Source organism: Epinephelus fuscoguttatus, linkage group LG2 (genome assembly GCF_011397635.1).
Source record: "Epinephelus fuscoguttatus linkage group LG2, E.fuscoguttatus.final_Chr_v1".
Lineage (NCBI taxonomy): Eukaryota > Metazoa > Chordata > Actinopteri > Perciformes > Serranidae > Epinephelus > Epinephelus fuscoguttatus.
The window spans coordinates 18323399-18441803 of NC_064753.1; the positions used below are offsets into that span (position 1 = coordinate 18323399).

The 118405-nt window shown below is 40.7% G+C and overlaps 3 protein-coding genes and 1 pseudogene across 10 annotated transcripts; 3 read left to right on the top strand and 1 right to left on the bottom strand.

The window, feature by feature from the left end:
• Window positions 1–11912: 11912 nt before the first annotated feature.
• arpp19a (cAMP-regulated phosphoprotein 19a) lies at window positions 11913–17753 on the top strand. Its single transcript, XM_049602222.1, has 3 exons — window positions 11913–12118; window positions 13078–13200; window positions 16007–17753. Exons 1-3 carry the CDS (start codon window positions 12062–12064, stop codon window positions 16175–16177), a joined length of 351 nt encoding a protein of 116 aa, XP_049458179.1. The 5' UTR covers window positions 11913–12061; the 3' UTR covers window positions 16178–17753.
• A 747-nt stretch (window positions 17754–18500) lies between these two features.
• LOC125880087 (uncharacterized) lies at window positions 18501–21454 on the bottom strand (annotated as a pseudogene).
• A 1066-nt stretch (window positions 21455–22520) lies between these two features.
• Window positions 22521–102004, top strand: myo5aa (myosin VAa). 7 transcript variants are annotated; one of them, XM_049593716.1, is made up of 42 exons: window positions 22521–22819; window positions 45020–45130; window positions 48814–48985; window positions 51092–51236; window positions 53475–53631; window positions 57125–57268; window positions 62201–62282; window positions 63464–63571; window positions 63811–63917; window positions 65373–65638; window positions 65871–65952; window positions 66075–66215; window positions 68036–68161; window positions 69803–69886; window positions 74165–74320; window positions 74836–74933; window positions 75127–75213; window positions 75825–75933; window positions 76169–76380; window positions 76622–76778; window positions 77062–77301; window positions 77400–77648; window positions 81876–81969; window positions 82095–82240; window positions 82458–82571; window positions 82720–82854; window positions 83553–83609; window positions 83811–84038; window positions 87204–87304; window positions 87842–87898; window positions 89404–89484; window positions 91380–91578; window positions 92923–92988; window positions 93420–93513; window positions 93624–93773; window positions 94046–94200; window positions 94367–94456; window positions 95074–95224; window positions 95323–95605; window positions 95737–95911; window positions 96076–96156; window positions 97476–102004. In XM_049593716.1, exons 1-42 carry the CDS (start codon window positions 22793–22795, stop codon window positions 97626–97628), a joined length of 5670 nt encoding a protein of 1889 aa, XP_049449673.1. In that variant the 5' UTR covers window positions 22521–22792; the 3' UTR covers window positions 97629–102004. The 7 variants fall into 7 exon arrangements, with proteins under 7 accessions (XP_049449673.1, XP_049449655.1, XP_049449664.1 ...); XM_049593698.1 differs by lacking the exon at window positions 22521–22819 and adding an exon at window positions 29728–29887; XM_049593707.1 differs by lacking the exon at window positions 22521–22819 and adding an exon at window positions 29728–29887 and having other exon boundaries at window positions 93627–93773.
• Window positions 102005–103690: 1686 nt separating this feature from the next.
• Window positions 103691–117946, top strand: gnb5b (guanine nucleotide binding protein (G protein), beta 5b). Of its 2 annotated transcripts, XM_049599543.1 has the most exons (13): window positions 103691–103732; window positions 104497–104647; window positions 108130–108241; window positions 109262–109398; window positions 109566–109607; window positions 111637–111713; window positions 112070–112202; window positions 115178–115321; window positions 115493–115584; window positions 116097–116145; window positions 116521–116617; window positions 116867–117033; window positions 117472–117946. In XM_049599543.1, exons 2-13 carry the CDS (start codon window positions 104522–104524, stop codon window positions 117481–117483), a joined length of 1188 nt encoding a protein of 395 aa, XP_049455500.1. In that variant the 5' UTR covers window positions 103691–103732; window positions 104497–104521; the 3' UTR covers window positions 117484–117946. The 2 variants fall into 2 exon arrangements, with proteins under 2 accessions (XP_049455500.1, XP_049455501.1); XM_049599544.1 differs by lacking the exons at window positions 103691–103732; window positions 104497–104647; window positions 108130–108241 and adding an exon at window positions 108332–108452.
• The last annotated feature ends 459 nt before the right edge of the window (window positions 117947–118405 follow it).

A 118405-nucleotide genomic window follows, 5' to 3' on the forward strand; every position in this document is an offset into this window, starting at 1 on the left:
TAAATATAATCACAAGGCAGACAATTTAAATGAAGTGGCTACAAAAATGTAAACAAAGGACATCCACAAGTTTGCTGCTTTGTGCAATACACTACAGTGGTTGTGGTGTACACATTGACTGTATCAGAAGAGAAACAATATACGTAGGTGAACCCTGCAGCAAAGTGAACCCTCTTCCTCAGAGAGGATCTTTGCCTCCCAGTTTGTTCCTAGCGGCAGAGTAGAGTGAACCGTCTTTCTTCTCAGAGGATCTTTTAGAGATGGGATTTATGGCTCTTTGAGGGGAGCCGGATCTTGGTGAGCCGTTCCTTTCAAAGAAGCCGTTCAAAAAACTGGTTTTGACTGATTTTTATATTTATTAAGTTTTAAGAAGCCAGCCTGGTGGTAACTCATTTTATCTTGGAAATAATCACTGGGAGGTATGATGGGGTGAGATTTGGAACAAAATAATACAAAATTAGATATCCCACCAATATCTGAGTTTGAATTATTCTGAAATATTGATTATAACCTCATTCGATATGTGTGGACTAGATTTTAAAGTCTGATCTGGATTCATTGTAAATATTCCACAAGGTTGCGCCATATCACTCTGCTTTGACAGTGACATCACTATTTTGGATTTACCCTTTATACAAATTGTTTGTATGTGTGTAAAGCTACCATGACTTGTTATTCATGCAATACCGTGACCTGAACACTTACAAATAAACATTAAAAAACAAAGCAGGCTACAATGAATTTTGCTCAGGGGAGGAGCAAAGGAGGAGCACACAGTGATATTAAAAAAAAAAAAAAAAAAAATGGTTCCCAGCTGCGACTCGGTTCCCATCGTTCACGTTAACGAGCCGCAGTGTAAACAACGTTCGCTGGCGATTTGACAGTCACTAGAAGCACATTATGACCCTTTGTAAAAGTTTCTGTGTGGTACCTGTGTTGTACATGAGCTAACGTTAGCGGGCAAGGAAGGACTGAGAGGCTGTCCGGTATGTGTGTGTGTGTCTGAGTGTCTGAGGAGCACCAGTACGTTAGCTTGTTAGCCATAACGTTAGCCTTGCTGTTTGTCATGTTAACGTTATCGTCGGCAGCCCTGAATAGCTTGTAAAGCTTTAGCGTAGTTAGTTAACACATTTGTTATCGGCCCATGTGTTTACTGCTACAGAAAATTAATAAATCTTTGGTTTATTTGCACAACGTCGCCTCTCTGCTGTCTTTTATCGCGCTTGCTAACGCTAAGTTAACTTTACCAGCAGATCTGTATGAGGTACAAACTGAGGCTTCAGTTAGCAGTGTGCTGGTGCTTAGTGGTATTTCTTAATCTTTTCTGTGAAACTGATGTGCATTTAATAAACATTCGTACATTATTAGCGTTATATTTTTAGAGGAAAATGCAAGTGAAAATACTCGCACCGTAGACCCATGCCTTCAGTGGACGCGCTCCCACCATTGTTTGCTGCTCTGTCTTCATTCAGTGTCCAGCCGCCTCGCGAGATCTCTCGCCATGATCTCAGGTGCTAAATGCTGATCTCGCGAGACTACTTGGGTTGATAGTACTGCAGGCTGCTGCAGTCAGCTACCGGCTGTACAACACGTCCACGGAGGAAAATAGTTAGCCTATAGTAAAAGATCGATTTTTTTAATTAATGAATCGATTTTGTGCCATTTAAAGGAAAATCGATTCAAATTGATTAATTCGATTTTTTCAACCCAGCTCTAGAAAATACATAGGAAACACATGTAAATCATGTGATGTTGTCTGTTTATGATGAGAACATATATCTGTTGTTACAATAGAATAGTATAAATAATATAAATTTGAAGTTAACTTTGTTGGTAAAATGACACATTCTGAACCACTTCAGGGCTAAAATGAGCTTTTCTTTGTTTAGAAAAAAATATGATGCTAAATATTTTTTTTTTTAAAAAAAGCAGGCTTTTCACCACTTGGGGCATTTTGTTTTTTAAAGCAAATTGTTGTATGTACCATTCACTGAATGGCACATACAACATAACATAATTTGAACATAAGAAAGTAGAGATAAATAGCCAACGAATGTAAAATAACATGACGTAGTATTGTAATGGAACCAGAAAGGAGACCAGGTGTGGACTGATGTCAAGTTGCTGCCTGTTCAATGCCAGTTTCCTCTGAATCCCCCTTTAAATTTATTTTCAAGCAGCTTTTCAGTTCTGTGATGTCAGTAGAAGAAGGGACCTGTCTCTCTGACTTCTGAGTATATGTGAAAATACAGAAACACACACCAGACAGTTACTTCTGATAGATTCATTGATGCCTCCTGCACTCAGCTGCACTATAACAGAAAGAGAGAGTAACATGTGACAGTAGATATTTTACAAGCTTTCACAAAAAAAGGGGAAAAATGGGATTGCTTGCTTGTAGTAAGTGCAGTCTTGTCGCATTGTGTGACATTGTGACTTTTTTCCTTTTAGGGTGTTCAGAGCAGGGACAGACAGCTGAGAGACACTGATGTCAGAGGACAGAGCCATATCAGCCACACCCAAAATTCATAGACACTCAAGTTCTGTCTAACAGAACTCTCTCTTTCCAAGAGAGGTGGTACAAGGATTTTCCCTGGCTACATTATGAAGCAGTGCAGAAGGGGTCTTGTGTTTTTATTGCAAGAGAATTTACCAGGACAAACTCACACCATTTGCTGTAAAATCAGAGCCCACCTTTATCACTTCTGGATTTAAAAATTGGAAAAAAGCTATTGAAAAATTTAAAGCACATGAAAATAGTCATACACACCGTCATGCTGTCTCTGTGACTGCACAAGAAAGTCACCCTGTAAATGCACAGTTGTCTAGTGCTTTGGCAAATCAACAAGCAGACAACAGGCACTGTCTGGGGAAAATTGTGAGTTCAATCAAATATTTGGCACGACAGGGACAGGCCTTGAGAGGACACGAGGATGAAAACAGTAATTTGTATCAACTTAGCCAAATGGTTGCAGAGGTCCCAGAAAGAGTACATCAGTCCACAGATCCAGAATGAAATTCTGTCTACAATGAGCAACGATATTGTTAGTGGAATAGCTGATACAATCAGACATCTACCAGTTCTTCAGTATGCAGTTATTATGGATGGAACACAAGACATTTCTGGGCAAGAACAATAAAGTATTTGCCTGCGTTATGTAGACAATGACCTGAAGCCCCATGAAGAGTTCATTGGTTTGTATTCTGTTTCTGAAACAACAGGAAAAAGCCTTGCTGGAGTAGTTAAAGATGTGCTGCTGAGATTAAACTTACCAAGGCATGGTTTACGAGGTCAGACTTATGACGGGGCAGCTCCACCATGTGCTGGTCAGGCACAAGAGTACTTTCAGTGGGAGACTCATACCACCAAGATGTACCACTGAGTGCCACAGGAAATCATTCCTGCTTGTGGCCATCAAACTGTACAACTCCTCCCTCTGAGTGGCCCTGAGACTTTTTCCACACACTGCAATAATTTAATTTAACTTGCGCAATAATCCCATTCACCCTGACTGTATATATTCTGTTTGTGTAAATAATCTTGTTCAGTTTACTATATATATATATATATATATATATATATATTTACATTTATGTTTGTTAATAATTCCTGTTTATTTAACTATATATTTGTTAATACTATTGTTTAAATTTCTTATATTTTCACGTATCTTTCCTCTCTTGCAAGGAGCACCTTTAAATAATTTCCCCTCGGGGATCAATAAAGTATTTCTGATTCTGATTCTAACATGTCTGGGAAGCACGCTGGTGCATAGGCACTGATAAAACAAGAGCATCCACTAGCACTTTATGTTCATTCTGGAGCCCACTGTACTAACTTAATCGCACAGAAAGCTTGCTTAGCCTCTGTTCTGATCAGAGACTCATTGGATTGGGTCAACCAGCTTGGAGTCCTTTTGTCTCATTCAGGGAAGTTTAAGGCAATCCATGCAGCAATAGCACATGCAGAGAATCCATCATGCACTGCAATAAAACCCTTCTGTCCCACAAGATGGACAGTACGGGGCAAAGCCATCACAGCTGTTTTGTCACAGTATGGGTTGGTGCTGGCTAGCTTGCAGGAGATGGCATGTGGTGCCTCTAATACTGCATCTACTGCTAACGGCCTGCTAGGGCAGTTTAGGAAAGGCAAAACAGTTTTGGGTCTCCTCCTTGCCTCATAAGTAATTTGTGAGCTTGAATGCCTTAACATCTCTTTTCAGAAGAGAACTGAAACCATTACTGGCATGAGGGCTGCTGTCGAAGTTGTGAGGACCTCACTCAAGGCCAAGAGAGATGAGGAAAGTTTCAAAACTCTGTTTGAAGAGGCAACGGCTGTGGTTCAGTCTTTAGGCATTCAGCCCATTACCATTCCACAGACCAGACCGCCCCCAAAACGCTTCATTGAAGGAGCTGAGGCACATCAGCCTAGAAGTGCCAAGGACCACTACAGAGGTGAATTCTTTAAAGTCCTGGATGTTGTAGAGGCACAGCTCAGTGAGCTATTTAACCAGGATGACTTGCTGACTTTGCAAAAGTTGGAAGAGACCCTTGTGAGTGGAGAGATTGATGCTGCAGTGATTGAGAAATACCCAGAGTTGAACAGAGAGTCACTTTCAGTGCAGCTTTCTATGTTTCACCTTAACTGCTCATTTAGCAACAGTGCAGAGGCTGCAGGGATCATTCGTGGATTGCCTGTAGAGGTACGCAGACTATTTGGGCAAGTGGAAACCCTGGTCAGGTTGCTTTTGGTAGTACCTGTTTCATCCTCTGAGGCAGAGAGAAGTTTCAGTGTCCTCTGCAGGCTCAAAACTTGGCTCCGGTCTACAATGACTCAAAACAGACTTAACCATGTTACTGTCTGTCATGTCCATCAGGATAAACTTGACTTACTGGACAAGAAGTCAATTTGCAAGCAATTTGTGGCTGCAAATGATAGGAGTAAAAAACATTTTGGCTCCTTTGCCTAGGCCAGTGTTTTTCAACCTTTTGTGTGCCACAGCACATGTTTGACACTGAATAATCACACAGCATGCAAATTATTAAATGTAGGACTGTGCAGTGCTATCTGACTTCTATTTGTGACAGAAAACTACACAGGAATTGATATTTATCAGTTCATTACATCCATTCTAATGTATTTTCCTTTACCTTTATAAATGTATCTTTTTAGTAGAATAAAATATATTTGTGAATGTTTTGCAGTGTAGTTAATTTATGACGTATTTCTGCTCAAACCAATTTACGGATCTGTCAGGTTTCCGACATGTGTCCCCCCCCAATATTAAACCCATTCCTACGCCCTTGATTAAAACGCTGCCATCTATTGATACTTTTACTTTTCTGCCTGTCCAGAGGACAGGGGCATGAGACTCCCGGGAAAAGTATGACAAGCGTCCTAACTCTAAGCTCCCAAGGAGCCTCCATCAAACCCTTCTGACCCAGATTGTGTTCTGCTCCTCAGCTAGAAGAACCAGAGGGAGGGCAGGACATTACTGAGTGTAGTTGGCTTTCCTCCAGTGTACACAAACCCCTGGACTTTTACACTGTTTTCCCCGGAGGTTTTGTGCCCCTTCCCTCCGGACAGGCGGACTTGTCCTTACATTTTAGCATCACCCCTCAACAAAGTATCAACAGACAGCAATGTTTTTATCAACATTTTGAAGTTGAAATAGACAACTTCTCAGCTAGCTTAGCTAGCATGCTTGCTGTGCTAGCTAACGTGTGTGCTAGCGCTAAAGTGCTCGCTGTGCTAGTTAATGCTGGCGGCCAGAAACAAACTACTATGATTAATTGTTAGTTAATTATGCTGTAATTTAAACAAGGAACACATTTTCTCGTGGTGGTCCTTTCTGAAATGAGCAATTGAAGTTACTATATTCCATTATGATCAGGGGTTGATACTTAGACGCTAGCTAGCACTAGCATAGCTAGCTAGTTGAAATGTTGACTACTCCCACTACTGTGAATTGGTTGGCTGAATTTAAAACTGATAAGTGTTCAACTGACAGGTGATTGTGAGCCTCTGTTTGGCTACATTAAAAAATGATTGACAGAGACCCCGTCTCTCGAGCTCACGCACATCTAAAATGGTGGCATTGAAACTGGCACTTGCACACGTCAAAAATGGTGGCTCTGAAACTGGCATTCGCGCAAGTCTAAAATGGTGGCTCTGAAACTGCGCACGTCTAAAACAGTGGCTCTCCGGCTCTACAGGGGGATAATATTGTCTCCTGTGCTTCTTTCAAAATGTCTGTGCTTCTTCAGAGCTAAGCTAGTTTTCCAAATTGAAATTAGTACAATTAAACAAAATCCTCCTACTGAACAAAAACCTTAATCTACTGCAGGGTTAGCGAGTTAGCTTGCTTAGGTTGGCTATGCTAATGAGTAATGCTGCGTTCGATTGTACTTGGAAAGATCCAGGTCGGAAATTCCGACTTCCGAGGTAAATGCATTTCATTGCGCAAGCTTGGAAAACATGGCCGGCCAGGTGGTGTTTGTTTGAGTGCTTTTCAAGCATCAAAAATTACTGCTGGGGAAGTATATGAGCTACTTGAGGGAGACAGAGAAAGAGAAACGTCATATGCTGTAAGTATGACTTAAATAACTTCGCTCTTCTGCAACACACAGTCCTGAACGCACCAGGGAGGGGAATCCTGAATGCCTCATTGACCTTATACGGGCATCAACAAGTAAAAGCGAGCCGTGCAGGTGTCAACTGGCCTGTCCTGCTGTACGCGCAGAACTATGTTCCCTTTTCCGTAACTTTCCCCTTGCCTCAACATCTAGATTGTAAAATAAATAGCCTAAATAAATAAATAAACATCTTACTTTCTGTTGCTTTACAGGTATGCTTTGCTGCTGTCACAACCATCCATCAGAAAGTCTATTTTAAAGATGGGTACAGAATGGGAAATACTTATGCAGATGGATGAGCATACATTTCGCCGGCATCTTCGGGTGCAATTTGATTTTCTGCTGCTGAAGCTCAACCAGTACATCCAGACCCTTCATGTTGGAGGCCAACCAGAGGTTCCCCTTCACCAGCTTGCCATGTTTCTTTGGTATATAGGCAACCAAAACTCTTTTCGAGAGCTATCAGATAAATTCAATGTCTCACAGTCAACAGCTCACCATGCCATTCTGGAGCTGCTCCGCACACTCTGTCCCCTCACTTCCTCCTTCAGACCTTTGGCAGGAGGAAGTGTCGGTGGAGGAGAGTGCCTTCAAAATACACGGCTTGACATTGTTGTAATGATAAGTATATGTCAGCTTGCATCCTACACAATATGTGCGCAGACCCCACAGATGTGTGTGAAGATCATCCACAGGGCTGCCCAAGACAGGGTGATGAAAATGAACAGACTGCACTACAACTATTAGATGATGATGGCAACTAGACATGTTTTGTTTTTGCTTTGAATCTGTCAATGAATAGTTTTACTGGTATGTTCTCTTTTAATCACACAATAAGCCATCAACTTTATGTGAAAAACATCCAACATGTTGTGCATCTTCAATATTCATGCATTCATTGCATTAATGACCAGTAGAAGTTCCACTTTTGTTGAAGTTTGACAATTTTATTTAACAAATGTAAAAGCACATGTGCTGTCATTTGTAAACATTAAGTGTTTAACTGTGCTTAACTTTGAAATTGACTTTGGAAAAATAAAGCGCTTAAGTGCATACAAATAAAATGATATAAAAAAAATGAAATAAAAGTGATATAAAAAATATCAAATATAATGGCATGCAGACAATTTAACATTCTTCTTTTAACATTCTTCTTTGGGTAACTAATTCTTCTCCAGGTAACTTTTCATCATGGCCTCAAAGGACTACTGGGAAGCTTTCATGTGGTTGAGCATCTCCTCGTGTCTGCGCTGGGATGCAGCCTCAGATTCACGAAGAAATCCCAAGAGGCCACTTTCCTCTTGGCAACGGGGACAACATGGAGTTGGGCCCAAGGAAAGACTGGCTGACCCCGAGGAAAGACTGGCAGAAGGCTGCTGTCGGTCAGTGAGAAGTGCATCGGGTCTCCTCATTTCCAAGCCATCAGAAGTTCCCACCACTGGAAACTCAATATCATGGTGCCCTCCCAGAAGTTGCTCCATCTCGTTGTAAAATTGAAAGCGCAGTGCACCCTTGCCTGTGGTGCGTTATCTTTAATTTTCTTGTACACTTTCTCAAGCGTTCCCCATTTCCGGGCCACTCTGTCTGGGTCAAAAACCACTTTAAAGTGGTTTGTCAGTTTGGCAGCCATCTCATTCCACATGAGTTTTTTTGATCCCTTGCCCGCCTTCACCCTGGCATTCAATTCTCTCAATGTTTTGGGCAGCTCACCTCCATCCTCTTCCAGCTTGTTCCTCATCAAATCGATGAGGAACAAAGTCTGGTCTTTGTGAAGCATTCATTGTGAGGTGGTGCGTTTGTGGCAGGCATCTCCTCTTCCTCTTCCATGGGTTCGGCTCCCTCTTTGTCATCAGCTTCCAGCCCTAAACATGTAACATCTGGTCAGATGAAGGTGATGGCACTGATATAGTTCAATTAAACTTCTTAGCTTCCTTTGTTATAAATATGTGTGTTGACACATAATAATGCTATAATAGAGCTGCAACAATTAATCGCTTAATCGATGACTAATCGATTATTAAATTAATCGCCAACTATTTTGATAATTGATTATTCGGTTTGGGTCATTTTTGAGAAAAAAATATAAACAATCTCTGCTCTCATATTCTTAAATGTGAATATTCCCTGGTTTCTTTACTACTTTTTTCAGTAAACTGAATATCTTTGAGTTGTGGACAAAACAAAACATTTGAGGATGCCATCTTTGACTTTGGGAAACACTGATCAGCATTTTTTAAACTTTTTCTGCCACTATATGGACCAAACAATAAACCGATTAATCGGAAAAAGAAAATAATAGACAGATTAATCAATTGTGAAAATAATCCTTAGTTGCAGCTCTAAATGCACGAGTAAAAACATGAATGAAAACATAATAGCAAAGACACCCACTTTGGGAATTTTTTTTCACAACTTTTCATAGTAGCTGGGCACCCTCTCAGAGGAGACCTGGAGGACCCGCACCTACCTCACATCTACAGTGAAACAGTATTATCAGTATTTCACTCACCAAGTGAAATTACTTCAATCTTGATTGTGAGCTGCTGGTCAAGGTAATAGGTGGTAGGGTCAGATGCTGCATGGTACATCACACAGTTGAATGGCTGGGTCTTCTCTTCGTCTAAATACAGGTTGGAGTTGTGGTCTGAAAATACTTAAAAAGAGGGAAAAAAACAAAATCAAATCCAGTCCAATCAAATCACGTTTATTTATATAGCACCTTCTCATACAAGTAAATGTAACTCAAAGTGCTTCACAGATACACAGTTTCAGTCAGATGAAGTGCAGTTCAAAGTGCAAAAGTGCAGATTAAAGTGCTACACCATTTGAAAACAGTGGTACAAGATACAATAAAATGTTTTCCTACTCCTTTCATACCCCTTATCCGTTTTACAGAACACTTGTTTCAACATACACAGCATGCTTTTTATTTTTATGCTATTTATTCAAAGTGTTTACAAAAGCACTAACAAACATGAATTAACAACAACAAAATTAACATAACGTTACTACCAGGATGATGGAGTGAAAAGCAAACTGACTGTGTTAACGTTAGAAACTGTTACGATAGATAAGTGCAGTAATTATTTCCATGTGTCAAACCTGCCGTTTTCTGGATATAAAAACTGCAGTATTAGTGCTAAATATTGTAATTATAGGCTACTGCAGTTTAAATGTGGGAAAAATTATATTCTATGTGACGTTAGGACGTACAATATTTTGAACACAAACGCTTCAGTAATGTTAACGTTACTGTGTTTTTTCGTCCCTACTACATACGCGCACAGAGCTTTTTAAATCACAAATTAACAGAATGGGAATGGAAATGCCACTACAAAGTAATTCTACACTTTTAGTAACAAATGCTAAATTAGAGGTACATAACAGTAAAAGTTGAGGAGAAAGTGACTCTGTTTACCTCTCACGGTGTGCGACGCCATTTTGCTATGATGTCATTCCGACCGACTCGGGCTGCTTGGATCCTGCCCGAATTCCCGAGTCGGAGTCCCGAGCTCAAGGGCCATTCTATTGCACTTTTCCAATTCGGAGGTCGGATTTATCCGAGTGCCGAGTACAATCGAACGCAGCATAAGCATGCCAATAGACTAAAATAATTAGCACAAGCTTATGGCATTTTACATTGTATAAATTAGCCTAGCAACTAGCGATCTTTCCCTCTTCTCATATAAAGCCAGGGACAGCAGCAACATTTAACAAAGGTAACGGTAGCCTACACAATTTGGGTCTATTATAACTCACAACATTCACCGACAAAACAACTGTCACACTGTTATTACCGCCAGCCTATAGCATTTTACATTGTATGAATTAGCCAAGCGACGAGCAGAGATTTCCTCTGTTCATATGAAGCTAGGATAAATCCCACACAAGACTTTAAATGCTATTTTAGTGGAGGCTTTACTGTCTTCACAATTTATTGTTTCTTACATAATTGTAGTGCAATCTCTTTAATTTTAGTAATGCATAATCACAACTAGATAATAATTTATGTTATGTTGAGCACATAACTGGTGCAAGTAGTCGTCTGTCTGCTGCAGCAGCAGCATGTTTTGCTTGTACTGTACAGTAAGAGGTGAATCTACTCTACATCTGTCCAGATGCACTGAGAAAATATTTGAACTAGAAGCCCCGAGAAGCTGCTGCAGAGGGGCCTTCTCTGTCATCGCCTCCATTCGCTGAAGAATGTAAGTTTAGCCAATTATTTGTGGTGTCTGATACACTGCTATGTTCTCAATTTTAGCATTATTTTTGTTGTTGTTATTAATATTATTATTATAATGTCATTATTATTACTAGTAAATATAGGTCAAATGAAATAAAGTTTATTTGTACAGTGCCTACTTTATATGAAGTAGAAAGACACAACAGACAGCAGTGGCGTAACAGTATGGATGTACTGTATGTTTGAATACAGCTACAAGTCAGGCAACAAGTAGCAGCACGGCTGGGTTCAGCACATCACCTCACTACCTCACGACTTCCAGTGAGACACAGCCTGAATCAAGTGAGTTCTGTAATTGTATGTTAATGCTGCAGTCATGTTTCTAATGTAAATATGGCCAAACCCAGAAACATTTTTGGTATAATTCTATCAAATATTCACAAATACTCCTATCACAATATTCACATCACTTACACATGCAACTCATCCTGGCCTGTACATCTGGAATGTTTTTGTCCATTTGTCCACACATAGGGGCTATGAAAGTCTATTTCTACAATGTCAGTAAGTTGGCCAAGCCTTTAAACATTTATAAACGACAGAAAACAATAGGAACTGTAGCTTGCACACAGATCCCAATTTTCATTTGAATGCAATATTGCCACATATTTGACTTTTTTAAAAGGAGTCCATTCAAGAATACCAACAGTATCTATTATTAAAATCTGTCTTACATACTTCTATTATTATGGTAAAAGTAGCACAATAAAATATATTTGATGACAAATACAATTTACAGAAGAAATATGGCCACCCTCAAAATATAATCAAAGTATAGTACAACTATCAATATTTATTCAAGTTGTCTACACGACATATTAAAGCTAGAATAGCTAATCCCCCTTCAAAAAAATATGTTAAACTAGAAGGGGGGGGGCGAACCCTAATCCCGCCTAGGGCATCAAAGTGGCTAGAGCCAGCTCTGCAGCACATGGGTCTAACAGCTGATCGGTATGTTACGCAATGTAAATCCGATCCCAGCACTATGTGCGGGTGCGCGGCAGGAGTGCCCGAACGTGTGCGCGCATGGTGTCTCCGCATGTGACGTAGTATTTCTTGTGTGGGAGTGCGCGCTCGCCTGTGTAGGACTTGTATGGGAACGCAAAGTCAGAGCAGGGGGATTTGTGGATCACTTGTTCAACTAGTGAGCAATCTCTTGTCTGAGATCACGATATTATAGAAATGTCGGGGGAGAGCGAAGAGACGCAGGCAGCCGAGGAGACCCCCATGGAGGAGAAGGTAACTGTGCGGCGGGTTAGCAGCTTAGCAACAGCACCGCTGACTTTGTTGCAGCTAATGCTAGCTACGTTTTATAGCTTAGCTGCTTCGCCCCGCGCTCGTCATTGTTGACATATCAGCCGAAACCACCTACAAAGCCCTGGGTGGAATAGTTAATATCATTTCTCAAATTTCATAACCACATATTGTTATCGGCTAGCTGGCTTGCCGTTTCAGTTTCTAGTAAATGTTTCGGGTGGTTGGTGTGAATGTCAGAGGTGCTACCAGCTAATGCTAGCAGCTCGCTACTCGCCAAGCTAACTGTCATGACATTCACACTGGAAAATGGGAAACCGTTAGCTTAGGTGCTAACGTTAGCTTAGCACAACCCAACAGATTGCTGTACTCCGGTTTGAAGCCTAACGTCAGTTACAGTAACGTTATCCTTTACTCTACTGTGGCTACCGCGATTCCCCGTGCAGCTAGCTTGCTAGCTAGCGAATCGCCCCAGCTGTTAGCAAGCAACAAACTGACGGTTATTTAACAGGACATTTTGCGGTTAATCCTAAACGGTACTCCATCACACTCAACCGAGTAACGTTAGTTCTGTAGTGTGTACTCTGAGAGGGTGTTGCTGTCGACAGAACATTAGTCAATATTTCCAATTAGCTTGATGGACTGCAGAGCCCTATAAAACCAACATGGATTAACACTATCCCAGGCAGGTTAATATTTAAGTACTTCCGTGCTGATATTGTTATAACCGGCTTTATTAGACTTAACTAGTGTTGCATGTGTTGCATTAATGTTGGGTTTGTGTAAACGTCTGACTGTGTTCTGTACTGCATTGCCATCAGCTGACATGTTTTAGCTGAAGCCCTGAGGCACCTAGTTCATATTCTCTGTTGTTGTGCTGCATGTGGTTGTTGAGTAACCTGCTTCCCTTTGTTTTGAAGCCTAATGCTTCTGCTTGTTTTCAGGAGGTCCAGGAGAAGGTGATCAGTCCTGAGAAAGCGGAGGAGGCTAAACTGAAAGCCAGATACCCACAGTTAGGAAATAAACCTGGGGGCTCTGACCTGCTTCGCAAACGCCTCACCAAGGGGGTGAGTAATCTCTTGTGTTTGTCTACAAAACATTCATAGTTCACCAGGGGGGTATTCCAGAAAGCGGGTTATGTGAAAACTCAGAGTAAGTTAACCCTGAGATGAGGGAAACTCTGAGTTATCCGTTCCAGAAAGAGAGGTAACTGAAACTCTGAGTCAGTCACCATGGTAACAGACTCTGTGAACATAACCTGCTCGCTGACAGGTTTTCTTCAATAAACCCTGAGTTTTTCTCTGTCTCCTCCCTCTTACACGCTGTTTCATTTCCTCATTCATTCAGTCCGTGTCAAAGCTTGTATCAAAGAGATTTACCGTCTGTCACAGTCTAAATCCTGCTGGATATTAGTTTGTTACTCAGGACTGTCTTAAGTTACTGAATTTATGCACATCAATCATTTCTTTGGACATCGGTTTTTATCTTAACATTCAAATGTTACACAGCGAGAATTCATCCTCAGCTCAGAATCAAACCTCTGTCCTTTTTATATTTATTATTTTTTATAACACTGTGCACAAGGATCAGACTGTCAGTCTGTTAGAGCAGCTACGAAATGTTTATTGCACATAATGTGTATGTCTAATTATTTAAATTTTAAAAATCGGTATGAAGCTTTAGACACGTAGTATCGATGACTAATGATCTCTATCACTGATGTCATTGGTCGCACTGATGGAACATAATTCCTATAGCCTAATATTCGGGATTATATGTTAATATTTCTGAGTGAGCCATGGTGCATCATTTCAGTGTCTTTACATTTACTACATTTGTAGCTGAAATAAAGTCACTGAATGCTGCTGAGTCAAGATACAAATAGATGTCCAGCATCTACTGTATTTTAACCTCAACGTCTTTTCAAGTGCACATCATCAAACATATTATTACTGGGTCAGACTGTGAGTTTACAGTCATGTCTTTATGTCTTTGATCTATAGCCTAGCCTATATGTTTTAAATCTTCCTATTTTTTCAGTTGCTGCCTCCTGTGTTTTTCCCCATCAGATTAAATCTGAACAAATATATTATTATATATTATTAATATAACGTAATGTATCGACAGCCTGATACACAGTCAGATTCCACCACTTTATCTTCATTAAGAATTATGTAAGTCTGATAAATGATGAATAAACGGACAACACTGAATAAAACTTTTTTTATTAACTTTATGGTTACCTTATTTACACTTTCCTCGCTCTGACTCAGGCTCTTCTTTTAAAGATAAACGTGCACCGTCTGCTACACATGCATTAATATCTCTACATCCACTGGATTAAAATGGAGGCACTGTCTTGTATTTACCTGTTGCCATGGTGAATCGTGGAGTCGGAGCTCCATTGATGATGGCTTTTTATTGTCGGTTTAACTCAGAGTGAACATACTCAGAGTTGACTGAACTAACTCAAATCAGCTGTTCTGGAACCGGTAATTCAGAGTTTCCCATCTCAGGGTAAATCAACTCAGAGTTCAGGGTTAGACTCAGAGTTTGTTGAACCTCCTACCTGGAATACCCCTCAGGTACACTCCCTAAACCCACTGTCATTCTTTTTGTTGATAACGCTACACTAACCCTCAGTTCAAGTTTATATGGTGCCTAAACTAAGCTTGAGAAATTAATTTTTAACCCCAAAGCTCCTTCTTTAGAGTTTCCCATACCATGCCATTTATCATTGAGAACAAACAAAACTTTTTATACCTCTCAGTGTAGCACAGTGCAAATTAGGGACATCCCAAACTGCAGTCAACACCTCAACAGTTTTAAAGGTGCCTGAACATTATAACCTTCATGAAGGCAGAATTTATTGCAGTGATGTTTTACTCAACTGTGTTAGTTTCAGCGAGGTGTTTAAAATGGCAACAACATATATAAGAAGTGTCTCCATATACTGTACTATACATACAGTATATTACTGTAGTGCTGGAATGATTATACATAGACAGACATCATTGGATTATCATGATAAACAGCAGTTAATCTATCAAGCAAATATACCAGTGATGACTTGCTGGTATGCATCCTCTCAAATGTGAGGATTAGCTGTTTCCCTCTGTTTTGATAACGTTGTAATTCATACACTGCTGGCCAAGGAAAACAGGCGATTTGAGGTCATCAGGTAGGTTCTGGTAATCACTTGTGAGGCGAACTTGACTTAATTTTTGAAAATGTATTTCATTATTTGCCATTTTGATAGACTTAATAATCAGTCTTTAATAATCCATAAATTGATTGATCGATAAAGTGCAGCACTATTTTATGTCTTTACACTTTAGACTGCTAAATTGAGTCACTGATTAATTTTTTGATTCACAAAATATTAAGTTGTATATCAAGTTAAACAAACATATCAAATCAAACATTTGATGATTACAGGCTTTTCTAGTTTTTAAAAATCATAAGTTTAATACCTTCAGGTTATAACCCGTGGCAGACATTTGACAAAAGTTGAGACAAGTCACAGTTTCAATTATTTTCTGAATCATAAAAACAATTGATAAAGAAGACCTAATAAAGAAATGATGTTTAGTTACAGTCCTAAATATATTTATCTTGCCTGCCAAACAAGCTTAAATACTGTATCTAAGAGGTGCCCTGTGGAGTTTTCCTGTAAGCAAAAGTCCTGTTTACATTCAGTGTTTTTAACAGAAAACAGTGCAAATCATCCACTGTAACACATGTGCAAAGTAGAAGTGTTCTTTGATGTACATGTTGCATACTGACAATGCCTTATTTTCTCTTTGCAATGTAGTTAATGTGTTCATTTTTTATAGATCACACACAAATTTAAATCTTAATGTCTCTCTACAGCAAAAGTACTTTGACTCTGGCGACTACAACATGGCTAAAGCCAAGATCAAGAACAAGCAGTTGCCGACAGCTGCCCCAGAGAAGACGGAGATCACAGGAGACCACATCCCCACCCCCCAAGACCTGCCCCAGAGGAAACCTTCTCTGGTGGCCAGTAAACTGGCAGGCTGATGCACGCACAGCCTCGACAGCCGCCGCAGCACCTCCCAGCCCTAACCCTTTCCTCCCATGTCTCAGAGCTGTAACATTACCTCTCCCGCCCCTTACAGTATCTATCCCCTTCCTCTGCTCCACTGGTCACAGTACCTGTCCCCTGCCTCTGCCCCCTCCCCACCAGCCTGGACCCCACCCAGCAGGAACCCACACCTGGCACCCAGCAAACTGGCTAGCTGATACTGTCAAATCCTGTCTATTTTTGTTTCATCTAGCCCTGCCTTTACTGCCTCCTATCCTTGTTGTTTTCCCTCACTACTCTTCCAAACTGACTGCCCTGCTGTCATTGTCCTTTTACTTTTCCATGTTCCTTTTTATTTTCTCTTTACTTCCATGTAAGATACACTGAAAGACATCCAAGTGTGAGTGTGAGCGGGTAGTGACGTCTGTGTGCGACTGATAGACGACTGATACCGCTGTGTTTACTGGCTAAAGATGGGGGCGAGCAGCAGAAGCTGCATCTTGTTTGTTTGGGGAGCTTTAGTATGGGCATCAGGATCTCAGTTTGGAAGTGTGTGTGCGCGTGTGCGTGTGTGTGTGTGTGTGTGTGTGTGTGTGTGTGTGTGTGTGTGTATACATATATATATATATATTTCCTTTTGTTCGGCACAGGGGCAGATGTCAGCTTTTTAGAGCGTTTTACATCGGATTTGTATCATTCACTGTATGTCCTTATTCTAAATTATATTGTCAATATGCTTGTGATTTACTGAATATAGTAATCCAGAGGCCAAGCTCAGTTTTGTTAACACTTTGATTGTTGAACCATGGGAGGAAGCTGTACTAAAGAACCACACAGCAAAGGCCAGAGTGTGATGTGGAACTGCATGTGTGACGCAGGGCTCCCAAAGGCAAACCTCGCTGAGCTCCATTTTTATTCATCAAGGTGCACTGAACACAGACATTTACACGTGCTGAAAAGCTCAGGTGCAGCGTACAAGCACTGGATGGCATGTAGATGATGCATTCAAGACATCTTGAAACTTGAGAGTGAAAGGAAGACATGTTGCTTCCGTTTGAAATGTAATGTTGAACGTTGGCACTGTATTTGTGGTGTGCCCTCCATGTCAGCCTCAGATGATGGGTCAAAACACTCGGGTCAAAGTTTACAGTTACAAGTTGTCATGAATGTTACCATACTGAAAGACAATGTAGGGGACTGTATGGGATCTAAAAGCTACATTTCTGTCAGTAGGGACCAGTCTTTGTGTCCTGTATGCCGTTAGTAGACTAAATTTATGGTTAAAAAAAAGTACTGGGAGCAGGTCTTGGCACTGGGAACAAATAGTGTTATGAATCATGTTCAGACTTGGGAAAAACCTTCTATACTCATAAGTCAAAGTACTTTTATTTGAAAAAATGTCCTTGGCCCTGTGTAGTGCTTTCCCAGGGTCATTACTGACTGGATGAAATTTACCTGCGATGTGGTAAATCTAAGCTAGCACAACATCTGTCTGAGCTGTGCATGTATATGGCTGCCCTGCTGTCACTTTGTGCCATTTTGTTTTGTAAATAAAATAGTTTTGCACAAATGTTTGGTTGCTGTATCATGTGTGTGTTATTTTGTCTTTTTGATGTTTATGACATGTTTAAGGTGCTTTTAGTTGTGTAAACAGTGTACACATTTGACCTTAAAAATATTTTTTATTCCATTATGTGGTTAATTAACCAGTATCAGGGCCACCAGTAATGCACTACTGTAGCTATCAACAGAAGGGTGCATAAAAACTGCAATCAGAGGGAATCCAGCACCACAGCCAGTGACACTTAAAGACTTGAGCACTTATAAATTTAGATCAGAGTGAAATGTTAGAAATTACTGTTGAATCTCTTTCAACAGGCTCATCAAAAATGTAACATAACCTTTTTATTCTAAGGACATTTTAGTTGCATTATACTGCAAGATGTTCCTACATATTACATTCAATTTTTACTTTTCCAAAAGAAATAACAGCTTCTGTGATTCATGCCGTAGTTAGGGCTACCCTTGCTTAAATGATTGTAAAAAAACTTTGCCAAGTGAAAGGTGGTGGGTTTTTTTTTTTCCACATTCTTTTTTTTATTTTTAAATCATACACATATGAATAAAGAACACAAATTCCTTGTACACAAAATACTGCTATACCAGCATTTTCACATATTCAATAAAACTGCAAAATGGACAAAAACATTCATATGTGTGGGATATATTCTTAAAATATATTATTAATTATTTACATGACGTACCTAAATTAAATAAAAATTAATTGATGATTCTGAAGGCTTTTCATAATCATTTATTTTATAGAGGGTGGAGCAGGCAGCTGTGAAAGACAGCCACATAAAACACAGTGTAGGTACAATTTACGTTATATTATACGGTATATTGCAGTTTATTCCATGTGTTAGATGCACTACAGGAAAATGACTGTTCCTAGTTCAGTTCTGATGAAGGAAATGTGGAGCAACAACCTATTCTGTGTGCAAGTAATGTGTTATGTGAGGTCAGAGTTTAAGGGTGGAATTATTTATATCAAAGCTTTAAAGATGAATAAAATGCTGATCCCACTTCACAGCTAAATGTGACTAGCAGACCTTTAGGTAAAGATGCCAGTGGTGAGTGCTGTAAGGATCACCTCTTATGAACCTTAGGGCTGAGTGGTAGAAAGCATTGTGTAATTTCAATTGAAAGGTGGCAACTTTTCCTTATATAACATCCCCATAATCCAAAACAGTTTAAAATATTGATTCTACAATTATATTTCTATGTAGAAAATGGAAACAAATCTTATTTCTGCACAGAAAGCCAAGCATTGTTCTCAGTTTGGTAATCAGAGTGTCAATATGATGCTTAAACACACTGATATCTGGCTGGACAATAAGTGTTGTGAGACTATATGTTGTTTTGCCATTTGGAATGAAAATTAAAACACTCAGTGTGTGTAGCCTTGGTGAACAGCATCCGTTTGGTTTTGTCTGAGTTGCGCGCTAACCATGTTGCTATATAGTCCAGTAAATCTAACACAAAAATGGGCCCAACCTAGGGGAATTTGCAGTAGTAATGTTTCATAGTTTTTATTGGTCCTTATACTCTCCTGCATCATATATTAAAAGTATACCGTCATAGATTTATTGGAACATGTTCTTTTTCAAGGTCAAAAGCAAAGTTTCAACATTTTACAGTTACATGGTCTAGGTAAAATTATGTTAATATTAGAGGGTCTATGTATGTACACATCTTCAGTAAATCTGGTGTCTTTTCCAAAGTTTTTGGGGCCAATCTTTTCATTAAATCCTGTTTTAACATTCTGATGTATTGTACCTGTGACGACCCAACAACCTTTTTTTGGCCAAATTTTTCACTTGCAGTTTGTGCCACACTCTCCTATTGGTGTCACTGCATCTCAACTGGCTATAAATTCTTCCATCTATATTTAGTATCTATAACGGCATCATTCATGGTAAGTTTGAGAGTTATGTAGGGGACTGTAGTGCAGGGGAAGTGAAGGGTTAGGTTGACATGGAGGTACTGTGTGTGTGAGCTGACTGGTTCTACCAGCAACTTTTCTACACTATTCTATTAACCTATTCTATTAGCATTTTTACTCTTGTTGTCATCATCTTATTTTTTCATTCACTTAAAACAAATTATTTCAATCTAAATAAATGGCAAAAGCAATATGAAATGCTGTGCCTCATGATGATGTGCCAGAAAAAGACATCCTGTACATCTTCGATGGGATGGGACGGGAAACACATACAGGGCAATAGTGGAAACATCTATTTGGTAGGGTCGAAAACATTATGGGGAATAGGTTGTGATCTTGGTACTACGTAAGGTGGCAAATTCTAGTTTGGTATTGTAAAAAAACTCTTCATCTCTAGATGATATTTCAACATAATAACCCTTCTCAAGCGGCAGCTTCGTCACATACAGTACAGGCCAAAAGTTTGGACACACCTTCTCATTCAATGCGTTTTCTTTATTTTCATGACTATTTACATTGTAGATTCTCACTGAAGGCATCAAAACTATGAATGAACACATGTGGAGTTATGTACTTAACAAAAAGGTGAAATAACTGAAAACATGTTTTATATTCTAGTTTCTTCAAAATAGCCACCCTTTGCTCTGATTACTGCTTTGCACACTCTTGGCATTCTCTCCATGAGCTTCAAGAGGTAGTCACCTGAAATGGTTTTCCAACAGACTTGAAGGAGTTCCCAGAGGTGTTTAGCACTTGTTGGCCCCTTTGCCTTCACTCTGCGGTCCAGCTCACCCCAAACCATCTGGATTGGGTTCAGGTCCGGTGACTGTGGAGGCCAGGTCATCTGCCGCAGCACTCCATCACTCTCCTTCTTGGTCAAATAGCCCTTACACAGCCTGGAGGTGTGTTTGGGGTCATTGTCCTGTTGAAAAATAAATGATCGCCCAACTAAACGCAAACCGGATGGGATGGCATGTCGCTGCAGGATGCTGTGGTAGCCATGCTGGTTCAGTGTGCCTTCAATTTTGAATAAATCCCCAACAGTGTCACCAGCAAAACACCCCCACACCATCACACCTCCTCCTCCATGCTTCACAGTGGGAACCAGGCATGTGGAATCCATCCGCTTCACCTTTTCTGCGCCTCACAAAGACACGGCGGTTGGAACCAAAGATCTCAAATTTGGACTCATCAGACCAAAGCACAGATTTCCACTGGTCTAATGTCCATTCCTTGTGTTTCTTGGCCCAAACAAATCTCTTCTGCTTGTTGCCTCTCCTTAGCAGTGGTTTCCTAGCAGCTATTTGACCATGAAGGCCTGATTCGCAGTCTCCTCTTAACAGTTGTTCTAGAGATGGGTCTGCTGCTAGAACTCTGTGTGGCATTTATCTGGTCTCTGATCTGAGCTGCTGTGAACTTGCGATTTCTGAGGCTGGTTACTAGGATGAACTTATCCTCAGAAGCAGAGGTGACTCTTGGTCTTCCTTTCCTGGGTCGGTCCTCATGTGTGCCAGTTTCGTTGTAGCGCTTGATGGTTTTTGCGACTCCACTTGGGGACACATTTAAAGTTTTTGCAATTTTCCTGACTGACTGACCTTCATTTCTTAAAGTAATGATGGCCACTCGTTTTTCTTTAGTTAGCTGATTGGTTCTTGCCATAATATGAATTTTAACAGTTGTCCAATAGGGCTGTCGGCTGTGTATTAACCTGACTTCTGCACAACACAACTGATGGTCCCAACCCCATTGATAAAGCAAGAAATTCCACTAATTAACTCTGATAAGGCACACCTGTGAAGTGGAAACCATTTCAGGTGACTACCTCTTGAAGCTCATCGAGAGAATGCCAAGAGTGTGCAAAGCAGTAATCAGAGCAAAGGGTGGCTATTTTGAAGAAACTAGAATATAAAACATGTTTTCAGTTATTTCACCTTTTTTTTGTTAAGTACATAACTCCACATGTGTTCATTCATAGTTTTGATGCCTTCAGTGAGAATCTACAATGTAAATAGTCATGAAAATAAAGAAAACGCATTGAATGAGAAGGTGTGTCCAAACTTTTGGCCTGTACTGTATATCAACCTTCAATGGCACCAACGGTTAATCCAAACACAGAAAAAGCCATGGTATGTTTAAAGTTTGGTCTCATTTAAGGTCTCAGTCTCAGTGTTGATATGCATCATGGTTTTCATGGACCAACAAATTTGTATGTGCAGAAAATTAAACGATAATATGCTTTATAGCCTAATTTTGCTGACTTTGTTTGGATTAAAAAAAAGGTCATTTTGGGGTAAAGGTAACCCCTACTTGCAGAACAGGTCATATCTGATGGTTATATGTATAAAAACAAAAAAAGAAACATCCTAAAAAAATAATATTTAGATTTAGATTATATATAAATATCATGTTCAGGAGCAGAGATATGCACTTCTTTGTGTGAATCTGTGACACGATGGCCCCAAATTTGAATCCTGATTTTACCTTGATCCTTTAAGTATACACCAATCAGCCAAAACATTAAAACCACTGACAGGTGAAGTGAATAACTTTGATTATTTTGTTCCAATGCATTGTTCTGTTGGTGAAGTTATTCACTTCACCTGTCAGTGGTTTTAATGTTTTGGCTGGGTATACTTTTAATATGTTATCTGGTTGTCCCAAGAGATCACAAAAAACTTTGAATGGTTAATATTGCAGTTTTCCCCAGGTCACACCACACATTGACTGGACTATTTTTCTAGGAACTACATTATTTAGCGTAGGAACATGTTTTGTTGGTGTATTACCACCTCGCGAGCACTAGGGGGCGCAGTTTCCCACGCGGCAGCAGCCCTCTCCGTTTGGCTGAATCATTTCATCCATCGTACCCAGAATGCAAAGTGAGACACCGAAACCTCAGCAGCAGCCTCAAGCTCTCCAGGTTATCATGGCGATAAGAGGCACATCTTCCCCTTGAGTCCCCTGGAGCAGCAACAAAGGATTTCTCCCTCCGCTACATGAACACTTACACACACACACACACACACACACACCCTCCCATGCAGCAGCGCCGAGACCTGCCGGAGTTTTAGCCCTCACTGGAGAAAGGACATAGCGTGTGACCGTCATGGCAGCGTCGGAGCTGTACACAAAGGTAAAACAAGTGTATATTTATGTGTATAGCTAGGTGCTAGCATGTTAGCTGAATAAATGTCACAGTCGCAGAGGTTAGCTTAATGCTAAATGGCTCCAGATTTTAAAGATGCTCTCCGGATAAACATGCTGACAGTTTGATTTTCGCCACGATAACCCGTGGCTTTTTTTAATATCAGACTGGTTTGTGGGTTTAAATGAATGAAAATTATATTCAAAATCACATAAAACATGCTGTTCTGACACGCAGTGTTTTTAGGTGTTTAAATATAGATGTCACTTCAGGCTGTAATGGGTGCAGCTGACAGAAAGCAACGTTAACGGATGCGGCAGCCTGTGTCCCTGCTGTCCTTTACATCGAAGACAAAATTAGCTTTATCAGTATTATTTTGTCATGTATCACCTTGTCTGTCCACCCTAAACAAGATATGTTGTCCTCCCGGGCCTTTATATTGTACACCATCATCCCCCACTGGAGGCTAGGGGGCTGGGATGATGCAAAGGCGGTGCCAGCCATCATGGAGGCTCTGGTTTTCATTTTAAACCATTTGGCGCTAGCTCAAACCTGTACATGGTCTCACGTTAGTGTTTAATTTATTTTATTTTTTTAATATTGGCTGTGTGTCAAGCCTGTGACCCGGCTCTCCTGTGTGCGAGCCGAGTCCTGCAGGTTGGGTACCAGTACTGCTGCGATGCTCGCCGCATCCGGACAGTGTAGCACCCTGTAGCATCCTTTAGCACCCTGTAGCATCCTTTAGCATCCAGGGTGTTTAGACTAGCAGAGGCCCTGCAGCCTCTCTGTAGCTCTGTAGTCTCAGATGCTCAGTGAGGAGAACATGACACTGCTGCTGATGAGGAGGACTCACAAGGTCACAAGTGCTGCTGCTGCATTTCTGTGATTGCAAATGTTAAATAAGATAGGAAATTGTGTGTGTGTGTGTGTGTGTGTGTGTGTGTGTGTGTGTGTGTGTGTGAGGGAGAAGGAGATGAGTCACCCATCCCCCTACTTTGACAGCTGGTGTGTTCAGCTTGAATAAGGTTGTGGTGGTGATGAGGAAACGTGACTGTGTGTGTGTGTGTGTGTGTGTGTGTGTGTGTGTGTTGTGACGACAATCGCTATTGAAATGCCTTTTTATATCTCCACTTAACAGCAGCACTGTAGTGTATTTGTAATTTGAACCTCTTTACTTTCAGTCGGACCTCTGGTGTTGATAGGAGTATGTTCAGGCCTCTGTTGTCTTAAGTGTGTGAGACAAGCTTAGACAAGTGGTCAAAGACAATGTGTTTGAACCAGATGACACAGATTTGAACCCTGTGTCAGCAAATGGACTCTCTGCTGAAATGTTTGAGTCCCTGCCAGCTCCTTGGGGTGCTGATCCTGACCTCAGATATTAAAGGAGAGAGGCAAATATTTAGTGCTTAAATAATTTGATAAATCTGTTTTTTGATCAACAGAAAATTGAGCAGAAACAAGCCATGTTTAAAAGCAAAGCAAATATTCACTGGTTCCACTCTGCTCTGGTTCCCTAAATGTGAATATTTGCTGATTTTCTCATCCTAATCAGTGATAATTCTTCTAATTTTAATAAGTAATTTAAAGGCATACTATGGAAGGATTTTCTTTAAAAAAAAAAAACAATGAATGGACTCATACAAATCAAGTATAATCCCCCTCCTCACTGCTTATGACCCATAGAGCTGCAACAATTAATGGATTAATTACCTCCGCCAAGGAGGTTATGTTTTCGCCGGCGCTGGTCCGTTTGTCTGTTTGTTTGTCTGCAAAATAACTCAAATAGTTCTGAACGGATTTTGATGAAGTTTTCAGGAAAGGTTGATAATGGGACAAGGAACAGATGATAAATTTTTGATGGTGATCGGTTGAAGCGAAGTGGATAAAATAATAAAATGGCGGGAAATCCGAGCTGCTTGGCGGAGGTCTGTGCTCTGAGTGCTTTTCTAGTTGATTAGTTATCAACTATTACATTAATCCACAACTAATTTGATAGTAAATCAGTTGGTTTTAGTATTTTTTTTTTAAGAAAAAAAGGTAAAAATTCTCAAATCCCAGTTTCTTAAATGTGAATATTTTCTGGTTTCTTCATTCCTTTTTGACAATAAACTGAATACTTTTGGGGTGTGGACAAAACAAGACATTTGAGGACGTCATATTTGGCTTTGGGAAACACTGATTAACATTTTTCACCATTTTCTGACATTTTATATACTAATCAACTAATTGATTCATCGATAAAATATTCAAGAGATTATTTTGCGATAAAAAGAAGCGTTAGTTGCAGCCCTACTGACCCACTAGAAGTACGTGATGGTGTATTTATCTGTATAGACCCTGCCCTCTGCCTGTATTTCGTTCTTTTCGTCTTGCTTTCCTGTTTTCAGGACATTCCTGGTCACAGCATGCAGGTGAGGTCGGCACTTTATAAAAAGGTAGGGACCATGTGCCAGACCATGAGAAGCACGCAGCCAAGAGGAAGCTACAAAAATTGAAAACACAGCACCGATAAAATGCAAACATTGCGAGCCAAAACACTAGTCTGGTGTTGGCTTTAATTTTGACTTTCAATGCCAATAATACTGTGTTCAAACAGTAACCAACAGTATGCCTTTAAATTATCTTTGAATTTGGATTGTTGGTCTGACCAAATTTGATTTAAAAATAAATAAATAAATAAATAAATTATTTTGTTTTTTACAATTTTCTGACATGTCATAGATCAAACATGTGAACTCTGGAAGACTAGCTGTGCTTTAGGGTACTGCTATTGGGGATCCTGACAAAAATGAGCTTTTTTTTACGTTCAGTGTCCTGCCAGATGCCTTCTAATTTTCAGGATCTCCTCCCAGCAAACAAGTTAGATTTTTGCTACAGTTAATAATGTGTCTTCGTAGTAGTGATGATGGTATCAGTGAAAACAGTCTAAAACATGTTGGTCGAGCATGCAGTTTTATGTCAGATTGTATTGTAAATTTAGGACAAATAAGGGTTGCTCCCTGCTTTCACTCTCTTTCAGCAAAAGTGATTAATATGTGATGGGTCTGGTTAAATAGCACCTAGGTGAGAAATTACAACCAGTCTAACAAAATACAAGTAGCTTCTGGCCTAAACAGCTCAATTAGTTTCCTTTCTCAGCAGGATTTGGCTTGTAGCTATCCATCAATTTGGCTGTCTTGGTTCATAAGAATCTTGTTGGTTGTTAAGTGGTTTTAATTGCAAAGGAGTGAGGTGAAACTTGTCAGCGTGGCCGGGAAAACACAAAATTAGTTTCTGCTTTGAATGGTACAGTGTGTTTTAGAAGTCTGCTGCTGATGTCAGACCCCTCTCTGTGATTTACTTTTCCAACACAGGGGTGGAAAACACTCTGTTCTTTGTGCGTATGAGTCAGCCTTATAGAAGCCTATTGAGCAGGTTGGATCTGCTTGGTTAACATGCACACATACACACTAATACACATATACACACATTTACAAATACACACACCGCATCAGATTCTGTTCCAATCCACATTTGGCTCCTGACTGACCTGACTGCCAGTAGAGGTGATTCAAAGGTGAAGGCGGACTTTATTGGTTTTAGAGGGAAGAAGCTGCAGTTGTAAGCATTAATTGCATTTATTTAAATGAGACTTAATTCAGTCTATTTTATTTACGTGAGCCACGTAAAGTAAGTAAAACAAATCAGGATGAAAGCCACCAAGAGGTGGTGGATGTGAATGAAACAGTGCTGTGTGACTACAGGCAGAGGTGAAAGAGAGGGAGGATATTCTCATGGAAATGAAAGTGAGGCGACACTCCATTACATGACTCAGAGATGGAAAGGCTATTCAGCGCACACCCTAGAGTTTCAAAAATACATACTGCATTTGCAGGAGTGTTGTGCTGTAACACACCTAGTGCATGTGCCTTATTTTTAGCATTACTAGACTCAGCATTGATTTATGATACTAAATTGAGAAGAAAGCTATTGTCTCTGCAGATTTTCTTTTTCACAACAAGCTTAACGTGTAGAAGATACAGAGCTGTAGGGCGCATTGCCTGTGATGGCAGTTCAGACAGCCTTGATTTGTCTGTATCAGTGAGTTTACTGTAGCTAGGCCTGTGGCTGGCTGTCAATCAGCAGCAGGAGCTACAGTGAGGCAGTAATAAACAACGCTCACCACATTCAGGATGATTGTTTTTGTTTTGTTGCCCTCTGGTCAGCCACGGTAAGACACAGGACACACAAGAAGAAGTAGTCTGCTTATGGAAAACTGAGCCTTCCTGATCTTTTATGTAAAAGTTGACCCTATCTGTGTCGTTATCTGGGTTTTTCAAAAGACATGCCTACTCAGCTCAAAAAGTGGCGGACGGTTAAAGCGCTGGTAATAATAATAACTGAAAGTGCTAGTTTGGATTTTTTAAAGTGGGGTTGTATGAGGTGCTTATCCATAGTCAGTGCATCAACATGCTCCCATTTTAGAGAAGCAGGCAGGTATACTGACAGGGAAGTTAAGCAGTGTACTGCTGTGAAGGGGGGCAACAGCAAAGCATATTCTAGCCACATTTAAAGGACTACTTAATGAATAAATACCACTAAAAGTGGACACTATATTTAGAATATCCCCACGGCTTTACCTCGATGTCAGACAGCCCTCTCAGATGTGAAATGAAGCTGTCATATCACTCTCTTCAAAGCCACCGGACTCTTCAGACAAATACAGTTATTTTACGTAGCAGAACATGGGAGTTGCTTATCTAACACTGTCTCACTTGTTTAGCTGGTTTGTGTTATTGTGTGACTCTCCGACCCAAACTAACATGTTGTCCACAGCAGCACATTGCTTAGCTCCATGCTAGTTAGGAACACTACTGGGAAACTACAGAATGATATAAAAACCTTAAAAAAGAAACAACAAAATGATAGACCCACCCTTTAAAAGAGAGTGCCAGAAAGCTTTTATATTACTCACCTATTACTTGAGGAGACACTGGAGAAAGTAGAAGTGGGAACTATAGGTTAAGTCAACATACATTAATGCTATAATGATTTATTGCCCATGAGCATGACTCTATTACAACACATGTACTTTTAAATGATGTGATTATATTTGAAGAGAATTACCTTCATTACATCAGGATCTTTGGGCCACTGATCAGGAAACCATGTGATATACAGTCTTATAAACCGTGCAGAGTTTTTACTTCTTTAACTCACAACACACAACCAACGACACACACACACTAATGGTACACATGTGCCATCAATCATTTGTCAGACTGGAAAAAGGCTCAACCAAACTTGAAATGCTGTTGGCATAGGAAAGAAACACCTCTGCATCAGAATCTGAACAAAGTGTGGTGCAGTATGGTGCTATCTTCCTGTCTGACCAACTGGATCCCAAAAGAGGTACAGGCGATACAGGGATGGGAGCCTTCAGGGTAAATTCAGGACTGAATCATATTGGTCAGAAAACAGCGGTGGAGTGAAACTTTGGAAACTTTGGCCACACACCACTCAGTGATGTGAGGGAGTGAGTGTTGTCATGAATAGCTGATGGAAAGGAAAACACCTGCTGGTTACATCACTTGTTGGGATGTTTCTAAAAGCACAGCATGCATGATGTTTCTAGAGCAGTGCAGCAGTGGTTTTCTGTGCTTAGGTGTACATTAAATGTACACCACCTTAGATTTATACCTGTTCCTAATTTTTAGCCCTGACTGCTCTAAGGGTAGCAAGTTAGTCAGTCGGTCAGTCCACTGCTTTGATCAAGACTGAAATATCTAAACAAACCAGATGGAGTGCTGGGAATTTGGTACAGGTATTAATAGTGCCCAGAGGATGAGTCCTACTGACTTTGGTGATGTCTTGACTTTTAAGTAGTTATTTGATGCTATAAAAAGGGGGTCTGATGTCATGATTGACAGCTGGGTGTAACAATCGATGTGCTCGCTATCAATGACACTGCTGGTGATGGGTGGGACGGTGGGAACTCTATGCTGCCAAATGATATCACCAATGCAAGATGGCAGCCACTGTATCCTGGATATTTTGGCTTCATTTTTGTATAGTCAGAGGAAGTGGAGACTTCTTGTCCGTTTTCATAGACAGTCTATGATGCCACCATAAAGTTGTGGTTTTGAGTGACATATTTCAGCAACCTTTGATATCTGTATACGTTTCATATTACACCGTAGTAGTTTATAGAAATATGTCATGGAACAGGACAGTCACGCTTTGTGTGCTGTATAGGTGTTTACCTCACTGCATCAGGCGGCGAAATTTTACATGATCTCATGCCAGTGGTTTATTTTTTTCTCCCCAGCTCTATTTGAGAGCATGTGCATTAGATTACTGAGATAACCTGGTTAAAGTAATTGTGCAGTCATGTTATATATGCCCTGGCATGTAGTCATTGCAGTCCTGTCCAACACAGAAAAACACACGATGAGAAGATGCAGACAGCGGGCTAAATAGTAATTCTGACAATTATGTTCAGTGTGATGAGGCAGCAATTATTTCTTGTGATTTGAGGAACAAACCTTTAGCATCTTGTGTCAACTGTTTTTGTATTCAGTCTATATCCTTAGGTAAATTAAATGTCTTCAGTTCAGAAACTACAATTTAGATTAATATTTGGATGCTAATTAAATGTGCTCTTCTACATTAAGAGGACACTTTTAATCCAGCATATAGGAACAAGACTCAGGTTGACTGTTCGTCTGTCAGACAGTTGTTATTTGTCATGTCAGTGGTTTGTGGTAAAGTCCTGTTTTCTCCCTCTGAGATTCTGTCTGCCTCCCAACTCATGTGATCGAGAAACGAAGCTGGGATGTTTGATAGACAGCAGGGATGGCCTGTTATCTGTCACAGGGCAAGGAACTTTGGGGGATGTCGGTGAACGCTGCTTGTGTTTGCAGACACACTGGGAAGGTTTTATCCACCATCAGCTAGCGTCTGGTCTTGTGGTGCGTGTGGCTGGAGGCATCCAGAAAACCAGCAGACTCACAGCATGAGCTAGAAACTTGATGAAGAGACAAGATGAACCGGGAGTTGGAGTATATGTTCGTCGAAGTAAGTTTTTGCTTCTTTATCTCATCCCTCCATTCAGTGACTACGTAGATTTCTTAACAAAAAAGATCTTGTGAAATTCTTAAAGATGGACTTGAAATTAAATTAAAACATCTGATCTGTTGAAAGAGATGCTGCTCTCTTGGTTTAGCTGAATGTGGGTCTTTGATAAGTGATCTGTAAACTCTTGTCTTGAATTTGGAATATTGCCTCTTTAATGTGCAACATGGAGCCCCACTCCTGACACACCCTTGTTCTGTAGAAAATAGTTGTATCAGTGAAATCAGCAGGGCAGTCATAACAAATCAGATTTTAGCCTGAGCTGTGTTTTGGTGTCTGAATAACAGCTAAAACTTTGTTTCAGATCAAAGTGTAACCACTGGACAGTTTGTCCCAATCGTTCTAGATACAGGGCTGCATATCTGACTCACCAGGCTAGGACACAATCTAGTTGACTTGACAGAGAAGCAACATGTTCTTCATTTCAATGATATTTGGGCAGTGTGTTCGTATCCTTTACACCCACAGGTCATATAGATACTTTTCCACAGATATCTGTTTGCTGTAGCATGTGGTACGTAGCAGCAAACAGAGGACATTTTTAGAAAACCAAGAAAGTAGTGTCTCTGAAGAGCTGCTTCGCTTAGCATGTCTCGTTTTATTGATTGTTTCCTGATGAGTTGAACGAGACTATTCAGGCTCATTGTCTGGTAGAAACATAAGACAAAAGCACAATTGTGCACTGACTCTCCTACCCTGACTTAACACACAGAAGTGAGCTACACTACTCCAAGAGTCAGCGCTGACCAAACTAATGAGATTAGATACTGGGCATCGTCACAGCTTCTTAGTAAGAGACCCTGATCTTTGGCAATCACCGGACTTTGGCATGCTAGTTGTGCCAAGATCCTAGTCAGGGAACATCATCGGGTATAGTGAGACTAGCACAGTTTCTTCCCCAACCAAGCTCTCCACCAGCACTGAGGTCTTTGTATCTTGACGTCATGCTGGGTCTGCCCAGCTGAGCAGAAAAACAGCAGATTCTCACATGAGTGGCATCATGTGACGAGGCCTCTGCAGTCTGGGACTCCATTGACGGCTTTACTGAGAATATGTGCAAAACACTTTTCGCATACCACTGCAGCTGTCTAAGTAGTCTCTGCCTGACTGTGCTGTAACAATGCTTTCACGTTTTAATCTATTTTCTACTTTATTTGCCCTTATTATTGTCCTAGATTATTTTACTAAGAAGAGTTACTTTTTATTACTAAAAGTAACTTAGTTACTAAAATTTATTTATTTTAATGTTAGTGGTCTGATAGGCATTTATTTATGTTCAGACTGCAAGAAAAAGTGGCCCAAATCTGACTCTTTTGCTCATATGTGACTCAGATAAATCACCTAAATCACTGACCTCAGTCTGAACAGTCACAATGGAATTCATACGATATTTTTGCGTCATTCTAGACCAACATTTCTCACAATTCTGGCAGAAGTCACTGTAAATTCAAACATAGAAGCAGTTTCAGGATGTCAACGGAAGTCGCTCATCACATCCGGACATTTTGGATGAAATGTGTTTCAGTGAAGCCATTGACGTCACGATCCTACCACTCAGGCTCTGACTCAGCATCCACACACACCTCCGTACAGACGTAGCAGCCATTGCTCTACAAAGAGCCATTTTCAAGAATTTGGCTGTCTTTCTCCTCATCCTCGGTGTCATGTGCTCAAGAATTTGCTGGCTTTCACTGTATGTCAATTTATAAATGAAACCATGAACACTTACTCCAGTGGCCTCCTGTTTGTTACTGTACAACAGCATGCTGCCTGTAATGTTTTGTTATAGTTCCTTTGCCGGTTAGCTTAGTACCATGAAAAGTTCACACTAGAAAACTCTGAGCGATGACTCCAAATTGAGCACCAAGGCTTGCAGTGTCAGTGTAACCTAAAGGCCCTGGTGGTGTGAGTGTAAGCAGAAGAAAACAGTGGGAGGGTTCAGAGGAGTCACAGCAGGCCAGAGTGAAAGCTCAGAGCTCAGTGTTAGCAAGGTGAAGTCCGTCTAATCTGCTGTTGACTTTGTGCAGATTTGTAAACACTTGTCATGGATGCCCCGCCCTGTAGTTATAGCCCTATATCCCACAGGCACGCACTCACACACACATACAGTACTTGCACGTAAACTGCACACACACTCTCCCAATGCCCCAATTTCTGTGACCTCCAAACCTCAGTCCTTCCCTAATATCCTTGCAGAGGTGTTGCAGTAGAGTCAAGAGCAAAGGGAGGTTACATTTACACCTGATCCACAGAAATTTGCTAGCTTAAATGTTAAAAACAGCATGACTGGTCACCTTTCTTTATATTAAGAGATTAATATTAGATGAAATCGGTTTAATCAAGTGTCTATTAATGTGAACACAATCATACATGTGTTTCTGCCATGGTTCAAGGAGACAAGTAGAAGCTTTGTCATCCTGTTAGCAGCACAGCAGCAACCTGTAGCCATATGTGAATGTAATTAAATCTCGGTGTAGTTGACTTGAATAAGATTAGCCGGTGTTGCATTAGCCTGATCAGGTCCTGATCCTTTGTCTCAGTTAAACCAGGATTAGCATCAGCCCAGCCTTGTACCTTCAAGAGCAGCCTTACCCTACTTTGAAGTGACCTGCTGTCGGTCGCTGTGAGGGAAAGTGTGGACTAGTTAATTATTCGATATAAAAGAAAATGTGTCATTAAATAATTGATGTGTCAGAAAACCAGCACACTGACACGAGAACACTGATGGTGATAAATAATTGTTGTCCTCCAATATGATCTTTACTGTAGTGAATTGGTAAATAGTGCACTGTGTGGAAATGACTTATTACTGGAGAACTGGTATCATATCTGGGAGATACTATGGTATGCATTGCTTTTTATTCAGACTGGTATTAAAAAGTAATTGTGTAATAATCTTGAGAGGCAGGTTTCAGGCAGAGGCAGGTTTCAGGCTAAATGTGTAGTACACAGCTACAGTATTTGTGGAAAGAGAGAGACTTTGATCATGAAGCCCAGTGTTACTGTAAAATTCTCTGGTTTATCAGCAAAGTGTTTAAACTACACTGCAGACAGACCTGTGACAAACACAGTGATGGCAAACTCATGAACAGGTCCAACACAGTTTGAATGTTCATCGTCAGGTCCAAGTTAAATAAAGTTACAGTAGGTCTGGTGTGTGAAATGTCTGTATCAGCCAAGCGGCAGCCTCCAGGGCTGAAAAATGAAACCATCACAGAAGTGCCAAAAGCTGCAGTTCTTTGAATGACCACTTGAGCCTTGTTTCAGAAGCAAGTCAGTCCCTATAGATCTCCATGTTAAAATGCCCAGCTTTACAGCAGACATAAACATGTTTACAGCCTGATGCAAAATGCAGTTTTAGTCTCTGTAGCTAATTTCAATTTTACGACGTTTTCACAACTGTGTGGGGGTTGAATTATTATATCACTCATCCGTTTACATTTTATTAAGGCTTAAAGTTATGCAGATTAATGGATGGGCCACTTGAGTGACAGGCTATATGCAAGGGTATCTTTAACCGCTGTATCTTTAACCGCCTAGAAAAGGCGAGGTAGGGAGCAGTGGTGCTACTCTTGTCTTATGTCTTATGCCAGCTTTCAAGAGCATGGCAGCAGTTTGCGTCTGAGGTTGCTAGGTAACCTTAACAAGCACCGTGTCACAGCCTATTTACCTGAAAACCTGAGTGCAGAGCTGATCTTCTTCCAGGCGCTGTTTGTGAATAGGCCTCTTGTCCACGGCACAGATGTAAATCTCTGGTAGCCCTGCACTTAAATGATCATCTGCTCCATATATTTATCACAGGCTGATATTTACAGAAAAAGGGAAAGATGTCTGACGGCTATGATTGGTTATTCCCCGTCACATAACCTGTGGTGCGCGCTGCTGTGTTGTGTTCTAAAAGTTGAACTCTGTTTATCTCAGGGCGTAGCTGTCGTACCCTGAAAGATAGGCGCTTGGAATACATGCGCGCCAAGATGGTGTTGCTCTGGCATTTGAGCGTTCCTACTATCTACATTAAAAACAATAACTTTAAGGGTGCAAAAAACACAGCATGTGTACAGCCCCTTAGTCAGAACCTCCCCTCACTCCACCACAGCTCTAACCTCTTGTCCAAATTTTGTCAGTTGTGGCTCCAAAAAAACAAACAAGATGGTGACAGCCGAAATTCCTGAACTCCAGGCTTTAAAACAGTAGTCCGCAAATCAATGGGTGATGTCTAGGGCTGTAACGGTACATGTATTTGTGTCGAACCGTTCGGTACGCGACTTTCGGTTTGGCACGACCCTGTACCGAATTATTGGGCGCAGGATATTATTTTATTTTATTTTATTTTGTTTTATTTTAATTCCGTTTTTGAGAGCCGAACCATTTAAAATATCTAGTTCCCCGATGGTCATAATTGAGTGACGGACCGAGTCCGACCATAAATCTCCGCTTTCACTTTGTGCAGCGCATTCTCGCTTTTTTTTTTTTTTTTGGATATATAATCTCTTTATTTCCTTTGAGCAATATACTGTTTAAATAGAATGCACACATTTTCAGGAATGACTAGAATGACTTTGTTCTCTGTTTGAGTTACCACGCTGGTGGGAGTTCACTTCCTGGAGAGGCGTAAGGCTAAGGGCAGACAGCTCCTAAATACTGTGGCCACCTAATCAGACCATACTATCACCTGCCATGTCAGAGGGGGGGGTGTGTGTAGTTAGTTTTTCTTTTTTTCTTTTTTTTTCTTTTTTTTTTTATTGTGCAATATGACGTTACAGTGACAGTGGCATTCTCGCGTTTTGACATGGCAAGTGAGCCTGACGAACCTGAAGACCCACCCGCAAACCTTAAGTCCTCCGTTTGGGAACACTTTGGTTTCAAGGTAAAATAAGAAGATGGAAATAAACAAGCGGACAAGACAAAAGCAGTGTGCCGACACTGCAGAACAGCGGTCGGGTATGTACTTGGAAACATGTCTGACATGCTAACGCATCTAAAGCGACACCACCCGAGTTTGAACGTTAACCGGCACGACTAGAAAAAGCAATCTGGTGCAAACTACGATATTGTCGTCCTTTAAAAAAGAGCGTTTCCCTGACCCTGGCGCTAAAGAAATAATCAACGGCATTGGTTGAGTGAAATTGTTTAAGCTGCACTTTAGATACAAGCATGTTTTGTTTACTGCACTTTAACAAAGTGGGAAAGCTAAGTAAGTTCCTAGTAAAACTGAATCTGAGCAGGCTTTAAAGCTGACCAGCTGCACTATACTTTTTATTTTAATTGAGTAAAACTGTTAAAGCAGAAATGTGTATTTATATTTTTCATTCAGAAAATGTGTTAAAAAAACAGCAGGATTTTATTTTGCACTTTTATATTTCTATTTTCATTCAAACAATGTGAAAAAGCAGGATTTTATATATATTTGTTTCATTCAAAAATTGTGTAAAAAGAGTTAACTGTTGTGGTGGTATGTTTTAATAAGGTTACCAATAAGTAAAAGATATTTAATGGTTGTCTATTTTTTTCATTACTGTACTGAAAAAAACCGAACCGTGACTTGTGTACTGAGGTACGTACCGAACCGAGACTTTTGTGTACCGTTACACCCCTAGTGATATCATGATAGCCACATCCCTGATTTTATACAGGCTGTGGTATTGTCACAGCGCTGCTGCATTTTTGTAAAAGAAATCTGATGCCCAGGCGCCTTCTCATCGTCACACAGTAAATTAACTACTACCAAGTAGAATAGAGATTGTTTCTGTGCAATCACTTCACCTCACACGCAAACACTCATTTTAAACAAGCAAACATCTCTGTCTCTCACACATGCAGTGCAAAGCTGTATAGCACGGGTGCTGCAGCAGTAATGTCTTTCATCGCACAGAGCGATGTTTGCATAGCACATGCAACATATGTGTTGCCCTTTACAGCCCTGGTACATGAGGCATAATCTGTGAAAAAAATCATGTTCTTCCGCCTCTTCATAGTGTTTTTAACGGCATTACCAGAAATTAACGAAAACCAGCAATCAGAGCTGAGGAGTCTCTAACGCACTTGTCAATCATTGCTCGTGAACTAAAAATTTGTGGCCCAGCCGCCATGTTGGAAACTGTTGAGCTGAAATGGAGCACCGCCCAACACTGAGAGCAAACATTCTCATTTTACAGCTAAACAGTGCACTAAAATATTTTTCTGGAAACATTTGAGGTGAGAAATAGGCCATGCGGTACCAGAATCTTGATTCATATTTGATCAGCACCGCCCAGTTTAACAGTTTGACTGACCAATTAACGAGCAGCTCACGAGCGGTGAATGGTATATTTCATCAGACTGACAGCTGTGTAAGAGACTTCTCGGCTCTGATTGTTTTATTCCAACAGGCACAGTAGATTCTAGCAAATGCCATTAGAGACAGTGGGAGGAGGAGGAGAAACATGATTTTTTCACACACTGTCTCACGTAATACTGTGTGAATATGGTGACAGTTTCAGCAAATAAAGGAAAAAGTTATTTTCATAAAAGTTACCAACTGTGTAATCGTATGCTTTCAGAATCTGTGTTGTGCGATTGTTTCTGTATTGTCTTGTCTTGTATGTGGAGCCATATCAAAGAAGATTTTCTGTTAGGACAGACAAAGTTTTCTGAATCTGAATCTGGATGCAGGATCACACTGAATACATTGAACATGTCACCATCCATTTCAGATGAGAGCATCTGCTGCAGACAGGGTGCAGATGGAGGAAGGTGTTGTATTGTTCGTATTCTAATTCTAATGCGTTGAACACAATTCAGCTGACATTTTCTACTTGTCTTGTTTTAAGCTCCGAACCCATCTTGCATTTTGTACATTTAAAAGCATAATTTATTACACAGAGGGCATGTGACCCTCACATCAGTGTGACCACACCCAGTGCCCTGAGGTACAGATTTTACCCCAGAATTACAGAGCTATAAACACAAGTTAGCAGCTTGAGTTCGTAGATAGCGTGTGTACACTCATGCAAGTGGCATTCTGTATGTGGGACGAGCTCAACGCAGAAGCAGTTTAGTCACGTGATTTATGACATCAGAGATGCTCTGACGTCTGTGGTCCTTTTTTGTCATCCTCTCTCCTCTTCATCTTCATCTGCCGCCCATAACTCACCAGCCTGACTATCATCCGTCCCTCTGTAAGGCAGACAGAGAGGCTGCACTCTGACTCATCACATTTCTCTCCGGCTTTTAGATGCTCCTCTTTCCCAGCTTGTGTTTCATTGTGGAGGATTATGTCCTTGAATCATGTAAATGTGTGTGTGTGTGTGTATGTGTGTGTGTGTGTGTGTGTGTGTGTGTGGTTGAGTTTCATCCTTCATCTCTCCTCTGTTTCCTGAACCCAGGGGAATTTGTTGGTCTATAAATATGATTCATAGCCTCAGCTGCTACATTATATTGCTGTCTGTCTTTCCGTCCCACACTCAGGTACACATACTTGTAAGTGTGTGTTTTGGTCTAACAGGAAAGAGAAAGATAAGAAATGTACAGACTGGCAGCGTTATTCAGGATAATCAAGCTTGACACCTACTGAGGAGTGAAACAGGTGTCTGCGTGTATGTGTGCGTGTGAGCGGATGATTGTGAGGATCAGGAAGTGTTCTCAGTAGCGCAGTGATGTCTCTGTGAGGTGTGATGCTGCTCAAAACTCACTGATGCTATTTTTAGCCTCAGTCCTCCTCCTCTCCTCCCTCTTTCCCTCTTTCCCTCCATGTCTCTCTACCTCTCATCCTCTCTCTCCGTTGCTAGGAGGCTGGCTGCTGGGACAGTAGCCTTTGGGGACCAAAAAGGTGACACAACTAAAAAAAATGGTAGAATGGGAAGAGCAATAGAGAGAGGCAGGCAAAGATGTTATATCTGCCTATAATTCTGCATTTAACAGCGCTTCCCCCATTTTGTTTCTCCTATAAATAGCTTTAAGGTCCATTTTCCAAAAGTGTAGCAGACGTATTTCATATCTTAAGAAACTTCGGGAAACCCACTACGTTTTGAAATAAATATTTGCTTGTTTGAACAATGTTGGCTTCACAGCAGGAGATCGTAATGATTAAAAATAGTGGTCTAAAGGTGGTTTAAAAGGCCATGAATAATAAATGAAAACTGGGAGCAACAAAATGGATTTCCTGAGTAGTATAATAATGTGCAATTTTTTTTATTTTGTTTAGTGTCAGTTAGGTTTGCATATTGTAAGCACTTTTCTCGATCGATCACTGGTAACATTAACAATCAGTTAATCATGATTTACTTCTTTAACTTAGAATTCATATAAAACAATATTTTGTTTCCTCAATCAAAGCTCACAGCAACATATTGCTTATTCTCTGACAGAATTGCATGGCCTGTGAAAAATATTAAAGCTCAGAGGCCCAGAGTTTTAAAATATGTGGCGTGGTGGCACAGTGGTTAGCATTGTCACCTCACAGAAAGAAGGTTCCTGATTCAAACCCCGGGGTGGGGGAGCCCTTCTGTGCCGAGTTTGCATGTTCTCCCTGTGGCAGTGTGGGGTTTCTCCGGGTACTCTTTTTTTCTTCCACAGTCCAAAGACATGCAGGTTAATTGGTGACTCTAAATTGTCCGTAGGTATGAATGTGAGCGTGAATGGTTGTCTGCACAGCTGAAAGTGATAGCAGCTCTGATAAATTTGTCAGTTTTGGCAGGCAGATGTTGCACTGCCAACATTTCAGAGCATTGTCACAGAAGGTATATAGACTGTTCAATGAGATAATTGTACCAATAAATATGTCAGTGTTAAAGAGACAGTCGGTATTGCTGTTGCAGGTTCTTTATTGGCACATTAAACAGCTTATTGCAGAAATTGTCCTGAATTTTAATGTTGATTCATTGGTTTTTCCTTTAAACATTATAAGTGGGGAGACAAAGGATGTCTCTAACTAGGAGTAAGAAGGATGTTTGAGCTCACAGGTATCTCAGTTGTGAGTGTTTGTATCAAACAGATGTGAGGCTGTGATGTGTGGTTTGGTCAGACTGGTTGTTTGTGAAGGTGTCTCCCTTTTAGCTGCTGTTTGATTCAGCACACACATATGGACACATACTCTGTGTCTCTCTCTCCGTCTGTCTCAGTGCATGCTTTTCCTCTTCTTGATTTGGCTCAACACAGCACTCAGCTCTCTTTCTGAGAACCACATGCACACAGTAGAGCTTGACAGAAAAATTAGCTAATACCGGACGATTTATCAGCTGGTATTAGCTTATTGCAGATACATTCGTATCAGGGTATGTGCCAGCAGGTGATTTAGAAAGAGTATAGTCATTACACAGTCCAGCAGGGCACTACCAAGTTCATTTTTTAACTGTAAAATGTCAGTATATACTGTATATTGTCACAGTTGACCCTTCCTAAGTCCCGCCCCTTTTTCACTGTCTGCTCCAATAACAGTTGAGCAAGTTTGGAATAAGGCAGAACCTCGGTCAACTTTCCTCGTATCCTGTTATACCTAAATATGCTATGTGCTAGGCTCATCTATGTTGAAAAGAAAACCTAATTTTTAAGATGGTTAAAAGATGCGGCTAGAGGACTGACACAGTCTTGACAGACACATACATAGTCACATCTTAAGTTAGTTCATCTTAGCAAAACAGTAGCTAACTAGCTAGCTGACATATAGCTACATGAAGAGGACTTAGCCTTATGTCAGATCAACAGTGTCAACCAGGTTTGCTTTGTCCTTACTTCTGTCGTAATGTTTAAAATATTTGGAAAAGGGCTGATGGGGTGGTTGCTGACATATTTTTAAGATGACATGAATTATCGTTAGTTCCTTTGTTTACATTAAATCTGCAAGTCTATATACTACCCAAATGTAACTAACATAACTTTCCTCATCAAATCAAGACTAACATTAGGCATTAGCCATAACTGAGCAGTGCAGCAGCAATCTTGATAGATAATCTTGTCATCCTCACTCTCTACCTCTCTCTTTTTCATAAAGAGGGGAGCATCAACTAGTGTCATTTCACCTTGTTCATGAAAGTCAACGTCGTGAATATATCCTTCCATCACATGCTGTAGTCCTTGGCTGTTGTCTTCTTGATGCTTTACTACCAGACATCCAGAAACTATCTAATAAACACTGCTGCACCCAGCTAAACAGAACCAGTGTTGTTTCTTTTAGTAAAGCTTGTCTGACTTTTCTGACCTCAGTTGTTCCTTATTTCTTCATTTATTTTTCAGTTTTTCAGATTTTGGTTGTTTTGTTTTTATTAACCTTGGCCTCAGACTTGAACAGATTGTAGACCCATTGCTTCTTTTTTAACTGTCACTCAACAGCAAACCTTAACCACATGGCACACTACCTAACCACACTGATCTCACAGATTGGTGTTCCTGCAGGGGTGGAGAGAGAACAGGATTAAAGAAAGGACAAAAATGGGACAACCTGGGGACTTTGTGGGGGTGGAGTTTTAAACACTTGTGTAACGCCTTTGAACACATTCAATAAGTCTCTGTGTAAGTCAGACACTGAATGTCTCTGACAAATACATGATACATTCTTTTGATGATGCTAAGTTTAAAAAAGTAATATTGGGGTATCAGTATGGAAAACACTTAATTTCATTAAACTCCATCATTCTTGGAGAGGCTTGGCTGTCATTTCACACTACTACTCTTCCTAATACAAAGAGCAAGAGACAGACAGAGAGAGGGAGGGCGAGGGTTTGTGTGACCATGATGTCATGATTCAGATGATCGGTGGTGAAGCAGCAGACCAAATTAACCAGGTTCTCCCTTACTGTGCCCTTCTACAGTGAGCTCTTTCACTCTCACATCTTTAAAACCGCTGTCAGCAGTTTATGCAGCAAAGCCATGAAATTGATGTTGGATTTCCAGAAAGACTTCCCCAAGTCCTCTGAAAGTATCAAAAGTGTCATTGACTCACTCCTCTATTAGTAGTTCACTGTGTGTTTGTAATTCTCTTGTATTTAAAGAGTCAGAGAGTCTCAGCAAAGTGAAAATCCTCACTCATGTTGAGATTATAACACTTAAAGGTTTTAGTGTCTAAATCCTGTGGTGATTTGTGGTATGTGTGTGAATGTGGGTTTGTTTTTAAGTCTCTCTACTCTGTCCTGAATAATGCTTTAACCAAGGCAAAAAGATGAGGAGGAATATATTTTATCAGATCTGATCTGATTGTTTTGAGAGCAACAATTTATTCTAATTGATTTTTTCACGAGGTGATGGATCCTGTATGAAACTAACACACACATGAATATCAGGGGCATCTTTTCCTTATTTTCTGTCACATACATAACGTCACAATGTCATATGTGGGTACTAAATGTGGCTAAAGTTTCAAATAATGAGATAATCGGATGTAAAAGTAATTTCTGTGAGCAAAAGTCTCTGGCTTCAGACTGTCCTGAATACTCTGTTTCCAATGTTAGCTGGAGACAGATTTCTTCATATGTTCATCTGCACCTACATGCTAGAAAGTTAAAGAAATTCGCCATCTTGGTTGATGATGTTGGTCATTTCTCCCTAATTTCAGATCATATTTCTACTTGAACGTGTCTGGTTGTGAAAAGAAGTAATTATTGGTAATTTATCATGGTACAAAGTGCCGCTATGCTCTGTTACAGTTACTCCTCCGCTGCAGTGTTGCTGCAGAAACACCAAAATGCGGAAGGCCCAGAAACATGACCAATCACAGCAGACTGAGCTTTTTCAGGAGGGGGTTTTAAAGAGACAGGTGCTCAAATGAAGCATCTCCATCAGAGAGTTAATTCATTACGGACAGTATGAGGAAAATAAAGTGTTTTTGAACATTAAAGCATGTCCACATACGGGGCTGCCCCCAACTAAGAATTTCTCTAGTTTGGTTGACTAGTCACCCGCATTTTTGCGATATTAATTTAATAATTAAATTATATATTTTGGGCGGGGCAACACAATGGTTTGAGTTCATGGTCTGACAGAGAATAGTATCAGTGACATTGTTAACACTTTGCTACATTACAGAGAAATACAAAATTGTACAAATATATTTTATCTACAAGAGCACGCCACACACTGAGCTGTTAATGACACTGTCAGCAAAGCAGTAATGATTGTGCTAAGTGGCTAATGGGCATGTAGCTACTTGCATGTTTCAGATGATACGTCATGTTTGGAGTTGACCAATGAAGACGAGTTTACATATCACCTTGGGTTTGTCCTTCACCTTTTCAAAATGATCCCACACTTTGGATTTCCTGCCTGTTATGGTAATAACTAGCCTGTGTAATAACCGCAGGTACCAGCCCTGTAAATTAACGTGACTTCTGTCTGACTGCTGAGTGTGGCCACTTCCTGTGCCTGTCCTTACAAATTAAATTCCCACATGGTTAAGTCATATAGGTTTTGATTTATTTTGACAAGGCACAGCTCCTAATAGAGTTTCACGTTTGTTTATTTTTTTTTCTGTTTTGTTTTTGTGTTGTTGGGGGTTTTTTGTGACCAATGAAATCTTGCTGACCAATGACCTTTCAGTTAGACTCACGTTTGGTCAATGTATGAACCTGACAATGAGCGTGATTGGTCCTCTTAAAGTGGATGAAACGCTACCTGAATACAAACCCCACCATAATCTGTTGTTTGTTTCAGAGAAAATCACATTTTTGACCAAATACCTCCATATCGATATTGTGACGATATTGTAGGATTGACTATTGGTGCCTTTACAAAATATTTACACAATGAGGTTTTTGATAGACAGTCATCAGTAATATGGATATAAAGAACAGCTAAAACAGTCTGGTAAGTTTGTATTGTCCTGCCCTAGGCTGAAGAAATGTTATTTTGTAGATATTAGTGATAGGGACTCATGTTTGCGCCACCTCACTTAAACTAAAACCTTTTAAAAAATGGATGGCTGTCAAGTCTACTTCCTTTCATCATCATCATCGTTCATCTGTTGTTTGAACGTCTTAATTTCCTCTCATCTTTCCACTTTATGTAATATCAAATGCATAGTAAGATAAACAACCTCTGTGTTGTTTGACCACTGATTTCTGTCTTCATTCCTGCAGCCCGCAGACACACATCCACACTCTGCAGGGTCTCGTCTGTCTGGGTTTTTAAGGCTTTGTGGTTTTCTCAATTCTCCAGTCACTGCACAGTCAACCAGTAAACTCCTTCACCATTAGCAGTTCAGCTTCTGTGTGTGTGTGTGTGTGTGTGTGTGTGTGTGTGTGTGCATGCGCCTACATTTGTGAGCTGGATTCCTCAGCCATGTGACTGCCAGTGTTCATCACTGTGTTTCCACATGTCTGTGATCAGCTGATTGCCTCCAGTCACAAGTCTGTAAGGCCTGAAACAGTTTAATATTGAACTTGGCTCTGTGGGTACGTGTATGTGAATTTTAAATTTTGACCGCACGATATCCACAACTGCATTCCTCAGTGGTTATGAGCCTCTTTTTGTTCAGCAGTGGTTTCCCACACTTAACTTGCCATTGCGAGCCATGTGCTCATGACTGTGAAAACATAGAACCCAGTGTTTTCTCTGAGGTCATACTGCTTTAACGATCAGTAGAAAGGAAGTAGACTTGACAGTCACCCATTTTTTAAAAGGTTTTAGTTTAAGTGAGGTGGCGCAAACATGAGTCCCTATCACTAATATCTACAAAATAACATTTCTTCAGCCTAGGGCAGGACAATACGAACTTACCAGACTGTTTTAGCTGTTCTTTATATCCATATTACTGATGATTATCTATCAAAAACCTCATTGTGTAAATATTTTGTAAAGGCACCAATAGTCAATCCTACAATATCGTCACAATATTGATATGGAGGTATTTGGTCAAAAATGTGATTTTCTCTGAATCGCCCAGCGCTACACCAGCCTACATGAAAAACAGGGTAAAGTGGGTTTATTACACAGGGACTCTTCTGATTTTTTTGAAATAAGTTAAAAATGAGGCAATTTTAAAAGATATCATAATGTTGTCAGTATATATACAGAGCCAAAATTAATAGAAGGCATCAAAGTTTTGAAAATATATGTTTTGAATGGTAATATAAAATGTCAGCAACTCTGACTCTTGACATAATTTGTAATCCTCAAGTGCTATGACACGTCTTTATAGGGCTGTACCCGACTAATAATTATGCTAGCTGAATTGGATTTGGCTGTGGAGTACAAATATTTGAATATTCATTCATTCATTCATTCATTCATTCATTCATCTTCTAACCGCTTCATCCTCTTGAGGGTCGCGGGGGGGCTGGAGCCTATCCCAGCTACATCGGGCGAGAGGCAGGGTACACCCTGGACAGGTCGCCAGACTATCGCAGGGCTGACACATAGAGACAAACAACCATTCACACCTACGGACAATTTAGAGTTATCAATTAATCTAGTCCCCAGTCTGCATGTCTTTGGACTGTGGGAGGAAGCCGGAGTGCCCGGAGAGAACCCATGCTGACACGGGGAGAACATGCAAACTCCACACAGAAGGGCTCCCACGCCCGGGATCGAACCGGCAACCCTCTTGCTGTGAGGCGAGAGTGCTAACCACCACACCACCGTGCCGCCCAAATATTCATTCATTTTTTTCCCATATAGAGTTTAACAGGGTTCAGTGAAACGTTCAATGTGACAGTGACACTCACATAATACAGTAAACTAGCAAGCTAACTATGCTAACAACAGTTTGGAAATGTGCAACAACATTTTAGATATCATATAAAGGTAATGTCTATATTGTATTAAGTAGCTGTGAGCTATAAATTCCCCACTTCTAAGCAGAAGATAATGTTATCTCAGAGCGTGACCGGGTGAAGTCTCTCTTCCTGTGGGCAGCTGACTCTGTGTCCGCAGCTGCCTGTACCAAAGGGCAGCATGAAGGAGGGAGAGCTCTCTCTGCAGCTAAATCTGGGGAGCAAGACGTTTCTAAATGTACACTGCACACTGACTGACAAGAGAAAAAAAGTGCTCAACTTAAAGGAATCTCAGTCGACTGAGGGGGCTCTGATTGAAGATTTGAAACTGACTTTCAGGAGGCAGCCCTGTGTCTTTATTTAACTTTTCTTTCTTTTTTCTGTCTCCCTGTCTCAGTGTGCTCGGGTGTGGATCCCCGATGCAGAGGAAGTGTGGAAGTCTGCTGAGCTGACCAAGGACTACAAAAATGGGGACGCCTCCCTGCAGCTTATGCTGGAGGATGGAAAGGTGAGGATGAATAGAGGTTCATATTTTTCTTCTCTCAGCTCTTCTTGTTGCATCCTCTGTTTCTCTCTCTCTGCCTCAAAGACACTTCAAAGTGCTGCTGGGTCTCATTAGTGGTTATTGGTTTTACCATTAGCTCTTTCCACAAATGAGACCTGCTCACAAAGATGCCCCCAAGGAGCATTTTAAATGTATAGCAGTAAATTCAAATCCTCATCTAGGAATACAAACAGCTTCCAGGCAACAGCACTCCTGTTAATGAAAGAATGTGAAGACCATTTGCCATATTGCTCTTAATCATATGTAAATGTAACTAGCAACATCAAGGCGGTTACTGTATGTTTGTGGTTCTGGCTGTTGAAAGGAATACTTCAATCCTCAAATGATTATGTGTGTATCAGTTACTCCTTGCATGTTACATCATATTTGTGTAGGATGCTTTGTTATTCTCGTGTGCCTCCACGGTGAACAAAAAACCCAAATCTGAAAATTCTTGATGAATTGAAGTCATGTGGCCACGTAAAACAACAGCAAAACAATGTCAAAACATCTGTTTTCAAACTCTCACACAGCTCGTGCAGTATAGTCCGAGTTCCATTTATCCAGACACGTCCCTTTCTGTCAGGGAACTGAACTAGAAATTAAACCTATCTATACTCTCTTTAAAGCAGTTACTATCTAGTACTATCTGTACTCTCTTTAAAGCAGTTACAGACAGGAAACCAATGGAATTGGGAGCCGGCGATGTTTTTATTCCCACAGCTGGGGAAATCACAAGTTCGCACCATTTTGGTACTCCTCTGTTTACCTACAGCAGCTGATGAGGGTGTGTCGTGAGCCTGAGCTGGTGTTTGCGCTGTAGTAGTAGGTATATATAGGGCTACTACATCTTCTTCCTCACTTATAATAGCCTATTGGTTCTCTGTTGGAAACAGCCAATGAAGTTTTCGTTAGCCGTTGCTATCCTGCCCACCTGCACGGCGTGGTGATGAACTGTCTAATTGATTTCTGTTGGCGTGCTGTCTTGCGGGCCTGCACGGCAGAGTGATACTGGCCAGAAAATAGTCCCAATTGATAGCAAGGTCTGACATAATGCGGGGATGTTTTAAAATTATTGAAATAGTCTAACAAAACACATGCATACTTTTTTGTAGCTTAAAACCTTTTGGTTACGTGTCCCCCGTACATCTTCAGAACTACTTTTTCTCCGGTAAGCTACGGGCCATTTCTCAGAGCAGGAGGCTCATTGACAGTAGTGACACTGTCACATCAGAGCTACAGATGGTCAGCATTTCACACAACTTCATGTCCAAAAACCCGAACTATTCCTTTAAAGCCAGACTCCTCTGACAAAAAACAGTAATTTTACTTGCAGAGTTGTGGGTCTACCACAACAATGCTTCTTGGCAATAAATCTTAGAACATTGGAAAGCCTGTTTATTTCCCTTTCAAATGGTGCCACATTTGTAAGGAAATTGAATTTGTGGGATGAGCAGCAGAGCTGAGTATGTGGGTTGCACCCATGAAATTTGCCATATCTTCTCTGCCAATGCCAAACGGCTTTTTTTTTTGCTGTTGCTCTTGACTCTTGTTTTGAGTTTCTGGTACCCCCAGGTGCTGACAATCAGGTCAGGTACCTGATTGCTGGCAATCAGGTATCGGAGATTACCTGATCTCCGTCAGGCCCTGTTGAGTGTCGGCAACACGTGCACTGGAACCTGAACATGGGGAGGAACATTATGTTCAGAGATGAGTCCAGATTCTGCCTACGGCAGTTGGATCATAGGGTCAAAGTGTGGAGAAGACGCGCAAAACGCTTTGCTGATTGCTGCACTGATAGAGTAACATCTTTTGGAGGCAGTGTGATGGTGTGGGGCCCCACATGTTGATCCCTCACTGGAAGAACAAGGCTTGTCATCATTGGAGGCAGTCTCAATGCAGAGAGATATAGAGATTAAATTCTGCAACTAGTGGCAGTCCCATATCTCCACAGTCTGGGACTGAACTCTATCCTCCAACACTCGCCCCCACAGAGCAGGGTTTACCAGAGACTACCTCCAGAATTTGGGAGTGGAGAGGATGGAATGGCCTGCCAGCAGTCCTGACCTCAACCCTATTGAACACTTGTAGGATCAGCTTGGGTGTGCTGTTACTGCCATAGTGACCAACACAACCACATTGGATGACTCGCGACAAATGCTGGTTCAAGAATGGGATGCCATCCCACAGCAGTGTGTGACCAGGCTGGTGACCGGCATGAGGAGGAGGTGCCAGGCTGTTGTGGCTGTGAATGGTCCTTCCACACTCTACTGATGCTCCTGTTTCTTAAATGGATATATTGTTAAATTGCCAATATGTCTTTTTTCTTCAGACTTCAATCATTCAATCCACCAAACAACACCAAACGAGAGTCAACAGCAAAAAAAGCTGTTTGGCATGGCAGAGAAGATTTGGCAGATTTTTCATGGGCGCAACCCACATACTCAGCTCTGCTGCTCATCCCACAAATGCATGTTCCTTACAAATGTGGTACCATTTAAAAGGGAAATAAACAGGCTTTCCAACGGTATAAGGTTTATTGCCAAGAGGCATTGTTACAACAAAGAAATAATCTACCAAACACAAATTTCCTTACTTTTTGTGCTTAGCTTAGATGATTGTGCAGCCTTGATGGAGTCATGACCTCTTGGAGTGCCCTCTGTGTTGTTGGCTGCTCTTGAAAAATAACGCTCTCAATTAGTCAGACAAGCAGTACAATAATCTAATTTATTCTTGATGTTGTTTGCAAAAAGACTTTCTGTAACAGAATTAAACCAAACAAGTTTCAGAAAAAGAACATGATCCATTTAAAAGGGAAATAAAAAACAAAAGTCAAATGATTCCATGCAGAGAGAGGCACCAAACTGAAAACAACATTAATACAATACAGCTTTGAATGACTGGTGGTTTTGCTCCAGAGCCGTGCCAAATCAGTAGCCTGTCTCATGACATTTTTGAGAACATGCATGAAATACTGTATGAATACTTTTATTGGAAGTGGTTATTGATTATTAGTCAGCCGCAGGCAGTCAGACCTTTAAAACTGCAACAGCCAAAAGTGTAAAGGAGCTCACAGATGTTCATCTTGACGAAATCTCTCAATGTATTTTATCACAGTACTTGATTTAACCAAATACTTGTCACTTTTGGCTCAAGCAATAAACAAAGGCATGTTTCTCTCTCTTCATTTGGTGAGTACAAACATAGGACGTATTCTGTTAGCGTAGTGAGGACGACTGATACTTGTTTTGAGAAAATCAACACATGACAGTCATGTTGAATTTTGACCATGGCCACAGAAAGTACTTACATCTTATTGGCTGGCAGGTGTTGGTAAAAACAAGTCAGGATACCTCAGACACATTTTAATCTCAGCTCTTGCACTGAGCTGCTTAATGTGAGTTTTTACATTTTGATACCTGGTCTGTGGAAGACATGAGTACGAATAATGACACATTACATCTGGAAAGAGTATCATCTTAATATGTACACTAAGTAAGAGAATATGAACACAGGTTGTGGCCAGATTTGGACTGGTTCACCGTCTTTTCGTTTAAATGTATGAATTTCTTGTGTTGTGTTCTTTGTTCGATTCAGCACACTCTGTTTTAACTTTCTCTTTGCTCTGTTCTCCTGGTCATCTTCAGAACATTGAACACAAACTGGACCCCAAGACGAAGAACCTGCCTTACCTGCGAAACCCCGACATCTTGGTGGGCGAGAATGACCTCACAGCACTCAGCTACCTCCACGAGCCGGCCGTGCTGCACAACCTCAAAGTCCGCTTCATCGACTCCAAGCTCATCTACACTTACTGCGGTAGGTGGCTCATTAACCGTCTAATGAAGCTCTGATGTATGTTGTCAGTGTTTCAGAATAAATTCATACTTTCAAACAACCAAAGGTGTAATGAATGGTAATATAAGGAAAAAATACAGAGATTGAGTCAAGAGGTGAAAGAGGTATTCATATTGTACATGTCTGTTTGATCAAACAACATGAAAACATTTAGTTTTGTTTTGTTTGTTTTTTTTTAGTTTAGTTTATTTGAAAGGGACAATGCACATTAATAAACATTGTGTACAAAAACACACATGTAAATGCACTCGAATTAGCTTAAAAAGCTAGTTTTCATCGATTGTCCCTTTGCCAGTTTGTACAAGGCAACCTTTAAAAAGAACAACACTATCAATCTGTAAAATTTTCCAACACACTTAACACATGAGGTTGGCATTGATTTCTATTGTGTTTATGGCTCAGTCATTGAAAACAACAGAAACCCCATTCATCTTTTTGCACTCATTATGGCATGCTAATCAGCAGAGTAATGTCTGAAACTGGATGGTCTGACAGTTTATTAGTTAAGCACTGATTTGATGTCTGCGACCTTCAATAATCTCTGTTGCATTCATACTATAAATCAAGCATTGTTTATTGTCTCCATTCAACACTTAAAATGATGTATGCTTTAATATCAACTGTGTCTACACCAGGCCCCCAGGAAGTGAACTGTGCTTTGAAGCCAATTTTTGTAGCGGCCAAACTGTTGGAATTACATCCATCACGTAGTGCCCTGCGGCCTAAAAAGACTTTTCCTATTGACTTAGATGTAAAAGTGATGTCTGCAAATTAATGGATACATTTTTGTGAGCATCACAACCCTGGTGAAATGACTCGTTTCACAATTAGGATTTAAACCATTCAGTCTGATAACTTTTGGAAAGTCTAGAAGAGACATACGATTGAATCATTTTATCCCCACTCAAGTTAGCGGAGCGCTAAACCGGAAGTAGCCAACTCGGTCAGGTGACGTCTGTAAGCCACACAATGCGGAAGCAGTTCCGATCATCCATTTGATTTTATATGTGACAGTTCAACTTTATAGGCTTCTTGCACCACTGAGCAGCTTTAGTAAGAATGAACGGGGCCCCACCTTCAATGCTGTATCCATTTCTTTCTATACATCCATGATCTACACTCATTGATAAAACTAAAAAGCAAGGCTTCATTCAAGAGCATAAATATGCAGTATGACATATGTTTCATTTAGTTTTAATCTTTTTTTTTTTTCTTTTTTTTTTTTTGAGTCATAGTCACTTTGCTCTTGAGACCCCCGAATCTCCACTGGTACTATATTTTAAAGTTTCGTATTTGCTACAAATACGAAATAAGGAACATTAGGAAAACATTATGTCCACCTGTAACAATTTTGTTAGACCAGGCTTTATGTACCTCACAACTGAACCAACTGGATAGTGAAACATAATGGATGTAAACACGTGCATCATGTTTATGTTTTAAGATGGGCTACTTACTAAGTTTTGTGGAGAATGGCTGAACGTGAGCAACCATAGGTGGATGCAACCAAACTTGCACCTCCTGGCTTAGAAACTGTAGCATATGGAAGCACTTCGGCTTCTATGAAGTAGAAGGAAAAGGAACCTGGATAAGAGCCACACTGTATGCAAGTCAATCAATCTGTTAATTATGGATCATTATATATACACACTATGATTTTAAAGTAGCAAGTAGTCACACAGTGGGAAAAAATAAATCGTGTAGAAATCAAAAACACTGATGCATCAAGATGCATTGATAATCATTTCTATTATGGCATTGTAGCTTGCTGAATATGAATTGAATGGTGAGGTGCGTAGAGATTCCCACCCCTGATGTATATGTGATAAAATCTGCTTTCTGGATTCATGCAAGTTCCTCCTCTCTGTTTAAGTTATTGAGAACAGTGTGAGCTCCAACACCTTCAAATGTGATAATGAACAATATGCAGTATATAGGTTACTGTACATGAAGTACAATACCTACCTTCCTAGTTTGGAAAGAGGCATCTCAGTGTATTACCTGTTCAATGTGGTCCAATTCAGCTGCGGGTGAGCTCATACTTTCCCTCTATGTTCTGTGTCGTAGGAATCGTTCTGGTGGCCATCAACCCGTATGAGACGCTGCCAATCTACGGAACGGACATCATCAATGCCTACAGTGGTCAGAACATGGGAGACATGGACCCACATATCTTCGCTGTGGCAGAGGAGGCTTATAAACAGATGGCTAGGTTTGTGTGTGTGTTACCTGAGTAGCCTCGACTTCAGTCTCCTTGTTGCACAGCCCCCTCTCTCTTCTGGGTTTGTAGGTCAAAGCTCAGCCAGAAATAGGCTCATGGTGGTCTCACCGTCTCCCTCTGTCTTCCTTGCTCTTTTAATATTGCTTTTCTCTTCAGGAGCCAACTAGTAGATCTCTTAAGCCACTCTCTGGGAGTTTATATCATCAACCTACACGTGTGTACTAACAGTACTGTACACCAAATTTAATTAGCACTCAGATCTCCCACCCTCATTGCTTCACTACTGCAGGGCAGCTTTAGTTGAAGCTGGCAGTAGTCAGCAGTAACCCTCTCAGTATGTCCAATATGACGCTGCACAATTGATTCTATTCATAAACTCAAGATGTTACAGATGTAGCCTGTTGAATCTCAGTGTGCAAAAGATTCTCTCAAAGTCTGGGGGCTTTAACTACAAAGGCAGTCACCTTCTGTCAGGGAGCCAGTATAAATGACTTAAGGAGGAGGTAATATTAAGCACATATTTTTTGCTCATTATATGACTCAATGTTTAAAATCAAAAGTATGCAATCCGTAATACTTTCTATACTGAGATGAATCATTTGAGTTAGTAATCTGTGTTCCAGCCAGTCGGAGTCAGGGACTGTTGATACGTGGCATCATGTGTGACGCCACTGGTAAACACTCAGCCCAAACTGTTGTTGTGAAACATGACTTGAAGTTTCTTTACATAGCCCAGTTTGACATACAGGGTCTCAACAGGCGTCAGATGCTCATAACATCAACAGTTCACACCGCCCACACAGAACAGGGTCTCAAGGAAGACAAGGAAAACCTCCCAAAATTGTAAAATGTAAGACACAAAAAAATCAAAGAAGACCTGGGAGAGGAAATTTAACCAAATATTGTAACTTCGTAAAGGGCCAGGAATGCAATAGGAGCCACAGGTGGAAAGATGCCAAACAAAAAAAAAAAGACAGCAGCAGAGCCAGCCTGCCTTCCAGCAGCTGGGAGCTTATTTCAAAGAAAGGTGGCTCAGTAGGAGAAGGTAGTGCTGCCTCAGGATTTTATCTCAGTCCTTTTGAGAATGTGGAGGACAGCCTGTTGAGGTAATAAAACATGCAAAGGAGCAAAGAGGCTTAAAAAGGTGTGTTAACACCTGCTCTGTCTGCAGGCACTGAATATGTTTGATGATGACAGCATCTGACACTTTCTATCTGCCCAAGAACTAACTTGGGCATTGCTTGTGTCACTCTCTAGATATTAAACTTCACATAATCAGTACACATCACAGTCACCACCCTTAAAGGGCAACTCTGGTATTTTGCCATGTTTGTGTGTAAAGTGACTTATGGGAACAACAATTTTTTATATTGGTCCAGTATTGAGTGAGAGGGCTTCAGCCGACAGCTACCAAATAGACTGCAGTCTAACAACTCGCCGCAGTGTGCACCATCAATATACATCCACTAAAAGTACTAGTTTTGCTTGATAGACATTTTTGTTAAAGAGAAAGATCCTTTTTGTTTAACCAGAAACAGCCTGAAGTCGCTTTCAACAAACCCACCAGACTATTTAAATAAAAATTAATTTTAGTATGTATAGAGATGGCATATTTTCACATCTGGTAAATTAAGGGTTTATTTTAACCAATCCAGAGCTGGTGATAGTTGGAACATTTGAAAGATGAACCCAGGTGGTTTTTGTGAGTTGTTGTGTTTTTATCGACTTCAAACTAGGTGTGTTTTACAATGATAAAATTGCTGTTTATTTAAATTGAGTCTGGTTGCTTTGGTGATAGAAATTTTGTGTCTATTTGTGGTTAAACAAAAAGGATCTTACTCATTAACAACAAGGTTTATCTCTGTGGGGCAAAAACAAGCACTTTAAGTGGATTTAAATTGATGGTGCAAAGTGGTTACATTACAGACTGTTTTGTGGCTGCCAGCAACTGTACTCCTTCTCAGTACTGGACCAGTTAAAAAAACAAACAAAAAAAAAAAAAACGTGGTTCCCATTAACCATTACCATTAACTTTTAGCCTTACTCTCAACATCATTGACTAAAGTAACACTAAAACCCCTCTTATGCCCATTAGAGCCAACACTTAACTTCTCATGACTGGCAACAATTTTCTATGTGGCCTCAATTCTTTACAAGTACACTAACCTGTGCTATACAGTGTTTCCTAAAGTTGTTGGGTTTTTTTTGTTTGTTTGTTTGATCTGTAAGGGATGAGAGGAACCAGTCGATCATTGTGAGCGGGGAGTCAGGAGCAGGAAAGACAGTATCAGCCAAATACGCCATGAGATACTTTGCTACGGTCAGCGGCTCCACCAGCGAGGCCAACGTCGAGCAGAAAGTCTTGGCTTCCAACCCCATCATGGAGGTGAGGACTGGAAAGACCTTAGATCACTTCTAGTTTTATCTTAAAGAGAAGCTGTTTCTTACTGACGCTCAAGGACACTATAAAAGAAGGAAACTACATGACGTCAGTGACAGCGGGCCACATTGTGGTGCCACTTCTATTGTAGTCAATGGGGTGACTACTGCTAATCCTTCCACCAAATTTTTTTTTATCTAAAAGCATGTGTGTGTGTTTTTTGTTATTGGTCTAAACAGATCATGGGTCTGTCTGTCAGCTGCATATAGCTCAGCTCAAGCTCCTGTTTGCTCCAGTCTATATCACCATCCAGACCAAATGGAGCTGGTTCGACCTGTTATCACTGACCACACCACAATCATTTCTAGATCAAGTTATTAATGGCTCTAATTATTATTCTAGCTGGACTCAAGACGAAAATATCCACCAGACTAGGACTTGACCATATGCTACAATTCCTTGCAGTTTGCCTCAGTGATTTACATTCATACTAGTGATAGTCATCCAACGTTAGTTTATACTATTAACTAGAACACACACGTCTTAACAATGATTAAGGTAGAGAGGCTGTAACATTTGCTATCACTCACCAACACCTCAGCTCCCTGTCTGTTTCTTGTACACCTTTGCAAGGATTATTTCTTACTGTCATTAATAGTTTTACCTCCCAATTAATGTAGGTTGCCAGCTGGCTAACGAGCCAGCAAATGCTAACGTAGTTCATTGACAAACAAAGTAACAAGTACCAGTAAGTGACAAAATTCCAGATTTATAACAATTTGGCAATAAGTGCCCCCTCATGATAATATTAGAAAACATTGTGGAGCTGGCTAACGTTAGCCCTCCTCAACATTAGTAAATATCATTAGCTGTTTGAAAGTCAGTCAGTAACTGATAATCAAATAAATGTAGCCTACAATACTACCTGCCAACAGCAGGTAGCCTTAGCTATCTTGGATCCGGCAGGGGCTTAAGATGCAGCTGTTGGGCAGAGCCATGATATTGACTAATAACAAAGAAAATGAATGCACACATTTAGATAACAAAAGTCATCATGTAATGTGTGTCTTAATCTGGTGGAACAATATTTCAGTCAAAGGTGAAACAACAAAGATATGATGGGTTATAGTGTGTATTATGTGGTATTTCCTATAATGTAGCCTAACTATTGTAATAGCATCATAGTCACCGTTTCAGGTGGCCTCCTACCATTTTGTTTGCTTTCAGTGATTTGACCAAAACTAACAAAAGAAAATGTGATTTTCACTAACAGTCCCCCACTGCTCACTGTCTCCTTCTTGTAGGTCTAATTTATCTCCAAAACTGTAGACTCACAGGTGGTGGCATTGGATTTGGGGTGAAAAAATACATATATGAGACTATATGGTCATTAATCTATTTAATCTTCTGATTTCACACACATCACAAATTTTCTCCTCTGTTCCTACTGCAATTCTTCTGTTTCAGCGATAGCTGAATTTTAACAAAACAAAAAAGTTCAGAACAATTTTTATTTCATTTATTTTAATTAATCTTTTCCATAATAATAGATTCATCTTTTATATCTTTTGTCTGTATTGTTTTTTGTTCTTATCTGACATTTGAGTCTGTAAGCTGTAAGCTTATAGACCACGGACAAAGTTAATTTTCCATAACTTTCCACCACATGAACCACTAACAAACCCACCTTGCTTTTTGAAATACTGCGTGACATACTGTCGACCCCTTGCTTCTTTCTCCTCTCTTAGCTTCCTTTCTTTCCGTTTTTGGCTACCTGTTTTTTGAGGCATATTGCCGTCTCCGCCTCCTTACCCGCTGTCTGTGACAAATTACCGGCGCAGTGCAGCTGATCCAGTTGGACTGAACCATTTTACGTAAATAGAGAGGGGGGGGCGTTAATGTTTCCAAAACAAATAAAGTTATTGTTACCAGTACATTGTAAATAAAATATATTTGTGATTATAAGTTAGTTAATAACTTAGTGTCATATTATTTTGTCAGTATTATAATTTTATTAGGCCCCTCTTAATCATAGGCCCCTAGAATCCTTCTCCTTTTCCCCCCTTTTCGGCGCCCCAGTTTAAACAAACTGTGTACTTAAAATTACAAGTCAAAACACTTAACATCAGATGTGTTGTGGGTGGAAAGGACTGAGAAAAGCTCTGTTCCTTAGCTGTGAATTTGTCTTCAAAGTGAAATTCTTGCGTCATATTTCCTGGCAGTTTGTGTGTCCTTTCCTTGGCCCAGTTACTCCACAGTATATTCACAAGCTTAGTTGATTTGCAATTGATTTGGGCTGAATGTCATGCCGTTTGTCCTTCTCCTCTTGTCTCGCTCTTGTGCTTTTTTTCTCCACTGGCATTTACTTACTCCCTTTCCTTCAGTCTCTCCACCACACTCTGTCTTTCTGGCCTCGAGCTGCTCTCCGCTGTTATAACACAGGTCTTATCCTCAACTATGTGTGTGTGTTTTGTATTTCCTCCTGTAGAGTCATGAGGATAGGAGGGGTTGGAGAGCTCCCCTGTGCCCATATGCCACTACCCCCTCCTCTCCTCCATCTCCTGCCATCCCCCACCCTGTCCGTCCTATCCAACCTCTCTACTAACATCACTCTCGTCCTCCTAGCCACTACTTTCACCTTGAGCCAATCAGAGACAAGCTGACAGAATGAATAGAAAGCTTTCTTTCGTCGCAGTGATGTCATCTCAGCCTCTAAGCCTGGATGCAGAGTAGATGGTTGCATCAGCCTTTTCGATATTACAAAACCTGTGTGTGCGTGACAGAGGGAGAGTGTTTGTGCGTGGTGTTTATATGTGTTTGGCTGATGCAGGCAGAGATTGGAATACCTGCTCTGCTGAAAGACTCCTTGTCTGCGGTGAAAGACTGTGTGTTTGGCCTTAATTCAGCAAGAAGCCTCTGTGCTCACACACGATTTAACTCAGTTCAAGTCGGCTGGTTGTATAGTTGGGGTGTGTGTGTGTTTGTATGAAGCCCCATTCCTCTACTGGCAATTCTTAGTGGGGTTATTGATCAACCCTGTATATTGAGCTAAGGCTGCTGACTTAAGTTGATTTATTTGCTGATGTATTGTAGCTCAGCAGGATGTGCCCATCGACACATCCAGCACTTGTCTGTGGGAGGACAGAAGTCCTTTAAAACATCCTTCTGATTGTTAAAGTTTGGACCAACCCCAAATTGTCTATTTCAGCTTGTAAGCCACAGTATGTGAGGTTCTGGTGCACTCATTTTAGGATCAGGTGTGTTGTACATTTGAGAACCAGGCTAGTTGTTTCCCCCTGTTTCCAGTCTTTGTGCTAAGCTAAGCTAAGTCAAAGATACTCCCTGACAAAAGATGACGCATTACCAGCTGTGCCAATGGAATGATTCCTTTCTGGTTTCCTGAGTGAGCAGTGGTCTCTCAATTGGAGCTGATGTTTATACATGATACATTGGAGTCCAAACACATCATCATAAACTGTTTTATCTTTTTGTCTCTCAGGCCATTGGAAATGCAAAGACCACCCGAAACGACAACAGCAGTCGTTTTGGGAAATACATCGAGATCGGCTTCGACAACCGCTACCGAATCATCGGCGCCAACATGAGAACTTATCTGCTGGAGAAATCACGAGTGGTGTTTCAGGTGAGAGCACACTTAAGTTTGCATGGAGGCACACACGAGGTGCTTTGTTGGTGCTTGTGTGGATATTTAATTGACTTGCATTCATTCCTTTAGTCATTACAGTCTACTACCCCTGCCTCAGCCATCACAGGTCCGTGCACAAAGTTAACCTTGGTTCAGTTTTGCACTTTATTTTTAACTCCACTCTTGAATAGACTTGACACACAACATTAAGCTTTAGTTTGGCTGTTTTTTCAAAGCATAGGCTAAAGTCATGGTGGCATTGTTGGGTCTTTCAGTCATCTTAACTCAGTTCCTTCCTGACAGTGAATTACATTCTTGCTGGAGGGTCCTCGAGCATGGTGAATACACTTTGTTATTAAGCTCACCTCACCCTCTGGCATCTCGCAGGCTTACAAGCAAAAGAGAATTTCCTCAAGTATTATCTGTGATTTGTTATTGCATTTGTCATCATAACCAGCCTACTTGAGCTCGTCTTCTTGACATTTGAGGCGTTTTTGCTAATGATTCCTCAAAGCCTATCAGCACTAATGTATTAACACCATGTACTACAGCTGTAATGTAACACATTCAGGGGTTTGTTGGCTGGCATCAAAATCATTGTATTGTAGCCAGGATCTGTGAGTTATAGCTTACTGCCTAGTTTGAACCATTACTGCGAAAGCCCATCTGGGATCTTATTTATCTGGAGTCAGATAACAGCTTGAAACGTTACAATGAAGCTAGCTGTAAATTATAGTGGAATTACATTTGCATTATGGGGTTATGTGTGTTTGATGGTCTGCCCTTCTATTGAATCCTCACATTAAAAAGACAGATTTTTCCCGAAATTTGTAATTATAAATGACACGACCTGCACACATATAAGCACTCTGAGGCCATGACAGGTAAGCGTGAAAGGGGGAGAGAGGGGGGGGGGTGACATGCAACAAACGGCCACAGGCTGGATTCGAACACGGGCCGCTGCGGCAACAGCCTTGTACATGGGGCGCCTGCTCTACCACTAAGCCACCGACGCCCCAACCCTGGAGAATTTTGTTATGCTGCAAATAATGTAATATATTGTTGCACAGTGTGATTGGTAGTGTTATTATTGTTGCCATGGAGATTCACTTCAATCCACACCAGCTTCAAACTGCACCAGCGTCTCTGTCCACAGAAGCAGCTGTCTGTCAGCAGCAGCTCCTGCAGAGCTGAGAGGTCAGCAGCCAGCCCAACTGCCTTCACCAGGCTGACAGCAGACATTTACTGAAACAAAATATTTTCAATTTCAGCACCATTGGGGGAAATCTTTTTTTTTGTTATTCTTTTTTTTTTTTTTATTCCTGACCATAGCGAGTGAAGGTAATCTGCCACTCACAGACTGGGAGCTGATCAGTCAATGAATATATGGTTAATAAGTTGAAAACACATACACAGTGGGATATTTGTTTGGTTTAAACAGCTGTCTGTGCGGTTTACCCTTCACTAAACAGGAGAGAAATAAAATCGGACCATAAAAAAAGCAGGGTCTCTTTGGTTACCATGGAGACAACTTAAACCTTTAAAACCTTTCACTGAGGCATGAACTGAAAACTGTGCGCAACTGTTTGTCTGTCTAGCAACTCTCATTAAAAGTGTCAAGAGCCCATAAAAATGGACCTCAGTTCTGGCTGACTAATGGGAAGGTGTTAAACCTCAGTGTGAACAAACCTACAGTTATTTATCTTACTAACAATCCAACAATGCTGCTAACCCAGGTCAGAACATTTAAAATGTTCCCACTTTCAAGTATTCAGTGTTCTTCCTTCTATGCTTGAAATCCTCACAAGTATGAAGAGGTGCGGTCAACCAGACTCACACACACATGCAGTCTGCTCATCAGACTCAACCTGCACTAAGAGTCAGTCTGCCGCTGATGTCCTTTAGGGCAGAAGAGGTATGCTGCAATAACTTCCTTCTTCACAAAGACAAGTGGGAGGAAACAAAGTAAACAATCCATCTGTCACGCTGGATAACAACACAGCACTCCTTTCCTCTCCTTCACATTCTCTCTCTCCTCAGTGTCAAAGATCTGTGCCCTTTTTCTGTCTTAATCCTTCCTAGATATTATTCTCTCTCTTTACAGCCCCCACAAAGTCTCAGAGAAACCAAATCAGTGCACATGTTTAACAAGCATAAAAACGTCAAACTTTTAATGATCTTATAACTTCATACTCAGTGGGTTGCATCCAAGTTTCATCTAGATAAAGTGTACTTACTTTTTTCATATATAACTTTATTGTATATTCAGTGGGTGTGTTTGCTCACTGGTGGAGCCAGTAGGGCAGTGTCTAGATAAAGAAGCATATTTTAACTCTGCACACACATTTACGCATGAGTGCATGAGCACACACACATGCGTGCACTGCACACACACACACACACACACACACACACACACACACACACACACACACACACACACACTGCTGTCTTAGGAAGCACTGTTGCGGAATGAGGATGTTGGTTGAAGAAGTGATCACTTTCCTCCCCACATTTCTCACATGCTTGGCTGCAGTACCACCCAATTATAGGTGTGTTTGTGTGTGTCTGTGTATGGGTGTGGCTGTAGTAGCACCAGTGTAGGACACAGGTAACAGGTTTTTTTCCAGCACACTGTTGGCATTCTTTTAACATTACAGTTATTTATTTTCACTAGAAATGAATCGGTAGCTCCACACCTCTGTCTGTATACAGTGATTTGCCAGTTGTGCTATTTATGCCCATTTACTGTATGATCTGTCGAGTAGTATCTTTTCCTGGGTATGAGAATATATGCACAGGTGGCCACATCTTGTGTGTGATTTCCTGTACATCTGGGGAAATGTGAGTGTAGAACATAAACATGTAATAATCTCATCTGACTCAGTAATATCTGTTGACATGACCTTGAGCAGTGCACTTAATCACCAACTGCTCCAGTCGAGTGTCCAGATGTTAAACTGTCAGACTGTATAGTGATAAAGCACATCTGATTATACATTAGAAACGTGATTTTCCGTGCATGAATGTAGGTAAAGAAGTGTAGAATGTGTAGATCCATTCATGCAATGTATCATGCATTTCCCTCTGTAGCATTACCGGTAGTAACTCTACATAAATGAGGGATTTTAGTGGGGCTGTCTGGCACTTGAGGAATGGCACAAGAGGCAGAAGTCAGTGGTTTAATTAAGCAAAAATCACAATGAAACAGAGAAGAACAAAACCCCTGGGAGAGTTAACAAGGAGGGAAAAAACTTTATAATTATGCTGATGTTGGCTCACAGAACATCTGATGTTGGGGTGCACATTTAAACACAGGATCCAGGGAGCCATTTGAACACTTTATTGTAGACATGGTAGGTGAACAGTTCTAAAGTGGATTTTTTTCAATGAAAAGAAACATTAACAGAATACATTACAGCATAGTGTTAAATAATAATGATAACAAATAATATTAGTAAATTAGGTTATCATTGAACTTGTGTCATTAATGCATCCACTGTCATTACTCTTTTTTCTTCTAAGCAACAGTTTAAACTCAGGAATCTTAGAACAATAAACACAAAACAATCTTTTAACTTCCAATAATACACACAGGATCAACACATTAAAATATTAAATTTGAAAAGTCCATATACCACTCACATCGGTCCTCTCTGTGTCCTGCCTGGCATGTTTGGAGGGAAAAGGAGCGTCACAGGCCTGAAGGGTGGGGTTTTATAGTCTTGGGGGGAGTGGTCTAGTCAGGAGTGACAGTCTGGTGCAGGTGGGGTGGAGACTTGTAATTTAACAAATAACCTGAAAAAAAAACTAAAATAATGCAGCCTCACAGCAAGTTGCAGCTCTTCCAGTCAATGGCTAAGTGGCTTTCTAAACCCCTCCTGGCCCCACCCTCATTGGACTAATGCCTAGTTTACATGTACATGGGTATATTTGAAAACAGGGTTTTTCACTTCTTCATTCTTGAAATAAATCCTGTCCACACAAGCACTGTTTAAAAAAAATGACAACGCAAAACCACAATTGAAGTGCTATCAGTGTCAGGTGATGATATAATCCTTACCTTAAACCCAAGCATAGAAAAAGAAGATGTCAGCCAATCAGAAACCTGAAAAAATGCTATTATAGGAAGACTGGTTGGAGCAGTGACCTCCACAGCACATTCTTGCACCTCTGTGCCTCAGTACACATTTGTGTTTAAACATGTAAGTCCTGCTACCAAGGTTAGAGCCAGCGGTATTTTAACCACATCCTCCAAACCATGAAATTTCGACTCAGTTGTGACACCTCACAAAGGAGATAATGCTGCACACTGTGACATCAACATTGAAAAAAACAAATCTTAAGCCTGGAAAGAGTTTTACAAAAGGTCAGTTTCCAGTGTCTTTAAACGCAGTGGACAAAAGGCCAAAACACATTAAATAAAAGGCTACATGTGGACGAGGCCTAAACCACTGGAGGGGGGTTACCTAATTGGACTAAACCACTGCATTGGGATTAGGTAAACATTAGAGGGCTATTCCCACTGAAACCTGATCCTAACAGAGATTGCTCAACAAAGATTTGAATGCTAACAATATTTCAAAGTGAGCAACTATTAATAAACGTTCCCCCTATGATGAACTGTGCGCCCACCCACCCATAACTAGCCAACAGTGTCTCGTCTCACATGAAGAGGAAGAGACCTCTGCATAGACAAGTACATGAACCTAGTGAAGGAAAACCCATTTCATTTCACATCTTTTTGATTAAATTAGAAATAAACTGCCTAATGGATGGCTCCACTCTGTGCCTAATTAGGCACAGGACGCCAGACGCAACCTGACGACAGTGATTAATGCACTATGTGTAAGCAGTCTGGGCATGTGGCATGTATGGAGGGAAAGTTGTTCACCACCTCACATTATATGATGTCATGCTTTCTTTCAGGCTGACGAGGAAAGGAATTATCATATCTTCTATCAGCTCTGCGCATCATCCCATCTGCCTGAGTTCAAGACTCTGAAGCTGAGTAAGTCTCACACACCTGTGCGCGCACACACACACACATGGAGCTCCACAGTTGAGTCATGAGCAATTACAAAAACAGTACCTAGAAATCAGCTGATTCCCTGCCCCGGCAGGATCATCTCATCATTTTCATGTTTAAAAACCAGACACATAGAGTATATCATCTGACCTAGAGCACTTACATAAGTGACAGCCGTTCTGAATCATCAGTGAACACAGAGTAACTGCTTGTATTGTGTTGAGCTGAAGTGGCTTCTCACAGCAGGAAAACTGAAAACACTGAAAATCTATCATTGACTCAGCCAAACAAAAAATAAGCGAAGTTTAATCAGCAGTAAATGAGAAATGTTTTTAACAACAACATCTACTGAAACTGATCCGGCCCAGAATAGAATCAATATAAAAATATTTCCCAAAAAACCTTGATAAACCACGGTGAGGTGTCTGAAGAGCGCTGCCAGATTATCAGATTATATATATCAGTTTAGACTTATCACACTCATTGACTGAGTGGTTGAACAGGCTCTCATATAGAGCGCTCCCACTGTGGACCTGCACCTGCTCATCCTAGTCATGGGACACATACACACACACACACTGCTGGCACTGTCACTTGCAGCCACTCAGTTGGTTGTGCTCTCTCTCTCTCTCTCTCTCTCTCTCTCTCTCACGCACAAACACACACACACACACACACACACACACACACACACAGCTGCTGTCTTTTCCTCTCCTGCTGACTTCCTGGCTCAGTAAATGGGGTCGTTGTCACAGTCGCGTCAGTGCCTCTCGTTGCCAGGCAACAGGCCATGCCTTAATTCGGTGTAAAATGTGTATAAAGACACTGATTGTGGGAAAGTTGAGCTAACATCATTCTGACACAGAAGTGTTGTTGATTTTAGTTTTTTTCTAAGAACCCTGAGCCATATGCAAAATGGTGATCTGGTGCACTGATGTCACAGTGTATGATTTTAACACACAGCTCTGCCTGGCTAATGAGAAACATTATGTTTTTTTAAATAAATGCTACAGCTTCATTGTTCCTTATGTTAATTTCCAGTGCAGCTCTGCGTCATGAAGGAGGATGCTGTGATAGCAAAGTTGTACCCAAGTTGCTCAGAGTTAAACTGCACGTACTGCACTTTTTCTTAATGTATTCCCCCTCTCTGTTTCTCCACTCAGGCAGTGCAAATGACTTCTTGTACACCAAGCAGGGCCGCAGCCCCGTTATCGACGGTGTGGACGACACCAAGGAGCTGTCCACCACTCGCAATGCCTTCACATTGCTCGGTAACATGCATACCCTCACATATTTAAATGCACATTCAACTGTGTCTGGAAAATGTATACATTGTAAGCCAGCAGTCTAATTTATGTTGAAGAGAATTAGAATAAACATTTTGTCATATCTCTCCAGCCCTTTGAATTTGGGGATAGACACAAAGGATAAGGACAGGCATGGTATAGTAGGGGTTAACAGTGGGGTCACAACTCGCTAATATGTACGTGTGTGTGTTTTCCCTCCACAGGTATTAATGAGTCCTATCAGATGGGGTTGTTCCAGGTTTTGGCTGCTATTCTTCATCTGGGAAATGTGGAGATAAAGGACAGAGATGCAGACAGCAGTGCCATTCCTGTGAGGATTGTTTTTATACTGCAGTACTGATTGTCAGTGTTGAAACAGATTGCATGATATTAACAACTTTATATCTGTAGTTATGTGATAGTCTGTATTAGACAGGAATCTAAAAATAAATATTATGTAGGGCGAGTTAGAGCCAAGGAATATCAAGTGAAGAGGTGATAAGTCAGGGCTGCTTATTAGCACAACTTGTTCATCATCAACCTGCATTTTATAATATATAATAATAATATTTTTATTTGTAAAGCACTTATCTAAACAAGGTTACAAAGTGCTTCACAAAGTGCATGAAAATAAGATAATAGCAACACAATGTTAAGAGCTGAGAAAAATAGTGTGTACAGAGGCAAAAATAGAACAAAAGGAAATAAACACACAAAACACAAACACAAAAGTACAAGTTAGGCATTAAAATAGAAAGCCTTCTCACAAATTTATGTTTTAAGCAATGATTTAAAAAATGTTTTTGTGCTAGCCAGCCATATCATCTCAGGCAGTGAGTTCAGGCTTTTCTTAGCTGACATCTTGTTGAGTGTATCCTGGGCTTAGATGTTCCGAAGTAATCTGATTGGATTTTGGTTATTAGGTTGGATCCAATTTTTTAAAATTTAGCGTTTTTCAAAAAAGAAAGGATTCTGAAATGGAGTTAAATCACATAATCCAGTCTTGGTTTTGATCTGGATCATAGCAAGTGTATTGTTCCAAACTTTTTACTATGATAGGGATACCTTTGATCCAGAAAAAATAAGGATTATCCTGATCCCAGCAGAAGGGTGGATTTCAGGAGCAGAGTGTAGTAAAACTTTTAAATTGGTCAAATGTATATATATATATACACATTTACATTCTACATTTATATTGTTCACTTGATTTGTTTTACCAGTATGATAATCTAGATAAAGTAGACAGTAGCTACCAAATAAGCCTTTCAGTTCAGTGAAGCAAAAGAAATTTAAAAAAGCTGTCAATATCAAACAAAAATGATGTAATTTGAACTTTAATTTATCACAGTACATTCTGGTAGTTGTGGGTTTTGTACCTCTTAAGCAAAAGCAAATGCCACCATCCTTTTCCTTTATTTTCTCTGGTCATGAAGCACCAATTTCAGAAGTATTTGCATCTTTTTACAGCATAGATAGCAAAGTTTTATCAAGAAAAAACATCTTTCTAGCAGTGAAATACTTCTTTAATTACAATGACACAGCTAAAAGTAGTTTCTACTAATTAGATTCCCATGCTATTTTCTGTCTCTTCAAAAAAAAACAAAAAAAAACACTTTAATACTGGATGTTCCACCTGTTCTTCACATAGCTAATAGCCTACATTTTGATATGTAGTCCCATTAAGAGCACTGGTCATTCAGATTTTGTATTCTTGAAAAGTCTGTATTATTCTGTTTTTGAACACCTGGACCCTAGTGATGATTTACTCTCTACTCTTTCCCTGTAGCCCAACAATCGCCACCTAACAGCATTCTGCGAGTTGGTAGGCGTGACCTACCAGGACATGGCTCAGTGGCTGTGCCACAGGAAGCTGAAGACGGCCACAGAGACGTACATCAAGACCCTCCCCCGCCTGCAGGCCACCAATGCCCGTGACGCTCTGTCCAAACATATCTACGCTAAGCTCTTCAACTGGATTGTGGAGCACGTTAACAAAGCACTAATCACCAATATCAAACAGCACTCCTTCATTGGGGTCCTCGACATATATGGGTACGTGTGTGCGGTAACTAGCCAATCTAACCTATTGTAACAGTTATCATGTACACCATGGCTCAACACAGTAGTGACGCAATTTGCACTGGCTTTCTTAACAATGGAAAATATGTTAAACAAGGGCAACAGATATTGTTTGCTTAAATTTTTATTTGATAATTTGACTTAAGTAGTTTGTCTTGTAATTGATGTTATCCAGCTGCTTGACTTGTCTGTTCTTCCTCTTCAGGTTTGAGACATTTGAGATCAACAGCTTTGAGCAGTTCTGTATCAACTACGCTAATGAGAAACTCCAGCAACAGTTCAACATGGTGGGCAGCATGATTTTTTTTTTTATTGAAAATCAAATTTACAGATACAAAATAGTGTTTTTTTAATTGGTTTTATGCAAGTATGCAGCTTAATCCCTGTGTTTGTGTTTGTGTGTGTGCAGCATGTGTTCAAGCTGGAACAGGAGGAGTACATGAGGGAGCAGATCCCCTGGACTCTGATTGACTTCTACGACAATCAGCCGTGCATCAACCTCATAGAAGCCAAGATGGGCATCCTGGACCTGCTGGATGAGGAGTGCAAGGTACTTTTTAACTAGTCCACGAAAACAAAAAAAATAGTTTGTTACATTTAGTTATTCCAGTAATTCACCATTATTTAAAGGCACCTCAGATGCAGAGAGAATTGTTTTCAACACATGACAAATTGAATGAGATTTTTCTCCTTTGTCACAGTTTTGTTTTATTTGATGCAGCTGAACATTGATGCTGATCTTTTCAAGCGCTCTTCCTAAAAGTGCATTTGTTTGCGAGACAGAAATCAATGGACTTCATCATAAGTCCTCTAATCTTTCATCTGTCTTTTAACGAGAGTCTGCAGCAGCACACGAGCTAGGAATAGAAATTACATAAGACTTGATGACTTATGAACACTGTTGGTGGAATAAAAACTTTCTCATGAATGTAAACAAGCAGCAGAAGTAAAGTCAGTCCGTGCTGCACACTGAGCAGAGACCTGTGGGTTGTGGTTGAACCTCTCAGTGAGAACCATCCATCCATTCACACCCACGTTCTGCTTTACATTTTTTGACAGTGGACCTGTCAGAGCCTCCCACCACACACTAGACCCAAGTCTCCAACACCTACACTCACAGTTCACATCAGAGTTCACCCACAGGAACTCTCAAACCCTGTTTGAAACTATGACCACTTTCTACCATGCACAATAGGAAACAAGGCTTTTTTCAATTGTATTCACAGTTGGATCGCATGTTTTATTATGTTCTTGATGCTTCACACAGCTCATAGTCATGTTGGGCTGATCTTTGGTTGAATGTATATAAAATATCAGAATCATCTGAAGTAAAGGCAAGGCTCATATTTGTACAATCTACACACTTCCACAGCTCAGCCAGTCACTAACAATGCTGACTAATTTCTCTGAGGCTCTGCTGTAACGTCATTTTTACAAGCTATTGACATTTGAGGTGGTCCTCACTGCAAACAATTGCAGAGTAATGCAAACACAAAATGGGCATTTGGTTTGACGTCTTGTCAAAGAAATATCAGAAAAATTTTGTCCTCGTGCACTCGGGTGCTGGAAAAAATCAGTTCGTAGATGCATTGTGATTCTCTCTTTAAACATTATGTCTTGATGCAGAAAGGTCAATAATGGGAAATTCAAAGTTAATTCTTGACATTATGATCACCCTTAATGATTTTGTAAGACCGGGCTGTACGTTCCTTGCAGCTGAACTAAATGGATGGCGAAGCGTTACAGACTTGAACATGCATCGTGTTTATGTTCTGAGCTAAGGAGAAGGTTTAGCACACTTTGACCGCCTTACAAGGAATGGCAGGCCTGTCCAGTGCTCTCAGAGTCAATCTCATACCAGAAAAGACGTCAGAGATTAGGTCCAAAATATATTCGAGCACACAGAGTAGAGGCAACGAACTTTTCAATGCCAGAGGCAACTTCATCAGAGTCAGATGAAGACACATCTGACATCAAAACATTTAATAATGTTTGTTGCCTCTACTCTGTGCGCTCCACCCTGATCTCTATAATCTGTCCTTTTTAGATCCTGTGCGGATGGCTGATTGTTTTATGTTATGTACCCTATGTTTAATAAGGAGCACAGTGAGAAAAAAATAACTCTTAAGTAGAAAAATCAAAAATTTTAATGCATTAACATTCATATTATAAACACATCATATCCCTCTGAATCTGAATCAAATCAAAAAGTACCTAGAGATTCCCACCCCGACATGCGCTGTGCAACCAGGAAAAAAATGACTTGAAATGTTCAGTTGCTTGTCTCTCTCAGTGTATTTATAAGCAGATGGTTACATACATGTTTTCTCAGTGATAGTTTACACTGTGTCTTCTCCCTTTCCCCACCAGATGCCAAAAGGTTCGGATGATTCGTGGGCTCAGAAACTCTACAACACCCATCTAAAGACCTGCTCCTTGTTTGAGAAGCCCCGCATGTCCAACCGCGCCTTCATCATCCAACATTTTGCTGACAAGGTGGGCCTGACCGATGTGTTTGCTTCATATGCACACAGTGTTTGTCATCGAATGAGAGTTAAATTCATTACTTTGTAAGTCTGACATCCAACTTTTATTCCTCATTTAGTAGGGCTTGGTGTCATTTAAGAAATTACAATACCAGTACCTTTTAAAGTGATACTGATACCAATAGATTTCTTTATTTGATACATTTTCTTTTGTACATTATTCACTACCTTTAATGTGAGTGGAAGCATTTGGTTGCGTTAAATGCCACCAGACACCACAGGCATTTGGTTTTGGTGGCATCTTGGCACACTAAATCGCCAGCTCAAATTGTTATGCTTTTTAAAAATTTCCTGCTAAAATCCCAGTCATCATTGTGCCATGAGGTGAGTCTGTTGGTGTTGATTTTAAATGAGGCTCTGTGACTGACGCAACCGTGAATGCTGAGAGGAAGATGGCTGCAGTCCCTTCTTCTTCTTGCAGTCGAACACGGAGCAACTTTCTGCTCGTAAATTTATTCAGTGCACGTTCAAGTGTTTCATCAAATTTGTTGTGTTACCGGTGTCAGCAACAATGTCCTTTTTGCATATATCACATTGCCCGCAGACATCAAACCTGAAAAAATGGAGCCACACCTTTGATTAATACACTTGTGCAACACACACTATAGTCAAGCCTCTCAAAATACAACAACACACACACGTGAGCCCCGTCTCTGGGCGTAACGTAGCGTTTATCCTGCATGTCTCTACGATATGCAACATTAGACAGCCAATCACCAGCATTATTAGATCTTGGTACAAGCATGCTGCATGCTTATTGGCTCACTGGTGCTGCTAAGATTTACTCCTCGGGTATCAAAATATGGCACTGAATGACAAGGCATTTCTCAGTAACTCAAAAGTATAAAAACAATTCATTTGGTGCCATGAAAGAATTGAAGTTAAGTAGCCTTAGCAGAAGCCGAGCTCAGCAGACAACAGTTAGGGACAGATTGGCTGCAGTGGCTGCTGCAGTGCTGGAGTTATTTTTAGGATGGCTCAAGGATGGGTGACTTTTTTTCTTATTGTTAACATTGTTTTCAAAGAAAAAAGCAGTCCTGCAATGAAATGTTGAGGGTGAGTGTGTTTCTGAGGTGTGTAATCCACATTAGTGTAATAGTCCTGTAGTGAGGTGCTGAATGACACAGCGTTATTTTTCATGCCTGTTTTTAGATCCTCACTATAAGGTTACAGATAAACATGGCCAAGGACTAATGCGGGCTTTCCCATGCGGTTCACTGATATTAAAATGGGATCCTGGGAGATATTTCTGACCAGACATTTGCAAAGACTGATGATGATGTATTTAAAGAAACTTGTATCAGGAGTTTGTGTCTGCATATGAGCTACTGAGCCACTTTATTTTGACGTAAAAGTGAGAGATAGAAACATTCACTATAAATGTATCTTAAACATGAGGAAAGTGTGACTGAACATGCTTCTTTGGGTCAGATTATTTGCTGACACCTGCAGAAATGTGATCAGGAATAAAAATTGCCAGGGAGAATAGGTAAACCATAGTTTTTATTAGAAATGAAAGACCTAGATAAAGCCCAGCTAAATGTCCTGACAGTGATTCTAACGCAAACTGTGCTCTGCTGCTGTCGAGCAGGTGGAGTACCAGTGTGACGGTTTCCTGGAGAAGAACAAGGACACAGTGAACGAGGAACAGATCCATGTGCTCAAGGCCAGCAAGGTGAGGAGTGTGGACACACATGTACATTACATGTATAATCAAGATGTGATCAGTCAAAAGCAGATCCTGACAAGATTTATGAGACATTTGAACACATCAGTGAAACAACTCAAAACGCTATGATGCTTCTACTGAGATCAAAGCCAAGAAGCCTGCAGCTCATGGGGAGCTGGTGCACCTGGCCTGTGTGGAAAAATAGACTATTGTTTAATGACCAGAAGTCCCACATGAAGGCTCAGGGAAGCAGTGCCCTCCTCTGGCCTTGTGGAGGTAATGTTGGCGCCAGAAGTGATGACAAACGCTCAACATAGGAGATTTATGGTCAGAGAGGTTTAGATTTTATTTACACATAACAGACAAAGCTCAACACACACAGACAGTGAGGTCATTGGCTAAACATGACCCACAAAGGATGAATATGATTGTAGCTCAGTGTATGCAGCAGCACACTGCGCACACAAATAGAATTTTACAGAAATATTTACAAGTTCTGTCAAACAGGGATGAAACAACTATCCTGTTTTTCTATCACTAACTAGTCAAGGCTTGATTTCACAGTTTTTGAAATGCTCATTTCATTTTGGAAAAAACAGGAAAACCATCCTCTACATAGACAAACATACACGCACACGCACACGTTCTATGACACCTAAATTGTCCAGATCATGTCTGAACTGATCACGTGGTGTGTGTGTGTGTGTGTGTGTGTGTGTGTGTGTGTGTTTTAGTCCTAGTTCAGGGGCCTAAGCCTTTAAATCCTCATGGCTGGTTTGGCTCGCGCACACAACAAACACACACAAACACACACACACACACACACACACACACAGGCTACGATATAGTGTGTTTGTCCAAAATGCTCAAAGTGACCATCGGCTGTTTTCTTATAGACTTCAACCAGAGCAGAATTGGGTAAGGGTTGAAATGCTGTCTGCGCTAACCTCTAACACAATCACTAAACATACACAGGCACACACACTCAGACACACTCATGGATGTATAGTCTGAATGTTGCCATGGAAGTCTGAGATTTAAACAATTGGGATTAAATGGTAATACGGTCTTAATGAGATTTAGTCTAATTAACTTTAGTTTTACGTCTATGCCAAGCTTATCCCATCATTTGTGTGTGTGAGAGTGTGTGTGTGTGTGTGTGTGTGTGTGTGTGTGTGTGTGTGTGTGTGTGTAGTTGATTGTCTGATCATACCATGAGAAGCACATTTCTAATATGTCACCTAAACCACTAGGATACATATTATTAACCTGTAATTTACTCATCTGGTACTCAACCTTCACAACCACACCACGCTGGCTACATTCAAAGTTTCGCACTAACATGTCATGTAGTAAGCTTAAACAGTATGGCAGACATCCAATACCTTAGTATGAGAGCAATAGTATGCAAAATGCTCACTGTTTCTGGTGAAATAATACAGTATGCAAACACTGGACCCTGTGCCTGTAAAAATATCCCACAATGCAATGTGGTAATGACAGCGTTCATAGCACACAGCGGTGTACAGCCACCAAGACAGCTCTGTGATGTCAGTACGCTTCAGCATTAGTGTAAGTATAAGATGTCACTTTGCTAGGTGCAAATATATATTTTTAATTATTTTTAAATTGCTGTTTGAGCTGACTTTAGCCCAGGTTACCATGGTTCCACGTCTCCAACCGGCAAGGAGGCTCTCAGGAAATGACATGGTAATTACAGCTCAGTGCATACACAAACATACATACTACTGTTAATTCAAACAATAGTGTGTCGAACTTTAGCACACATAATGAGTATGTAGTGTATACGTAGTGAGCTATTTTGGACACAGTCTTAAACGCTCCCTCAACAATCAGAGAATGATGGGGAAACCATTTTGTATACATCTAGCAGCTAACAGTTGTCATTGCATCACCATGTAACACATTAACATGCCAAATACAAAACGAGAGGTAGAACATTCACGCAAGAAGGCATGGAGGCAGTTCTGATTGCCCATTGATAAACAGAGAAAGATTTTAAAGTGAAGTGCCCCTCCTCAGAAAGGCACACTAGATACCATCTCAGTGAATGAAATGCAGACCAAGATAGAGATGATGTAGTTTTCTGAAGCCAGGGTCTTGATAGCCTTTCAGCTGTGGAAACAGTTAGAGGAAAATTCTGGTTTATTACAACTTGGGTTTTGTTTTTGTAGCCTTGCTCAAATCTGGAAACAGGGCAACATCATTGCAACGAACTGGGGCAAGAAACATGCAGAGAGACAGTCATACAGAGTGTACACAAGCAGTTATGCCAAATTAGAGTTTCTAAACAGCTTCAACTAAACCCAAAGTGAGCACACCTGAAAATGTTGATAACAGTCTTTCATTGCACAGGAAAACTTACAGTACAGTGAGACAAAGTTGAAACAGGAAGTCAGTAAACTGTGATGAATTTTTACATTTTACCTACCGCCTTATTTTTTCACCCGAATAAGTCACCACTCATGTATCTTGCCACATATTTTTAGCAGTGTGACTTAAATCCCAGATCTTAGCAACTGGCCAAAAACTATAAAAATTGAACCCAGGTTGAATAAAACAGGAACTGCAGGTAAATGTTCCAGCGCTGTGATGCATCCACAGTACCTGCATTGCTCAAAACTGCACTGGGACCTGCCAGACCCAGAGGAGTCTTGCATTCATGCCGACGTCTGCTTTCAAGTCAAATCAATACAGTGCATTCGAGAAATGCCTGATGCTGAGGTTTCCAATGATGCATTACAACCCAGGTTACAGCAGACTTCCATTGTGTGGCCGTCCTCTTACTACAGACATATTCTATACTTCATGCAGACTCAGAGCACAGTGGAAATGCATTCCAAAGTGTTCATCATCATCCCATCTGTTTCAGCCTCAACGTCAGTCTGCCTGTTTTGTTTTGGGTTTTTTTTTTGTTTGTTTGTTTTTTTTTTTCAGCTTTTCAGTTTGAATCATAGATGTGTTTTACAGTGTTTGATGGGGTTGATGATGATTTTGAACTTGAGCTGTGGGTTTTTTTTTCCTTTTAATGTCATTGTGTTTCTTTTGTCACTGTGTCTCCATATGTTGTCCATGTATGTTTGGTTCTGTCCTCATCATGACAACCCTTCCCTGCCAGCAGAAGGTAAACAGAGGCGTTCTCACAACGCTGGTCTGCCTGTAGCTCTTCCTTCAGCTCCTTTTTCTTTCTCTTTCCTCCTTCCCTGTTTCCCTCTGGCAGTCTGGAGTTATTATCACTCTAATGCACTGAGGAGATTGAAGTTGTGTGTGTGTGTGTGTGTGTGTGTGTGTGTGTGTGTGTGTGTGTGTGTGTGTGTGCCTTTGTTTGCTGCATGGGGAGCACTGAAGGCACTCTGGGAAGAGAAAAGGGGATTGGACAGACAAACAAGGGACAAAGGAAGGAGGATTTTTTTTATGTTTCCAGAGTGATGCAGAGAGCAAGCAGCACGTAAAGCCTTTGTGGCCGTGGCTGTCCAGATTATCCTGCTTAATGACGCTGGCGAGAGAAGCAGCATGGCAACGCTGTGAGCACAGCAGGAGGACCTGAAACTGCACATAACACAGCATCCTCCTCATATAACCTCAGTGTTATATGGAACATGACTGATGAGTGTGTGCATCATTTATGCTACTATTTTATGTCATATCACCATGGCAGAATAATGCCATGCAGTCATATATGGCCACTGCATAAAGCCATATATGAAAACATAACCCTTCATTATTCTTATTGGCTTTTTAAAACATTTTAACAGCTCTCCGACTGTGTATGAGTTTAACAGACGCTAATCAACAAATCAAGCGACATCTACTCACTCATCTAAACTATCCAGCAGCTTGTCAGCTGTCTTTGTGTGAAAATATTGAGATGAATTGTTATGTCAAACTCTCTCTACACTTGATAACTAGATTAGATTACTTGTTTACTATATACATTTAAAAATGAAGTCATCAACATTGTGGTTTTCAACACTAAAGTCAGTCTATAAAGGCTTGTGGCAAATGCTCAAATGAAAGTTGCCATGCTTCGTGAGGCTGTGTGCACTAGGTAAGAGAAATCTATATGCATGCCATGTACTGTAAGAAGAGACTGTTAGATCCCATAAATATGCATTGGAGTTGCACTGAAGCTTAATTTAGCAGCACACACAGAGCAAAATGCTTTGTGGTTAGTGTATTACTCAGTAAATCAATATTACCTGCAGTGTCTAATGCTGCCATTAGCTGCTCTGTTGGTGACTGTAAATGGGCTGCTGTTCCCAGTTTGACCTGCTGGTGGAGCTGTTCCAGGATGAGGAGAAAGCCACCAGCCCCACTGGTCAGGTCCCCGGCACTGGAGGCCGGACCCGCCTCAGCATTAAACCTGACAAGGGTCGAGATAAGAGCAGCAAGGAGCACAAGAAGACTGTCGGCTGCCAGGTTGGTTTCTCTCTCTCCATCGTCTTGTTCTGTGGATTGATGCAGTTACATGCCTGCATGATCAGTGTGGGTGTTTACACGGGCTCAGTCCAATCTAGTGATCCGGTGTATTTTGGTAGATATCAGATCACATTCAACATGTATTGTTTATTTTATGTTCAAGTGGCTAATGGGCGAGCAATTTTTGAAATTGTGTATTGAACGAAGGCTGCAATGTAACCTCCAGGGCCGATAGCGAGCCGTCACTGTACGTCCACTAAAAGCGCTTGTTTTTGACACTGATTGGCTTAGATTATTGTTATAAATAAAATATTTCGTGTTTACATTTTGCTTGATTCGGTCTGTTTGTTATTGTGTCTAACAGAGTCACTACTGCTGCCACCTGCAGCATCAATTTAAAAAAAAAAAAAAAAAAAAATTGTTGTTCCCACAGTGTTTTTTGTTGGTTTGTTTTTTGCATTTTACACTACAAAAGAAATGATGATGATGATGATGATGATTGTGCTCCCGTATAGTTTCGTAACTCTCTGCAAATGCTGATGGAGACTTTGAACGCAACCACTCCACACTATGTTCGCTGCATCAAACCTAATGACTTCAAGTTGGCCTTCTCGTGAGTCTTCCTCTTCTCTGTTTATGAAAAACTCTTCAGCACATTTCAACTATATTGTTATTCTGGGGGAGTATTGTACAATTGCTTTTATGTTTTTATGCACTCTAAAGGTATTTATATTCTCTAGACCACCATCTTAGCTCTGGTGTACTTTATGGCAGCCATATTGACTATGGCTCTTTTTTGTTGGCAGATTTGATCCTAAACGTGCAGTGCAGCAGCTCAGAGCCTGCGGTGTCCTGGAAACCATCCGCATCTCTGCTGCTGGATTCCCATCCAGGTACTGATGCATCCCTGCAACACTGCTACTGCTCTCTTGTTGTGTCCTTGAAGTTTTTTTTTTAAGTTTCTAGGCAGAAGGCAAATGAAATTTGACCCTGCAGTTAAGAATCTGCTGTGCATACATTATGTGTGAAAACATCCTTACAACAATGCAGCCAGCTCAGTGCAGAATCGATTTGATCTGTGTCTTTATTATCTATCATTACCCAATTTGCTCAGCTGATTAGTTTTATCCCTGTAGAGGATATTGTTTTGTCTGGTCTCCTCCTCGCATTGGAGACGCATATAACATTGTTTATACAAGATTTTTTGGAGCATCATGTAAAGAAAGGAATAGAAAAAGTGTTAATTTAGGATTTTAGTCAAGATGAGTCACCTCACAGGAGCATATCAGAATGATTTTTACAACCTGACACTACAATCATGCATTGCATTATGTGGTGATGAGTATTTTTTTTTAACAGAAAGCCAAACAGCAAAGCAAACCTGTTTCCCTCTTTGCACTTTTTTTTTTTTTTTTTTGTAAAAATTAGCTTAATTGGAAAAAAGTAAAGTATCTGATGTTTAGGTCATGGCCGTCCTCTAACTGTTTTTCTGTGTGTGTCTCAGATGGACGTACCAGGAGTTCTTCAGCCGTTACAGAGTGCTGATGAAGCAGAAAGACGTGTTACCTGACAAGAAGCTGACTTGCAGAAATGTTCTGGAGATGCTGGTGCAGGTCGGACTACCTGAGCTTTTACCTCTCCTTTTTTTTTTTTGATAAATCAGGGCTTTCCACTGCCTGGTGCATACAGATATTGAATGGACTTAAGTTTTGCATTTTCCGGTCCGTTGTTTTGCCCCTTTCCCCCTCTGTGAAAACCCACTAGTGAAGGTTCCACACAGTGTATCTGTCCCTTTTTGTCCATCTAATCACTGTCTTACTCCTGATCTCTGCTCCTGTCTCCCTTCAGGACCACGATAAATACCAGTTTGGTAAGACCAAGATCTTCTTCAGGGCTGGCCAGGTCGCCTACCTGGAGAAGTTGAGAGCGGAGAAGTTGCGAGCTGCCTGCATTCGCATCCAGAAAACCATCCGCTGCTGGCTAGCACGCAAGAAGTATCTGCGCAAGCGCAGCGCTGCCATCACCATCCAGAGGTTCACCAGAGGATACCAGGCTCGCTGGTGAGTGAGCTCAACCTGATATTCACCACCCTTTGGCCATTCAACCAGAACAATCAGATGCAAAGACATTTGACTCCCTTTGATAAACTGTGTTTGTTCTGTAAGACAGTGTTGGTTAAAACAATTTAGTTTGAGTATTACTGCTGTTAAAAAGTCAAAGGCTGATATACCCAAGGTCAAAAGTTATATTAGAATGTTAAATACATGTAAGTTGAGACATGTGTATCTTGGGTCTCCTCAGCTTGGCCAAGTTCATGCGTCGCACGCAGGCGGCCACCATCATCCAGAAGTACCAGAGGATGTGCGTGGAGAGGAAACGCTACAGGCAGAAGCAGGCTGCTGCCCTGGTCATGCAGACGATCCTCAGAGCTTACATGGCCCGGCAGAAGTACCAGGCGGTAAGACACACATCACAAAATGCTTCAAATATATAATTCATCCTAACCTTTCCCTCTGTTATTAAGTCCTGAGATCCAGCTTAAGATCTAGCAATAAAAAATACTGATGTCTGTTACTTATGGGGAAGAAACACACTGAATGAAAATATTGCAGAAAGAAATTTTCAGCTTGTAGTAAAATCTGAAGATATTTATATCCACATGCTCTCATCTCTGTCTTCCTCTACTTTATTGTGTGTGTTTGTGTGTGTGTGTGTGTGTGTGTGTGTGTGTGTGTCTGTAGTTACTGCGGGAGCACAAGGTGGTGATCATTCAGAAGCGTGTTCGTGGCTGGTTGGCTCGGTGCTGGTACAAGCGCTGCCTCGTCTCCATCGTCTACCTGCAGTGCTGCATTCGCAGGATGAGGGCCAGACGCGAGCTGAAGAAGCTGAAGATCGAGGCTCGCTCAGTGGAGCATTTCAAGAAGCTCAACAAAGGCATGGAGAACAAGATCATGCAGCTGCAGAGGAAAATCGACGAGCAGGTGAGTTGCCCTGTTTTCTCCATATTTGTTTTCAGTCCTCTTGTATTGATTCTTACTTGTAATTTGTGTGTTTGACTTTTCTTGTCTTGTTCCTCCAGACCAAGGACAACAGGTCAATGCACGAGAAGCTAAACGGTCTGGAGACTTCATACACAGCAGAGAGCGAGCGGATGCGTGGCGAGCTGAACCGGCTGCGTGGGGTGGAGGAGGATGCCAAGAACAAAGGCAGCCAGGTGACGTCGCTGCTGGAGGAGCTGGAGAAGCTGAGGAAGGAGCTGAGCTCCACACAGAAGGAGAAGAAGACCATCGAAGACTGGGCGCAAACCTACAGGGACGAAATGGAGAAAGTAAGATGTCCACTTAACCTGCAGTTGTCCTGATCCTCCATCTCCCTCTGCATGGTGCACATATAGTAGTGTTGTCTTCTTTACTACAGTAGATGTTTTTGTCTTCGTCCTTGTTTTTGTTGTGGATTGGAGATGTCTCCTTAGATGTTGGTTCTATATTTGAACAATTTTAGTAAATAATTTGGAGGTTTTGAATTTCAAGGAACGTTTTTGCAGAAGCTGAATTAAAAAAACAAGTGGATATTTTACTCTCTTTACAGGGACAGTTCACCCCAAAATCAAAAATACATACTTTTTATCGTACCTGTAGTGCTGTCTATTAGTCTAGATTGTTCTGGTGTGAGTTGCCGAGTGCCATCTAGTTCCATTATATTGGAGAGAGGGCAGACATCTCAGCAGATATCTCCCGGCAACTCACACCAAAACAATCCAGATTGATAAATAGCACTACAAGTAAGAGGAAAAATATACATGTTTGATTTTCAGGTGAACTGTCCCTTTAAAACCTCCTCTGTCTTCCCTCTACCACTTAGTGAGACTGTGGCTGTCAAAAATCCCATTATTAGTTTAAAACCAAGTTCAACAGAAATTGCTCCTAATTAGTATAACCTCCCATAGTTCCCTGGAAGTATGTATAGTTGCAATCAAAATTATTCAACCCCCATTGCATATTAGGCTTATTAGCAAAATGTAAAATTTTTCAGCTGTTTGCAATAAACAAAGTAGACAAGAACAGTTGAAATAGTTTAATAAAAACTAATATTACCATGTTTTTTATCCAAATTCAACACAAAATGCTACTTTTAATCACTACTGCAGTCTCAAAATTATTCAACTCCCTGTCTCAAGCACACCTGATGCAACTAATCAAGGGCTTCATTAGTTCAGGTGTGCTTGAGACAGAACACATAAATACCTGGACTGGCTAGGGGTTTGTTGAGAGTGACGTTTGATTGCATGTTAGAAATATGGCTAAGTCAAAAGAATTGTCCAAAAAGTTCAGAGAAGAAATCATTGCCTTGCACAAACAAGGAAAAGGACACAAAAAGATAGAAAAAGCTCTGAATGTTCCTAGAGATACAGTTGGAAGCATAGTTTGCAAGTTCAAAGTTAAAGGAACAGTGGCTACACTACCTGGACATGGCAGAAAGTAACGGCTGCCACCAGATTCCTGAGGAGGCAAGTGTTCAAAAATCCTCGAGTGACTGCCAAACACCTGCAGCAAGACTTGGTGGCAGCAGGCACTGAGGTTTCAGTTTGTACAATAAGGCGCATACTAAACACCGAAGGGCTCCATGCCCGGACTCCAAGACGTACACCACTACTGACCCAAAAGCACAAGAAAAGTCGGCTCCATTATGCGAGTGATGAAACAAAACTGGAACTTTTCGGGCCTATGGAACAGCGGTATGTCTGGAGGAAGAAGAATGAAGCATATACTGAAAAGAACACCCTGCCTACAGTGAAGCATGGCGGTGGCTCAGTGATGCTGTGGGGCTGAAACCTGCAGCGTGTGGAGGGCATGATGGATTCAGTCAAGTATCAGGAAATCTCAGGTAAAAACATCGTGCCGTCTGTGAGGAAGCTGAAGCTTGGGCATCATTGGACCTTCCAACAGGACAATGATCCCAAGCATACCTTAAAGTCCACCAAGGCTTGGTTTCAGAAGAAGAAATGGAAGATTCTAGAGTGGCCGTCACAGTCGCCTGACTTGAACCCCATAGAAAATCTCTGGTGGGATTTGAAGAAGGCGGTTGCAAAACGCACACCCAAGAATATTACTGAACTGGAGGCCATTGCCCATGAGGAATGGGCTGAGATTCCTCAGGAACGCTGTGTGAAGCTGGTGTCTGGCTATGCATCACGTTTGCAGCAGGTCATAACAGCAAAAGGGTGCTCTACTAAGTACTGAAGATACTTGTCATGAAGGGATTGAATAATTTTGAGACTGCAGTAGTCATTAAAAGTAGCATTTTGTGTTGAATTTGGATCAAAACCCTTGTAATATTAGTTTCATTGAACTACTTAAACAGTTCTTGTGTAATTTGTTTATTGCAAACAGCTGAGAAATTGTATATTTTGCCAATAGGCCTAATATGCAATGGGGGTTGAATAAATTTGATTGCAACTGTACAGTACAGGCCAAAAGTTTGGACACACCTTCTCATTCAATGCGTTTTCTTTATTTTCATGACTATTTACATTGTAGATTCTCACTGAAGGCATCAAAACTATGAATGAACACATGTGGAGTTATGTACTTAACAAAAAACGTGAAATAACTGAAAACATGTTTTATATTCTAGTTTCTTCAAAATAGCCACCCTTTGCTCTGATTACTGCTTTGCACACTCTTGGCATTCTCTCCATGAGCTTCAAGAGGTAGTCACCTGAAATGGTTTTCCAACAGTCTTGAAGGAGTTCCCAGAGGTGTTTAGCACTTGTTGGCCCCTTTGCCTTCACTCTGCGGTCCAGCTCACCCCAAACCATCTGGATTGGGTTCAGGTCCGGTGACTGTGGAGGCCAGGTCATCTGCCGCAGCACTCCATCACTCTCCTTCTTGGTCAAATAGCCCTTACACAGCCTGGAGGTGTGTTTGGGGTCATTGTCCTGTTGAAAAATAAATGATCGTCCAACTAAACGCAAACCGGATGGGATGGCATGTCGCTGCAGGATGCTGTGGTAGCCATGCTGGTTCAGTGTGCCTTCAATTTTGAATAAATCCCCAACAGTGTCACCAGCAAAACACCCCCACACCATCACACCTCCTCCTCCATGCTTCACAGTGGGAACCAGGCATGTGGAATCCATCCGTTCACCTTTTCTGCGTCTCTCACAAAGACACGGCGGTTGGAACCAAAGATCTCAAATTTGGACTCATCAGACCAAAGCACAGATTTCCACTGGTCTAATGTCCATTCCTTGTGTTTCTTGGCCCAAACAAATCTCTTCTGCTTGTTGCCTCTCCTTAGCAGTGGTTTCCTAGCAGCTATTTGACCATGAAGGCCTGATTCGCGCAGTCTCCTCTTAACAGTTGTTCTAGAGATGGGTCTGCTGCTAGAACTCTGTGTGGCATTCATCTGGTCTCTGATCTGAGCTGCTGTTAACTTGCGATTTCTGAGGCTGGTGACTCGGATGAACTTATCCTCAGAAGCAGAGGTGACTCTTGGTCTTCCTTTCCTGAGTCGGTCCTCATGTGTGCCAGTTTCGTTGTAGCGCTTGATGGTTTTTGCGACTCCACTTGGGGACACATTTAAAGTTTTTGCAATTTTCCGGACTGACTGACCTTCATTTCTTAAAGTAATGATGGCCACTCGTTTTTCTTTAGTTAGCTGATTGGTTCTTGCCATAATATGAATTTTAACAGTTGTCCAATAGGGCTGTCGGCTGTGTATTAACCTGACTTCTGCACAACACAACTGATGGTCCCAACCCCATTGATAAAGCAAGAAATTCCACTAATTAACCCTGATAAGGCACACCTGTGAAGTGGAAACCATTTCAGGTGAGTACCTCTTGAAGCTCATGGAGAGAATGCCAAGAGTGTGCAAAGCAGTAATCAGAGCAAAGGGTGGCTATTTTGAAGAAACTAGAATATAAAACATGTTTTCAGTTATTTCACCTTTTTTTGTTAAGTACATAACTCCACATGTGTTCATTCATAGTTTTGATGCCTTCAGTGAGAATCTACAATGTAAATAGTCATGAAAATAAAGAAAATGCATTGAATGAGAAGGTGTGTCCAAACTTTTGGCCTGTACTGTATATCACAAAATGCACATTGTGTAAATATGGATATTGGCACCAGAGGAAAACAGTTTTTCCCCGATTCAGGAGCCAGAGCGAACCAGTGTGAGAAGGGCACGTGGTGGGCTCAGGGGGCAGTGTTGCTTTGGGTCAGGTGAGCAGAGGAGATAGAGTAGTGTGATAGTGAGGCACTGAACTGTGTTTGTGTGTGTGTGTGTGTGTGTGTGTGTGTGTGTGTGTGTTCTTTGTTTTTACGTGCAGTATTTTGGCTTTTCTCTTCAAATAATCCTGGAGATTTGTCTAAATCAGAAACACTGGTTTTGAGAGTTAGGAGTTCAAGTAACGTGTTAGATGATAGAAGTGCAAATTAAATGGATCAGTCACATTTAGTTGTGGAGCGCTGTAGTAAGAATTTCACATTAAAGATGCTGACAGTCGCCTGCTGTACACAACATGTAATGTTTGTGCGTGTTTGTGTAGATGGTCTCGGAGCTGAAGGATCAGAATGGCTCGCTGAAGAAGGAGAAGGACGACTTGAACAGGTTGATTCAGGAACAGAGTCAGCAGATGACAGGTATGCAAACATCTCCACATAAATCATCCATCTAGTCATGCAGAAGTATATTATTGTCTCCTTAAACATACATTATGTTTCCTTCTTTCTTTTGACTTCTCCTTCTGCATCTTTTGTCCCATCAGAGAAAATGGCCCGTGCTATAGCAGAGGAGACTCAGCAGCTGGAGACAGATCTGAACGAGGAGCGATCTCGCTACCAGAATCTCCTGACAGAACACCTTCGCCTCGAGGAGAAATACGACGACCTCAAAGAAGAGATGGTTTCCTCGGTGAGGAACAAATGGATACACACAGTCAATACTTATGAGAGTTTTACCTTACTTATGAACATAATTAAACATTTTAGTTTCACTCAACTTGTTAAAATTAAGATTTGCTGGTTAGTAATATTCAACACTGAGCTGCACTTATCATGTGAAGGTGCAGCAAGAAGAATTTGAGTCTGTCATTTTTAAAGTTTAAAGGCTTATTTTCTCTCATCTGTAGAACGTCTCCAAGCCTGGCCACAGGAGAACAGATTCCACCCACAGCAGCAACGAATCAGAGTACACCTGCAACTCAGAGTACGCCGAATTGGAAGAAGGTTCCCGTGCCGCAGAAGTAAGAATTCATTTAATAAAAGGAAAAATGCAGAGACGAAGTTTTTACTGTTGCAAAATCTGTTAAAATGGCCTTTTAATCTAAACATTGCTATATAAGTACTTTTCACAGGGCTTAAGCTCTGTCCTAACAGTTCTTTGTCGTGCAGGATGTCACACGAGGAATCGACACCTCGCTGACCCTCAAGCTGCAGAAACGTCTCACAGAACTGGAGCAAGAAAAGCAGTCGCTGCGCAACGAGCTGGAAAACAAAGAGGACCAGTTCCAGCGGGCTAGAGCCAGGGTACTGACCCCACACTCTGACACATAACACTTTATCAACAAATGATGAAACACTTGGTAGCACTTTACAGTACAACTCAGTAATAGTGAGGTAATGAAGAGGTAATAAGTAATATCACGTAATTACCAAAGTAATAACCAAATAATTACTTGGTATTACTAGTAATGAATATCTGGGTAATATTAGACTAAAAGTTATGTATTAAGGTTTATCTCCAGGATTTAGCGGGAAGGTTTTTAGGATTGTAACGGCCTGAAATGCCTGATTTAATGGCAGCTTATCTAAAAATTGTGATGCATGTTGGGATGTTTAAAGACCTTGTGTTTCAATGAAATTGAAAAGTTGAAATTGCAAAAATAGTTGTGATGCAATCTCATATTGGGAGCCTGTCAGAGTTTCCCACTGAATTAGAATCTATACAAGATCGTGGTGCGCTCTCTCCTGCTCTCTCTGACTGGTTAGCATGAGCTAACACAGCAGTGGGAGCCGGCATCCAACAGCAAGCCATTAAACCATCCCAGCAATCTCACATTGACACAGCGCAACTCTTGTTAGACCTGTCACTAAGCGTTTGATAACATTAGCTGTGTGATGCTAACAGTTAGAGCTGTTACTGTGTGTGTTTGACTCACCTTTTCTCTAATCAAACCATGTTGTTATTCAGCCTTATTCATCGCCACGTTTTCTTCTGGTTTCAGGATGACGCAGAGTTTAAAAAGGCTCGTGGGGCAGAGCTGGAGTATGAGTCCCTGAAAGTAAGTTACCAGATAAGAGTAAAATAAAAAATTTAACACTAGCACATGCTCTCTCACTGTTTCCAGAGAATAACTTGACCCAAAGCCGGATAACTTATACTCTTATTACAGTAATTCATGCCATAGCTTCAGAAAGCCTCATTAGCCACTCGTGTCTTTAACTACGACCCCCTGACACTGATTTCTTTTTTCACTTCTCAGCGTCAGGAGCTGGAGTCAGAAAACAAGAAGCTGAAACATAACCTGGCGGAGATAAGGCAAAGCCTGCTGGGTAACGCAGCTACAAACGCTGGGGCCCCGGGCTCCCCTGCTTACAAGGTGCTCTTGGAGCAGCTCAACTCCTCCTGCGAAGAGCTGGAGGTCCGCAAGGAGGAGGTGCTGATCCTGCGCTCCCAGCTGGTCAGTCAGAAGGAAGCCATGCACCACAAGGTAGAGGAACATTTCACTGTCTGTTTTGTCAGTGTTCCTAGAAGGAAAGAACATCGACCACTGTTGTTGTTGTTTCACAAACTGAAGCGAGATTTAGGTGGATGGTACCCTGTTTGTTTGCATCCACCATCTTACATTTGTGTATTATGTTTTCACCCGTGTCTGCTTCTCTGTTTGTCTGTTTGTTAGCACAGTATCCCAAAAAAAGAAAAAGGGATCGGGCCACATCTTTGAAAGCCTAAAGATGACTTTATTTTGCCAGTGATCCTAACCTCAGATTTCCACCCTGAAAAACACCCTGAAATCTAAGACTCCCTTTTTAACTTATAGAGGTCCAGTGTGTAGGATTTAAGAGGATATATTGGCAGAAATGGAATATAATATAATCTAATAAATATACTCATCCTAGTATAATGACCTGAAAACAAGAATCGTGTTTGCAGAATGAGCCTTCGCCATGTTGTGCTGCAGAGTTTTTACAGTAGCCCAAAACAGACAAACCAAACACTGGCTCTAGATGGGGCCATTAGTGTTTTTGTGTCGACCACTATAAATAAATTCCCATCGGCAACAAGCTGGAAAAACACAGATTTTGGTCATTTGTAACTTGAAAACGGTTTTAATTCAGCTTCATTCATTCTTCTTTTCAGCTGGTTGCAGTCTGCAAACCTCACCACTAGATGCCACTAAATCTCCCTAAACCTTACACACTGGACCTTTAAACTATATCAAAAATTTGTTGAAAATTTTCAATGAAAAATTTGCATCTTAATGGCAGAAGATGACTTAAACATTACTTGATTGACATTTGAACTCAAGCTGGTCATTGATTTCGGTCAAAATTATAGTTAACTCCCATTGTTGTTCACACTGTATGTAGCTATTTTTTTTTTCACTGCACCGTCAGTGTGTCTAACTCCTGTCTCCACCTTCTCTCCTCCATCCATGCTTTCCCACAGGATGAGAAGGTACAGTTAAAAAAAAAAAAAACCTGCATCATGCATGAGTGTTTGACACTTTTTTTTCCACAGTTTGTCCTGCATGTAAAACATCCTTAGGTAAGAAATCTGATCCAGCAGTCAGCTGTATATATAATCTCGTTGACAGTAAACATGAGGACCGCTCAGTTTGCTCCATGTTCATTGGGAACAAGTGCAGCTCTCATCACCACTGGTAGAAAAAATGTTAGGATAGTTTAAAATATACCCTTAGATGCTCAAAACAGCTGTATTTCTGTTGGAGGTTTTTCTTAATTTTCCCTAGCAGCTGCTGAAATATAGTTCCTACTGGGTTCCAGAACAATTAGAGGGTTACAAAGAGAGTTTAGAGAAAGAAAAAAATTTCATAACCTCAACAGTTAGCTTAATGTTTTAGTTCCAGTACCCAAAAATAAAAGAATAAATGCATCGCTTTCTTCAATTCAGGTTCTCTGGGGAATGTGGAAAACCACTAACTCAGTTTAAGTAAAGAGAGCAGGCTGAGGGAAAGTGGTCACAACAAGACTCCTCGAAGTCTTTGAATATCAAATTAAAGATAAGTAACAGCATGAGAACATTCAAGGGTGAATTTTCCCTCTGAAGTATGACAGCAGCGTGCACTAGAAGCACAACAGGAGACCAAATTATGGTCAAATGTGGAACCCAGACTTAAAAAGCATGTGAGCGCAGCCTTGACCTTTAACCACAGAAGGAAATAGAAGATCAGCATTCTTACTTCAGAGGAATACCTCACTCCAAGACCATCCATCTGTTTATCAATGACTCACTCAGAATTCGTGAAGAAAATGTTCTTCTCGCTTGCTCAATGGTGAACAAAGAATCCAAAAATAGAGAAAGAAATTCTTGATGAATTGAAGTCAAAACTATACAAAACATCCGTTTACAAATTCTCACACAACAATAATATAGCAATATAATCCAAGTCTCCTTTATTCTGTTGTATGCTCGGTACTTCCCAATGTTACTTCAATTCATGAAGAATTTTTTCCGTTTTTGGATTCTTTGTTCACTGTGCATGCAAGGAAAAACAAAAGTTTTCTTCACAAATTTAACCTAACACAGGATGAGTGATTGATCATTTGGGGTTGTCGTATTCCTTAGAAAGGCTTTACAAACTGTTCTCTCTATTTCAATTGTCTCATCTGTCTCCTCCTTTGTCTGTGTGGATGCGTTTAAGGACTGTTTGTCAGTAAAAGTCAGAGTTCTGCTCAGTGGCCATTTAACAGCAGCCAGTTTGCATTTATCCTTGTAAACACTGTAATAGATTTACAAACTCAGGATGGAGGTACCCGAAAACCCTCAGCATGTTGAATTTGAAATTGCAGCACATAGATTTTTGATAACATGACAATCATTTTGAAATTATGTGCACTTAAGTTTAGCTCTCCTTTTTTAAAAATGCAGTTGTAATTGACTGCACTCAATTTGATAAATGTGCATTCAGAGCACAATATTTATATTCAGAGCATAATGTTTGAATTTATTTGAATGCTCAGTTAATGGTGCAGCTCTAAAGCACTGTGTGATCATGGGGCTAATGTACAGTGCTGGGCTTTGGTGTTGAATTATTTATGTTGTTGACGAACCCACTAAAGAAATAAACTTTGCGACAGATTGTCTGCTGCATTATACTGCAGCCACACAGATATTCTGGTGTCTATTGTCAAGCTTTCACGTTAATAAATGAGCCTAGTCTTCATATCAAACTGTCACACAGCAGTCTCATGAACCCTGCTCAGACATTTTGATCACAAATGACCTTAAACTCCTGTTACTTATCAGCTGGTGCTCAGCACCTCTTGTCTCTTGCAAGCTAGAAAAAGACGCCACCGCTGTGAAGTGACGTTCCCTGTAGATAGATGGCTGCTTGATGGCTTGTCACAGTTTCAGCATGAGGCTCCAACTGGCTGATGATTGTCAGTGAGTGAAAGGACAGCTGCAGCCAGCAGCTACAGTGATGCTGGCAGGGAGTCAACAGCACACATGCTGAGTTGCTGACTGCCCACAGCAGTGTGAACTCACAATCATGACACCATTGACTCGCTTGTCTTTATTCACACCCCTATACTGTACGAAAGTGGTTCATACAGTTGTAGCAGCCAGTATATTCTTTTAAATGTGGTGTTAACTCCCCTTTATCCCTCTTTTCTTGTTCACCTTTCTCTAGGAGACCATGACTGAGCCTTCTGTCTTCGCTGAGGACGTGTCCAAACTGAAGGACGCTGATGAACTCAAACAAGCTTACATAGGCCTCAAAGACACCAACAGGTATAACCTTATACAACACATTATAGGTTTAATATGTTTAAATACCAGAATTTTCCATCACACGAGCATGTGTGTTTGTCTAATTTGTATGCTATAACTCATAGTATGTAAGAAGCAGCTGGCCCCCAGGTATTTTCACATTATGATATTCAGCCCCTACTTAAAAAAGTTTGGACACCCCTGTGTTTAAGAAACAGCCCCTCAGAACAACAGGCATTTGTTTTCAGGATAACAGGCTGCCATACAAATGGGCTTTCGGTTTAGTGGTACATTTTTTGGACTAATAGAGCTTCAGAAAAATAGGCAGCCGGAACAATGAGCAGTCCCCATCAGGGGTACAGCTACGGCGGCCTTCTGTAGTTTCAAATATGGTCTGAAAAATCCACTAAGAAGTCTGGAAATACAAGCCTGGAAAAGTCAGGGATTGTGAAATGGACAATGTGTAGGAACCCATCTGTCTTGTTCCATTAATATTACCATGATGTTTGTGTAAGAAATGTGTGTATGTCTTTGTGAACACTGCCTTGTCCTGTGCAGATCTCCTAGGTTCATGCGTAAGCCGTTGGAAGTCAATGATCTCCTGAGTAGGCTGAGGTAACCAGTGAGACGTGGCCTATGCATCATGGGACAGAGCATGCATGGCCACGCTGATGCTAAACCAGGTTGATTAATGTCACAAATGATTGATATTACCCAAGCTGAAACAGCTGACTCTACGTCATAGAGTCGATGATGACAGCTTTGGTAGCTTTGCGTGGCGTTTTCTGGCCTAACAGCATGTCGAGTAATGTAGCAGCTCTAGCTACAGTTCAGGTTTTACTCATGCTCTAACAGACTGCTTTCAGCAGTGTTTGAAGTCAAGGAATGTGTGTTTGGCTTTGGAGTTTCGGACTCATAGGACTGCATGGGATTTAATGTTCAGCATGAACAAGAGCAGCGTCTTTTAAACTGAAAAGAGTTTCTGTTTTTCCTCAAAACAAAGACACAAGGATGTTTTCAGTGGCTTCAACAGCTCCGATCTGTTTGTGGAGATGCTACAGAGCTACATATCTACAGTGCGGTGTTTACAACATGTGCAGCATGAAAGCATGTAAAATGTCTGAGCTGGAGTGGCTCATATGTTCTTCAGCTGTAGGTTATTAACACATAGATATGCAACATGACTTCCTCACTCAGTGACTGTTCAGCAGTGATAGTTGGATGCTGTCGTAGGAGGCAGCTGTCTCAGCTTCATGGAATGATTTCAGCATAAACCCTGCATGAACGCCCACTTATTTTCTTTGTTTGTTGAAGCAAAGATGCACAGTGCACTTTCAAGGAAGTAAATGTCTCTACACAGAAATATTTTTGCAAGGGCCCATCATGTTGTCAAAGTGTTTGCTCCATTTTTAATTATTTCATGTCACCGGTCTCAAAATGCTGCACACATGCGCTATCATGATGTCAGAGTGAATACACACTTGATACAATACACAGCAGGTAGCTAAGAGCGGACGTCTTCTCTGTTTCTAAACAACAACGTTTTTCCCAATGTAATTAAAGTAACAGTGTCAAGGGAACTGTTGCTCATCTGAGTTGCCCAAAAAGTTGCCCTGTGCATCACTGCTGTCATCCCTCTGTTACTCCCATGTTACTCCCTGTGCTGCTTGTGACCTTCTTTGTTCACACACTGACGCAAGTGAAGAATATTTAGTGCACACCAGGCTACACTAAGACAACAGACACCCCCACTCTCACAGTCAGCAGTGCAGTGAAGCAGAAAACATGAGTCAGATGGTATTAGCATAATTAAACGGCACTGTTTCAGTTTTGGAAGTAATTAAATTACAGATAGATTTAGATCACAGTACGAATCCTAATTGTAAAAACAGTTTACACTCGCATAGTTAAACCAAATGAATTAAGAGCAACCAAAAGACAGACAGAAGTCTCAAACTCCAGATAATATAGCTTCAAACTGGACACTGTTTTTATGTGCACACATGTAGATAGATAGGCATATTCTTGTTGTCTTGCACACCTCTCCCCTGCCCAACCATTCCGCATTTTCTTTTTGTTATTGTGTTGTTCATGTTCCTTTTGTGTTGTGTGTCGGTCAGATCTGCCGCTCCAGACTTCCATAAGCTGAATGAGGACGGAGAGCTGTGGCTGGTTAATCAGGGCTTAAAGGAAACCATCAGGTGTAACTGTGTTTTAAACACCAGTGTCATTTTTGAGCATGATACGTTTGTCTTTTCAGAGGAAAGGATGTGTGCTGCTGTTTTTCTTCATTCGCCTCTTTATTTCTCTCTCTTTACCAATCTTTCAAAGTTTTCTCTCACATCTGTCTTTCTGTGAATTCTGTCCAGTTTTCGGACATTTAAGACTGCTTGTGATTTGGTTATTGTGACACTCCTCTAGACTACTAAGAATTTATGAGCTGACTTTGGTGCCAAATTCAAAACAGATAAACATAGATTTTAAAGTTAGGACTAACAAACATTCCTCTCTCTTTAACAGACATAAACCTTCTTTATGTTAAATATTGCCCTGGCACTCATCAGATGGGCTTTACGACAGTAGACAACAGTGATTAAATTTGGTGTTGTGCTATAGAGTTAGCGAATCATGTAGCCAAATTGTGTACTTTGAATATTTTTGGCTCAACAGAAAATGTATTCCTTTTTTTTGTCACGCACAGGGTTGTGTGCTCTTAAAAAGGATTTAAAAACTCCCACAGATGTTGCATGAGTTATAGTAATTTATACAAGGTTTTGGTTTGATTGTCTGTGTAACATAGTGCAGCAGAATTTGTCTTCATCCTGTCACTAACCTTGTGTTGCTCACTTATGACAGTCCGTTAAGTAAGTGTTACAAACATATTACTTTAATATTCACTGCAGAGCTTGCTTCAAAGAGTGTTCGCAATGTATTATGCTGCGTCCTCATGGAATCAGGGACACGGTAGATGGAAAACCGAATGTCATTTTAGTTGATGAGAGCAGGACGGAAAATCAGGTAAGGCTGGTAGAGAATACCAGCGCAGGTAACAGTAGACGGCATTCCTATTCAAAGTTAAAATATTTAAAATGTTTGCCATCCTCCACAACAGAATATACAGCTGATGTTACGCAGCTCCCTCACACATGGTGAAAACACGGGCGATCTGGACAATACCTGGGAAAATACATAAAATAATAAACACAAAATTATTTTTTTCATATGTTTATTCTATTCTTTTAAACAGTACGGCATCACCATCACAACATATCATCACACATACAGTCCTGCTATTCCGTCAGGCTGTTTGTTTTTCCCTGTGCTGCCTGCCGTCTACCTGATTCATTGTGAACACAGCATTATGCTTTCATGCTGTAATTTATGTACAGCTGACTTACTGATGAACAAGGAGTTTAACCACAGCGAGACAAACTTCTTTGTTCCTGATATTGAAAAACAACCTCCTTGTTCACAAAAACTATTTGATTTCAGTCTGAGCACTCAGGACCTTCAATGCCAAATTTGTCAACTGGTTTTCTTGCTGATGTCTCTTCAAATTACACCATTTATTAGAGAATTAAACTTTCTTGCTGCTTTGGTCATATTAGGTAGAAGTCTTGCTAAATATTGGTGAATTAATTGCCACCTAACTCATAACTGAGTGTGAAGTTACCAAACTAGTGTGAAGAGATCCATGTACAGTTTGGTAGGCAGGTCCTACCTCCCTCTTAGTAAGAAGCTGAACCTGTATCAGTTCTACCTGCTCCGTTGCTGAGCCTGACCTCTGACCACAGAGTGAGTTCGACTTAATGAGCAGGCAGAATTAAGGAAAGTGTTCAGAGAGGCTGGGCTCTGGGCTGCTGGCAGTGTCTGCACAGCATGCTGCTGTCCTGCGTCACCACGCTGGTGAACGTGTTTGTTCTCTTACTGTTTTTTGTTCTTTCTGTACACACTATAATGCTGAATTCTTTTTCTCTCTTCCTCCCATTTATTCCCTCTCACCTGCCACATACCTCATCCTTTCATCTCCTGTCTGCCCTCTTTGGCACACCACCTTCCTTCTTCCTCCCAATCTGGTCTGATCCCCCCATCACAGGTTACTGGAGCACCAGCTGCAGACTCAGAGGAGAAGTTACGATAACGAGGTGGAGTCGTTGCGCGGCGAGCTGCAAAATGTCAAGGAGGAGAATAACCGTCAGCAGCAGCTCTTGGCCCAAAACCTCCAGCTGCCCCCAGAGGCCCGAATCGAAGCCAGTCTGCAACACGAGATTACCCGACTCACCAACGAGAACCTGGTACGCTGCAACACACACACACACACACACACACACACACACACACACACACAAACAGAGTGAGAAAGAGTGGTAACTTCAAGTTTAACCCCGGTTTATGTAGGGTGCACATTAAGAAGAGTCTCAGCACATTTAAACATCACACACACAACAGCAAGACAAGATATTACAAGATTGAGGCTTACAAATGAAATGTTAATTTTACAACAAGTAACGAGGCATCAAAGTAGGAATCAGCTAAATGTTTGTGAAGCCTTTATCCTTTTTGTTTTTCTCCACCTAAACATACATTTTACATTCATTTCGTTAAATGTAAGCTTTTAGTTTATAACATTGACATTTCAAGTTACAATATACATGCTCTGGTGAGCTCGGGAATCACATTTTCTCCATTGAGACAGATGTATGGACAAGAGAGTGAAAGTTCAGGGCACAATGTTATGACGTAGTAGTAGTAGCACCAGCAGTGTGCATACTGCATGCAGCAGTACATACTTTTGAAGGGCAGCTGCAGTACCTACTAAAAGTAAAAAGGAAAAACTTTCTAATTCAGAAAGCAGCTTTTGTGTTGGCAGGGAGCAGTAAACTTCCTGGCATTTTGCTGGTTGCCTGGTAACTGCTCAGTTTTGCTAGACCATATTTACTGTGCAGACACAAAAGTGGTTATTGATTTTATCGTCTAACTCTCTCCGCCAGAAAGTGAGTAAGTGTATTTCCCAAAATGTCAAACTGTTACTTTAAAGGTGAAATCTGTAAATCTGTTATACATGTTATGGCCTTCCAGCTGCAGCAAAGAAAGTGATGCTTTGCACCATCACATCTTGTTGTTTATATCGAGCTGTTTAGCAGAGCGAAAAGTCAGAACAACAAAATAACGTGAATGCAAATGTATGATGTATTTAACTGGCGTCAGTCAGGACAGTGTGATCCAATAAATTGATCATCATTTCTGAAGAGCATGAAGACATGGGCACCTTCTCTGACTGTGTAGATATGGCAGGATCACTATTTATGATCGTCCTTCATACAGGTGGCGAATAAGAAGAACACATATTAATGACAATGACTTATTTCAGGTTTAAGGGAAGTGCTGTGTTTTCCTGCAGAGCTTCCAAAGCACAGCATTTCTGAATGAGAAATAAAGACTGGTAATAAATCACTGCTGCCGTCAAACTAGAATCTGCTCTACATCAACAACACACACATACACACGTTGGTGCTTTTTTATACACAAGCTATTTGGGTCAGTGGTTTCATTACCACTCGAGCCGAGTGTACAAAAACCTGGAACAGTGTCACACACACACACACACTCATTTCTGTGTGGATGGTGTCACCTGACAGGAGCTCCTGGCTGAAGACCCCACGGCATCGCGAGAGACTCGAGTCATCATTTTACGACGGATGGTTGTATGTAGAGACAGAGCGTGTGTGTGTGGGCGTGCATGTGTGTTTGCATGTGTGAGAACTAACTGAGGTTTTGTGTTTTGAATGAAGCAGCGCTGAGTGTCGCTCTAACTCTCCAAAGCAGCGTCTTCTAACTCACAGCGGAGCAGCTCTGCACCTTTTTCTCATTTCTAACAGCCAATGAGTCCTAAAACTTCTCTTCCTCTGAAAAAACAATCTGCACAGCAGCTCGCGTCTTGATCTCCTCTTGTTTGTTTGTTTGTTTGTTTGTTTGCAAGACTTGGCCAACAACTGATTTACAAAAGCTCTGCAGTGTTTCTTTTTACCACCGGAGTGTGACAGTGTGAAGCAGACTTTCCATTTGTCCTCACGATTCTTTCTTGTCTTTCTCTTTCCTTTCTCTTTCTATCACTCCGACTCTCGGCCTGTATCAGGATCTAATGGAGCAGCTGGAGAAGCAGGACCGAACTATCCGCAAGCTCAAGAAGCAACTGAAGGTTTACTCCAAGAGGATCGGAGAGATGGGAGGTACGGGAAGAATCATCAATCAGCAGAGGCCGCAGAGTCTGTACTATATGTCTTTGGGTGCTACAGTACAGGATGTTGCCTGACTGTCATGTCTTGTGTGTTTCTCCCAGCAGGTCAAACGGAGGGACAGACGTCTCCAGGACAGATGGTAGACGAGCCAATACACCCTGTCAACATTCCCCGCAGGGAGAAAGATTTCCAAGGGATGCTGGAGTACAAGAAGGAGGATGAGCTCAAACTGGTCAAGAACCTGATCCTTGGTAAGAACTAAAGAGAAAGTAACAGCAGGTGGAAAATTGAATAAAAAATAGTCATAAAAAATCTAAAAACTTTAAAGAGGTTATTGAGGAATCTTTTGTAAAACATATTTAAAATAAACCAGAATGTAGGTGATGTTAAAATGAACACTTCATTAACAGTCTGAAATCTAAAACCACCTGTAGTAAATATAGCTTTGTATGACAGCAGAAATTTCTCTCTTAATGTTCTCCTCAGTGAGTCACTGAACTCATTCTTCCTCTTGTCTCTCCAGAGCTGAAGCCTCGCGGTGTAGCTGTGAATCTGATCCCAGGTCTGCCAGCCTACATCCTGTTTATGTGTCTAAGACATGCAGACTACGTCAATGATGACCAGAAGGTCCGCACCCTGCTCACTTCAACCATCAACAGTATTAAGAAGATCCTAAAGGTATGTAGACTATGTGTGAGTTTTTTGTAATTTGACTCAACAACCCTTTATATGCTGCTTTTTCAGTAATTTTCGGGATGTTTTCCTCGTGGAGTTTGATAGAGTTAGAGTGTGACTGTAACCAACTGGTTTACTGACTCCAGTCTGTTTTTCCTCTTCCTGTTAGAAACGTGGAGACGACTTTGAGACGGTCTCCTTCTGGCTGGCTAACACCTGTCGCTTCTTACACTGTCTGAAACAATATAGCGGAGACGAGGTGAGACTGACACATCGCACACAAGCACAGAAACCGTCTCACTCAAATATGTGCAGATTCAAAAAAAATAGGATTTGTCCTTCCTGACTTATGAGGCAGTTCAGTTATTGGTCTTTGTGTTTTTGTTTCTTCTTGGAAAAAATCTACCGACCTTTGGGCAGAAAATATAAAAGATCTAATTAACTGGAGATTGTTATTAGAATTGTTTGTAAAATAAATAAATCAATATTGTTTTGATTGCTTATGGTGTTATAGTGATAGAAAAGCTGAATTTTTTTAAAGTTTTAATAGAGTTGCTGGGGATTGCTACAACATTAACTTAATGTCTAGGGGACCCAAAATGACAAGAAACGCTGCTGAAACACTTTTAAGTGTAACAATGAATGACATTTATTTACAAGAAAATGATTAACAGAGCTAGACCAACTAATACTGCAGAAATGGAAGCAAATAAGGCATCAGGCCTCCAAAGCCAAAATGATAAACAGAAAGCCCACAATAACTCCAAAATATAAACTGACAGATAAATAGACAAATATTTCCTGTCCTTCCACGTGTACAAATTATTTTGTTTTTAATTTTTTTAACTTGTATCTTTGTGTGTCCGTGTGCCTCAGGCCTTCATGAAGCACAACACGTCGAGGCAGAATGAACACTGTCTGTCCAACTTCGACCTGGCAGAGTACAGACAGGTGATCAGTGACCTGGCCATCCAGATCTACCAGCAGCTGATCAAATGCATGGAGAACATCCTCCAGCCCATGATAGGTGTGTGCGCTCATACAAGCTCATGCTACTGAGTACTGTTTGTATTTACTTGCGTTCATGATACAAGTACTTAATAATCGTGTGTGTGCTCCCTGAAGTCTCTGGCATGCTGGAACACGAGACCATCCAGGGCGTGTCGGGGGTGAAGCCCACAGGTCTCCGTAAGCGGACGTCTAGTATCGCTGACGAGGGCACCTACACCCTGGACTCCATCCTGCGGCAGCTCAGCGCCTTCCACTCCACCATGTGCCAGCACGGCACCGATCCCGAGCTCATCAAGCAGGTGGTGAAGCAGCAGTTCTACATCATCGGAGCCGTCACCCTCAACAACCTGCTGCTACGCAAGGACATGTGCTCCTGGAGCAAAGGCATGCAGATCAGGTAGGAGAGTGTGGCTGGTTTGCTTCATGTATTTTTAGCCTGTGTTTTTGTTGTAACCACTTTAACTTGTGATGTTTGTTTGTTTGTGTGTGTGTGTGTGTGTGTGTGTGTGTGTGTGTGTGTGCGCGCAGGTACAATGTGAGCCAGCTGGAGGAGTGGCTCAGAGACAAAGGTCTGATGATATGTGGAGCCAAGGAAACTCTGGAGCCTCTGATCCAGGCCGCTCAGCTGCTGCAGGTGAAGAAAAAGACTGACGAGGACGCTGAGGCCATCTGCTCCATGTGCCAGGCCCTCACCACTGCTCAGGTAAACTTTCCTGTCATTCATGACACCACATTCAAAGAAACCAGACCAGCTTTTTAATTCATTTACATCCAACCACAGTCTGATTTAAATCTAAGAAGAACCAGCCACTGTGGGTGAGATGTGTTCAATGTTAAAAGAATGTTTCTGTGTTATGTCTCTTTCAGATTGTGAAGGTCCTGAACCTCTACACTCCAGTCAACGAGTTTGAGGAGAGAGTGTCGGTTGCATTCATACGAACCATACAGGTAATTAACTCCAAATGAATACATCACTGGACATACTTTTTATGTATCAACAATATTAACATAAAGGAAATGAATGCTCCTGGAAAGCCACCTGAAAACACTTTCTAAACTATAGCACAAATTGAATCTAGTGCTGGTAATTTAAATTTGATAATGAGAGACTTCAGTCTCCAGTTGGCAAATTGACAGCACTTTAACGCCCAGGCCATATGATGCATGAGCAGCGTGTGGCGGAACGTCTTTTTTTTTTTTTTTTTTTTTTTCCTCAATGTCCGAGTCAACAGGTCAGAGCAGCCACACTTCCCGCGTGAGCAGCGCTGCTCAGGCGCGGTGTGGCTGCCGCTCAGCTGCAGAACATATAGAGAATTGGAGTGTCACCTATTTTTCTGTGTGATGCACATGGTTTTCAGCAGAAATAGACAGTAAAACTAGTCTTTTAATGATCAGATTGACATCACACAAGCTTTCACTGCAGTTTTAATGTCTATATCCGTCATGAAACAGTATCAATATTTCTTTTTAACTCAACCTTACCTGTTTGCGTTTTAAAATAAAAGCTATCTGACAACGTTTCTGATGACAGAATAGCTTCATTCATTAACACAAGGATTTTTATTGTGAAGTATTTCTAGAAACATGTTGTTGACAAAGCAGTGACTTGCACAGCCCCATAAATGAGTGGAGTACCAAGTTTTAATGGTGGAAATACAGTATTTACTGCAGCAGCGCTGCAGCAGCAACGCTATCATTTGTGAACACTGCATGCATGCAAGCTGCAGCAATTCAGCGAGGTAACTGTCATGCACTGCTCACATAGGCAGTGTGCCACTGGAGCAAGACTGTTCATTTTTAATGCCGTAGCCATTTATTTGCATGTCTTGAGCCACTTGCTACAACACTGATGAACCTTTTCTACACTTACCACCATTTTCTTAACAGATCATAGTGTTTTATATATTGTATGTTTTAAACAGTCCAATCAGGTTGACAGAAGGTAGAAAAAAAGAATAAAATTTTGTACCAATGTACTATTCTACCTACCAAGCACATACCGGTTTCCAAACAGTTTATGCCATCAGATTGAATGTAGAAAATTACACATATTTTAACTTAAATGAAAGGCAAGGAAAAACAGTGACTGTCTGGTTAGTGGGAAAAAAATCTATCAGCAAAGCACTTAATGTTCAAAAGCACAGGTACAGTCCTTTAAAAAACTGAAACCTTTTTAGGTGTCAACTGTCTTCTAAAATTGATTTTCTTTTTTGCAAATGAAGTTTGACTGCATATTAATTCTTTCCATTTCTTCTTTTTCCTTTCAGACTCGTTTGCGAGACCGGTGTGAGAGTCCCCAGTTACTGATGGACACGAAAATGATTTACCCGGTCACCTTCCCGTTCAACCCTTCCTCCCTCGCCCTGGAAACCATCCAGATCCCAGGCTCGCTCAACCTTGCGTTCCTCACCCGTGTCTAAACTGAGACCCCCCACAGGACAGCTCTGAGCCCTGCTGCAATTCTGACATAGTGGCCACAGTTGGAATTGCAAGTCACATGACACTCACTGGCCCAAAAAGACTTTTAGCCATATACAACCATCACAAGAGAAATAAAAACATTTAGAGCGTCACAAACACTCCAAAATTAGGATTTGTATTCACACAATTTGAGCAATTATGTCTAAAAAATTGTCTGAAAAGGTGCAAAGAGCTTCAAAACATGGTTTCCAGTTCTCTTAAATGCAAAATTGAACACACAAACCCCACCACATGCTGAACTTTCAACATGCATCTGTACAATACTTACATCCTCTGAACACACACATGCACGCCTACACTCACGTGCACTTTCTCTCTTACAAAACGCACAGTAATACACGACACATACGGTCGCCGCCGCTGGTTTAAATCTGGCTGTAAAGCGCCCTCGTCCATCCACTGCTTGTATAAACGCCTGCCTCTTAGAGAAGCCACAGGACCAGATCAACGCCTCCAATCTCCTACGATACCGGGGTCTGTCTTAGTGGTCTTGACCCTGTTTACCCCGGCCCCCTCCTCTGTGTCCCAACTAGCTGTTAAGATAGTTCTTGTCATCGTCTCGTTCTCCGGTGAGAATGTATGTACCTATACACGGGAGCGGGCCCAAAAGGAGGTGTCGAGGCCTCATACAGAGGAACAACTCGATAAGTCATAGTCTTGGTATGTTGGGTCTCTGAGTCCCAGTACAAAGCCAGCTGAGTGATACCGCGCTAACGTTAGCTCTCTCCACCTGGACCAGGCTTTGTTCTGTATGTCGTCATTTTACTCTCTGAACACAGTCAAGCCAAGACAGAACTCATTGTCTGTACTATATTATTTATACATATATAAATATGAATAATATATATCATGTATTTTATTTATTGCATTCACCTCCGTCCCCACCTTCCCTTTTTAGAGTAGAAGCTTTCTCCCTGCAGAAAAATGTGTCTGACATATGAAGGATGGGACCATCATTTCCCAGGATAAACAGCTTTGTAAGGAGTTGTAGGCTTTTTATGTCGATATCAGGTAAATGATGTAGTCTAGTTAAAGGAGAGCTGGTGCAGATGATTATTTGTTAGGTCACGTCTTAACTTAACTTAGAGATGTCGAGCTTTATCGTGTTTATCCTGCATTTCTGGCAGATGAAGTGTAACACGGGTTTAACTGAGGAGAGATTTAGAAGGTGTGAGGTTTAAGCTCTGTCAAGGGTTTGACCTGCTGCGATCTATTCTGTTTACAGCTGTGACCAGAGCTGAGCGTCACAACAAACACTGGCATAAAGATTTAATCACACACACAACATAACACTCTGCTTACTGCTGTATCATCAGGAGTTTATACTCCTGGCAGTTTCCTCTCTCGGCTCGTCTTCTCTGGTCACAGCTCTAGTCAGAGCTTTGAAACTGTTTTACTATGATCAATGTGGAACTATTTATTTCAGTATTGTTTATTTTCTAAAGTATCAAGGTGATGTATATCGTGAAGCCATGAACCACTGAGCAGAATGGATAGAAAAAGTTACTCTGAAGTTGGTTTTGGGAGAGTTTGTCTCAAATCTGTCCAGCTTTAAAACAGTGCTTTCTGCTTTATTCCAACACTAAGGCACCATGTCCACAGAAGTGTTTTTTCCTGAGACCAATTTATATTTTAAATTCTTAGAATGGGAGCGCCGCGTTTTGATGCTAGGCTACAAACACCAGAAATGTGACAAAGCGCTGAGCGTCTATTCTGCACTAAGAGCTGCATGTTTAGTTTATTTCTGAGCGCTGAAAGTTGGAAAATGTTTAACTCTGGATAAAACGCTGCGCTCATTACTGTCACTTTTTACCCACAGTTGCAGAGGGACAAATACCACAAAGACCATCGGTCACATCTTACATGTGCAAGGGCCGAACAACAACAATGGAGGAGAAATATATATGTTTCAGTCCTCCCTTTATACAGAGTGAATACTCTACCTTGCACTGGCGTTTCTACTTCCGCAGATATTCAGAATCTTAGCAACCACACAGAACCAAAGTGTCTCAGCCAAAAAATGCTGTGCCTCCAAAGCACTCTCAAGCGCTCCCAGCATTTCCTTAGTAGCACCTGACATTTTCAGCTTGAGGGGGAAAAACACTTTGGTGGAGACAGGGCCTAACTGCAGCTTTGGGGACCGATTCCTCTCCCACATGTCCACCCTATGCCTTCCTGTTTAGTGGCCAAGAAAGCACAACATGGGCCTTTATTACCAAAAACAACAGAATATGTGGAGCTGTTAGCGATTGTTTCCACATCTCACTTGCACCACAGGTTTAACTTTACGGCTACTGACATGAAAGATATTTTTGTCTTTTCTGTTTGGTGCACGGCTAGTTTCGGATCAGACATACGGACATATTTGGTACTTGCTTTTAAAGGCTGAGGGTGATTCTGCAGCACACCTGTTATTCAGTCAGTCTGGCTACAGTGTGGTATACTGTACACTATACAGCATGCTCCGCTGCTGCTGCTGCTGCTGCTGCTGCTGCTGATGCTGATGCCCTCATCTAACCTGCATGGGCTTGGCTTTACCAGCATTACCAGTAACCAGAAATGAATCAGCATGCTATTTTTGTTTGTTTGTCCCGAGAAACCTAGGTGTAGCCAAGAGTCGTGGGACAAGCGTCAGGGAATCTGCCCGTGTTGTTTCAAGATGTCTGTGTTAACGTCGTCCTCGCTGCCTCATGTTTAGCACTTTTGCCCGTTTACTTTTGTGCCATTAGTATTATCAGTCAACCAGATTTGCCTCTTGCCCTCATGTGAACCTTATTTTTGCCGAATGACCTTACCCTTTCACAAAGATATTTCACTTTCACACTTTTTAAGGTGCTTATTTAAATAGGAGATTATGAATGGTCACCAAGACTGGATTCAGTACCCTTTTTTTTAATTTAATGTTTTGTTTCGTCCAAAACCAACCCAGGAAGCATAGATCAGAGTGTTTTTGTAGTACTGAGAGTCGGGGAAATGATGTCAGAGGCTCCAGTAAAGATGCAGTATGTGAAATCAAAATGTTTTTATCTCATGAAATGCCATATGAAGCAGGCCGCTCTCACTCTGACAAAAACAAGCGACAGACAAAAGCAAGTTGTAAGTGGAGTAAAGAGAAGTTAGTATGTGAAGTTGTTTTGTGTTGCACCTGTGTTTGAGAATAATTCTATATCCATAAGCTCTCATCGGGACCACGTGTTAATCAACCTGCCTTTTGTTATATCGTTTGGATTCATAGGTAGTTTATGGTTTATGTAAAGAGTACATATCTGTGACGGCGAGAAGGACGGTAAATGAAGGAATATAATTAACCATATGAATGTTTCAAATTGTTAATGAAGTGTATCATGATCTAGCTGCACGTTGTTGGACAAAGCCTTATCTGAATCATCTGAATGACTGAAACACATGATCGACATTGTGGCATTGTTTTGTTCTGTCAGCGTAGTATTTTTTTTCCCACTGTAAAATGAATATAAATTGTTAAATGTAATTATTTTTAATTTGGTAAGGTGTCCTTTTGTCTTGCAGTTGGTGTCACAGATGGGTTGCACTGTTAGCCATCAGTCCAAATGCACTTTTTAGACATTTCTGAGGAAGTCAGATGAAAGATAGATGGATGAGAAACACTTCTTCCTTTTAGCTTCTACCACCTTTTTACTGAACTGCAGCCCATCAAGCTTCCTCCACCACATTCCCTGTGTGCGTGGGGCGCCTCACTCAGTGATTTTTCTCGCTGTTTTATTAAAACTATCAGTTAATGCAAGACACAAATAAGAAGACCCATAACTTTCATGGATTCAGCAGCAGCAGCCTTCTCACACTGATGGATGGAGAGTGTGAAGGCTGGCCTAGTTTTAAAGGAGAAAACGTTCATTAATGGTTGGTATTGCTGAGCAGAGCTGCTGCGTCTTGTTCCCCTGGGCTTCTCTTGGGCTCTCACACAGGAGAAAGTGTCATTCCTTCACTCTGCGTTTTTACATTAAGGAGAGAGTTGGTTGTATGATACGACGTAGACATTATAAATGACCATTGTTCTTATCAGCACTAGCGTTGATTGTGCCATTTAAAGAAATTGTTCAAAACAGAAGATATATCATCCTCAGCTGTTGTGGTACTGGTGTGAACATGCTGACGCCAGTACCAAATGTTTCCTCTCTGACCCATGTGTACATTTGACAAACTGGACTGTTTGTAGTTTCTGGTAGCTGTGCTTAGTGAATGTGTTCACCGTTAAGAAACTAAGAAACTTGGAATAAATTGTCAAATCTGTAAAAGTAAAATAAAAGAATTCAGCACTGTTGGATTGTCTCTGGGAGACTGTCTCGTGTTTTTTCATTCTTAAAGGTAAGCTGTGTCAAAGTCAAAGCCAACCCGCGATTCACTCTTCTTTGGCGTTTCACCTCGCTATATTTGCTTTTTTTTTTTTTTTTTTCAATCCTGTCTTGGAAGATTGCTTTATTTGTTTATTTTAATGGACTGTATAGAGGCGCCCAAAAGCTCAGTAGGTAGAGCATGAATTTCAATCACATTACCTTTAAAAAATAATAAAATTAACCAGATATTATTTAAAATATATTTCAAATTGACCGTGTGTTATGCAAATATATGTGTATATATATATACATATATATATATATATATATATATATATGTATGTGTATATATATATATATATATATATATATATATATATGTATATATATATAATATATATATATATATATATGTATATATATATATATATATATATATATATATATATATATATATATATATATATATATATATATATACATATATATATATATATATATATATATGTATATATAAAATGAAAGGATTTAGTATTCACCAGACTTTTATTCTTGGCAATTTGGAATAGAACTAATATCAGTAAATATGGCTTTTTGAAATGAACAGACAGGTTAAACATTTATCTTAAAAGTTAATATCAGTAATTATGGCTTTAAAAAAAAATACAAACATATACCTGGGTCGCGGGGGCAGCAGCCTCAGCAAAGACCCGACCCGGATAAGCGGAGGACGACGAGACGAGACGAGACAAGCATACACATAAAATTAAATACATGAAATTAAATCACAACGAGTGGGGTTGATATATTGGATAAATAAATTTAAATTCTAAGTTTAAAATTAGAGGTAAAAATACTGTACTCATGTTTTAATTTCAGCTCTGCATGTAGTTCTGGCTCGTGTCCACAAGAGGGCGCTATTACAGGAGAACCCAGTAGCTGACAGGTTAAACTCACTCTGTAAATTTGTACAAGATTTTTTAAAACGTTTCGTTTCATCCTTTTTAAAATCTTTGGTCCTTCACCACATCACAGAAGAGAATATTGTACTTTTACAACTACATTAGATTCAACATCCTTACATTTTTTTTATTACAGGCAAAATTAATGAAATTCAATTGTGAAGAATAATAAACAACACAACATAAATAAAACAAAGGGATTAAGTCAGTATATTCAATTTATATTGACTGTGTTTATACAAAATATAATTAAGGGAATAGCACTTCTTTGTCAGACTTATTTTTGGTAATGTGGAATTTTACATAAACAATCCTTAACAATTTACACATGACAGATTATATATATATTTTAAAACTAATAACAGTAAATATGGCTTTCAAAAGATTTATCCAAATAAATACAGTGTGAGGGCTATAATATTTAAAATTAATATAATAGGAATAATGACATAAATAAAAATTATTATAATATAATAATATTTAAAATATAAATATCTAAAATTCAGTGGGAAAAGGGTTGGGTTTGGCTACACTGCATGCAGTTTAGGTGATTTTAAAAAATATTAACTCTATAATGTGCACTGGATTAGACTGTGAAAGTAACTTCTCCAGGCCGCACAGGTAATGCAGAGAGCAGAGTCGCAGCTTAAACACTTCACTAAGAAGCTTACTGTTCCCTCTCTGACAATCCTCTTCACTGGAAAAACTCAACTTAGTTCTCCAGGGACAAGTACCTGCTGTACAGAGGGGAAAACATTCTCTTGTGAGGTAAGACTTCATCATTTGTACGGCTGCTATCTGTGGAGATAATGTTTTTACAAACTGATGTTAGTGTTTTTGTGTTAGCCTGTGGGTTCAACCTGTGGAGTCTGTTGTTTAGATGTGACCAGAGATTGTAGACTTTATAACTTGTTATAAATCAGTCTGGATGCAGTTTGGCAGTGGGTAATCTGTCCAGTTTCTGCTCAGGTATGTTCTGTACATGTTGTACAAAAAATATGATTACTTTTAACAGTAGTGACAAGTTCGCTTATGATGAACTGAGTTTTGGGCGTCCAAATGGCTAATATAACATCATAATATCACATTTTATTGTATCATATATACATTTTGTACACTGTATAATACCAGTTATAATGTAACAACAATGAACTTCAATTTCTTGTAAAGGTTTGAATTTCTGGATTTTTACAGTGCATGTACAGCAGGGATGAAATGAGGATCTGTGATGTGAAAGCTCGTATTAAACTTTAATTTGATTTGCACTGTGTTACACTCCAGTGTGTGTCCTGGATGTGTTTAGTTCCCAGAATAGCCGTGCTGCACTCCTTTCCTCTGGCGCTCAGAGAAGGATCAGTCTGCAGTAGATTACCAACTACTTATCTCCTGGCCCACACACACACACACACACACAGAAACACACACAGGCCAAGTAGTCAGCCCAGTACAGAAATCAAATAAACCAAAGTATCTCCGACCTGTAGTCGAGCTGATTGAATGACTCTTTATGTTTGTGTCTGTGTTCTCCACAGGGCGTGTTGGTGAGCATCTGCAGCCATGTGTGACCAGACGTTTGTGGCGGCCACTTTTGGCCCCTGCGACAGCTGTGGGAAAGCCAGTCCCCTCATGAACATCTACATCAAGACAGAGGCCATCAACTACTGCTCCTTCTGTGTGGAAGTGGTACGTTTTGCTTTCAGTTTGTCATCACCACACAGCTGCCTCATAATTTCATTGCAAACTGTGGCAATGTTTGCACTATCTGAAACGTTTTTCATATACATTTAGTTCAAATGAATGTAGTGTGGAACTTACAAGTTTATTATCTACTAAAAGCAAAAGAGAGAGACTGAATCACTACAAACTCATTAAAGGTCCCATATTGTGCTTTCTTAAAGGTTCACACTTGTAGTTTAGAGTTCTACTATAACATGTTTACATGCTTCAATGTTCAGAAACACTTTATTTTTCTCATACTGTCTGTCTGATTATACCTTGAGTCACCTTGTGGCCCTGAAGTTACAGGCTCTCCTGTTGTGTTTATCTATGAACATACAGCATCTGATGACAACAGCAATCTGTGAGGCAGCTGCCAAGCCTCTGCATATGAAGGGTATTTTTAGTTTGACAAGGATCTCACCAACACTTTGTGCTACATCTGTTTAAGAGAGGGTACACTGCTCAGCAGCACCTTTTGACATGCAACTGTGTAAATGTATCTCAAACACACACACACACACACACACACACCAACACACACACACACACACACACACAAAGGAAGTTGTGAAGACCTTGTGGAGAGCAATGCAAGCCACTGAGCTTCCTCCTGATCTGTGGCAACTCACTCAACACTAGTAACTAAAAGAATTTGATTCGAGCGGTTAAGTGTGTCTGAGGGAGATACTGAAACCTTTCTGCAAGTAAAGTACAATTAAAGTAAAGTAAAATAGTGATTATTATTAAAAATATTCATCATTTGAAGACATCTGAAACCTTAAATCAACTCTCTCACATTGCCTTAATGAATGATCCCTTGAGAAAATGAGCTGATCACATTTAAATATGCTTTAATTTGTTAGGTGAAAAGGAATTTCAAAATGCTTGGTTCAACACGTATGTGTGTATTCATTCATGGTTTTAATTGCAGACACAATATTGTCTTAAAAACATTCACTTGTGTAAAAGGGCAACTGGTTAATGATGCAAAGCCATTACTGATTATTAACCACATTGGCTTTTTTAAAATGTTTTACACAATGTTAAGGTAACACAGGATCCCAGCTTGTAATGCTACATCAGAACCTGGTGAGTAATTAATTAAGCTGAAGTCAGTTCAGCAGCGGTGGAGCTCTCACCTGCAGCAGAACTTAAGGTCCAATGTGCAGGATTTAGGGGATATATTGGCAGAAATGGGATGTAACATTATGAGTATGTTTTCTTTACTGTATAATATCCTAAAAATAACAATTGAGTTTTTGTTACCTTAGAATAAGCCGTTTACATCTACATAGGGAGATCACCATGTTGTAACACCATGTTTCTACAGTAGCCCAGAATGGACAAACAAAACACTGGCTCTAGATAGGGTCACGTTTTTGCATCAGCAACTGTAGTTAGCAGCCCCCTCACAACAAGAATATTGGAAAAATGCAGAATTTTTTTTTAAGATTTAACTGCTTTATTCAGTGTTTTCACAAGTTTAAACTACCGGATCTGTTTGTTTTGGAGAGAAAGAGACCTCTGTGGATGATTCAGCTGTCAGTAAAAAAACTCCTGAAGGAAGGAAACAATGATTTGTAACATGAAATTGCTTTATTCAGTGTTTCTACTGGTTTTAATAACCTAGTCTGTTTGTAATGGAGAGGAAAAAACCTCCTGAACAGCAAACATCGAAGAGATTCTAACCAGGAGAAGTTTCAGCTGGTTGTAATCTGTAAACCTCACCAACACATTCTCACTCCGACTTCGTCACATATTGATATTCGGTCATGGACTTTCCACGTCCACATACGACGTCCAGGGTACCCTGGGTAGGCTGGTTGTTGACGTTCTGGGACGACATGTCAAGTTCTGCCTGTTATGAGCATCATCTTTCAAAATACACTCCTGTTTTCACAGGAAATTTAACGTTTACATACAGTCTCTTTTTTTTATTCAACAACAAACACACATGTTTGGGTTTAGGCAACAGAAGCACGTGGTTAGGTTTAGGAAAAAGAACAGGGCTTGGCTTTAGAATCTTATGGGACACAAACACCACTCTCTCAGGTGAAAGTCTATGTTTGTTGGACCCATCCACCACCGCTCCCACCCACCCCAGACTTTCACTGCCTTAACTTTTGTCCTCGTCCCACCGCATTTTACCTGCGTATCATGCCGACATTTTAGGACCCCTTTAAATTGTTGGTTTCTGACACCCAAAGTCACTGCCTTATGGCCCTGACACACCAAGCCGACGGTCAGCGGTTGACCAAAGTCGGGCCGTCGGTAAGCGTCTGTCGGCCTAGTTTTTACTGTGTGTCCCGCACCATCGGCACTTCAGCGTTGGTGGCTTTTCAGCCGATTGAGCATGTTGAATCGTCGGCGGAGCATGTCGGTGAGAGAGATCACTCTGATTGGCTGTTCAGGTTTTATTTCCTCGCCCCTGTAGCGAGTGAATCTGCCTGTAGTGAAACCAGGGCTAACTGGTGCTTCCTCTCAGGCTCCACTTCACTCAGCTGCCCGACAGATCTGCTGCTTCTTCCCTCTTTAACCTGAATAACAAACTGGAGCTAGCTGGGAGCGGCTAGCGGAGCGTTAGCCGCAGCATGACCGGAGGGAAGCACAGCCAGTTGGCCTCCGCTAGCCTCCCAACTAGCCCTGGCTCTTCGTTTGGATCCAACCGGAGCACCGGGCCAGACACCAGGACCGTCTGGATGTAATAGTCCGGAGGTGCTGCGGTGCTCGGCTGCACAGATAGGAAACACCTCGGCTGACAGGATGTACCACTCTCTCACTCCGCTCTCTCTCATGCAGGCGCAGAACGTACGTGCTACTTGGCCATCAGATGTAGTCTGTGTAGTGTGTTCAAATTCAACTGACACAGGGCGACGTGAGGCGGCGTAGACAATGCAACAGTTGGCTTTTGTCGCCGCTAGTTCTTTGATGTCAGTTTGGTGTGTCAGCACCTTTAGCGTGACTTCATTTCGACGACTTCGGGGTGAGACCAGGCTCTCCTCACCACTAGATGTCACTAAATCCCCCTAAATCTTACACACTGTTCCTTTAAGGAGAAACCAGTGTGTAACTTTAATAGGCAATATTATAAATGGCTGCAGGATCAGAAATAGTTACGAATATTTGTTGTTATGTCAACAACTTTAAACTCTTAAAAAATACTTAACTATGGGAACATAGAAGACTAAAAGCTGCACCAGTGTCAGCGTCATAATGCCGGTGGTGCCTGTTTAAATGTATGTGAATGAGGAGGATGGAGGAGGAGGGGGCTGAAGCAGGGCGCGAGCTGTGTGACACGCGCGGCGCAGCATCATTGTCGCGCTCGAGGACCACCTCAACTAACGCCTAACCGCTGAACAACCGTCCCGCTCCCTAAATCTCCCCGTTTCTCTTCCTCTTTCGCTCTCTCCTGAGTGTTTGTCTTTGTTGTTGTTGTTGGTGTTAAGATGGCCTGCCAGGGGCTGCAGGGCGGGGAGAGCTTGGCCTCACTGAAGAACGAGAGCGAGAGTCTGAAGAAGAAGCTGGAGGAGGAGCGGAAGAAGCTCAACGACATAGAGTGTAAGTGACATAAGGGACACAAACAACTAAACAACAACTGTTTAACACAAGTGGCAGCTCGCTAACTCGTCTCTTCAGCATGTAGCCTAACGTTTTGTTTATAACAACTAGCCTAACTGTGTGAGAGTGTGAGGGTAAGTTTCCATGAAGCAGACTTCAGCACAGTCAGCTCACTTTTTGTGCCTGTTCAGGATGAGACTGCATCTCCTCTGTAAGTCACACTGCCTCCAGTCAGTGATGGGATGTGTAACTAAGTACATTTACGCAAGTAACTATTTCCATTTTCTGCCACTTCATACATTCACTGTACATTTCAGAGTGAAATGTTGTACTTTCTACACTGTATTTAACTGACATGCAGTTACAATGACAGTTATTTGCAGAATAACATTTTTACATGCAAAACCCATTAAATATAATAATTTGTCCCAGTTGCCCTGAAAAACATCTACAAGAAATCCTTCATTCCCTCTGCAGTAACCTCCCTGAACAATCTAAAATAGACACCACACTTTAACCTGCTTTTATCAGTTGCTGTTTTAGCAGTCCTTTTTCAATATTTGTTTTAAATGTGTTTTGAATGATAATAATATGTATTGTTGAGCCTTGTCATAGGAGAATTTCTGTCATTGAGTTTATCTATCTATTTAGCTTAACCTGCCCAATTAGTTAAAAATCAGCTTCAATTTGACTAGGGAGAAATATTAAATGTATCTTGCATGTGTGAAACTGTATAACACAGAGAGGCACCATTCTGCTGCATTTGCATTTTACATAGTCTGTTGTTACTGAGGTAACATTTAGAACGAAGTATTTTTATTTGTTTTTACATTAAAGTAATAAAATAAATAATAAATAAATAAATGATCCCAGTAGTTCTTTTACCACTGCTGACAGTCAAAAGTTCTTGTAAACCTTACAAAACCAACTGAATTGGTTGTGTGTGTTTAACAATATTTTTCTTCTCTAATATGTGTGTGTGTGTGTGTGTGTGTGTGTGTGTGTGTTTGTGTAATGTAGTGAACCAGGTGGCTGAGAAGATCGAGGCGGTCGGCGCTCTATCCATAAAGACCAGACGTGTGCTGAAGGGTCACGGGAACAAAGTGCTGTGTATGGACTGGTGTAAAGACAAACGTCGCCTCGTCAGCTCTTCACAGGTACACTGCTCACATGCACACACACACTGACACACACACAGATGTATATTAAATGTGGTATAGTATTATCTAATAAGAAACAATGTTCATTTTATGCTATGTAACCCTAAAATATTTGGCCCTTGTTTGTTTTTTTATGTGATGCTGATTTTGTTTTTGTACTCCAGGATGGCAAAGTGATTGTCTGGGATGCATTCACTCTTAATAAGGTGAGTAGAGACGTCTGTGTGGTGCTTTTGTGTGTATGTTATAGAACGTTTGAACTCTTTTGAGTAAGAAATTACCATAAATTCAGGGGTTGCCAGTGCCATCGCTGGGGAAGTATTTTCATGACCATAATTTTTATTCGAAAGTTTTAACTGTGACGTCAATACTCAATTTAGAAATGTACAAACATATTTAATAATTTAATGATACTATCGGCATCCTTTGTTAAAGGTATACATCACCTGTAAAACGATCATTTGTATATCAATTACTCGCCCCGTGTTACCTTGAATTTGTGAAGGAAACTGTTTTTCTTGCGTGCCTCCACGATGAATTAAGATTTCAAAAAACGGAGAAAAGTCTTGATGAATTGAAATTATAGGGGGCCGTGTTGACCATCGTTGTATGCTCAGTACTTCTCAAACACATGCATTTTGGCTAAAACATTACTATTTAAAATTCTGCATAAACAGTCCTACGCAAGAATGAGAGACAAGTGTGTGCGTTTGAACTCTGCTCAAGGGAATGCATGAGCAGAGTTCAAACACATATGTTTGCCCAGGCACGCTGGCCATATGTACAAATGCTTTAAAAAGTAACATTTTAGTAAAAATGTAGCGTTTCAAGTACTAGCTTATTGAGCATATGACTCATAAATGAGACGTGTACTATAGTGCACAAGCTCTGTGAGACTTTTTCAACAGATGTTTTGATATAGTTTTGCTGTTACGCATTCTTTATTTTACTGCAGTTAATCAAGAATTTTCCCCTTTTTGTATTCGTCGTTCACTGTGGAGGCATGTGACAGAAGCAAAGATTTCTTCAAAAATTCAACCTAACACAGGGTGACTAAATGATACACAAGTGGTGATTTTAGCCCCTTTCCCACAGCACAAAAAAACACAAACACCCCCTAACATCTGGCTTTTTCATAAATCGAAAAGGTGACAATCAACATTCACTTCAGGGACAAATGACCCTGCAGTAATCACAGGCATTTATTGGCTCCAGGTCCAATTGGCAGTGATGGAAATGCAACACCTGGGTGGACACACTAATTTTCGCCCCTTTTCTGGCACGCCATCTAAGCAGCACTCAAACATTGTCAAAATTAGTTTGCACCAAGTTTGAAATAACTGAATAAGTAGGATAACATATAAAAAAGAAGAAACGTCCATAACATTTTCACTGGCCTCCATTCACTTTCTACTGTTTAATAAGCTGTTTTCCAGCGCACCTGTGACGTTAAATTTGACACACCAGAAAAAAACACAAAAACAGAAAGGCATGCACATCTTCTGCAGGGCCGTGTACATGGCTGTGTGGACAACAGGAGTTTGAGCTTAGTTGGATGTTTCTAATTACAGATTGGCTGAGTCTCTAACATTTTGCATATACACAGTCTTATATCTTAGATTCTGTCTTTCCCTAATGCCATCATCATAGATCAAAAGGTTGAAAAAACTGTCTTTGGAAAAAGAAAATAGGTGGAACTTTTATTGCCAGTAGCTTGGCTGCTCAGTTTAACTTTACCCACTTCCCCACATTATTATGAAAGGCTAAGTGTTTGTTATTTCCTTCGGATGATCAGGTGCTCCTGCTCTCCTCACCATTAGTAATGGTGTTGAGTAGGTGGGTGTGGGGGAGTACGCCCTTCGCTGTCATACTCCTCTGAGAGAGAGGACGCAATGGATATCACACGGATATATGCATTTAAAGATTATCTATCCATCTGTCCCCTGTAATGAGTGTGTGTCTGTGTGTGTCTGTGTGTGTGTGTGTGTGTGTGTGTGTGTGTGTGTGTGTGGTGTGAGTGCACTTAAATGGCAGTCTAGTCTGACCATCATGCCTCTTGATGGAGCAGACAGAACCACACCAAACATAATCCCTATTAGTACAGGCTTACTGCAGCTGTCTGTGTGTGGATGTGTGTAAGAGAATAGTTGGTTTATTCTTATTTAACAAATTAGCATGAACACTGTTTTCATGTCTTCTCCCTTTTACATGTATTTGTATGTGTGTGTGTTACAGGAACATGGAGTATCCCTGCCGTGTACGTGGGTCATGGCGTGTGCTTATGCTCCCTCAGGTTGTGCTGTGGCATGTGGGTGAGTACACAGAATTTGTCTTTTTATTTCCCAGACTTAATGAACTGCTGCTCTTTCCAGTAATCAAAAACTGAGATAATACATTTGGTCAGTTGTCTGTAAATGTGTGTGTTTGGTGACTGCTGCTACTAATGCTCAGTGGCACTAAATTAGATCCTACTGGGAATATGTTTAATTCAATGTACTGACTCTGACAGACATGTTCATTCCCTTTACTCAATCTTCATGTCTTTGTCAGCCTGGATCAGTTAGGTGTCATCCATACCCCAAACCCTGTGTAATAATTATCTTTTATTTTATGTTAAATAGTGAGTGACCCATCATTTAAGATAAAATGTTTTAATCTCCCTCTAAAGTGGATTGGATAACAAGTGCTCAGTGTTCCCGCTGTCTCTGGACAAAAACGAGAACTTGGCTGCAAAGAAGAAGTCTGTTGCTATGCATACCAACTATGTATCAGGATGCACCTTCACCTCCTCCGACATGCAGGTGAGCACCACTTCAATGCCTTGTGAGTAACTTGAAAAAAGATAATTTTATAGATGGAACTTTTATGGTCTGTTATCACTGAAACACATTTTTCATCTTGGACTGAAAAAAACACGGATTCTAAAAACATTCTTTATATTTGTCATGTTGTACCCTGACATGCACTTTCCACAATCAACAGGCTTCAGCCGTGAAACCACCAACATCATGTTAAAGAACTACTTCACCCACAAAATGACCACTTGTATATCAATTATTCACACACACCATGTTATGTTGAATTTGTGAAGAAGACTTTGTTTTTCTCGCATGCCTCCACGGTGAACGAAGAATCCAAAACGCTGGGTTGCTCTGGGGTTTCTATACCACTGTGTTGAGTTTCTGTCAAGTGCTGTAAAGTTAGATTGATTTAACTAACACACCTAAAACACATAAAACATGTGACAGTGTAACAGTGACAAAATTAAACAAAAGTCGGTTCATGAGGTTCTGTCTTTTGCTAAATTCAATAAGATAGTATTCTAACTTTATTAAGCCTAGGACATTTTGAATAAATTAACCAGGGGCTAGCAAAGTTTCATTTGCTTATATGAAACCAGGATAGGTCACACAGGAATTAAAATGCTATTTTGTGAGGAATTCATTAAATAAATTAAGTAAATGTTTTGTTTCCACTGAAGTAAATGGTTTTCAGTTTCCAAAAATAAAATGGAAGTTTGCGTTGCTTCATTTCAGGCTACACCATAGGTACAGTGTCAAGTCAATGCAGGAGTATAAACCCTGATTCACTGTCCTGTTAACGTTAACTAGCAAGACCGACGTAGCATTTTGATAGGAAAGCTCTCGTCTGGGATTTGAACCCAAGATCTTGCACACCTGAAGTGAGAACCATAACCCTAGATCAAGGAATTGTCTCCTCATTATTTTTTTCTTGATTCTGTGCAGTTTATCATCCAATGAAAACGAAATGCCATTAAATAATCTAAAATTGATATAATGTTTTATATTTGTATTTCAAATACTTTTTTTTTTAGGATTGTTAATTTGCTATATCTCTATATATCTATATCTAAGGCTGAAGTGTCAGCATCATCCAACAGGACAGAGGGAAGGTATGGGACAGACTCAAAAGGAGAACATGAGGGAAACTGCCTGAGATATATGGCTTTAATAATTTACTCTGCTCTGGCTCTCAGCGAGGCAGAGGAGCACAATGACAGGGGACAGGGAGATGGATGGCAGGGCTTAGGAGGGGGCAGAAAAGAGTCTGGGGGTGGGTGGGGATGGAGGGGGTGTGATGGTCCTCTATCCTGGGTGTATAAATAGACACTGAGTGGCCTTTATCTAGGAAAGAGTGGAGCACACTGACCTGAGAGCTGAACATTTAACACATAGACACGCATCGACTTTCTCTCTCATACTGCATCTCACACACACAAAGACACATGAGCACACTGTAACGTTCACAGCCTTTATACTGTGCCATTAAAATAGAGCTTGGAGCACAAAGCCGTGGACTACATTGAGGGTTCAGAAAGTGTGTTGGCCATTCATGTTTTTGAAAGACTGGTCCCAGCAGCCTTAAAAGACTGCTAACAGGAAAGTTAAGTTGACATGTCGTATATCTGTGTGTGTGTCCAACTGAGAGCAACATTTAAGGAGCGCACCGGCTCTTGGCTGGTGAGTTTTGATATATTAAGATCTGCTCTTGCACTGACTGAGTCATAAGGCTTCCTCAGTTAAGGCAATTACATGTGGGATCACTGGGTAATTTAATTAACCCCCTGCAAGTATTTAATATATGGTAACATGCAGGTGGTGTTGAGCAGAATCAGACTGATGGAAAGGCTCTCTGTGAGATCAGTGAGGTTCCCATCTGTGTGAGTGTGTTTGTGTGTGTGTGTGTGTGTGTGTGTGTGTGTGTGTGTGTCAGTAATTGTGGCTTACTGATAATTGCATTCATGTTGAAACAGGAGCTACCCCTCAGTGCAGGCAGGATGTGGTGTGTTTTTGTGCATGAGGTCATCCAGCAGGAGCTCTCTAATCCACCAGCCAGCAGGGATCTCTGATGTCTGCATGTGTCTCTAAGTGCCCATAATCTGTTTTCGTCAGAGGAATCGCTGACATTTTGGCATTTTGTGTGCTTGTTTGTGTGTGGGTACATGATGCACAGTGAGAGTTTTCTGTCAGTGAGGAGGTGCTGACCTTTGGGTTTTGTCATGTATTGTGTGTGTGTGTGTGTGTGTGTGTGTGTGTGCTGTGAATGCATAGGCCTATGCAGTGTATTGTTGAGTACAGCAGTGTTTTAGTATGATTGAAATGACAGAACAGAGCTCTGCAGCTTTTCTCCATTCATCTTGTCCACATTATTAACGCAGACTTTAGAAAGTGGATGTTCTGTCAGTGTGATCACATGAATGGCAATAACCTTAGACTTTCCCTCCAAATATTATTCCACAAGTTCAGTCATTTCCGTGTGTTTTTTTCTGTTTCGCTTCTCGGTTTGACATAAATTGAGAAATGAAAGTAAAGCCTGTGGCTGAAGTCATGTGTAAAGTAACCAACATATAAGTACCAACAGTACATTTGTTAACAATTCCTCTGTAATAATTTGAGACCAATTTTTAATATCACCTTCCTGTCCATATTTTTTCTTTCTATGACCAGCAGCAGTGCCATATTAAAGCTGACTCAGCCTAGTTTCGCCTAATCATCGTGGACTTTCCAAGCCATTTTTAAGCCGTAGGCATTTATCCACAGTTCCTTCAGTAAATCACACTACAGTGTTTTTTAAAAGAGAACAAAGTCTGTGATGAGATGAAGTCTACAGAAATGCTATAAAACATACCAAACATACATGACTAGTTTCATGGTTTTTTTTATACTGTTGATTGTTTTGTGGTTTTTGAACATATGTGCTGTGCCCATGCTCATGTGTGCATGTATGTGGGCGCTCTTGTGTATCCGTCTGTTAGATCCTGACCTCCAGTGGAGACGGCACATGTGCCTTGTGGGATGTGGAGAGTGGGCAGCTTCTGCAGAGTTTCCATGGTCACACAGCTGATGTCCTGTCCCTGGACCTCGCCCCGTCTGAGACTGGAAACACTTTTGTGTCTGGGGTGAGAGAGGCAGAGAGAAAGACGTAGTGTAAACCCTGAAACTCGTGTTCCTCTTTGGGTTTAGAGTTTTCATGAAACAGGGGCATTTTGAAGAAACTGGATTTTTACAGCAAAGTAACATTTCCCTTCTCTAATGTGTGTGTGTGTGCATTTGTGTGTGTGTGTTATCAGGGCTGTGATAGGAAGGCCAACGTGTGGGACATGCGCTCTGGACAGAACATTCAGTCTTTTGAGAGCCACGAGTCCGACATCAACTGTGTAAAGTGAGTCCAGCTGTTGGATGAAAACAAAAGTCTCACAGTGCCTCTCTTTTCAGTAAAGTGGGAGATTAGATGACATCCTCATACTCATGCTACTGCTGTTACAGATGGAGACCTAAATGATATAATTCCACCTTCATCAAAATGCACAATGAACAAAGGCATTAAACCTACCCGTGTCCGCACACATTATCATTTTAAATAATAAAATGAATATGAATCTGGTCTAAAATAACTTTTAAATCTACATTTGTAGGAAATGGTTGTGCAGTTTGGGACCAACTAATGAGTTATGTTACCCAAAATATGCAAAAATAAAGAGAACATAATTCAGCCTTGGCGACGTTTTGGTTTCATTTTTTACACTGAGGAAATTAGCTCATCTTCTGTATTACAGTAACATCAAGTTTCAGCTTTGCAATGCAGCTCAAGCAGCAGAATCACTCACTCAAGTTTCTTTCATGTATAGAATTTTCATTTGTTCAGCACCTCTCATTCTACCCTTGTGTGTTTAGGTACTACCCTAGTGGAGATGCATTTGCTTCTGCCTCAGACGATGCCACAGTGAGTCATATGACCTGCTTATCAGTTTGTTGTTGTGTGTCTGCTGGTCATGTCAATATGTGTCCTGTGCAAGATAGTTAAATTGACATCCTCAGTGCACGTGTAGAGAGTCAATTGATTTATTGGACTCACTCTGAATCACTTTGATGATGTGGTGAACTCACTGACCTCAGTGACCGGGGCACTGTGGCACTGGTAGGCTATAGAAACAACACAAACAAATACATAATATCAATGATGTGTGCTGACAAGCTAGAAACTGCCACCATGATGTACTGTAATATTTCCTACTGTAGTCTGAGACTACTGATGTCAAATTATCATTGTGTGTCCTATTTGTGTCTGTGCTGTTGCGTGTTTATTGGTGTCCCTCAGTGCCGTTTCTATGATCTGCGAGCTGACCGTGAGGTAGCTGTCTACCAGAAGGACAGCATTATATTTGGTGCTTCCACTCTGGACTTCTCTCTAAGTGGTAAGGAGTTCGTAAAGCACTCAACCACTGATATGTTGTTGAATATGCAGTACTCATCAGCATCTACTCAGAAAGTTAGCAGTTCCTAAAAGTAATGTCATATGAATAAAGCTATTTTTAATGATTGAAGGGAAAATATGTTCTCTGTCTCATAATTTCACCTAATCCTTTGTCTGTCTCTACTTCCTCTTATTCCAAATTACCCACTTCCTCCTGTGCTCTCTCTCCCTCTTCCCCTCATGCCCCCAGGTCGCCTGCTTTTCACTGGTTATAATGATTACACCATTAACGTGTGGGACGTCTTGAAGGGAACTCGCGTCTCGGTTCTGTTTGGCCATGAGAACCGCATCAGCAGAGTCAGGGTTTCACCTGATGGCACAGCACTCTGCTCAGCTTCTTGGGACAACACCTTACGGGTGAGCAGGAATTTCCCTGCACAACATGACTTTGCCATCTCTATTACTTTTTTTTCACACATGAAATCACAACAGCTGTGTTAAATTAATTTATTTGAAGATTTAAGTTTTTTGTTTTTAAAATATTAACATGAATTATGATCTGATCTTTTCTGTGAATAGGGTTAGGATTATCACTTATCAGTTAAACCCAGTATATATGATTGGACTACATTGATCTGATAACTGTTAATGAGTTAGGTTGGGCTTCTTACCTGTGACTGGAGGAGTCAGATTTGAGAGTAAAGTGTCAGTCAAGATCTGGTCACCAAAATGTGGCTAACCACATCCTAATTTAAGATAATACATTTATTTTCTTACATTTGCTTTTTAAGACAAAAAGGGGTGTTGTATGTTGAACTTGTGATTAAAATTATTTTTCACCCTTCTCTCGTGCAGATTTGGTCCTAGAGCTGATGTCACAGTTGTGGTCCAGTGATGACAGCATCAGCATTATGAAACCAACACTACTGCAGGAGTGTGTACATACAAACCTTCATGTGAGGCTCAGAAACCTACGATGTCTCTGCTGAATGAGACTGTATCACTGTGTCATAACTGTAGAATGGGTATTCACTGAAGAGACAGTCAAGTTTGAATTCCTAATCTTTGTTATTGTTAGCGTGATGACTGACTGTATAATCATGAGATTATTGCTAATTTAGTGGGAAATAATTGTGAGTGTAAAGAGCCACATGTGTTTTCTCTGTCAAATGATAGTCTTGTAAATGATGTACATGGGTTCACTGTTACCTTTCCTGAGAACCAAACCTGTCCAGAATCATTCTGTAGGTCTACACACTGTAATGTTGTCACTATGGCGCTATGCCATAGATATTGTCATGATTGTCCAAAGGAAGACTGTTTTAATGTAGCCACAGATTTTTCTTATTTCAATATCTTAGCTTAGATTTATTTCTTGTGAGAAAAATAAAAGAAGAGTTTAAGTATCTTTTGTTTGTTGTACTTTTGTTTTCTCTTCTGACAGCCTCATATTCAGGTGGAGCCAAAACAGATACATGTGACCCGACATGTCTCTGCTTAAACAAAATACGCTGATTTAACTTATTGTGCCACACAAGCTGTATCCAACTGCTGCCTCCTGGCATTGCAGCTGATCTAGACTCAACCCCAGTGGCTCAAATTTGCATTCTGTGGAGGGGAGAAATGTAAATATCCTGTGACCTGATGATTCTGTCATCATGGTCTTCTGTTAGTATTTTTCACAGACCGTTCTGTGTGTATTTTAAAGACAAGTTTCTTGGTAAGATATCCCAAGAAAAACAGTTATCCTGAAATCACTAAACTAAACTGGGCTTCCGTGAAACTACAC

What these genes read in the sequence shown, in the direction of transcription:
- arpp19a (XM_049602222.1), top strand. Translation starts at nt 12,062, where the DNA reads ATGTCGGGGGAGAGCGAAGAGACGCAGGCAGCCGAGGAGACCCCCATG. An exon ending in AGACCCCCATGGAGGAGAAG is followed by an intron (nt 12,119 to 13,077) that starts GTAACTGTGCGG and finishes GCTTGTTTTCAG; the next exon opens with GAGGTCCAGGAGAAGGTGAT. An exon ending in GCAAACGCCTCACCAAGGGG is followed by an intron (nt 13,201 to 16,006) that starts GTGAGTAATCTC and finishes GTCTCTCTACAG; the next exon opens with CAAAAGTACTTTGACTCTGG.
- myo5aa (XM_049593698.1), top strand. Translation starts at nt 29,855, where the DNA reads ATGAACCGGGAGTTGGAGTATATGTTCGTCGAA. An exon ending in ACAGAGTCAGCAGATGACAG is followed by an intron (nt 81,970 to 82,094) that starts GTATGCAAACAT and finishes TTGTCCCATCAG; the next exon opens with AGAAAATGGCCCGTGCTATA. An exon ending in TCCAGCGGGCTAGAGCCAGG is followed by an intron (nt 82,855 to 83,552) that starts GTACTGACCCCA and finishes TTCTGGTTTCAG; the next exon opens with GATGACGCAGAGTTTAAAAA.
- gnb5b (XM_049599543.1), top strand. Translation starts at nt 104,522, where the DNA reads ATGTGTGACCAGACGTTTGTGGCGGCCACTTTTGGCCCCTGCGACAGC. An exon ending in GCTCCTTCTGTGTGGAAGTG is followed by an intron (nt 104,648 to 108,129) that starts GTACGTTTTGCT and finishes GTTGGTGTTAAG; the next exon opens with ATGGCCTGCCAGGGGCTGCA. An exon ending in GGTTGTGCTGTGGCATGTGG is followed by an intron (nt 111,714 to 112,069) that starts GTGAGTACACAG and finishes CTCCCTCTAAAG; the next exon opens with TGGATTGGATAACAAGTGCT.